Consider the following 143,624-nt stretch of genomic DNA (forward strand, 5'->3'; position numbering starts at 1 on the left):
ACTCTTTAAAAATCACACGACTTTCCTTTCACTAAGAGATACTGCTTCCCACTTGAGCTCCAGACTAGAAATCGGCCCCAGCCACTCTGAAGTGCTCTGTGACTTTGGACAAGTTACGTACCCTCTCTGGGCCTCTTGTTCCGTATATACAATAATGAGAAGCTGGGTTCTTTTCAAAAGTTCCTCCCAGCTCTGACTTAGTCAATTTCCTTCCTAGCGAAGTTCTTAAAAACAAAAACGGTAGGTGGGGATTTAAATGTCGATGAACAGTCTCCTCACACCGTATCTGGTTTCTTTGGCATAAGAAGTTGTTCTCACTCTTCCCTTCCCATCAGTCCTTTGAAAAGGGAATGCTACTGCATCTCACCAAAAATGTGTGAAATCACTCTAGAAAAATAAGGGTCCTCTCCCAGAAAGACTATTTTTAACCTATATATTAACAAGTGGACAGACAAAAAACCACAACATGCCAAAACAACACACCTCACGATCCAAGCCGAGAAAGAAACAGAAGCCTCTACCCAAACACAGTCCCCGCCGCCGCCCTTATGCCGTACCACGTTGGTTTCTCCCTTCAGATCAACTGTCCGCCCTTGGATTTGATTCATGGACTACCCAGCCTTCCTTTCTCAGACGGCCATAGGGCCACCGAAACTAATCTCAGTGAGAAACACGGGTTCTCACCGCCCAGCAGAGAGAATGACAAGCAGCCTAGTCCAGGCGGAGGGCAGAGGCTAAGCCCACGGAGGTGACGCGGGTGAGAGGGAGGGCTGCGGTTGGAGGGGCGTGTGGCCTCTGAGCAATGGGCAGAAGGCAGGGTGTGGAGGGCAGGCAGTGGGGGGGGGGGACATGAAGCCTGACAGGTGTCGCCAAGACCCACCTTCCCCTCTGTGAGGGGTCCCATGCCCCGCAGACCTCTGCTCTGCTTCAGGAAATGCTAGAAAGCCCTAGGGCGGCGGTTTCCCTATCGACTTTGAAACCTGCTTCCTTCTGGAAAACCAAACAAATCTGCCCTTTTAGAGGAAAAGCGCTGTATTTCCTATTCTCCTTCCGAGCCAGGGGAAAGGATAGTCTCAGCAGTCTGTTTTATGAAAACAGAAGATATTTCTCAACAAAAGTAAAATACTGAATATGCAGCTTGCACATTCTCACCCCATCCACCATACCTGGGACCATCTCCCTGAGAGTCACTGTTCTGGAATCTTCTCCACTGCCCTTTCCATGCCCCATCCCTCTTTTCTTAGCAAATACTTTCCCAGATGGTATAGTAACCTAGGAACTATACTTCTGAGGCCTCCTCCATTTCTGTCCACTTGCTAGCTGTGTGGCAGCGGGTGAATGGCTAAAGTACTCTAAGCTAGTAACACCAACCTCACCAAGTCCATTCATTTGTTCACAGTCAGCAGGTGCACTGAGCACCTACTCCAGCTGGGCCCCGGGCTATGTGCTGGGAATACATCAGTGCACAAGGCAGATGCCTTCCTTACGCTCATGAAACGGGCCACCCAGCTGGGGGCCCAGACAGTAAACGAGTAAATACACAGATGGTGGTCAGTGCGTCCAATAAGGGACATGGTACAAGGAGAGAATACAATGGATTCAGACAGAGGCTGTGAGGTCAAAACGGCTACTCCAAGAGATGGATGAACACGAAAGCTGAACTTGAAGGATAAATACGAGTAAGCCAGATGAAAGGTTCTGGGCAAAGATCCTGAGTGAGGAGAGTTTCATATTTTGTAGAAGACGCCATGTGGTTGAATATCAGGAGTGAGGAGGAGAGAGACTCCACGGGAGTCTGGAGAAGAAACCAGAGGACTCTTGATGTTGTGTAGTCTGTGGCTGTGAACAAACCAGTACCGCTGCGTGGCCAGTAGGACAGTAACAGGGTCGCGTGGCCCCGGAACTCCTGTGCTCCGCCTGCTCACCATCCCAATGACCCCAACCCTTGGCAACCACTGAACTTTTTGTGTCTCCCTGATTCTGTCTTTTCTAGAATGTCCTATGGTTGGAATTCTACAGGATGGAGCCTTTTCAAATACTTAGTAATGCATTTAAGGTTCTTCCGTGTCTTTTCATGGGTTGATAGCTCATTTCTTTTTCATGCTAAATAATATTTCACTGTCTGCATGTACCACCGCTTATTCAGCCGTTCACCTAGTGAAGGACATCTTGGTTCCTTCAATGTTTTGGCAATTCTGCGTAAAGTTTCGCTATCGTGTTTGTTTTGAGAAAAGTTTACTTGTTGCCTTTTGGGACCCTAATGAGCAGAAACTACAGACTAGATCATACATGAAGGGCAGTTAGGAAGCCGTAAATCAAATTATTTGATACTCTTGAGCATGCTTATCTTCTTAAGATATTATACAGAGATATTACGAAAAGCTACCTCACTGCTTTTCGTCTAATACCAGAATATATGGCCTACAAGGGAAAGAATTTGTGTTCAATTGTTGGTCCCTAGTCCCTAGAAATGTCAAATGGTGGCCGGTCCATTGGTATTTTTTGAGTACATGGAGGGATTTATGCTCTCCACAGTATTATTTCTTCTTTTGTAAAATAACATTGTTACTGAGAGACAATGCACATACCATCATGTTCACCCTATTAAAATGTACGATTCAGAGGTCTCTAGTATATTTATAAATTCTTGCATCAAACCTCACTATCTATTTCCAGAACATTCTCTTCAGCCCCAGAAGGAAATTCTTACCCAGCAGAAAGATCGAGTGGATCTCATGTGGTAGGTGCGCCCTGGACCTGGGCTGCAGGCAAACTGAGGATGGGGCAGGAAGCTTCCCTTTCCAGCTTGGTCAACTCGAGTGCGGAGCAACAACATGTCTCTAGCTTCATCAAGAGTGTGAAGTACAGAAACCCTAAGAGATGCTACCGATGGCTAGAGTAAGTACACAGTGCCCGCCAGTGCCCCCCATCTGACTTCCAGAATCAAACTGTGATAGTCTTTAAAGGTGAAAAGCATAACCTTATCTTCCAGTGTCTGTATTGTCGTAACTGCACATGTTCCTAGAAATATATTCTGAGCCTCTCAGAAATGATGGCAAGATTTATTTGTTCCAGGCCCTCAAGGAAATCTCCGTCCGCCATTAGCCGACACTGAGCTAACTGAACCAAGGCTTCAGTGACTATATACAAAAACGAAGAGAGTCTTTGCGGAATTAATTCAGAGAAGTCCTAAATAAACACGAACTGTAACAGGTGGCAACAAGGAAGCCCGGTAGGAAGGGAATCTCATTTCCAGTGTCGCCACATTACAATATTCAAAATGTCCAGTTTTTAATAAAATTTTACGAGGCACATGAAGAATCAGGAAAGGATGGCCCATGTATGGAGAGGACAGCAGGCAACAGAACTAGAACTGTCCCAAGGAAGCACAGGCACTGGAATTACTACATAAGGACTTTCATCAGCTCTTTTAATATGTCCAAAGAGCTAACAGAAACACTGTCTAAAATCGAAAGGAAAGATTCTACACCAACACTTAAAGAGCTTGCAAGTCTTTACTCCCATCCTCACAACAAGAAAAAATATGAACAGATTAAAAATCAATGAGTCTTGGTGGGGACATCAGAGAATTGAGGTCATGGGACCAACTGCACCCTAATCCTAGAGGAGCCGGCGATGACAGAGATATCAGACTGCACGGACTATAATGCTGCACCCCCGAGGCAGGAGGCGCTGGCCTTGAACGGCAGCTTCAGTGAGCTGTGGACTAGCTTGAGAGATGAAAACTCCTGGGGGACCCATCTCAGGTAGCCACCTCCTCCACAATGATGGTGTCTACTCCGAGAATCCTCCGCAGCTCCTCTTGATAAGGAGCAGAGCAAAACTGCTTCCTGTTGGGCCAGGGAGAGGCAAGAAAGAACTATCTTGAAAGAAGCCAAGAGCATTCTCCACAACAAAGGCTTACCCAGCGAGGGAGAAACCTTACGGGCCTGGGGGTAAGGGAAGTGAGCAACTCAAGGCTGTTGAACCTTCCTTCTTCACATAAGGTGTTGGGGAGGGCGGGGGGCGGGCAAAGAAACACCTGAGAAGGTCCCAGCCCAGGGGGGCAGGTACACTGAAAGACTAAGACCTAATCCCAGGATTCTAGAATGAGTGTCCTCAGTCTAGACCTGACCAAACATCAACAGGGCTCTTGATTTATAATAGTGGATTACAGCTGAAAAGAACTGTAAGCTCAAATTCTACAGTAGAACTGTTTTCTAGGGAAACGAAAGATGTTGGGGGACAAAAACAAAGACACTAGTGGAAACTGAATCCTCCGATGCTACAGAGACAGGAAACAGTAAATATAGCTTATCTCTTAACCACGTAAAAATAAACATCATACCAAAGGCCTATTTACTTCCTAATACCTGATCTTAATTCACGACTGGCTTTCAACAACAACAACAACAACAACAACAAAGTACATGGCATGATAAAAGGAATGAAGAAAAAACCTGAAGAGACAAAGCAGGTGTCAGAACCAGATTCAGATATGGCAGAGATTTTGAAATCATCAGACAGGGGAATTAAAAATACATATGATTAATACGCCGAGGGCTTTAGTGGGAGAAGTAGACAATATGCAAGAGCAGACAGGTAATGGAAATGAAGAGAGAAACTCTAAGAGAGAATATAAAGGAAAGACTAGAAACAGAAATCAAGTATACATCATCTGATAGATCATCAGATGATTGGAAAGGGCTGGAGATAGAATCAGAGCACTTGAAGATATGTCAGTAGAAGCTTCCCAAACTGAACTGTAAAGAGATAAAAAACAATAAAAATTGGAACAGAATATCTAATAGCTGTGGGGCAATTACAAAAGGTATAGCATACGTATCATGATACTATCCAAAGTAGAAGAAAAGAGAAAGAAACAGAACTATTTGACATAATAATGACTGGAATTTTTCTAAAATGAATGGCAGAAACCACACCACAAATCTAGAAACCTCAGAGAACACTGAGCAGGATAAATGCCAATATACGTACATACCTACATACAAATATATATCTACACACACACACAAACACACACACACACACACCCCTAGGCATATCATATTCAAATTGCATAAAGCCAAAGACAAAAAAAAATCTTTTAAAAAGTCAAAGGATAAAAACACCTTATCTAGAGAGGAACAAAGGCAGGAATTACATCAGACTTGCTTCAAAAATCATGCAAGCAAGAAGAGAGTAGAATGAAATATTTAAAGTGGTGAAAGAAAAACCCACCAACCAAGGGAGTCTATATATTCAGAAAAATCATTCTTCCGAAGTAAGGGAAAATAATGACTTTCTTGGTATAGCAGTTTGCTAGGGCTGCCATAACAAAATACCATAAACTGGGTGATTTAAACGATGACACAAAAATGATTTTCTACAGTTTTGGAGACTGAAAGTCAAAGATCAAGGTGCTTTAGTGTTGCCTTTCGAGAGGCCTCCTGCTCAGCTTGGAGACAGCCGTCTCCTCGCACCGCCTGACCTCCCTGCGCGTGCGCGCACATCCTTGAGTCTCTTCCTCTTCCTACAAGGACACCAGCCAAATTGCATAAGGCCCCACCCTTATGACCACATGTGACATCAATGACATTTCTAAAGGCCCCGTCTCCAAATACAGTCATGTTGGGAGCTCGGGCTTTGACATATGACTTCTGGAGGGAGACATAATTCAATGTGAAACACTCAGACTTACAGCACTGAGAGAATTTTTGTCACCAGTCAACGATAAAGATGGTCTTCAGAGAGAAGGAGCATGGTACTAGTCAGAAATTTGAGTCTACATGAATAAAGGAAAGGTATCAGAGAAGGCATAAGTGAAGACTAAAATACAATATTTTGTTTTTCTTATTTCCTCTAAAGGACAACTGTTCAAAGGAATAACAGCCACAACATACGGGTGATCATAGCGGAGGTCAGTGCAAGAGACGGTAGCAGTGTTATGAAGGGATGGGAGTGGGGAGCTGGGGATTCTCTGTTACACCCACACTGCCCAGACAGTGGTGCAGTGTTGTCTGAAGGCGGACCTAGATTAGTTGTAAATTTATGTTGCGCAGTCTAGGTCTAGGGAAACCACTAAAAAGTTAAAAAGAAATATAACTGATACGCTGAGAGAGAAGAGAAAATGGAATAATAAAAAATGCTCAATTAGAAGAGAAGGCAGAAACAGGAAGATTAAGAAAAAAACAAAGAACAAGTGCAACAAATACAGAATTTTGACAAACATGGTAGATATAAATCCAACTATCAATAATCACTTTAAACGGGCGTGCTCTAAATACGCCAGTTAAAAGAAGACACTGTAAGGGCAGGTGAAAAACAAGACTGGACTCTATGGTGTCTATAAGAAACCCAATTTAAATATAAAAATACACAAATATTGAGAGTAAAAGAGTGGGGAGAGGGGTACCAGAGGCACTAATCAAATGAACGCTGGAGTAGCGATACTAATTTCAGACAAAAAAGGCATTTGAACAAGGAAACTTCCAAGGAATAAAGAGGGTGTTACATAATAAGGGAGGGTCGATTCTCTGAGAAGACACAATAATCTGAAATATATGCACTTTACAACAAAGCGTCACAATACAAGAGGCAAAAACTGACAAAAATGCAGAGAAATAGATTACCCACTATTAACGTGAGGGATTTCCACACTCCCTCTATTAGTAACTGACAGACCCAGTAGGCAGACAGTCAGCAAGGATAAAGCTGAACTCAACAGAACCACCCATCAAGGGATCTGCTTGACATTTTATTTGTATTTTTTCCCAGCTTTCTTTTTAATTGTTAAAATTGTATAGAATTAAAGTGCGTAATACGATTTGATATACATACACATTGTGAAATGATGATCACAATTAAGGTAATTGTAATACACTCCTCACCTCACACAGTTACCTTTCCTGTGTATAGAAAGAAGTCTGAAGATCTATTCTCTTAACAGAATCTCTTCCTTGCAGACCTGTTCTCTCCTTCCGGACTCCAGATCTTGAGACGTTCCAAGAAGCTGCCAAGCGCAGGGCCTCTCTTCCTTTGTCGTGGGGTCAGAGGTACGGGAGCAGCACTGTATGTCTGGCGCCTGGTATTCGTTCAGTCCACAACCCTCGGACACACTGGGTCCCAGTAATCAACACAAGGTCTACTCAGTAAACACAGATGACAGCAAACGGAAGAAGGTCCAGACTTCTAAAGAAAAAAAAAAAAAAAAAAGAAGGTCCAGACTTCTAAATGAAATGTTTCACTATAAACCTGCCTAAAATGCAGGGCTTCCAGAAGCCACCTGCACGATTTTTCACTTATCCAGGAAAGACTTCCCCCTAAATGCACGAAATCATCAATAAATACCTAAAACTTGATAAAAAGAGAAAAAGATAGACTCGGTCACCAAATGTCAAGTACACAATACAGTATTAACAACTGTGGCCACCACACCAAACATTAGCTCCCTAGAACTTTTTCATCTTTTGACAAATATCTTATTTCTCCCAGCCCTTAGCAACCACCGTTCAACTCTCTGTTTCTATGAGTTTAATCTAATTTTTTTTTTAGATTCCACATATGCATCTCATATGCATGAGATCATACAGTATTTACTTTCTCTGTCTGGCTCGTTTCACTTAGCAAAATGCCCTCTGGTTTTATCCATGTTGTCACAAATGACAGCAGAGATTTTATATATATATATAGATCTCACATTATATATCTCTCCCACACTTTATATATATATCTTTATCTCTTCATCCATCTACACACCCTCAGGTTGTTCCCAAGTTTTGGCTACTGTGAATAATTTGAATAATGCTGCCATGAACATACCCGAAGTGGGATTGTCAGATCATATAGTGATCCAATTTTTAAGGTTCTGAGGAACCTCCATGCCATTTTTCCATAGTGGCTACACCAATTTACATTCCCACCAAAGTGCATGAGGCTTCCCTCGTCCCCATCTCCTGGCCAGCACCTGTTATCTCCTGTCTTTTTGACAGTAGCCATCTCACCAAGTGTAAGGTTGTCAGAGAAGGGACAGTTTCTCCCTACCCCTCTTGGTACTTTTGGAGGGTTGGCTGAATGATCAAAATGACACAAGGCAGAATAATAGGAGAGAAACAAATTTAACTATATACCTGCGGGGAATCCCCATAGACCTAAGACATTCCAAAGACAGGCAAAAATGAAGTTAGGTACATCCTCCTGAACTGAGGAGAAGCGGGGAGGGGTCTGAGGCTTCAAGGGGAAGGAAAGCCATTCACAGGAAGATGAAAAAGAATAAATATCTGGTAAACAGATATTTGCTGGGCCACAAAGAAACAACAAGACGCAGGGAGGCATTTTAACAGAGGCTTGGCTTGGTTCCTCCTTGTCTACCACAGCGACTGTCACGTTACACTGTCACTGTGTAGGATGATAGTTTGGCTCCGGGAAGAGGGCCTCTATCTAAATTCTCCCAGGCAGTGTGGAAAAGGCAAAAAGAGGTAAAAAGAAAAACTTCCCGAGTCTTCTGTTTCTTAAAAAGAATCAGCCTAAATTAATCCTGGTGCCAAAGAGACACATTTTGGCGTGGAGATGTTGGCCCCCCCGCCAAGGTGAGATCTCATTGTGCTTTTGATTTGCGTTTTCCCGCTGAGGAGTGGTGCTGTGTGCACGACTTCTCTGGAAAATCATCCACCCAGGTCCTTTGCCCATTCTTTAACCCATTACTTGCTTTTCCCCTCTTAAATGACAGAAGTGCCTTGTGTATTTTAGAGATTAGCCTCTTAGCAGACACATGGGCTGCCAATATTTTCTCCTTTTCATTCTGTTGAGGGTTCCCGTCGTGGTGCGGAAGACTGTTGGGCTGAGGTTACCTCCCTTGCTTACTTCCGCTTTGCTGCATGTGTTTCTGTGTCCCATCCAAGCAATCACTGGCAGGACCCACACCAAGGAGCTTTGCCCCGTGTTTTCTTCAGACACCAGCCGCAGTCCAGGCACGTAGGACCCATCTAGGATGGCTTCCGATGTGGGGCCAAGGGCAGGCCACCCCAAAATGTGCCACACTGGCATACTGATTTTTTTTTAAAGATTTTATTTATTTATCTGACAGACAGAGATCACAAGTAGGCAGAGAGGCAGGCAGAGAGGAGGAAGCAGGCTCCCCGCAGAGCAGAGAGCCCAATGCGGGGCTCGATTCCAGGACCTTGAGATCATGACCTGAGCCGAAGGCAGCGGCTTAACCCACTGAGCCACCCAGGCGCCCCTGGCATACTGATTTTTTAAAAGAGAAGTTGTAGCTCATATAAGGACACTCAAGAAAGAGGGAAACTGATCCCCCCTGTGAAAAATGCCCTCTTTGTACTAAGAAGTGAAAAAAAATCTTTACGACCAGAGACAGAGACTTTAAAGCTGAGAAAACAGTAGAAACAAACCTTGTGGTATTTTTTTCCCCCTAATCTACTACTGCAGCCTAAATTCTGCTTAGAATCCCCTAGTCATGCCCCCAAACACCTGTTTTCTTTATCCTGTCAATTCTTCATAAGCTTAATGTCTCTTGGTCTAAAAAGTATAAAAACTGCCTACTTTGGTCATTTCCTGAGATCTCCATTTCATTACTGGGCCTCTGTGCCCACATGACAGTGTTTGGGGTTTTTTTCTTATTAATCTGTCTCATTTAAATTTAATTTAATCGAGGTAGAAGACCTTGAAGGGTAGAGAAAGAATTTTTCCTTCCCTACACTGAATTCCCAATGGCCATCTTCCTGTGGATCCTACAAGCGAATCTGCTTGCTCTGGGGTAAAGGGACACTTCAGGGGCGCCTGGGTTGCTCAGTCATTAAGCCTCTGCCTTTGGCTCTGGTCATGATTTCAGAACTCTGGGATCGAGCCCCACATCGGGCTCTCTGCTTGGCAAGGAGCCTGCTTCTCCCTCTCCAGCTCCCCATGCTTGTGTTCCCTCTCTTGCTGTCTCTCTCTGTCATAAATAAACTCTTAAAAATAAAATAAAATAAAAATAAAAATAAAAATAAAATAAAAGGACATTTCAGTCTCCCTGTGTGGTTGACGAGCACAGTCTGCCTGTTTGTGATGTACCCCCCTTGTCAGCACTGGGGCCTTTCTGGTGAGCACCCACACAGGTAACAAGAAGCTTATTAGGAGCAGAACTCATTTCTACCCCAGGGGCTAGTCCCCACAGGGAGGCTTGCTCTACATGCCAATCTGAGTCTTGCCAGAGGCCCCCAAAAATGTCGAGGCCACTCGCCACAGTGTACCGGTCGCGAAAATACAGCGAGCCTCCTTTATGGACATGGCCAGGCCAGGCAGCCAGCCATCCTGCACGCAGCTCTGCCCGTTAGACCGAGCATCCCTTGCCACACTCAGGAAGGGAAAGGTCTGTCTCTGTGTGGATGACAGCGCACACCGTTCCTGCTTGTTATTAACCAGGAGAAGCAGGCAAGTGAACAGCCCCGTTTGCAGTCCAGGAAGCCTTTACCTTGGGGACCTCACTGGTCTGGTAGAGACAGTGCCTCCTTGGGAAATATGCCAGGGAGCCAGAGGGACACTCCTGAGATCTTTTCTTGGAGTGAAGAGACCTCCTTGAGGCCGAGTTCTGTACATCCCTGCAGGTACCATTTATATTTTAGTATGGAAGACTCTTGAATCACTTCCACCAGGTGATTTGAGACATCTGCTGGGATTCGGGACACGATGGGGATTTCTGGTCTTAAGATTACCTCACAACCATCGAGCATGTGTTCAGTATCCAACAGGGCCCAACAGTGGGCCACTAATTCTGTCCTGAACTAGGACACTAAGACACTGGGGGCTCTCGGAGGCATCTCCCAGTTCAGCAGGACAGGCAGAGGGCCATCGCCATGCAAACCCTAGCAGGCCCCTGTATCAAGTCCCCCGAGAGCTGGTACTGGCCCAGAGCGCCTTAGTGGGGAGTACGTCCATCTCCTCCTTTGAGGGCCTGTTGCTGAGTGACTGGGCCCAGAGCCATCTCTGGAAAAGCTCTTGCCCAGAGAGTCCACTGGAGGGCTCCTGATCACCATTTGCTATTTCTGCAGTAGCCACTTTCTCAGCAACCAGAAATTTCTCAGTGAAGTCCAGATTGTGTGGCTGACTGACTGACTTAACCTCATTCTGAAGCTTAACTGGGTGGACGTTTAATTGGGTTCGTTAACCAGCAGGACCGGCATGAACAAACCTAAAAATCTTTGCCTGGTAAAAAATCTCATCCAATACAGCTCCCGCTCCCTCACTGTAGACCCCAAAGACCACCAGGCGTGGTGGGGGGCCTCCGTAGCTCTGTAAGGGCGCTCCACCCAGGTTTCTTGACTGCCTCACCCTGTGTGGCCAAATCTGTCAGAGCCCAGAGCTGAGAAGAGGATCTCTGTCACCCACCCTCCACTCTCTCCCTTCCTCCTCCTCAAGCAGGGTGGCTACCGTCAAGGCTCTGGAGGAGGGGGTCCACGGTGACGCACCTCACTCAGAGCCACTTTCCCTCATGAAGTTGAACAAGATCCCCTCTTTCATCACAGACGCAAACTAGTCAAGTTACTAAGGTCTCCTCAGACCACTGGACATAGCGATCTCAAAGAGCTCTACATTTTTTTTTTTTAATTAGAAGCACGAGTCTCAATAACACACTGTCCAGCAGGCTGTCCACGGGCACCAGGGACAGGCTTAGATCTAAGAACAGTCATTAGGTGCAACTCAGTTTCCGTGCTCTCTGTCGACTCCCCGTCCCGTCCTCAGAGAACCAGAAACAATAGTGAGGGGACTGCTTCGCCGGCTTCTTACAGGCCCTCGCTGTTGGATTTCGAATGTGACCCACCCAACGATTTCAGCCAGGGTGTTGGGAGCTAAAGAGAAGGACCAATGGTCTACCTTGGAACCAAGAAGCGTATATAAACCATTTGCGGGGCACCTGGGGGGTGACTCTCGATTTCGGCTCAGGTCATGATCTCAGGGTTTAAGATCGAACCTCGTGTCGGGCTCCTTGCTCAGCACAGAATCTGCTGGAGATTCTCTCTCCCTGTCCCTCTGCCCCTCCCGCTCCTGCTCTCTAATAAATAAATCTAAAAGAAAGAAAGGGAGAGGGAGGGAGGGAGGGTGGAAGGAAGGGCGGACAGACACTTTGCTGCCATCCTCCACGAACGCCCCGTGGCTCCCACTGCCACTTCCTGACACCCCTTGGCCAAGTGGCCCGTGAGAGCCTCCGCCTCCCGCAGCTGACTCCGCCGGCACCCCCTGGGGAAGTGCCCCATGAGGTTTTCAGGCTTCAGGCTCCTCAACACCAACCACCCTGCTTACTGCACCTCTTAGTCAAGAGCTGAGTTGAGCCAGAGAGAGCGGAGTCGCCGGGTTTCAGAGCAGTCGATTGAAACAGGAAGTCAAGAGAGAACTAACAGTCAAGGCTTGAGTCACTTCCTTTGAGAGTATAACCTGGGGGTCAACCAGAGAAGGTGCAGAGTGACCCCACTGTCCCATTTTCTCCCACGGAACGGCTCCAGCCAGGGTTGAGTGGCTTAGCGCAGCCTCGAGGAATGGTCTCCCCGCGGAGGAAGTCCTGAACAGGAGGCTCCCGCCATTTTAGGGACCCACATGCAGGAGGAGGGGAAGAGAAAAGGCTAGGACTGGAAAAGTCCTGAGTACTGAGTGGAGGAAATGCATCTGGAAGTGCTCCACGGCCCCACATGAGGAGGCCTTGACAGAGGGGCCGAGGAAGGCCTCTGCCATAGGCCCTTGATAAAAAGCCCCCGAACAGAGGCACCTGGGCTCGTGGCTGACCAGTGGTCCGTGCCTGCAGCTCCCTCAGCGAATGCACTGCACAGGGCTGCGCACCAAGTGGCATGTGGAGAAACCAGCATTTTTCCAGGACACCCACCAAATCCCTTGTATATGCCTGAAAGATCATGCCAAGGTTTTGGGCCAGGAGCCAGGTCACTTACCCTTGCCAGGGGTTCCAGGGGGTCTTGCTGTCCTTGTCCTCAAAGCATGACACGAAGGAGCTCAGAGCTCTGCCCCTTAGGAAAACCCTTGCTGCGGGGCTGGGTGTTTCGGGCTCCCGTCGCAGAGGTCCCCAGGGCCCCCTCCACCACACGCGTACACAGGGATCCCGGGGAGAGGGCAAGGCTACGGCTGGGCGCCAGCTGTGGCACCGCCAGGTTCACAGCCACTGGTGCGAGGGGCTCTGTGGGATCTGGACAAGTGAGCGGAGCTGAGGTTGGGCCCCATCACCGACAGCAGTCTCCGCGCCGGGCGTCCACACGTATCCCGCTCGGGCCCTGGAGGCTGGGCACGGACTTGAACAGTGACAGCTCAAGCTACACCCGTGCCTGGAGTACTGAGAAAATGTTCCCAGCTTCAGGGAACATGTGGGCTCTTTCCAAGGCCCCTACTTGTTTATTCTGTCTGTTTTGGTTAGGCTCTTAATCATCATTAGTGGGGTAGCTAATGTTTACTGAAGGCCTACAGCAAGCCTGGCCCTGTTCCAGGTGCTCTATATGAATTCCTTCATTTCACCTTTCCAGCCTTGTCAACCCCTATTATGATCCCACTGCTCAGAGGAGGCTCGGACAGCTGAACCACCCACCCGAAGTCACAGGGCCAAGTTGAGGCAGATCCCTGGTTTGCGACCAAGTCCACAGTTGGTCCTTCTTCCCACCCCGCCTTCCGCACTCCTCCCCCCACCCCTACCCTGGCACTCCCAGGCACTTACCTCTCTGTACCAGCTGGGGAGGCCAACCTGCGTGTGGCGGGCCTGGACGCGTGCCCTGTCTTCCAGGCAGCGAGCTCAACAGATCTTCCTGAAGAGAGAGAACCCTTAGCAAAGTACTTGCCTTTGTTGGGATGGAGACCAGTTGTTTCAACACAAGAAATCAACCACTCCACATACAAAGCACACTGGTTAAGGGCAGAGGCTCCCAGCCTTGCGGATTTCACGGGCTAAATAACAAAACTGGGTTCTGACACAGATTGTGGTCTTCTCCTTTCACCAGTTAAGACCATTTAAAAGAATAGCATTTATACTCCTCCTACTAATAATACTAATGAACAGGAATAATATGTAAACCTTAAGGAGAAAGGCCATGATATACCAGGTGTTCTTAATCTTTTAATAAACCACTTGATTTTATCATCATAAAAATCCTATTCAATAGGCATCATTGTTATCCCCATTTTAGGCAAGGGAATTTGGGGGAAAAAAAGTGCTACATAAATTGTTCCTGATTCTGAGTTGATAACCATTATCGTATACTCTCTGTCATCTGTGTTTCGTAAAAGAGATCCTTATTTTTAAGGCTTTTTTGAATAGACTTTTTTTTTTAACCCAACACGAGGCTTGAACTCATCACCCTGAGACCAAGAGCTGCATGCTCTACTGACTGAACCAGCCAGGTGTCCCCGTAAAAGGTACCTTTAAAGGAAACCATCAAGCATACAACAGAGGCCCTGATCTCAGAATCTGGGAATAGCCAAGCAAAAAGCACAGAAGCTCTGGGTTTGAGTCTGGGGCAGATTAATGTTCTTTGCCTCTTGTTTTCTGAAATCTAATATGAAAATATTAGTATCTGTTGTGAGAAGGAAATGGCCTAACAGATACTGAGCCCTTAACCCAGTGACTGGCAAATAAGGACCGGTAATACATACCAGGGGCAAGGCTTATCACTCCTCTCCATCCTGGTCCAGCCCTCCAAGCTCTGCAAGTCTCCTGCTGGAAAGAAACAGGGTCTGAACATTACAGAACGGTCCTCTTACTGAGATCAGATAGTTACCAGGACCAATCACACTCTCCCCTCAACTGTCTCCTACTTCCCCCTCCCTGACAGAGCCCAAGCAGGCAGAAATGTCACAGCTTTACTTCCTGCCTGGCTAAAGTGGTTGCCATGGCAGCACTCATTAGCTTTCCTTCTGGGAACTCTGGGGAACATACGCAGAAAGATGCAGAAAGACAAAGACGTCGGGGGCTTGTGGCGGGAGGAGGGGGGACCTCCTCTAGCAGCCGCTGCTCCTAACACATACCAGGGATTGTGAAGAGCAGGATGCACAGAGGCCCTGTGTCATTCTCCCCATGACCACCCAGACCCCAAACCTTCCTAGACCCCTAGACCCCACCCCTTCTGCCCAATTCGCCTGTTACTAGGAAGGTAAGGGGAGAAAGGAACTAGAAAAGTCCAGGGAAAGGGAAAGTCAAGAGTGATTTGTTCCCACAGTTATGTGAAGATAAAATCCCAGAATTTTCCTTCTCATGATAGAGCACTGGTTTCCACCAGGAAGTTCTCAAGAGGATCTATCTGTGGATAAAAATCCTATGTCATTTGCTTGGTATTAGAAGGCACAGATTGGTCTCCAAGTCAGTTCATCGAGAGCCATGTCACCAAAAGCTGAGTCACAGAATGACCAAGTCAACAAGTGGGCCATTCTTTGAAGGATCGAGTTACCATATGACTTAATTCACCAAACCTTACCAAATTTACTAAAAACTTTGGTTGCTTTCTTTCAGCCTCATTAAGGTATACTTAATCATAAAAACGCACATATTTAAAGTACACATTTCAATTTTGGACATATGCATATACCTGTGGTAACATCACCACAATAGTTTTTTTTTAAGGATTTAATATTTAATTAATCAAGAAACAGAGAGAGCATGAGCGTGGGGAGTGACACAGGAAGAGGGAGAAGCAGGCTCCTGGGTGAGCTCCATCCAGAACCCTGAGATTACCACCTGAACCAAAGTCAGATGCTTAATCGACTGAGCCACCCAGGCGCCCCCTTTTTGATGTTTTCCGAACATCTCCTGATCCCCAAGTGTTTTACAGATGAGATGCTGGCAGAAGGACAAAAATGGGTGGGCAGGAGTGGACAGAGTGATACAGACTCTATCAAATGGAAGCAACTGAGTTCCAGAAGGCTGTCTTCTATGTTCTGGATGTCAGAAAGAAAGGGACCAAGACCAGGCCTCCTAGAGAAAGGAGGTTAAGGTCTGAGCAAAATGAGGTCAGTGTAGGGACGCCTGGGTGGCTCAGTCGGTTAAGCAGATGCCTTCAGCTCAGGTCATAATCCTAGGATCCTGGTCCCACATCCCGCTCCTCGATCGGCAAGGAGCCTGCTTCTCCCTCTGCTTGCTCTGCCTGCTGTTCCCCTGCTTGTGCTTTCTTTCTCCCTCTCAGTTAAATAAATAAAATCTGTAAATAAATAAATATAAATAAATTAACTAGGTCAGTGTAAAGAGAAGCTTCTGCACAACATTCACTTAGCTACTGAATGTTACAAAGAGAATTGGACCCCGTTGCTAAAGGGAGATTAGGGACCACTGAGAGATTTAAGCAATGCCGACAGAATATGGGTTTGAGTCTGGGGCAGATTAATGTTCTTTGCCTCTTGTTTTCTGAAATCTAATATGAAAATATTAGTATCTGTTGTGAGAAGGAAATGGCCTAACAGATACTGAGCCCTTAACCCAGTGACTGGCAAATAAGGACCGGTAATACATACCAGGGGCAAGGCTTATCACTCCTCTCCATCCTGATCCAGCCCTCCAAGCTGGAGGTGTTATTTGCAAAACGATTCACTACAGATAAGCTCTTGGATGGAAAGACAGCATATATGTACGTATGACCATTTGCTCCAGATAATTTTCTGATTTTAACACAATTTCAATTAAAATGGAAAAATAAGCAAGAAAACAAAAGAATAGTAAGTATGTAAGAGATTGAACTGACCACATATTTATTAGAACAAAACACGAAACACTAATTGTTAAGACTAATGCTGGCTCAAAAGGGCACTACTTATCAGTGGAACAAAGGGGGTATATCAGAGTAGCTACTGGTATATATGACATTAACAAACATCAAAATGTATCATAGGGGCACCTGGGTGGCTCAGTGGGTTAAAGCCTCTGCCTTCGGCTCAGGTCATGATCCCAGAGTCCTGGGATCGAGGCCCACATCAGGCTCTCTGCTCAGCGGGGAGCCTGCTTCCTCCTCTCTCTCTGCCTGTCTCTCTGCTTACTGTGATCTCTGTCTGTCAAATAAATAAATAAATAAATCTTTAAAAAAAAAGTATCATAGGATAATGAAAGAAAAAAATGATTTTTTTTGCTTTTTAAAAAATTATTTATTTATGTTTAATTTTTAAAATTCCAGTATAATTAACATGCAGTGTTATATTAGTTTCAGGTGCACAATATAGTGATTCAATAATTCTATACATTACTCAGTGCTCATCATGGTAAGTGTACTCTTAATCCCTTTCACTTGCTTCCCCCATCCGCCCAACCACCTCCCCTCTGGTAACCATCTGCTCTCTAGAGTTAAAGAGCCTGATTTTTGGTTTGTCTCTTCTTTTTCCCTTTGTTTATTTTGTTTCCTAAATTCAACATATGAGTGAAATCCTATAGCATTTGTCTTTCTCTGAATTAGACTTATTTCACTTATCATAATACCCCTGGTTCTATCCATGTTGTCACAGATGGCAAAATTTCATCATATTTATGGCTGAATGATACTCCACTGTGCGTGTGTGTGTGTGTGTGTGGGTGTGTACACCACATCTTCTGATGGACACTTGAGTTGTTTCTTGACACTTGAGTTAATTTGGTTATTATAAATAATGCTGCAATAAACATAGGGGTACATATAGCCTTTCAAATTAGTGTCTTTTATTCTTTGGGTAAATATCCAGTAGTGCAATTACTGGATCATATATACGGTAGTTCTACTTTTAACTTTTTGAGAAATCTCCATTCTGTTTTCCACAGTGGCTGCACCAGTTTGCGTTCAATGGGGAAAATGTTTTTTGTTCTAGTTGTTTCTAGAAAGAACTCAACTTCTGAATACAGGTATATGAAATTAAAGGAAATAATCCACGAGTTAGTTTTTATATTTTGTTAGTTAAGCCATACCAATAAACTGAAAGAGTCATCAAAATAGGCCTACCCTGGAAATGTTAAATTCAAATGAGCAGAGATGTTGGTCATATTCAAGCTTTGATCTTATCTTGCTTTTTAATGTGTTTGATTTCCAAACTGCAATGACATTGTGTGTTCCTAGACTGACTTCCACTCAGGAAAGGGAGATGGCTTTCTTTCTCTTCTTAAAAAAACAACAATTTTGGGGGCCCCTGGGTGGCTCAGTCGGTGAAGTGTCCAACTCTTGATTTTGGCTCAGGTTGTGATCTCAGGGTCATGGTATCGAGTCCCATGTTGGACTCGGTGCTCGGTGGGGGGTCTGCTGAAAGATTCTCTTTCTCCCTCTCCCTCTGCCCCTACCCTCAACGTATGGCTGTGTGCTCTCTCTCTAAAACAAATAAATAAATATTTAAAAACAAAAGATATGTGAAAATATTCATGAAGCCATTTTCTTCTCAGAGTCTAGCAAACCGAACAGAATATGTGATGGATAAATTCCACTGTGCCACTCGTCAGCTCCGTGATCTAGGCAAATTATTACCCTCTCCTGTCTTTGCTTTCTCATCTGCAAAATAGCAATAACCCTGATTCATGCATATTGCTCAGCACGACACTTGGCACACAGTAAGCCTGCCAGAAGTTTCGGCTGTTATAATCACTGCTCATTTTTTTTACTACAGGTAAAGCACCACCCCAGCTTCAAATGGGGAAAGAAAAAAAGTAGGTCACCCCATCTGAAAATTCAAGTGCTCACTGTGCAGGTAGGGAACATAAGTATGACACCCACAAAACAGTTTTCTGTGGGAGACCATGTTACAGCTGTTGTCTCTTAATGAGTGATCTATGCTTCAGGCCTATAGGGTTCGGGGAGGGGAGACAACTGGGCGGTTAAGGTTGAGAAATTGAAGGAAGAGGATGGAGGTGAGTGAAAGGAGGCAGAAAATGTGAGAACATAGTTAAGACCCAGATGACTGAGCTAGATGAGGAAGGGTTTGGAATGGGAACAGCACAAGCAAAGATGGGGGGTCAGAAATGAGTATGGCATGTTCTGAGGAATTGCCGTGAGGTTGTAGTGTCTAAGAGACATCATTCCAGAGATCAGACTTCATTGCCATGACTGTAGCTGGAAAACATGAAAGCTATTAGACTGTGTGCTCAACCCCTGTGATTTCCTCTAAACAGTATACGAAACAAAACACAATGCCAACAACAACTTAAAAAACAACAGGACTTAGCAAAGTAAAAATGATTTTCTTGGATATCTGCCTTTTCCTGCAATAAGTGCATGATCATGGTGAATGGTAGTTCTCTTCTAGTGTGATTCTATTTTTTTTTTTTTTTAATGGCGGGGGGGGGGGGGGATGCAGAGGTAAAGGGAGAAAATCCCAAGAAGGCTCCACCTGCAGCACAAAGCCAGTCACAGGGCTCCATGCCATGACCCTGAGACCATGACTGGAGCTGAAATGAAGAGTCAGATGCTTACCTGACTGAGCAACCAAGGAGCCCATGTGATTCTATCTAGTTGAGAGACTGATGTACAATATTACAAGGCGACCAGTTAGGAGAGAGAATATGCCAATTTGTGCAGGGTGCCTGAAATATCAGGAGGGTGTTAACAGAGTTATTCAAAGCATTGTTTTTATTTTGCCTATGGACTGCATCATTCCCACGTTTCGCAGGGTGAGGAAGAGCACAGTGAGGTGAACGGACCACGATTTATGGCCTTGGCTGTGGTTGCAACTCTTGGACAGCAACTCAATGACTGTGAAGATGACCTCCTCATCCCTTCACACCCCACATGTTGCCAGGATCCATGGGGCTTGGGGGGGGCGGGTAGCTAACCTCCTTGCTTCCAGCTCAGAATGAATAAACCCGGAACACTCACCAGAGTGGGAGAGTTAAGCAATGTTTCAAGACTATAAGCGTCTATTCACCTAACAAATTTGGCCATGGTGAGATTCCAAAGTCCAAGTTTTTATATTAAATAAATAGCAGAAGAACCAGTTTAGCACCTTTTAATATTTCTGTCTGGCTCCTTACTGGAGATGAGATTTTGATGTCCATGGAATTCACAAGACATCTTTGAGAATTCCTTCTGATTAAGGTGAAGAAATACAGGCATCTTTTTGTGTTTCTTGGGTGTTAGGCTTGGTGACCTAGGCTGGGAAAATCACATTGCAAAACTTCCTCTCGATTTTCCCTCATTCTTCATGAATATTTTAATCACAATGAAACCTCTTAGGACAACCTGTGGAGTTAAATATAGGGCGCCTGGGTGGCTCAGTGGGTTAAGCCGCTGCCGGCTCAGGTCATGATCTCAGGGTCCTGGGATCGAGTCCCGCATCGGGCTCTCTGATCAGAAGTGAGCCTGCTTCCTCCTCTCTCTCTCTGCCTGCCTCTCTGCCTACTTGTAATCTCTCTCTGTCAAATAAATAAATAAAATCTTTAAAACAAAACAAAACTAAATAAATAAATATAGGTAACTCGATTTTTGGCCCTGTGACGGGGACTTTGGAAGGAGCTGTTAGGGGCTAATTTACATATCAATCTGAATTTACGTACGAATTGACTAATTTACAAATGAATGTTTCCCCTTTTAGGTTTTCTTTTGTAAAGCCCAGCTGGTTAGAGCTACCTCCCAGTGCCCCACTGGCTTCCTTGCCGGGGGAGTACATACCTGTCAGCCCTCCCTAACTACCAATGTCCCCAGCCCCAATAGGTCTGGGCTCAGCCATTGCCAAGGATTTCTTTCTCCTCTAGGTCTCTACTACCTTCTTTTCCACTTCTGATTTCAAAACATCCTTTTTTTTTTTTTTTTTTTTTGGTCTCCCTAATTCAAGGGGTACCGGACAGAGAATCCTTATTCTCTGCCTTATCTCCATTATTTTTCCTAAACCAAGATTCTTGGCCTTGAAATAGAAAATTATGCCCCAACTCTGCAGTTCTCATAAGAGCCCTAGTTTTGTCTGGGGGCTGTGCTTTGGAGGGGGACAGGGGTACTAATTATGCCATCTATGCCTGAATCTGAAATCTCTCACGTCTCTTTATATAACAAGATAGAACACGCTTTCAGGAGTCTTGTTTTCCTAGGTTCTAAGATATCGGTAGAACAGTTTCCAAGCTATTGGCCCACTTTTCTAAGAAAGTCGGTTCACCCTTAGTGCATAGCTGGTGGCTGGTCAAGTGTAGTACCAGTTGGCAAACAGGTTTATTCGCAAGAAGACAGGGAGAAACTAGAGCTGTGGTGGGACGTTCGGCCTTTAGCAGGGAGAGTACAGATTGCAAGGCTCTCAAGGCTGGCAAGAACCAACTCCTGGAGCCCCTGCAGCCCTGCAGGGGAGGTGTTTACATTTCTGAGAGGCCAAAGGGTTCTGCACCTGACTGGGGGACTGGCCTTGAGTCTTCCCCTCTTTAAGTGAAAGAGTTCTGGGTAGGACAGTGTAGTAAGTGCTTAGGATAGGAACTTGGCTGTGAACTTGAGCGTGTTGCCCAAAATGGAATGACCTTACAAACAGAAAGGAGGACAAGGCCGCCCAGAAGCTGGCCTTCTCTCTGTTGAGCTCTGGGAGCTCGCTCGCTCTCTTTTTTTAAAAAGACTATTTATTTATTTATTTGACAGGCAGAAATCATAAGTAGGCAGAGAGGCAGGCAGAGAGAGAGAGAGAGAGAGAGAGGTGGAAGCAGGCTCCCTGCTAAGCAGAGAGCCCGATGCCGGGCTCGATCCCAGGACCCTGAGACCATGACCTGAGCCGAAGGCAGAGGCTTTAACACACTGAGCCACCCAGGAGCCCCTCTGGAAGCTCTCTTGAGTCCTTGAGTAGGTCCCTCAGAGGCCCTGGGCCTCACTCCTTATCTGGCGAATGGAGGGAATGGACTGGATGATGGGGGAAGGCCCCCTGCAGAGCCAGATCGAGTAGACCAGGTAGGTCACTGTAACAACTCCTCTCAGGGGAGTTCGAATGTACCACTGGCCAAATACCCACAATGGGTCGTGTTATAGGTCATTAGGTCCCTATCCCCGCAAGACAGACCTGTTACAGTTGCAAAAGCTGTGTGGGGGTAGAAAGCATCTGTAAATAGTTTCTTGGAGAAATTCAGGCTGTAGGGTTTGGAAATAGAAAATAAATTCTTTTTTTTTTTCTAAACCTTTTCTCCATTATGGCTCATTTCCCCTCCAGGACTCAACTGAGGACCATGTAAATCCAAAGGAGAAAAAGCAACTCAGCAAACCTTAAGATGCCCTCTCGCGCTCCCAGCCGGAGGTGTACACGCACACCTCCTCCCACAGCAGGATATGCAGTCCTCTCAGGAGAGGCTGCTGACATTGCTTAAGGTAAAATGGCCCGGTGCTGAGGCTCCGAGAAGAGGCTTGGAGTCAGCAGCCCTTTGAAGGAAAGAGCTCCCGGACAGGGTGAAGGGGCTGCAACCGGGGACAGTGACCAAAGCCCAAGGGAGGACACAGCCACTCGGAGGCTGGCCTCTGGAACGCCCCTGCCCTCTTCTGCAGGCCATTCCTCTGCTACAGTCCTGTGTTCCCTCACCCATAACGTGCGATGAACAGGCTTGATGCCCCCAAAGGTCCTCTCCAGTGCTTGGCCAACACCTCCTCCAGGAAGGACTCCCTAGTTAGCACAGATATGATGGGGAACAAAGTGTGGGCTTATCCTCTTAGACGGCCATCTAAGCAGCAAACACATTTAACTTGAGGGTAGGAAACATGCCTGGTTCAGCTTTGTGACCTGAAAGCCTGACCATAGGACAGGCACCAGAGCCCGTGTCCCTAACAATCTGTGGAATATGTAAATGAGAAACAGTGCAGGTAAGTAATCTGGACAAATCCTCTAGCAAACTTCTCCTATTCTTGGCCAATCTCTCCACTCGCGGAATCAAGAAGAGGCTAAGAACATGGAATTGACCTTCACACGAATTTGGGCCCAGAGCGTGGCCCTGCTGCTGTGTCAGCGTGGCAGGTCATCTACAGCAGGGGACGTGTGTGTCCTAGCACATCTCCCCAGCCGTACGCACTTGGTCCGGCATCCACCTGCCCCCTGTTTCCTCTGTGGACTGAGGCCCCTCTGCCTGTGTTGGGAAGGCTGGAAGTGCCGGGAGTTCAGTGTTCCCAGGAACAGCCGGCGAATGATGACCGTGGGGAGCTGGTGCACAAACGGTCCATCTGATGGAAGAGGACAGCATTCAAGGTGCTCAAAATGCACGAAACTATCAACCATCCAGCAAAGCGATCTTTCAGAAACAAAGGCAAAGATCCGCCCCGTTTAACAAAAACGGAGAATCTGCTGTTTTCGAACTCAGAGTCCTTGGGGCAGAAGAGCCTCTTCGGGTCTCAGCGCAGTGAGAAGAAACGTCCAAAGGACTGGCTCCGATGTCCCCAAGACTCGGGTAGCAACTTTAGGGATTCCAGCAGTTACTGCCTCTCGTTGCAACTCCGTGTACTATTTGTAAAAGGAGAGTGTTTGCCCTCTTTAAAGATTTCAAACCTGAGGTGCTCAGAGGCCTCACGGAAGAGGAATCCCTGAGCCTTTAAGACCCCTGGCAGACACGAGCACTTACGACGCGCCAGGCACATTGAAGTGCTGAGCGCTGGGCTCTAGGAGGGAGCCAGAAATGAAACAAGAGCGCAAAGGACCCAACACTGCGGGGGTGGGGGCTTTTAAGTCAGGGGCTCAGAGAGGGCTTTGAGGGGGGGCATCCAAGCAGAGTCATGAATGCTATGGAGGCGGCAGCCATGCAAAGCCGTACAGGAACAGCATTCGGGCAGAGAGGAGAGCCCAGTGCAAAGGACCCACGGTGGCGGTGAGGCTGGTGTGTTTTGAAGGCCCGGGTGACCAGAACCCAGGGACTGAGTGGGGAGAGGAGGCTGGAAGTACAGGCAGAACTGGTCTATAGAGACTTGTTTGATCCTTGACCCCCAATCCCAGAAATCTAAATGGTCATCAGCACATTCACTTCTTTGTACTGGGGACCAGGGAATCCAGGAGGGCAGGGCCTGGCTGGTCTCAGCACTGCTACACCGCCAGTGTCTTAACACGGTGCCCGGCACACAACAGCTATGGAAACAGTGCCTGATGAATACATAAATGGATGAATGAGTGAATGAATGTATGTAGCTGTGTCTTTAACTCACTGTTTGACCTTGGCCAAGGATTTCCCCTAACCGGGCTTCAATTTCACTACCTCTGTGATGCCTTGTAATGCCTGTTGAGTAGTAACGCTCTGAAATCAGAACCCATCCTTTAAAGGGATGGCTGGCATGGAGAAGGCCGTCTCTGAAACTGGCTCATAACCCTTTCCCATGGACGGCCAGGAAAGCAACCAGCTCACTTCCTCTGGGCATAATGGAAACACAGGTGTACTTAAAAGTGGGGCGCCCAGTCAGCAGCTAGCTGGTATCACGTAAGCTTCGACCACCAAGCGGGGCCTGCGAGGAAGTGCTCCATATACTCAGTGCTTCCCATCCCCTCCACTTTCTTTTCCTGTGAAAATCTATTTGCTCCGAGGAGCACCACGCCCCAAGCTCAGCCCGCAACTCCAGCAGCTCACGGTACAGGGTGCCGGCAACCCTCTCTCTGTCACAGTGGGCAGCCAGCGGCCTCTGGAAGGGAAGCACAAGAGTCCTATACCTAGGCTCCTGACTCCTGCAGCAACTGGCCACCCTCAGACCCTGTCCTGCCCCATTGGATCATCAGGCCCCAAAGGTCCCTGGCAGTCACCCCCCAGCCTGGCCCACTGGCTTCCATTTTCCCCCTATTCAGGGAATGACCACCTCTGCCTATAAGGTACGGTGCTGGCTTGGAGGAGGAGAGCACTGAGTGGAGGCAGAGCTAGAACGGTGAAGAGGGAGGGTCATCATGTATTCAGCCTGCAGCCTGCCTTCGAAGCCTCTGCGGACGGAAAAGCAGAAGGACGCCCAGGTCCTTGGCTTCTGGGACAGGAGACCAGGACCAACCAGGGGGCATGGTGTGGGATGGAAAGGAATGCAGACCCAGCCTGGCATCCAGTATGAGAAATGCAGTCACAGGACTCAGAAGTTGAGTTTCCTTCCCAGCATCCATCCTTATGGAGGGCCTAGCAGCAGCAGGCTGCCAACACCCAGAACAGCTTTATAAGGCTGATCGATTTCCAGCCAGGGGCCTCTCAGCAAACAGATCCTGGAAGGGCCAGCCACGTGAGTGTGAGGCAGATGGACTCTGGGCACAAAACCAACCTCGCTACTTAACACTGTGCAGCGAGAAGCACCTTATTGAAACGTTTCTTAATTGAAATACAATTGACAAATAATATCCTATTAGCTTCAGATGTACAACGTAGTGATCTAACATTTCCAAACATTACAAAATGTTCACCATGATATGTGTATTAACCATCAGTCACCATACAAAGTTATTAATATGATTAACTATATTCCTAATGCCGTACTTTTCATCCCCATGACATTTGTTATTTTTCAAAAGATTTTTATTTACTTATTTGTCAGAGGAGAGGAAGAGAGCGGGTGCCCATAAGCAGGGGGAACAGCAGGCAGAGCGTGAAGCAGACTCCCCGCTGAGCAAGAAGCCCGATGCAGGACTCGATCCATGAGCCGAAGGCAGACACTGAACTGATTAAGCCAACCAGGTGTCCCAACACTTATTTTGTAACTGGAATTTTCCCCTCTTAATCCCCTCTACCCATTCCACCCATTCCCTGCCCCCCACCTCCTCTCTGGCAAGCATCAGTTTGTTCTCAGTATTTATGAGTCTGTTTGTTTTTTAAAAAATCTGTTTGATATTATTTCCATCTCCTTAAATTTAATGAAACTTGTTTTGTGGCCTAAAATGTGATCTATTCTGGGAAATGTTCCAGGTGTTCTTGAAAATAATGTGTATTCCGCTGCTTTGGGATGGAATGTTCTGTATGTATCTGTTAAGTCTGCCTGGTCTAATGTGTCATCTGAAGTGACTATTTTCTTACTCATTTTCTGTCTGGATGATCTGTCCACTGATATAAGTGGGGCATTAAAGTCCCCTATTATTACTGCCAATTTTCCCTTTATGTCGTTAATGTTTGCTTTATATATTTAGGTATTCCTATGTTAGGTGTACAGATGTTAGGTACATAAGTAGATGGTTACATCTACTTATTCAACTGATCCGTTTATCATTATGTAATACCCTGTCTCTTAACACACTCCTTCTTTCAAAGCCTATTTTGTCTGATAGAAGTATTGCTACCCCAGCTGGTTTCTGTTTTCATGAAATTTTTTTTACATCCCTTCACTTTCATTCTCTAGGTGTCTTTAGGTCTGAAGTTAGTCAGCTGTAGGCAGCATATAGATGGGTCTTGTTTTTTCTACCCACTCACATTTTTAAAAAGATTTTATTTTATTTATTTGACAGAGAGATATAGATCACAAGTAGGCAGAGCAGCAGGTAGAGAGAGGGAAGCAGGCTCCCCGCTGAGCAGAGAACCCGATGTGGGCCTCGATCCCAGGACCCTGAGATCATGACCTGAGCCGAAGGCAGAGGCTTAACCCACTGAGCCACCCAGGCGCCCCATCTATTTACATTTAAACTAGTTATTGATAAGTATGTACTTACTTTGATTTTGTTAATTGTTTTCTGGTTATTGTATAGTTCTTCTATGTTCCTTTCTGGCTCTCTTGTCTTGTGGTATGATGACTTTCTTTAGTGCTGTGCTTGGATTCCTTTCTCTTTATCTTTTGTGTATCTGTTATAGGTTTCTGGTTACTATGAGGTTGGTATATAACATCCTGTGCATCTGGCAGTCTATATGAAGTTGATTGTTAAGCTAAGTTTGAACACAATCTACATTTTCACCTCCCTCCACATTTTATGTAAGTGATGTCATATCTTACATCATTTTATTTTGTGTATCCCTTAACTAATTTCTTTTTGTAAATTTATTTGTGGTCAATAAGGAGATCATGGGAAATAACTTTCAAAGCCATGACTCCTATTTCTTGACTTATTTTTGTAGATATAATTGATTTCACTACTTTTGTTTTAACCTTCACACTAGATTTATAAATGACTGATCTGCCACCTTTACAATCTTACTATAGGTTTGTTTTTACCACTGCAATCTTTTCCTTTCATAATTTTCTTCTGCTTATGGCCTTTTCTTTTCTACTTTTATAAGTTCTTCTAACATTTCTTGTAAGGCTGGTTTAGTAGCGATAGATTCATTTAACTTCTGCTTGTCTGGGGTTGTCCTTCAATTCTGAATGATAACCTTGCTGGGTAGAGTATTCCTGGTTGTAAATTTATTCTTTCTGCATTTCGAATATATCATTCCACTCATTCACTTCTGGCCTGCAAAAGTTTCTGCTAAAAAGTCAGCTAAGAGTTGTATGGGTGTTCTCTTATATGGAACTGTTTTCCTTTGGCTGCTTTTAAGATTCTATCTTTAATTTTTGACATTTTAATTATGTGTCTTGGTATGGACTCAGTGTATTTTAAAGAATTAAAATCATACAAAGCATGTCTGAGATCACAATGGCATAGAAACAGAAATTAAAAACAGAAAGTTTGGTCAATGTAAAAATATGTGAAAATTAAAGAATGTATAAATAACCAATGGATCAAAGAAAAAAATCACAATGGTAATTAGAAAACACTTTGAGATGAACGAAAATGACAACATACGAAAACATTAGATGCAGTACTTAGAGGGAAATTTATAGCTGTAAATGCCTACACCAAAAAAGAAAGATATCAGGGTGTCTGGGTGGCTCAGTTGTTGGGTGTCTGCCTTCAGCTTGGGTCGTGATCCTGGGGTCCTGGGATGAGCCCCACATGGGGCTCCCTGCTTGGCGGGGAGCCTGCTTCTCCCTCTCCTACTCCTTGCTTGTGTTCCCTCTGTCGCTGTGTGTGTCTCTCTCTGTCAAATAAATAAATAAATGTTAAAAAAAAATAAAGATACCAAATCAACAATCTCCTTAAAAAACTAGAATAACAACAGCAAACTCAACCCAAACAAAGTAGAATAGGAAGTAAGCGTTAGAGCAGAAATTAACTAAATAGAAAATTTTAAAATAGAGAAAATCAATGAAACCCAAAGTTGGTTCTTTGAAAATATCAACAAAATTGACATTTAGCTAGACCTCCAAAGAAGAAAAAGGTGAGAACAGAAATTACTAAAATCAGAAGTAAACAATGGGAAATTACTAATAATCTTATTTAAAAAGAATTATAAGGGAATACTCCAAACAACTGTATGCCAACAAATTAGATAAGAGATGAAATGAGCAAATTCCTAAAATGACACAAACTAGTGAAACTGACTCAAGAAGTCAGAGTGTTTGAAAACAGAGTATTTGAAAGACCTATAAGAAATAAAGAGAGTAGGGGACGCCTGGGAGGCTCAGTGGGTTAAGCATCTGCCTTAGGCTCAGGTTGTGATCCTGGAGTCCTAGGATGGAGTTACATAGGGCTCCCTGCTCAGTGGGGAGTCTGCTTCTCCCTCTGCCTGTTACTTTCCCTGATGGTGCTCTCTCACTTCAATCTGAAATAAAATAAATAAATAAAAATCTTAAAAGTAAATGAATAAAGAGAGTGATGGGGAGCCTGGCTGCTTTAGGTAGTAAAGTGTCTAACTCTTGATTTTGGCTCAGGTCATGATCTCAGGGTCTTGAGATCAAGCCCCACGCATCAGGCTCTGCTCTCAGCATGGAGTTGCCTTGGGTTTCTCTCTCTCCCTCTCCCTCTCCTCCTCCTCCCCACCCCTAAAAAATACTAATAAAACTTTTAAAAATAAAAATAAACACACTGTTTAAAAGTGTAAGTTGATCTCCACACTGCTTTTACTGCAGCTCATATATTCCATATGTTGTGCTTACTTTTTCACTTGTATCAAGATATTTTCTATATATTTTTTAATACTTTTTTTAATATACTTTTAAAAATTTGACCCATTGTTTAAGTATGTGTTTTTTTATTTTCCACATGTAGGGGTCAAGGGCAGGCCACCCCAAGATGTGCCTCTTTGGCAGAAAGATTATTTTAAGCAGAAAATAACCAATGCCCAAAGGACTCAGAAAGACAATTTGATCTTCTCCCTAACTGTCTCAAAGAATATAGATAAAGGACTTCTTCCAGAAAGAAAGTGATCAATATAGAGAACTACATTTTAATATTACATGGTAGACAGGGAGGAACCTAGTAAGACCTTTTGATCAAGGTCCTCTCTGTGACCCATTATTTCTAGATGGCCCAGCAAATACTTATTTCCCAAACACTTACTCTTTTTCATCTTCCTGTGAGTTGCTTTCCTTGCCTTTCAAGTCTCAGACCTCATTCCCTTCTCCTTAGTTCTGAATGACATATGTACCTCATGTTGTCCCAACTATCCAGAATCTCATGTCTGTGTGGATTCCCTGTACACTTGTAATTAAATCTGATTTTGTCCCATTACTATGTCTCATGTCAATTAATTGTTAGACCAGCTAGAAGACCCTTGAAGAGTAATTTTTTTTTAAAGATAATATTTATTTATTTGACGGAGAGAGAGAGAGAGAGCAAGAGATGGAACACAAGCAGGGGGAATAGGAGAGAGAGAAGCAGGCTTCCTGCGGAGCAGGCAGCCCAATGCGGGGATCAATCCCAGGACCCCAGGATCATGACCAGAGCCAAAGGCAGCTGCTTAACTGACTGAGCCACCCAGGCGCTCCTGAAGAATAAATTTTTTCTTCCCCATCAATTGACATACTTGGCAGGATAAACTTTCACTGGATATTTGCTCCAAAAACCCTGCAGATCCTTGGGCATCTGATATACAGCCAGGAGAACGTAAGATGTCTCACGCTGTCAGCCTCCTGGAATCTCTGTCTGCGGAGTCCGGAGAAGCAAGAGTGATAAGAGTCTGTTACATATATTTAAATGAACAGGAAAGAATATCTGTGGAACTATTTCCTTAGGCTTAGGGATTCAGTAAACTTGGAAGAGCCATGATCCATGTCTTTGCGTGCAGAGATGGTCTTTGTTTTCCTCTTTGTCTGTTGGGTCATTTGTCATAAGGAAGAGAAACCATAGGGTAAGAATGCAGGCATAGACTCTAATAAGCCTGTTGTTCAAGGCAAGCTCACAGACTGATGAGTGCACATTTCTCATCAGACCAGTGTCACTTTAGACAAATTTTGCTGTGGGCTAATGTGCACATGACATAAAGGCCGTTGCTAATGGACACATTGAAAGCCAAAGCCACAAAATTAGTGCACATGGGTAAAGCACTTAAAAGCTGTTCCGGCACTTCCTACCTAACCCAGACTCCTAAATTGGGAAGGTGGGACTTGAGTCTAGTGCCTTAGAACATTCTGCCATTCTGATACCATGAAAGACTCCTATATTGGGATAAATTAACCACCTGTATAACAAAGGCCTTTGCTTTCTTAGACCAGCTGTGAGATGTGAACTTTCTGTACCCTGTTTGGGCTGCCCTCTTTTTTTTTTTTTTCTACACTGTCTTTAGGTATGCCTCTTGTGTCCATAGTTAAGCCTTAAAAAGGCTTATTGGTTTAAGTCACTATTAATATATCCAGGGCACCTGGGTGACTCAGTCAGTTGGGCGTCTGCCTACAGCTCTGGTCATGATCCCTGGGTCCTGGGATTGAGCCCCATGTGGGGGCTCCTTGCTCAGCGGGGAACCTGCTTCCTCCTCTCTCTCTGCCTGCTGGTGATCTCTGTTTGTCAAATTAAAAAAAAAAAACAACTTGCAGAAGGTTTATTAAAAAGGAATCTTTGGGGATCACCTGACTGGCTCAGTTGGAAGAGCAAGCAACTCTTGATTTCAGGGTCATCAGTTCAAGCCACATGTTGGGTATAGAGACTACCAAAGGAAATAAATAAATGTTTCCGAAAGCGGAGGCCACCTGGGTGGCTTAGTCAGTTGAGCACCCAACTCTTGGTCTCAGCTTGGGCCTTAATCTCAGGGTTGTGGGTTCAAGCATTGTGTTGAGCTCCATTCTGGGTGTGGAGCCTACTTTAAAAAAAACAAAAGAATCTTTGGAAAGTAATCTTATACATGATCAGGACTAGCTAAAATTAGAATAAATTTAATTAAATAAAATGAGTTTTGGGGTGCCTGGGTGGCTCAATCGTTAAGCATCTGCCTTCAGCTCAGGTCATGATCCCAGGGTCCTGGGATGGAGTCCCTCACAGGGCTCCCTGCTCAGCAGGAGCCTACTTCTCCCTCTGCCACTCCCTCTGCTTGTATTCTCTCTCTCCCTGTCTCTCTCTCTCTCTCTGTCAAATAAATAAATAAATAAAATCTTTAAAAAATGAAATAAAAAATAAAATGAGTTTTAATATCAGAAGTACGCTGGTACAAAATTATGATTTGGTTTTCCCGTTAAAACAATGTTTTTGTATAGTACTGGTCTACTTTTTTAAAAAAGATTTTATTTATTTATTTATTTGACAGACAGAGAACACAAGTAGGCAGAGAGGCAGGCAGAGAGGAGGAAGCAGGCTCCCTGCCGAGCAGAGAGTCCGATGCGGGGCTCGATCCCAGGATCCTGAGATCATGACCTGAGCCAAAGGCAGAGGCTTAACCCACTTAGCCACCCAGGCGCCCAGTACTGGTCTACTTTTTAAAAATTATTTATTTTGTTAGAGAGAATACACACATCCAAGTGGGGTGAAAGCCAGAGGGAGAGAGTCTTCAAGCAGAGTCCCTGCTGAACATGGAGCCAGAAACAGGGCTCTATCTCAGGACCCATGAGATCAGGACCTGAGGCGAAATCAAGATTCAGACACTTAGCTGACTCCACCACCCAGGAGCCCCTATACTTTCTTTTCAATGGCACACAAAACATTCCCCAAAACAGATCACATATTAGGCCACAAAACAAGGTGTCAACAAATTCAAAAAGATCAAAGTCATACCATGCAGCTTTTCTGACCATAGTACTACCAAACTAGAAATGAACAACAAGAAAAAATCTGGAAAGAGCACAAATACACAGAGGTTAAATAACATGCTACTAAACAGTGAATGGGTCAACCAACAAATCAAATTTGAAATTAAAAAATTAACATGGGAATAAATGAAAATGAAAACAGAACAGCCAAAAATCTTTGGGATGAAGCAAAAGCAATTCTAAGAGGGAACTTTATACCAATACAGGCCTACCTCAAGAAGCAAGAAAAATCTCAAATAAACAACATAATCATACACCTAAAGGAGCTAAGGAAGAACAAACAAAACCTAAAACCAACAGAAGGAAGGAAGTAATAAAGATTAGAGCAGAGATAAATGATATAGAAACTAACAAAACAATACGACAGATCAATGAAACCAAGAGCTACTTCTTTGAAGGAGCAACAAAATTTATAAACTTCTAGCCATATTCATCAAAAAAAGGACCCAAGTTAAAAAAAATCAGAAATAAAAAGGAGAAATAACAACTGACACCACAGAAATACACACAATTTTAAGAGAATATTGTGAAAAATTATATGATGCCAAATAAATTGGACAACCTAGAAGAAATAGATAAATCTCTAGAAACATATAAACTACCTAAACTGAAGCCGGACGAATTAGAAAATTTGAAGAGTCATTGCCAGCAATGAAATTCAATCAGCAATCAAAAAACTCCCAACAAACAAAATTCCAGGACCAGACCTCAGGCTCCACACTCAGCATGGGTCCACCTAAGATTCTCTCTTTCTCCCTCTACCCTTCCTGTTCCCCTCTAAAATAAAAATATTTTTTTAAAAAGAAGAGTTAAGACCTATTCTTCTCAAACTACTACAAAAAATAGAAGACGAGGACAATTTCCAAATACATTCTATAAGGCCAATACCCCCCCGATACCAAAACTAGATAAATACACCACAAAAAAAGAGAACTACGGGTCAAAATCTTTGATAAACATTTACACAGATGTAAAAAATACTAAATGAAAAACTAGAAAACTAAAACCAAAAACATATTAAAGAAAATCATTCAGCACGATCAAGTGGAATTTATTGCCAGGATGCAAGGGTCGTTCAATGATTGCAAATAAATCACATCAAGAAGAGAAAGGATAGGGGCGCTTGGGGGGCTCAGTCAGTTAAACATTTGCCTTTAGCTCAGGTCATGATCCCAGGGCCCTGGGATTGAGACCCACATGGGGCTCCCTGCTCTGTGGGGAGCCTGCTTCTCCCTCTCCCTCTGCTTGCTACTCCCCCTGCTTGTGCTTTCTCACTCTCTCTGTCAAATAAATAAAAAAAATCTTTTAAAAAACCAGAACATGCCCAGTAAAATTAAAAACAAAAACCCAGAAAGGATAAATACCATATGACCAGCTCAACAGACACAGAAAAAAGGATCAAAGTACAACATCCTTCAGGAAAATGCAAATCAAAATCACAATGCTGTATCACCTTGCACCAGCCAGAATGGCTAAAATCAAAAACACAAGAAACAATAGGTACTGGTGAGGACTTGAGAGAAAAAGTATCCTTCTTGCTCTGTTGGTGGGAATGCAAACTGGTGCAGCCAGTGTGCAAAATAGTATGGGGTTTCCTCAGAAAGTTAAAAATAGAACTAGCCTACAATCCAGCAGTTGCACTACTGGGTATTTACCTGAAAAATACAAAAACAATAATTCAAAGGGATACACGCTCCCCTAAGTTTATAGTAGCATTATTTACAATAGCCAAATGACAGAAATAGCTCAAGTGTCCACTGATAGATGAATGAATAAAAATGTGATACACACACACACACAGTGGAATATTACTCATTCATAAAAAGAATGAAATTGTGCCATTTGCAACAATATGGATGGAGCTAGAGAGTATAATGACAAATGAAATAAGTCAGTCAGAAGAATATGAATATATAATTTTAGTTGTATGTGGAATTTAAGAAACAAAAACAAGGAAAGGAAAAAATAGAGAAAGCCAAGCCAAGAAAGAGACTATTAACTACAGAGAACAAATTGATGGTTACTAGAGGCGAAGTGGGGGAGAAGTGATGGGTGAACCAGATGATGGGGATTATGGAGAGCGCTTGTCCTGATGAGCACTAGGTGATGTCTGGGGTTGCGGAATCACTATACTGTACACCTAAAACTAATATGACACTGTACGTTAACTATATTGGAATTAGAATTAAACACAATTTAAAAAATTACTATAGGGATGCCTGGGTGGCTCAGTCAGTTAAACGTCTGCCTTCAGCTCAGGTCATGATCCCGGGATCAAGCCCCACATGGGGCTCCCTGCTCAGTGGGGAGCCTGCTTCTCCCTCTGCTTGCCACTCCTCTTGCTTGTGTGCTCTCTCTCTCTCTGACAAATAAATAAATAAAATCTTTAAAATAAATAAAATAAAAAACTTACTCCATGTTGAAGGGCCCCATGCTACTGTTGTGTCTGTTAGAGACGGAGTGCCTGTTATTAAAGCAGCCAATGATCATGCTCCAAAGCATTCTTTGATACCAGGTTTCTTACCTACTTTGCTCTTCCAACAGACCAAGAGGGCAAACTTGGACTTTCAAAAAAAGTGTCATCTGTTAATGGGGCACCTGGGTGATTTGTCAGTTAAGCAACTGACTCTTGAGTTCGACTCAGGTCATGATCTAAGGGTCCTGGCATCAAGCCTGCCATCAGGTTCTGTGCTGAGTGTGGGGCCTGCTTGAGATGCACTCTCTCCCTCTGACCCTCCCCCAGCTCATGCATGTTCTCTCTTTCAAAAACATTAAAAATTTAAAAAAAAATGTTTTAGAACAGTATCATCTGGGGGCGCCTGGGTGGCTCAGCGGGTTAAAGCCTCTGCCTTCGGCCCAGGTCATGACCCCAGGGTCCTGGGATCGAGCCCCGCATCGGGCTCTCTGCTCAGTGCAGAGCCTGCTTCTCTCTCTCTCTCTCTGCCTGCCTCTCTGCCTACTTGTGTTCTCTGTCAAATAAATAAATAAAATCTTGAAAAAAAAAAAAAAAGAACAGTATCATCTGTTACCATAACACCAACCAGGTGGTTCAATGGAACCTTTACCTCAGGTGAGGGTTTCATAGCCAGCAGCAACGCCAATACCAGACTATCAGCCTAGAAAAGGAAACTGCTCAATTATTTGAAAAACTGAGACACACTGTGGAAGTTTCTTAATCTGGCCATCGTCGTGCTGTACAACTCATTTTCCTTATAGCAGACAAAATATCAATCGAGCAATCTTTACTTAGACCACAACGATACTTGTATGCATGTACTCGAGAAAGGGTCCCTTTTCCCACCTTACACTAAGGAAAGGGCCTGGGTGTCTGGGTGGCTCAGTTGGTTCAGTGACTGACTCCTGACTTCAGCTCAGGTCGTGATCTCAGGGGCCTGGGATCAAACCCCACAGAGGGCTCCATGCTCAGCACCGAGGCAGCTTGAGGATTCTCTCCCTCTCCCTCTGTCCCATTCCCTCCTCCCCTGCTCACACACACTCTCTAAATAAATACATAAATAAATAGAAGGAGCCTATGGATATAATTTATGGACAGACTGATTATTATAGTTTCTTGACTCGGGTCTTTTCTTACTTAGTGTGAGATCTGGGGACACCAACGAAATGCTTCAATATATCACAGCTCCCATGGAGCTAGTCCTGTCACCAAATACATGTGAAATTCCTTTCAGTGAGTCAGAATCAAAGTGGTACCTGACCCACTTGAGCCATTAAGTGTTCCATATCATACAATATGCCCAGGCCTGTAGAATGATGCAGACCTTTTTTAATTGTGAATAATAATGAGGACATATTTTTCCTTATATTGTTTTATTTCTTTGCATTGACTTTGAGGAAGATAAAATGGCTTAGAAAAAGTAGTAAGATCAGTACGATCACAAACTTTTCTAGTGTATGCACCATTTTGCAATACAAATGAGTATTACTAACTGATTTGATTCTTCTCAGAATGCTTCTCTTTGATGAAAATATAGCCAATGGTTTTTTCCTACATTCTCCTCTTTTTTTGTTTTAAAGATTTTATTTATTTATTTGTCAGAGAGAGCAGAAGCAGTGGAGCAACCAGAGGAGGGAGCAGCAGGCTCTCTGATGAGCAGGGGGCCTGAAGCAGGACTTGGTCCTAGGATCCTGGGATCATGACCTGAGCCGAAAGCAAACGCTTAACCAATTGAGCCACCCAGGCGCCCCTCTCCACCATACTTTCTATAATCAATCAGTGTTTTAATGTTTGTATGTTATTTAAAAGATTTAAAGATTCATTATTGAATTGTTTCCAGTATCGGTATGTACAGAAACATGGTAGTACAGCAATTATTTTCATACACGAATATAAACAGTATTTTTTTTTAAGATTTTATTTATTTATCAGAGAGAGAGAGAGAGAGTGAGCACAGGCAGACAGAGGCAGAGGGAGAAGCAGGCTCCCTGCCAAGCAAGGAGCCCGATGCGGGACTCGATCCCAGGACGCTGGGATCATGACCTGAGCCGAAGGCAGCTGCTTAACCAACTGAGCCACCCAGGCGTCCCTAAACAGTATTTTTTAAAGTAAAATAGAAGAGCACATAAGAAGGAGGTTTGGGGATTGGGCAAAATGTTTGAGGAAGATTAAGAGGTATAAGTTTCTACTTGTAAAATGGATAAGTCACAGGGATTAAAGGTACAGCACGGGGAATATAGTCAATAATATTGTAAAAACTTTGTATGGTGATAGATGGTAACTATACTTCCATGGTGAGCACTTAGTAATGTAGGGAATTGCTGAATCAGTAGGTTATAGGCCTGAAACTAATATAATATTATGTATCCAAAAAAAGACTATGAAGAAGCCAAAATGTCAACAAAACCCAGCATATTACTAGACATTTTAAATTATAACCTGTCAATCTGTCTTTTAATAAGCAAAATAACACATCAATTATGATTTATAAAATAACTGCTTTCTTTCAAAAAAAGCACATAAGGAAGAAATTCTATCACTCTTATTAGGAATATTAAGTAACACAGATACTGACAGACTAGGAGGAAAAGTACTAGCAAGTAATCTCCAGAGTAGGAAGAAACCTAGACCTTTTTGCTCCTCGTAGCACCAGTCCACACCCCAACAATGATGATTACTTTAACCCCTTTGACCTCGGTAAATTTTAACTTACTAGAAACTACCCATGAAAATAGACAAAACTACAACAAATGATAATATGGAACCAATCAGAATCACTGACAAGAGAGCTTATACTACACACGAAATGGCAAAAATTGGAATGGCATTCCAACAAACTGACACAGAAACCCCAGTGGCAATTACATTTATAGTCCAAAAGAAGACAGAATCTGATCCTCACAGGAGCAGAAATTGTGAAACTCAGACCCATTACCACTGATGCCAAATTTAACGAAAAATTTAGAGCATTTGGAAAAAGAACATTAATATACAAAGATGTCTGGACAGCAGCAACCTGGAGATTAATATGGCCTATATGTAAGACACCACCCCATAGAACATCTCAATGAAAAACAGCAAGGGAAGCTCCTAATGTGATGAGATTAGGACTGTTAACTATAATTTACAATAGGGGACAGACACCCTCACTACTATACACGGTAGCAAGAGAATTAACTTAAAAGGTCATTCTTTTTTTTTTTTTTTAACAGAGAGAGAGCACAAGTAGGCAGAGTGGCAGGCAGAGGGAAAGGGAGAAGCAGGCTCTCTGCTGAGCAGGGAGCCCGATGTGGGGCTTGATCCCGGGACCCTGGGATCATGACCTGAGCCGAAGACAGCCACTTAACAGACTGAGCCACCCAGGTGCTCCTAAAACGTCATTCTAACAGCTTCACCTCCACAGGATAGAACAGCACTAGTCAGAGTATTTGAAGGGGCCAGAAATACAGACCTTTAATCCACGTAAGAATCCCAGAAACTATTTACAGTGGCAGAGAGATGAAAACACCCATTTTTTAAAATAGGAAATAGACTAACAGAAAATAAATCAACATGTAGACCCACTAACTCATTTATTGTAAATACTACCCCATTATAAAACTTAGTCCCATAAATAGACATGCCACTGATAGGTGAGAGGCAGAAAGCCCCATGAGCCTCATACAGGGACATCATCTCTTTGCCCAAGTCAGGGACAGTTACCCATGTTACAGTGCCCAGATCTATAGAAACCCCTTCTGTAAATAAAAAAATATTACATATACTACTATGCTGTTAGATACAGGGTCCCAAAGAACATCCTACTAATTTAGAAAACTTTCCCAATAAAAGAGACTAATTGAAGGATTAGGAGGAAAATTAACCCCTGGACATGGGTACATACACTCTTAACTGATGCTATACCACCCATTAAGACCAAATGCTTTGTAGGTCCCAATTTAAATAGATATAGTAATACAAGATGTAAACAACAAAGATATAACCATCCCACAGAATACCTTAGCTATACCAAACTGAATTGCAATTGAATTGCCCACCCCATTTTTTTTAATTTAAAAAAATTTTTTAAAGATTTTATTTATTTATTTGAGAGAGAGGGAGAGTGAGAGAGCACACAAGCAGGAGGAGCGGCAGGCAGAGGGAGAAGCAGGCTCCCCACTAAGTAGGGAGCCCGATGCAGGCTCGATCCCAGGGCCCTGGGATCATGACCGGAGCCAAAGGCAGACACTTAGCTGACTGAGCCACCAAGGCACCCTGCCCACTCTATTTAAAATAACAAACATACCCCAATATTATCTTAAGGGAGGACATATGCAAGTTAAGAACAAAATTCAGAAACTATTATAGGAACAAGTTACTGGTCCTACTATTTTCACCCAGTCTGGCCTGTTAAAAAGCTAGATGGATCATATGGATTTACATTAAGTTATAGGAATTTAAACACTCCCAAAATTGAGGGAACACTCCCAAACACAGGCACTGTCACAGACAACAGCAGCATGGGATCCGGAACTTACTATATAGTTATAGACTTACCTGACATTTTCTTTGCTATTCCAATTGATGAGGAAAACCAACCTATGAACACATTCACATGGGAAGGCAGACAATATCGGGTTTATTATGTTACCACAAGGATACCTCAACAGCCCAGCAAAACCCCACCACCTTCTAACACAAGATATCCAGGCCTTCAGGAAAACACAACACATAAACACAACATGATTTCCTCTATTAATGACATTCTTACTTACGGTAATAACATAGAAGAACAGATTAAGGTCAACATAGGGTGAACTGAATTCCTTACACTCAGAGGATAGACAATTAACCCACATCAGGTCCACATACCCCACACTACAGTAAAATTTCTAGACCTAATTTAGTTCTCTGGAGGTAGAAAAATACCCAATCCAGTCGTGAACAAGATCGATTGCAAAACATCTCCTACCACAAAAGAAGCTCATAAACTGGTAAGACTGTTTGGATATTGGAAACACCACATACCACATATAAGGATGATACGAAAACCTATCTATGATATAACTAGTAAGAATATGGAAGTTAGATGGATGGAGACTCAAGAGGTAGCTTTGACTTACCTGAAAAATGCTATCAGAACCTTTAATACATTGGCACTTATAGAAGAACATGATGTTGGGTTACCACACTTTTGCAGTTCCCCAATATCAAAAGGGAGAATGGAACCCGTAGGCTACAGAGAGCCGCCTTATGATAAAAGAAACACATGTTCTTAAGGATATGCTAGTAGAATGGACCCAAATTACACTTATTACTGCTAGACGTTTGCATGAACCTGTGGTACAAGTAGCCTTGCACCTTGGTACAAGGTACAATGGCCTTGATGCTTCCTCAACCAGTTATATGTAATATGGGAAACTGGCCTGTGAGAGTATGCTCTAAGCCAAACCGCACCCTAACCTACCACAGTCAAAAAAAAAAAAAGTAAGGAACACAACATGATGTGATGTGTAAAAATAAAAGATAGTGAAGATGACAATAAAAGGCAAAAGAGGGGCACCTGGGTGGCTCAGCGGGTTAAGCCTCTGCCTTCAGCTCAGGCCATGATCTCAGGGCCCTGGGATCAAGCCCTGCATCGGGCTCTCTGCTCAGCGGGGAGCCCGCTTCCCCCTTTCTCTCTATCTGCCTCTCTGCCTACCTGTGATCTCTCTCTGTCAAATAAATAAATAGATCTTAAAAAAAAAAAAAGGAAAAAGATATTGTCCAAGGTCAAGAGAAGATACATGAACTATTAAAATAACCAGAGAAGGGCACCTGGGTAGCTCAGTTGGTAAAGCGTCCTTCTCTTGGTTTCAGTTCCGGACATGACCTCCGGGTAGCAGAATCAAGCCCCGCATCATGCTCTGCACTCAGCAGGGAGTCCGCTTGAGATTCTCTCTCCCTCTGCCCCTCCACCCACTCTCTCTTTAAAATAAATAAATCTTTTAAAAAATAAAACAGGGGTGCCTGGGTGGCTTTAAGTGTCTGCCTTCAGCTCAAGTCACGATCCCAGGATCCCGGGATCAAGCCCTGCATCGGTTTCCCTTCTCCCCAGGAGTCTGCTTCTCCTCCCTCTCCTGCTACCTGCCACTCCCCCTGCTTGTGTGCATGCTCTCTCTCTCTCTCTCTCTCTCTGTGTCAAATAAATAAAATCTTTAAATTAAATTAAATTTAAATTTAAAAAAATAACCAGAGAGAAAATGGCCATGTAAAGGCCAGCCCTAGGGACACCTGCGGCAAGGACTAGATAACTATCAAATTGTCCTAAATACCCCAGAAATTGACCTGAAGACTGGCAGAAAAAGCTCCACAACTAAAAGTAGAGAAGAGGACACATCAAAGATGGTAGGAAGCGAGGAGATGAGGTTTGAGAGACAAACAGATCAATGGCCACTGTGGTGGGGAAAGAGCCAGGGTCGCAGAGAAGGCTGAGAGATAGACTAGCACACAGGGGAGTGCAAAGGGAAAACGAATCCCCACATCAACTGGCCTAGAAAACAAAAGGGGGGAAATTTCTTGGGTTCTTGGAACTGGTGGGGCTTAAAGCCTGGACTTTTATTTATTTTATTTAAGATTTTATTTGTTGATTTGTCAGAGAGAGAGAGTGCACAAGCAGGGGGAGCAGCAGGCAGAGGGAGAGGGAGAAGCAGACTCCCCGCTGAGCAGGGAACCGGATGCGGGGCTTGATCCCAGGCAGGACCTTGGGATCATGACCTGAGCTGAAGGCAAACACTTAACCGGCTGAGCCACCCAGGTGACCCAAAGCCTAGACTTTAAAAGGTCAGTGGGCTTGGCTCAGAGAGAGCACAGAGGGCACTGCGCTGCTCTTGGAGAGAAGGCTGGGCAAACAGCCCACACATGAGGAGTGTGGAAATGGCAGTCTGAAGAGCCCCGGGGGCACACAGGGGAGGTTATTTACTCCTCTCGAGGCAAGTCCCAGAGAGGCAGCAGAGAGGCAGCATTCATGGAGAGACCCTTCCAGGAACAAAGGAGCTAGCACAAGCCTTTTCCCTCTGCTGCCCCTCAGCGTAAACAGAGCCCCCTGCGAAAACCAGCACGGTGCTGACACTTGCTATCTGACTGGCTTCCACCAAGCGCGCCGCCAACACTATGGTGGAACCGGCCTTCCCAGACACGTTTCCTCAGAGCCAGTGCGGTGGATTCCACCCCCAAAAGACTGACCCTAACCCCTGCCACCACCATGTCTGCTGACCTCAGAGTATTGTGGAGCTTCAGTTCCAGTAGCAGTGGTGACTGGTCTTACTTCACAAGCGGACAAGAGCACGCCTAGTTAAAATGCACCACATTCAGGCCATGGACGAAACACTGCCCACAACAGGCATAGAGTCTCTGCAGACGATTGGCCTGAGGGATGAGGCTGCCAAGACGAAACAGCAGAGCACACGCAGCACACACTGGAGATACTTCCCGAAGCACCAGGCCCTAGGGAACAGGGGACACTATACAGCAGGGCACTACAGGACCTGCTCTCCATAAGGTCATTATCCTCAAACACAGGAGATTGAGCTGACTTTCCTTTTCCTAACATAGAAACAGGCACAGAGACTTAGACAAAAAGAGAAGACCGAGAAATCTGTCCTAATTGAAAGAACAGGACAAGGCCACAGCTGGACATCTAAGTGAAACAGATATAAGTAACATGGCTGATGGAGTATTTAAAGCAATGATAATAAGGATACTCACCAGACCTGAGAAAAGAGTAGAAGACATGAGCGAGACACTTAACACAGACATAAAAAAGCAGCAGAGATGAAGAGTGCAATAAACAAGATTAGAAACATGCTGGGTGCAATAAACAGCAGACTGGAAGGGGAACAAATTAATGAATTAGAAGACAGAATAATAGAAAGTAAGCAAGCTAAATAAAGGAGAAAAGTATTATGCAAAATAAGAACACGGGGTAATCACTGACTCCATTAAATGCACTAACATTCATATTATAGGAGTCCCAGATGAAGAAGAGAAAAGGGGGCATGTGGCACCTGGCTGGCTCATTCGGTGGAGCATGAAACTCTCAATCTTGCAGGTGTAGGTTTGAGCCCCACACTGGATATTGAGATTACTTAAAAAATAAAATAAAATCTTTAAAAAGAGAGAGGGGGGGTGCCTGGGTGGCTCAGTCAGTTAAGCATCTGCCTTTGGCTCAGGTCATGATCCCAGAGTTCCAGGATCAAGCCCTACACTCAGCTCCTTGATCAGCGGGGAGTCTGCTTCTCCCTCTGACCCTTCCCCCGTCATGTTCTCTCACTCTCTCAAATACATAGTTTTAAAAATAAGTAAAAATGATAAAAATAAAAAGAAAGAGAGACACACACACAATGGGGCAGGAAACTTTTTAAAGAAATAATAGCTAAAAATTTCCGTAATCTGAGAAGGGAAACAGATACTCAAATCCAAGAGGCACAGAGAACTCCCAACAAAATCAACAAAAGCAAATACATACCAAGACATTATAACTGAATTGGAAAATACAGGGATAAAGAAAACTTGTTAAAAGGAGCAAGACAAAAGAAAACAGTAACATACAAGGAAAACCCCAAAAGGGGCCTGCTTCCTCCTCTCTCTGCCTGCCTCTCTGCCTACTTGTGATCTCTCTCTCTCTCTCTCTCTCTCTGTCAAATAAATAAATAAATAAATCTTAAAAGAAAAGAAATAGAGATAGTTTCCCAGACAAAAACTAAAGGAGTTCATGACCAATAAACCAGCCTTGAAAGAAATATTAAAGGGAACTCTCTAAGTGGAAAGGAAAGACCAAAAAATGACACTGTGAAGGTAGGAAACAAAAAGGCAATAAAAATGAATATTTCTATAAAAATATCAGTCAAGAAACTCATAAAATAAAAGGATTTAAAATGTGATATCATGTACCTAAAACATGGGGAGGAGAGAAGTAAACAATTGGTTGAAACTGAAATGACCATTAATTTAATACACACTGCTATATGGAGAAGATATTATATATAAACATAATGGCAACCACAGGTCAAAAACCACTAATAAATATGCTAAGAATAAAGAGAAAGGAAAAAAAGACTAAAGAGAAAGAAATTCAAATATATCACTAAAGAAAATCAGCAAACCATGAAAAAAGACAAGAAAGGATCAGAGAAAATCTTCAGAAGTAACCACAAAACAAGTACTAAAATTGCAATTAAGTACTTAACTATCAGTATTTACTTTCAATGCAAAGGGACTAAATGCTCCAATCAAAAGACATAAGGTTAAGACAGAATGAATAAAAAAACATGACCCAGGAGTGCCTGGATGGCTCAGTCAGTTAAGCAACTAACTCTTTTTTTTTTTTTTTAAGATTTTATTTATTTATTTGACAGAGATCACAAGTAGGCAGAGAGACAGGCAGAGAGAGATGGGGAGGCAGACTCCCTGCAGAGCAGAGAGCCCGATGCGGGGCTCGATCCCAGGACCCTGAGACCATGACCTGAGCCGAAGGCAGAGGCTTAAACCACTGAGCCACCCAGGCACGCCAAGCATCTAACTCTTGATTTCAGCTCAGGTCATGATCTTAGGGCTGTGGGATAAAGCCCCCCATCGGGCTCTGTGTGCTCAATGGGGAGTCTGCTTGAGATTCTGCCTAACCTTGTCCCTGTTCACATGCAATCCTCCCCCACCAAATAAATAAATAAATCTTTTAAAATATGTGATTTTTTAAAAAAGAAGAAGAAATTTCAAAAACAGCCTAATCTTATACCTAAAGGAGCTAGAAAAGAATAAAATACAAGACCTGAAACCAGTAGAATGAAGTAAGTAATAAACCTTAGGGCAGAAATAAATGATACAGAAATTTAAAAAATTAAAAATAAAACAGATCAGGGCCGCCTGGGCTTCAGTGGGTTAAAGCCTCTGCCTTCGGCTCAGGTCATGATCCCAGAGTCCTGGGATCAAGCCCACTTTGGGCTCTCTGCTTAGTGGGAAGCCTGATTCCTCCCCTCTCTCTCTCTCTCTCTCTCTCTCTGCCCACCTTTCTGCCTACTTGTGATCTCTGTCAAATAAATAAATAAAATCTTTAAAAAAAAAACAGATCAATGAAAACAGGAGCTGGTTCTTTTCGTTCTTTTCTTTTTAAAAAAGATTTATTCCTTTTTTTGAGAGAATGAGAGAGAGAGAGAGGGTGACTAGGAGGAGGAGCAGAAGAGAATCTTTAAGATTCTCCACTGAGTGTGGAGTCTGAGACAGGGCTTGACCTCATGACCCATGAGATCATGACTTGAGTCAAAACCAAGAGTCAGATGCTTAACTGACTGAGCAGCACAGGCACCCCCAGGAGCTAGTTCTTTGAAAAAAAGAATCAATAAAATTGATGAACTTCTAGCCAGACTTATCAAGAAAAAAAGGGACCCAAGTAAAGAAAATCACAAAAGAAAAAGGAGAAATAACAAAAAAAACACAAAAATTCCAAGGATTATAAGAGAAATATTAGGAAAGACTATATGCCAACATATTGTACACTCTAGAAGAAATCAATAAATACCTAGAAACATATGAACTACCAAATCTGAAATAGAAAGAAACAGAAATTATGAACAGACCAGCAAAGAAATTGAATCACCAATTCAAAAACTCCCAACAAACAAAATTCCAGACCAGATGTCTTCACATGCAAATTCTACCAAACATTTAAAGAGTTAATATCTATTCTTAAACTATTCCAAAATTTAGGAAAGAAAACTTCCAAACTCCTACTATGGGGCCAGCATTACCCAGATAATACCAAAACAAGTAAAGACTCCACTAAAAAGAGAACTATAAGCCAATTCCTCTGATAAATATAGATAGAAAAATTTTCAACAAAGTACTACCAACCGAATCCAACAGTACCTTAAAAAAATCATTTGCTATGGTAAAGTGGGATTTATTCCTGGGTTGCAAGGATGGTTCAATATACACAAACTCAGTCAAGATGATACGTCACATCAATAGGAAAAAGGATATGAACCATTTGTTCATTTAAATAGACACAGAAGGGACACCGGGGTGGCTCAGTGGGTTAAGCCACTGCCTTCGGCTCAGGTCATGATCTCAGGGTCCTGGGATGGAGCCTCACATCGGGCTCTCTGCTCAGCAGAGAGCCTGCTTCCCCACCAACCCCCGCCTGCCTTTCTGCCTACTTGTGATCCTCTCTCTTTGTCAAATAAATAAATAAAATCTTTTAAATAAATAAATAAATAGACACAGAAAAAGTCCTGGACAAAGTACAACATCCATTCCTAATAAAAACCCTCAACAAAGTAGGTTCACAGGGAACACACCTTAACATAATAAAGGCCATACATGAAAAAGCCATCACTAACATCATCCCTAATAAGAAAAACTGAGAGCTTTCACCTAAGGTTAGGAACAAGACATGCATGTCCACTCTCACCACTTTTATTCAAAATAATACAGGAAGTCCTAGTGACAGCAATCAGATAAGAATAATAAATAAAAGGCAACCAGATCAGTAAGGAAGAAGTAAAACTTTCGCTACTTGCAGATGACACTATATACAAAAACCCCAAAAGACTCCACCAAGAAACCATTAGAAGTGATAAACGAATTCAGTAAAGTCACAGGATTAAAAAAAATCAATGTACAGAAATCTGTTGCATTTCTATACAGCAATAATGAAGCAGCAGAAAGAGAAATTAAGAAAGCAATCTGATTTACATTGCACCAAAAATAATAAGACCCCTAATAATAAACCTAACCAAAGAGGTGAACGACCTGTACTCTAAAAGCTATACAACACTGATGAAAGAAATTCAGGACAACAAAGGAATGGAAAGACATTGGATGCTCATGGATTGGAAGAACAAATATTGTTTATATGTCTATACTAGGGGGTCCCTGGGGTGGTCAGCCAAAAGAGCATGCAACCCTGGACCTTGGGGTCCTAAGTTAAAGCCCCACATTGGACACATAGCATACTTAAAAAAAAATGTCTGGAGGCACCTGGCTTGGTCTGCATTCAGCCCAAGTCATGATCCTGGGGCTCTGGCATTGGGCCCCACATCGGTCTCCCTGTTTGGCGAGGAGTCGGCTTCTTCTTCTGCCCCTCCCCCCAACTCATGCTCTTTCTCTCTCTCAAATAAATAAAATCTTTTTTAAAAACGTCTGTTAAGGAGGGCATATAATGTAATGGGCACTATACATTAGTATGTAAGACTGACGACACACTGAACTCTACCTCTGAAACTTATAATACATTATATATTGATTCACTGAATTTAAATTAAAAAATTAAAGCAATCCAAACATTTAATGCAATCCCTACCAAAATACCAATAGCATTTTTTAAAAGATTTAATTTATTTATCTGTCAGAGAGACAGAGAGAGAACACACACAAGCAGGTAGAGTGTCTGGCAGAGGCAGCGAGAGAAGTGGGCTCCCCACCAAGCAAGGAGCCCGATGCGGGACTCGATCCCAGGACCCTGGGATCATGACCTGAGCTGAAGGCAGCGGCTTAACCAACTGAGCCACCCAGGCGTCCCACCAATAGCATTTTTTATAAAACTAGAACAATCCTAAAATTTGTATGAAACCACAAAAGATCCTGATAGCCAAAGCAATCTTTTCTCTTAAAAAAAAAAAAGGTTATTTATTTATTTGACAGAGAGAGAGAGCATAAGCAGGGGGAGCAGCAGAGGCAGAGGGAGAAACGGGCTCCCTTCTGAGCAGGGACTCTGATGCGTGGCTCCATCCCAGGACCTGGAGATGGTGGCCTGAGCCAAATGAAGGCAGACACTTTTTTAACCAGCTGAGTCACCCAAGCGCCCCTAACCAAAGCAATCTTAAAACAGCAAAGCAAAGGGGTGTCTGGCTGCCTTAATCAATAGAGCATGTGACCCCTGATCTCAGGATGTGAGTTCAAGCCCCATGTTAGGTGTAGAGATTACTGAGAAAAAAATGTAAAATATGTGGGCACCTGCGTGGTTCATTCAGTTAAGTGTCTGACTCTTGATTTCGGCTCAGGTCATGATTTCAGGGTTGTAAGATTGAGACCTGCCTTGGGCTCCACACTGGACATGGAACCTGCTTAACAGCCTCACTCTCCCCCCTCTCCTTTTCTTCTCTCCCCCGCTCCCTCCCTAAAAAAAAAAAAGAAAGAAAGAAAGAAAAAGAAGAAAAAGAAAAAGCAAAGCTAGAGGCATCACAATTCCAGATTTCAAGTTATATTACAAAGTCATCAAAACAGCATGGTACTGTCACAAAAACTAACACAAAATCAATGGAACAACTAGAAAACCCAGAAATACACCCATACTTTTATGGTCAATTAATTTGTGACAAAGTAAGCAAGAATATACAATGGGAGAAAGACAATCTCTTCACAAAATGGTGTTGGTAAAATTGGACAGCAACATGGAAAAGAATGAAACTGGACCACTGTCTTATACCATACAAAAATAAATTCAAAATGGATTAAATGCATAAATATGAGACTTGAAACCGTAACAATCCTAGAAGAGAACATAGACAGTAACTTCTCTGACATGAGCCATAACACCTTTTTTTAGCTATGCCTCTCGAGGCAAGGGAAACAAAAGGAAAACTAAACTATTGGGACTACGTCAAAATAAAAAGATCCTCTACAGCGAAGGAGACAATCAACAAAACGAAAAGAAAACCTATGGAATGGGAGAAGATAATTTGCAAATGATGTATCCAAAAAAGGGTTCATATCCAAAATATATAAAGAACTGATACAACTTCACATCTGAAAAACAAATAATCCAATGAAAAAAATGGGCAGAAGACACAGACAGACATTTTTCTCCAAAGAAGACATCCAGACCATCAACAGGCACATGAAAAGACATCACTCATCCTCAGGGAAATGCCAATCAAAAGCACAATGAGGTATCACCTCACACCTGTCAGAATGGCTTAAATCAACAACACAAGAAACAACAGGTGTTGGTGAGGATGTGGAGAAAAAGGAACCCCTGTGTACCGTAGGTATGAACACAAACTTGTGTAGCCACTGTGGAAAACAGTACAAAGGTTCCTCAAAAATTAAAAACAGAACTGCCCTATCACCCGTCAATTGCACTATTGGGTATTTACCCCAAAAATACTAAAACGCTAATTCAAAGGGATACATGCACCCCGATGTTTATAGAGCATTATTTACAATAGCCAAATTATGGAACCAACCCAAATGCCCATCGTTTGATGAATGGATAAAGAAGATGTGGTATAAATATACAATGCAATATTATTCCGCCATAAAAAGAATGAAATCTTGGATGGAACTAGGGAATATAATACTAAGCAAAATAAGACAGTCAGGAAACGACAACTACCATGTGATCTCAGTCATGTGAAATTTAAGAAACAAAACAAATGAGCAAGGGGAAACAAAACCAGACAGAGCCAAATGAAGAAACAGTCTTAACTATAGAGAATAAACTGATGGCTACCAGAGGGGAGGTAGGGAGAGAGAGTAATGGGTTAACAGGCGATGGGGTTAAGGAATGCACCTGTTGTGATGAGCCCTGGGGGATGTATAGGACTGCTGAATCACTACACTGTACATCTGCAATTAATAGAACACTGTATGTTAACTAAGTGGAATTTTTTAAAAAGATTATTTATTTATTTGACAGGCAGAGATCACAAGTAGGCAGAAAGACAGGGAGAGAGAGAGGAGGAAGCAGGCTCCCCGCTGAGCAGAAATGCGGGGCTCGATCCCAGGACCCTGGGAACATGACCGGAGCCAAAGACAGAGGCTTTAACCACTGAGCCACCCAGGCGCCCAACTAACTGGAATTAAAAAAAAAAAAAAGTAATAAAAGAAAAAAGTAAAATAACCAGAGAAATATTTCATATTGAAACTTTTAAAATAAATTTAGTCAATTTTAGGGCACCTGGGTGGCTCAGTGGGTTAAGCCTCTTCCTACAGCTCAGGTCATGATCTCAGGTTCCTGGGATCGAGCCCCACATCGGGCTCTCTGCTCAGTAGGGAGCCTGCTTCTCCCCCACAGCATGCCGCCTGCCTCTCTGCCTATTTGTGATCTCTCTCTCTCTGTCAAATAAATAAATAAAGTCTTTTTTAAAAAAGCTATTAGCATTAAAAAAAATAAAATAAATTTACGCAATTTAAATCACACAACAGAAACTTAAATAAACAAACATGGTAGATAAGACTAATAAACTTAATATAACGCAGTAGGAATTGAAAAGAGGACAAAAATATTCTATTCCCAAAGTTACGACAGTCTTGAATTCTGATATTATGGCAACCATACCTGTGCCTGATATTGTATATACAAGGTACTATTCGTGCTTATAACCCCTGGATCCTTATAAAAATGGCTTATAGGGGTACCTGGGTGGCTCATTTGGTTAAGTGTCTGCCTTCGGCTCAGGCTCCAAGCTCGGCGGGGAGCTGCTTCTACCTTCTACCTCTGCCATTCCCCCATTTGTGCTCTCTCTCATGCACTCTCTCCCAAATGAATAATATCTTTTTAAAAATGGCCTATCGATGGAAATACAATTCTTAAGGAAGTTTCACTGAATGGGTTAAAAAGCTTCATTTGTTTTCATTTAGCAATTGGATACGGTAGCGTATTAAGCAGTTCTTTATTGTGCTTCTGCTACAAATATTAGGAATATGGTTGCTTATATTGGTCATTAAACAATGGTGTAAAAGAATGTGCAGCAAAGGAAAAATGCTTCCCCAAAATGACTGCACGTAATTAAGGTTGTAAGTGATGTAGAATCAGAGGGTGGACTGATATTTTTGGGAACTTAGCTTCGAACCGGGCATTTAGGCCCTTAGGATTAATTAGTGTGTGAGTGATTTGAAATTACAAATTTGAATTGTTGTGCATTCTTATGGTGCAATTTCAAATCCACTTGTTTATGATAAAGACAAAGTTTTTAGAAATAAAGTTGTTTTGATATAAGAATGATGTAATTTGTGTTAGGATGTTGTCCTGTCATCTGTTTTCACTGTTAAGAACTCAATAGCTCAGTTGCTGGGGGGCCCCCCTGGGGGCATATCAAAAAAATATATAAGGAAGCAAATATGGCAAGGGGACATTTTGACAGCAAATACTGAATTTATGAGGACAATTCAAGTGTTTGGTCTTGGAGAAGCAAGATTTTGCTGATTTAAGATAGCTCTGAAGACCTGGGCAATTAGCTCCTGTTGCTGGTAAAAGGGAATCTTCTACAAGCAGTGGTGAAAGCTGAGCAGCAAGCAGCTTTGAGATAAAAATCCTCTTGCCCAGAATGGTGCCATCAATCCCCAGCAAAGCGCTCTAGCAACAGGGGACCTTAACTTTTGCATTGGTGGATGGGCCTCACCTTTCAGTTGGCTAAGCACTCTCTCCTGAGTACCAACTCCTTCAAAGGTACACCTCAACTAAGTCTGGACTTTATCCCTTCCACTTCTCCTTTCCTGGAACAGTAGTGTGGTTAATCGATCATAAATTTGGAGTATGTCATTTCTTTATGGGTTCATGAAGAGACATTATGCTGTATGCTACTGGCTTGTAAAATTCTCATAGTGCACCTCTTCTAAATAAATTATTAGCAAGGACAAACTCAATCTCTGAATATTAATTTGCTTTCCAAAACGAAGTATTACCAAAGTCCCTATACCCAGGGAACGAGTTCCACAAATATTGTTTCCTGCTAATCTCAATTTAGATAAAGAAAAGGATGCTTACCACTCTTGATTCCACTATACCTTCAGGCAGAGACTCAGCAGATTAATGTTGTAAGAACTGGTAACTTAGGCCAACTTGTCAGAAGTCCCAGAACCTCACAGCTGTGCTGTGCCCTATGCCCTACGGAGAGCAATGTCCATCCAGTTAAAAATTTATCCTGCCACCCACGACAACTGTTGGGGAGTAAAAAATTCCTACATCCTTCAAGATTCTTCTGGCTGGTCTAAGGATTAAACTAACATGAGACAGATTAACAGAAAAAAACCAAAACTATGGACCTACAAGGAATCCACATAAAGTTTCCAAACACAGTCAGGCAAAATGAAATATGTATTTCATTCTGGACTAAGGAGAAATGGGTATGGGTTAGGAATTTCAAAGGAAAAGAAAGCAATTCACTAGAGGATGAAAAAGAGTAAATTCTTGTGAAAGAAATGCTTGCTGAGCCAAACAGAAATAATGGGACATGCCAGGACTTGAAACAAACAGGGCTTGCTAGATTCCTGTCTATCCTACTTAGTTCATATTATACTATAGTTACCTATGGTGACATCTCTGGCCTGGAGCAGGTCCTCTACCTAAATTCTTTTAGGCAGTTAAAAAGAAGGTCAAAAGTTCTTCCTGAGCTTATATTTCATAGAAACAATCAGACTAGGGGCACCTGGGTGGCTCAGTTAGTTAAGCAGCTGCCTTCAGCTCAGGTCATGATCCCAGGGTCCTGGGATCAACCCCCACATTGGGCTCCCTGTTCAGTGGGGACCCTTCAATTCCCTCTGCCTCTGCCACTCTCCCTGCTTGTGCATGTGTATGCTCTCGCACTCTCTCTGTCAAATAAATAAATAAATAAATAAAATATTTTTAAAAAATCATCACACTTAATAATTCCCATGCCAAAGACATATTTTGGGGTGGCAAATTTTGAATCCTTACATTTACAAGATCAAACAAACAGAAATATATAGCCCAACTAATATCAAAAAGGCAAGAAATAACAAGTGTTTGTGAGGATGTGGCGAAAAGGAAACCCTCACATTTTGTTCATGAAAATGTAAATTGATGCAATCACTGTGAAAAACAGTATGGAGATTCCTCAAAAAAATTAAAAATACAAATACCATATGATCCAATAATTCCATTAGGGGGTATTTACCCAAAGAAAACAAAAATACTAACCAGAAAAGATATATGTACCCCTATGTGTATTGCAGCATTATTTATCACAGCCAAGATATGGGAACAACCCAACTGCCCATCCATATATAAATGGATAAAGATGTGGTATGTATACACAATGGAATAGTACTCAGCCATGAGAAAGAATGAAATCTTGACATCTGCAACAACATGGATGGACCTAGAGGGTATCATTATGTTAAGGGAAGTAAGTCAAACAGAAAGACGAATACCATGTGATTTCATTACATGTGGACTATAAAAAAACAAATGGACAAACGAAAGGAATAAACTCATATATACAGAGAACTAATTGGTGGCTGCCAGAGGGGAAGGAGGAGAGATGGTCAAAATACATGAAGGGGATTAAAAATTACCAACCTCTAGTTATAAAATAAATATAGTCACAGAGATGAAAAGTACAGCACAGGGAATATAGTCAATCATACTGTAATAATGTATGGTGACAAATCGTGAAGACACTTATAAAAGTGAGCGCCAAATAATGTACAGAATTGCTGCATCACTATGTGATACACCTGAATCTAATATAACATTGTACGTCAACTATACTTCCATAACAGATTTTTAAAAAGAAAAAAAATGAAATACATGACCTGAGTTAAATTTGAATTACAGATCAAAAACAAACATATTTTAGCTAAGTATCATAAGGGCAGGAAACTTTTCTCTTCTTCCCTTCTAGGTTTTTCAGCTGCTCTAATAATTAAATTGACATAACACAGATTAACAGAAGAAAAACAAATAAGAAAGCTCTTCCTTTGTCTGGCGGGCCCCAAGTCTTCAGCTCCAAATGCTCCACATGCCGAAGTGACACAGTTGGAGGTGGGTTATTCTCCACCTCAACAAAAAAGCTTACCTTAAAAAAGACTTGTAGTGTGGGAGAGAATGGAATAGTTTATAAAAGTGATACTACAAAAATTGCAGCCAGCCAAGCTGAGGGCCAGCTTGACCCTCTAGCCCAAATGTAGCGCTGTAGCTCAGCCACAGAAAGAAAGTGCATGAAGCCCACACCAGAACAGCTCTGGAGCATACCGATTCTGGTGACCAGGAGTGATTACACTAACGGGCATTGCAAGATGCCTTCCACATAAGACCACTACTTCCAAGAGCAGGAGACATATATAGCTGATGCCTTTAATACATAGAAACAAACACAAAGAGTAAGACAAAATGAGAGAACAGAACAATATGTTCTATAAGGATGAATATGAAAAAAATTGAGAAAAAGACCTAAGTCAAACAACGATAAGCAATCTACCTGACAAAGGAGTTCAAAGTAATGGCCATAAAGACACTCACTGGATTTGAGAAAACAATGGATGAACTCACTAAGAAATATAACAGAGAGATAGAAAATATATAAAAGACCCAATCAGGGGTGCCTGCATGGCTCAGTTGGTTAAGTGGCTCAGGTCATGATCCTGGAGTCCCAGGATCGAGCCTTGCATCGGGCTCCCTGCTCAGTGGGGAGTCTGCTTCTCCCTCTGACCCTCTCCCCTCTCATACTCTCTCTCCCTCTCTCATTCTCTCTCTCAAATAAATAAATAAATGAAATCTTTTTAAAAATTAAAAAATAAAATTAAAAAAAATTTTAAAAAAGAACCAATCAGGGACGCCTGGGTGGCTCAGTTGGTTAAGCAGCTGCCTTCGGCTCAGGTCATGATCCTAGCGTCCTGGGATCGAGTCCCACATCGGGCTCCTAGCTCAGCCGGGAGCCTGCTTCTCCCTCTGCCTCTGTCTGCCATTCTGTCTGCCTGTGCTCACTCTCTACCCCCCCTCCTCTCTCTGATAAATAAATAAAATTAAAAAAAAAAAAAAGAACCAATCAGGGCTGAAAATGCAATAACTGAAGTGAAAAATGTACTATAGAGGGAATAAGCAGCAAATTGGAGGATGCAGAGGAATGGATCAGTAAGCTGGAAGACTAGGTAAAAGCAACCACGTGGAACAGCAAAAAGAAAACAATTTTTAAAAAATCAGAATAGGTTGGGGTACCTGGGTGGCTCAGTCAGTTAGGTGTCTGCCTCCGGCTCGGGTCCTGATCCCAGTGGCGTCAGGCTCCCTGTTCAGGAGCCTGCTTCTTCCTCTCCCTCTCCTGCTTCCCCTGCTTATGCTCTCCAGCTCACTCTCTCTCTCTCTGTCAAGTAAATAAATAAAATCTTTAAAAAAAATGAGAGCAGGTTAAGGTACCTTTGTGACAACATCAAGCATAATAACATCTGCATAATGGGGGTCTCAGAAAGGGAAAAGGGGGAAAGGCAGAAAACTAACTTGAAGAAATACTTGAAAGCCTCCTTAATCTGGGGGGAAGAAAAGAGATATCAAGGTTCAGAAAGCACAGACATGAAACAAGATGAACTCAAGGCGGTCCACACCCAGAAACATAATTATTAAAATGTCAAAAATTAAAAATAAAGAGAGAATCTCAAAGCAGCAAAAGAAAAGCAGTTCTGTGCAAGGGATAAACAGTAAGGCTACTAGCTAATTTTTCAGCAAAAACTGTAGGCCAAAAGAGAATGGCAGGATATATTCAAAGTGCTGAAAGGGAAAAAATCTACAACCAAAAATACTCTACTGGCAAGGTTATTCAGAATTGAAGGAGAAAGAGTCACCCAGACAAACAACACTTAAAACAGTTCATCACCACTAAACCAACTATACAAGAAATGTTAAATGGACATATTTAAGGAGAAAATGCAAGGCCATAACTCTAAGTAAGAAAATTTTCAAAGGAAAAATTTCACTGGTAAAAGCAAGCACACAATAAAGTTATGAGCTCCATCATTTATTTAGGTAGTATGAAGGATAAAAAAACAAGAGCAGTAAAATCAATTATATCTAAAAACTTAGTCAAGGAATACACAAAATATAAACATAAAATATGACATCATTCCCATAAAACATGCAAGAGGGAGTACAAATGAAGTACTTTTGGAATGTGTTCAGACTTAAGTGACCACCAACTTAATACACATTGCCACATACATGGAAAGTTCTAAATGAACATCATGGTAATCACAAACCAAAAACCTGTAACAGATACACAATGAAGACAAAGGAATCTAAGCATAACACTAAAGAAAGTCATCAGGCATCAAGGCAACACAGCAAGAACAGAAAGACAACTATAAAAACAATGATCAGTTATTCTGAGGGAGACAAACCATAAGTGACTCTTAATCTCACAAAACAAACTGAAGGTTGCTGGGGGGGAGGGGGCTTGGGAGAAGGGGGGTGGGGTTATGGACATTGGGGAGGGTATGTGCTTTGGTGAGTGCTGTGAAGTGTGTAAACCTGGCGATTCACAGACCTGTACCCCTGGGGATAAAAATATATGTTTATAAAAAAAATTATTTAAAAATGATCAAAATAGCATACATATCAATCAATTACTCTAAACATAAATGAAATAAATGCTCCAATCAAAAGACATATGGTGAAACAAAAGACAGGGTGACTGAACTGATTTAAAAAAAAAATGACCTATCTATTTGATACCTGAAAGAGACTCAATGCGGACCTCAAGACACATACAGGCTGAAAGCGAAGGGATAGGAAAAGATATTCCATGCAAATGGAAGCAAAAAAATAAAAAAAGGAACCCTGAGTAGCAATGATTATATCAGACAAATTAGATGTTAAAATAAAGACTGTAGCTCAACATCACTAAATATCAAAACCACAAGGAGTTAGCACCTCACACACGTCAGAATGGCTGAAATCAAAAATAAAAAAAAACAACAGGTGTTGGTGAGGATGTGGAGATAAAGGAACTCCTGCACACTGCTGATGGGAATGCAAACTGGTACAGCCACTGTGGGAAACAACAGGAAGGTTCCTCAAAAAATTAAAAATAGGGACCCCTGGGTGACTCAGTCCTCAAGAATCTGCCTTTGGCTCAGATCATGTTCCCAGAGTCCTGGGATCGAGCCCCGCATTGGGCTCCCTGCTCCATGGGGAGCCTGCTTCTCCCTCTTCCTCTGCCTATTGCTCCCCCTGCTTGTGCTCTCTCTCTCTTTCTGTCAAATAAACAAATAAAATCTTTAAAAAAATATGTCAATGAAGAAAGCAAAGAGGAAATATAAAAAATAACTGGAGACAAATGAAACTGAAAACAGGACATTTCAAAATCTATGGGATGGAGCAAAGTGGTTCTAAGATGGGAGATTATAGCAATACAGGCCAACCTCAAGAAACAAGAAAAATCTCAGTCTAACCTTATACCTAAAGGAGCTAGGAAAGAAGAGAAAATGAAGCCCAAATTTAGCAGAATGAATGAAATAATAAAGAGTGGAAATAATTGAAACTGAGACCAAAAACATGATATCAAGGAAATTAGGAACTGATGCTTTGAAAAGATTAACAAAATTGATAAACCTTTAGCCAGTCTCATCAAGAAAAAAAAGGATCAAATATATAAAATCAGGAATGTAAAAGAAGTTACAACTAATACCACAGGAATACAAAAGATTATGAGACTACTATGAAAAATTATTTGTCAATAAATTAGACAAACTAGGGAAAAATGCATAAATTAATAAAGAAAGAGAATATTCTGAGAATCAACCAGAAAGAAACAGAAAATCTTAACATACCAATTAGTAAAAGGGATTGAATTGGTAGTCAAAAAACTCCCAACAAGGGGCACTTGGGTAGCTCAGTAGGTTAAGCATCTGCCTTTGGCTCAGATCATGATCCTGGGATCCTGGGATTGAGCCCCACGTCAGGCTCACTGCTTCTTCCTCTCCCTCTGCTCCTACTCTCTGCTCCTTCTCTCTCTCTCTCTCAAATAAATAAAATCTTAAAAAAAAAAAACTCCAACAAACATAAATCCAGAACCAGGGGCACCTGACTGGTTAAGTCAGTACAGCATGTGTCTCTTGATCTTGGGGTAGTGAGTTCAAGTCCCATGTTGTACGTGGAGCCTACTTAAAATAATAAATAAATAAATGATTAATTAATTAATAATAAACCCCCATAAATCCAGGACCAGATAGCTTCACAGCTGAATTCTACCAAACATTTTTTTTTGCAAAGAATGTAACTTTATTAGAAATTCTGACATTTTAAAATAAAATTATTACATCTTTTTAAAAATGTACTCAATGGACTATAAATACCACAGTAATTAGAAACCTACAATCATCCATTAAAAAATATACAAACTATTCTCCAAAAATGTTGTACCAACAGTATAGGAAAGTATTCTTCTTCAATATGCTGACACTAAATATTATTAATTTTCAAAAATTTTGCCAATCGTGATAGGTGATCTGTTTTCCTTTGCATTTGCCTGATGCATAATGAAGCTACATACAGTTTCAAATGTTCATTGACTACTTTTGTTTCTTCAGCGTAATATCTATTCCTCTATTTTGTCCATTCTTCTTTTTTTTTTTTTAAGATTTTATTTATTTATTTGACAGACAGATCACAAGTAGGCAGAGAGGCAGGCAGAGAGAGAGAGGAGGAAATAGGTTCTCCATGGAGCAGAGAGCCCGATGTGGGGCTCGATCCCAGGACCCTGGGATCATGACCGGAGCCAAAGGCAGAGGCTTTAACCCACTGAGCCACCCAGGCGCCCCTTTGTCCACTCTTCTATTAGGTTATCTTTTTCCTTTCAATTTGTAGGATTCTTTGTAAATTAGGAATGTAAATCTTTCTTTATTATGTAGGTTGCAAATATTTTCTTAGTGATTTGCTTTAAATTTTTGTTTAAGAAGGCAACACTTTATTTTTTCAGAGGATATATTTATCTATTTGAGTAATCTCTATACCCAATGTGGAGCTTAAACTAATGATTCCAATATCAAGAGTTGTACACTCTTCCAACTGAGCCAATCAGACACCCCTGAAGGAAACACTTTAGATTCTACCAAACATTTAAATAAGAATTAATACCTATCTTTCTTGAACTGTTCCAAAAATACAGAAGAGGGAAAAATACTTCCAAATTGATTTTACCTGATTATTTGATATACCTGATAGCATTACCCTGATACCAAAATCAGATAAAGACCCTACAATAAAAGAAAATTACAAGTCAATAACCCTGATGAACATACATGCAAAAATTCTCAACAAAATATGCACAAGATGAATTCAACTGTACATTAAAAGGACCATTCACCACGATCCAATGATATTTATTCCAGCGATGCAAGGATGATGTAGTACCTCCAAATCAATCATTGAGATACAATACACTAAGTAATGAAAGATAAAAACCATGTGATCATCTCAATAGATGCAGAAAAAACATTTCACAAAATTCAGCATCCATTTATGAGATGCACTATCAATAAAGTAGATACAGAAGGAACATAACTCAACACAATAAAGGCCACATATGACAACCAACAAACATCGTACTCAATGTAAAAAAGCTGAGAGGTTTTCTTCCAAGATCAGGAAGGCAAGGGTTCTTTTATCTCAATATCGTACTGGAAGTACTAACCACAGAAATCAGACAAGAATATACAAATGGCATCCAAATTGGTAAGGAAGAAGTAAAACTGTCACTATTTGCAGATGACATAATACTATATACTATATAGTATACTATATATAAAAAACCCTAAAGACCACCAAAAAACTATGAGAATTAATAAATTTGGTAAACATATAAGATACAAAATCAATATATAGAAATCTGTTGTGTTTTCTACACAATAATGACAAAATATCAGAAAGAAAGTTAGGAAAAAAATCCCATTTACAACTGCACCAGAAAAAATTGCTTGGGAGTAAATTTAACCAAGTTGAAAGGCCTGTAATCTGAAAACAATAAACCACTGATTAAAAAAAAAATTGAGGGGCGCCTGGGTGGCTCAGTGGGTTAAAGCCTCCGCCTTCGGCTCAGGTCATGATCCCAGGGTCCTGGGATCTAGCCCCTCATCGGGCTCTCTGCTCAGCGGGGAGCCTGCTTCCTCCTCTTTCTCTGCCTGCCTCTCTGCCTACTTGTGATCTCTGTCAAATAAATAAATAAAATCTTAAAAAAAGAAACTGAAGATAAAACAAATAAATAGAAACATATATATACTATGATCATAGATAGGAAGAATGAATATTGTTAAAATGTCTATAATACACAAAACAACACCAGGTTTAATGAGATCCCTATGAAAACACCTATAGTGGGTGTTTTGTGGTTGTTTTCTGTTAAGCTATATTTTAATTCCAGCATAGTTAACATACAGTGTTATATTACTTACAGGTATACAATATAGTAATTCAACAATTCCATACATCACCCTGTGCTCATCTAGACAAATGCTTTACTTAATCCCCATTTCACCCATCCCTCCACCCACACTTTGGTAACCATCAGTTTGTTCTTTATACTTAAGAGTATGTTTTGTGGTTTCTCTCTTTTTTTCCTTTGCTCATTTGTTTGGTTTCTTAAAGTCCACATGTAAGTATATAGCATTAGACTCCCTAGCTCCATCCGTGTCATTGTAAATGGATTCACAGAATTAGAACAAATAAACCTGAAATTTCCTTGGAAACACAAAAGAACCAGAATAGTCAAAGCAGCCTTAAGAACAAATCTGGAGGTACCACAGTATCAGATTTCAAACTATACTTTAAAGCAATAGTAATCAAAGCTGAATGGTACTACTGGCAAAAACACAGGTATGGGAGATCAATAGAACATAACAGCCCGTAACAGCCTGGGGTGCCTGGGTGCCTCAGGCAGTTAAGCGGCTGACTTCCACTCAGGGTGTGATCCCAGAGTCCTGAGCAAGGAGTCTGTTTCTTCCTCTCCCTTTGTCCCTCTCCCCTGCTCATGCTCTCTTCTGCACACAAACGCATGCTCTCGCTCTCTCAAATAAATAAATAAAATCTTAAAAAATATATATAACATAACAGCCCAGAAATAAAACCAAGCTTATATGGTCAATTAATCTATGACAAAGGAGACAAGAATATACAATGAGGAGAAAAAAACAGTCTCTTCAATAAATGGTGCTGAGAAAATGAATAGCTACCTGCAAAAGAATGAAACTGGACCCCTTTCTGGCTCAATACACTAAAATAAACCAAAAATAAATGAAAAACCAAAATGTAAATGGGGAGCCTGGGTGGTTAAGCATCTGACTCTTCACCTCAGCTCAGGTCTTGATCTCAGTGTCATGAGTTCGAGCCCCATGTCTGGCTCTAGGCTGGGCATGGAGCCTACTTAAAAAAATAATAATAAAATAAAAGAAACTAATAAAGACCAAAATTTAAGATCTGAAACCATAAAACTCCTAAAAGAAAACACAGAAAATTTACAAACACCAGCCATAACAATATTTGTCTGGATATATCTCCTCAGGCATGGGAAATAAAAGCAGAAATTATTAAATAGGACTACATCAAACTAAAAAGCTTTTGCACAGCAATGGAAATCATCAAGAAAACAAAAAAGCAACCTCCAGAATAGAGAAAATATTTGCAAACCATATCTGATAAGGGGTTAATATTCATAATTCATAATCAATGCATACAACTCAACACCAAAACAAAAATCGAATTAAAAAAGCGCAAAGTACCTAAATAGACCTTTTTTCTTAAAAAAAATTACATATGGCCAATGGACACATGAAAAGATGCTCAACATCACTAAATATCAGAGAAATACAAATCAAAACCATGATATCACTTAACACCAGTAAGAAGGCCCAGGGTGAAAGGAGAAAAAAACAAGTGTTGCACAGAAATGTGTAGAAGAGGGAACCCTTCTGCAATATTGGTGGGAACGTAAACTGATGCAGCCCCTATGAGAAACAGTGTTAACATCCCTCAAAAAATTAAGAATACAGGCATCATACAATGCAGTAATTCTACTTCTGGGGATTTACCCCAACATGAACAAAAATACTAATATGAAAAAACATATTCACCCTAATATTTATTCCAGCATTATATACAATAACAAAAAAATGGAATCAATTTACGCGTCCATCCATGGATGACTGGATAAAAAAGATGTGGTATAGATGCACAATAGAATATTTACTCAGCCATGCTGAAGAATGAAACCTTACCATTAGTGGTAATGTGGATGAATCCAGATGGCATTATGCTACGAAATATATCAGAGAGAGAAACACAAATACCACATGATTTTGCTAAAAAATGGAATCTAAAAACCAAATCAACAAACAAAACGGAAACAGAATAAAAAATGTAGAGAACAAACGAGGTTGCCCAAAAGGAGAGGTTGGGGGATGGGCAAAATAGCTGAAGGGAATTAGGAGGTGAGAGATTGCTGTCCAAAATAAATACGTCTCCACTTGAAAAGTAAAGCACAGGGAATATAATCAATGATACAATAATTACCTTCTATGGTGACATATGGTGAACTATAATGCCATGGTGAACAATTCCAAATATACATGATTGCCGAATCATTACGCCATACATTTGAAATTACGATATTTTATGTGAAGTACATTTCTTTTAAATTCTTTACGTAAAAAACAAAAGATATACACAGGAAAATTCGAAGAAAATAAAAAATAAAATCGATAAAATAAGACTATAAAATATACAATAATAAAAAAGGAAAAATACAATATATAACGAAAGAAAATAAAAACCAATGTGAACAGTAAAATAAAATATGAAAAGAAATGATAAAATAGAAAAACATCCAGTTTCCCTCTAGCGCTGATACTATTAAAATGCACAATTAAAAAGAAATACCACGGTGTCAATCCAGATACATACCACAAGTGGTTTCAAAAATTCTTATTTACACACGAGGATCCTGGAATCAAACCCGAAGATGGTGCCTGACTGCTCCTAAGAACACACCTTGAGAGGGAGATGAAGGATGGGGTCGAGGGCCCTCAGCTAAAGGCTGCGGCCACACAGGTCTCTGCCGGGAGGAAGGAGGTGAGTCACAGCGGCAGCTACGCAGAGCCCGCAACGTCGCCGGCTTGGGGGATGGGGGCTGCGAAGAAACGCTACGCTTTCCCCATCCCGAGGTAACACCCCGGAACCACAACTAGCACGGGAGGGGGGCCACGCGGGAGATCGCGGACACCTCGACTCACAAAAGCCGCAGTGGCGCCACAACCCAGACCTGGGGGACCGGGGGAGACATTTTGGGTGCACCGGCAAAACTCGTCCCCAGGGCAGGGGTCGTCCTGGCAACAAGGAGGGTGGTGTGTGCCAGTGTATATAACCCGATCGGGCAACAGGTACACGCCCTCGGTTCCGCAGGAGCCCCTCTCCCTGCCCGAGTCCCAGAGGACAAAAAGCCCTGTCCTTGCATAGCCGAGGGCTTGCATCGCCCGCACCCAAGGACCGCGGGCCACAGGCAGCATCTCGCCGAAAGGGGCCGGGCGGCTGGGAGCTGGCGACCGAGCGATGCCTGCCCTCGGCCTCTGGGGAGTCGGGGGAAAGGGAGGACAGAGAGCCCCGTGCTGGCCTTGGAGGGGACCCCTCTCGCGTTACCCTTGCGGACGCAGGACTCAGGACCCTCCCGCCCAGTGCCGTCGCCGCGTCCACTCCACCCGGAGGGGCGGCGGCGGACACCACTTGCGGAGCTCCAGCAGCACGCCCGGCTGCCGCTTCTCCGCGAGCCCCGTGAGTAGCCCCGTAGAAGTGTCCCTTCCAGATCCCGGGTGGGCCTCAGCTCCTCAACGCCACCGGGGCTCAGCACAGCCTGGAAGCACACCGTTCTCTCCCTTAGAAGCTGACGCCACCCGGTCGTGCAGGCGGCGCCGTTCAGCTGGGGCGGGGGCGGGACGGTGTGGAGGGCGGGGGAAGACCGGGTGCTGGAGGAGCGGTGGGTCCTTGTAAGTCGGCCGAGGGCACTTGGGGGAATCTCAGATGGCCATGGCCTCCTGATGGTGGCTCAGGCACGCGGGTGCGTGAAAGCAGCCCACCCCATGCACTGACCGCACGGCGCACACAAAACAAATACACAGAGAGTGAATTCATAACTTTATTGAAACGACAACAAGTGCCCCCGGATAGAGGGTCCGTGACTTTGCACTTCTCTCGAATACATTTAGCGGGCATTTAGTGAACTGCTCTTTCGGGTAAGCGCCACAGAACGGGAATCGGCTGCAAAAGTTGCCCCGTGGGGAAAAAACAGTCACGGAGGCCATTCGGTGGGAAAAGAGCTTACAAGAAAACCATGGACGGGGGATACCCGGGAGCGACCACGGGAGGGCAGCCGCAGGGCGGGTAAGGCGGAGGACGCCAGGGCGGAGGAGGCAAGAAGACAACAGGAAAGGGTGGCATGGGCGGCGGGGGGGGCCCCAGCAGCACTGGCTCGCGAAGAACCCACATGTATTCCGGCTCCTGAATGAGGATGGCACGGCAGGGTCCACCCACGTTAACGACGACGGGGGGGGGCATGGCCACGGGGGGCATGTTTCTGAACCTCAGTGCCCTCTGATGTCTCCTCCACTTGGCCCTCCTATTCTTAAACCAAACCTTCAATCAGAGAGAAAAAGGGATCGTTTTAGTACAGTGAGCATTGAACGTCATCCATGAAAAAACACAGCAGGCTACTCTCTCTGCCCTTGAGCTTTGCAACTGCATGGGGGAAGAAGCTATTTCCTCCTTGCTAAAGCAGCTTAGGGAAGGTAGGGCCACGGGCCCCCCTTGCAGCTCCCCCCACAGGGCACCCACCATGTGCCAGGCTCTGGCTCAGCTCCCTGCTTTGACTGGCCTCCCACCTTGCATGTGACTTCTCCCCGTTCTCAGCAGCAGGTGCAGCTGAGGAACTGCTCTCAGTCCCTGCTGTGACTTTTACCCCGGGGATGCCTGTGTCCTCCCAGCCGACCGACAGCTGTGCAGTGGCCACCACTCCCTAGTGACTAGGCAGGTGTCACCCTGCTTCTGGGGGAAGCTCAAAAGCTCTACTGAGGGGAACAACCCCCATTTTGAAAAGCCCATCTTCAACACAGACTAAGCAAATAATCCAGAGGCACGTGCTGGGTCTTGCAACAACAGCTTTCCTTTACGGATGACAAAACGGTCATTCCTCTTCTGAAACCTCTTCCCAGTGAAAAAGAGGGCATTGTGAGCGAGGCTTTGGGCATGGAGGGCCCAAGAGCCTGTGGTTGGTCTTGCTGGGAAAAAAGGCAGCTGGACACTATCTGAATATTATAGATGTTGGGGACAATGCCTGTTTACATGAACTAGGACCAGATTGATGAAATTCTTACACCCTTGGCCAGCCAGCAGCCTGGGGACAGAGAGGCATGCCGCCCTCACTGTGCCCCATTCGGCCTCATCCTGCCTGCCCCACCCTCCAGGCTTTCCTGGGCTCAGCAGCCTGTCAGCTCCCTCTGCTCTGGCTGCGCTTCCAGCACCCTGGACAGGACCCCTGCTCTCTTGCTCTAGCTCACTCTCAATCAATCAATCAATCAATCAAATCTTAAAAAAAGAAAAAAACAAAAAACAAAAAAGAAATTCAAAGCGCTGTAGAGTTTGGAAACAGAGGAGAACCTTATGTGTTTTCCTCACTTGCGTCTTCTGACTCCTTTTCCCTTCAGACCCGACTGAGAGAGCAGGGTGCCAGCCGAAGCTGTGGAAAATCAACTCACCCAAACTTAAGGGGACCTGTTCCTCTGAGCTTGCTTTGCCTGCTCCACAGGGCAGAGAGGCCTGGGCCTCTCCAGATCTGGGCACAGCTGACTGGGAGCCCAGCCCCTGGTCCCAGGGGTCTGCTTTGTAGGCTGCCCGTGTGAGCTCCCTACCTCTGGTCCGCAGCCCCTCTCCATCACAGATGACGCTCTGTGCAGGCAGCAAAGCGAATACACCCACTCTGACTTTTCTATTCCATTTCCCCCTTCTTACATCTCTTTTTTCCCCCCAAATTATCCTTCGATTCCACTCATGGCCCCAATCACCCCCTGATCCATGGACCCACAAATTAGCCATCACCCACTGAGCCAATGAAAAAGTCTTCCCGGGACGCCTGGGTGGCTCAGCTGACTAAGCGGCTGCCTTGGGCTCAGGTCATGATCCCAGCGTCCTGGGATTGAGTCCCGCATCGGGCTCCTTGCTCAGCCGGGAGCCTGATTCTCCCTCTGCCTACCACTCTGTCTGCTTGTGCTCACTCTCGCTCCTCTCTCTCTCTGACAAATAAATAAATAAAATCTTTAAAAAAAAAAAAAAAGAAAAAAAAGAAAAAGTCTTCCCAATCAGCACATGCCAGAATCCAGCCTAACTAAGAGCCGTCCCCACCAGGGACAAATGCCACACAATGTCTTCGTAAAAGGACCACAAAAGGAAGACCAAGATCTCAGGTGTCAGACATTCCTCTCCGGAATGTGGTGGTTTCAGAAATTAGAATGTGAGTCCTATCCCGAAGGCATCATCCTCGCCTGCCGCTTCCCCCTGTGCTCCCAACCCACGGCAGCCACCTGGCTGGACCGGCCTCCGCCTTTGCTAGCTTGCTGGGACCTTGCTGGAAAGTGTTGTTTCTGTCTATTTGCTCTATGAGACCGATTTCAAAGGTGGCACATCCCCCCTCCCATCTCCACCATAAGACACCATCTACTATTTAAGAAGGTTTTCAGGCTGACGGATCTTTCCTCTCTCAGGCTGAAGGAGTTCCAGAAAATGAAGACGTAGGCCCGCCACTCTCCACACCTGTTTGCCAAATACTTAAAAGCAACAGCTCTAAAAATAAATTAATGAAATTTAAGATTCTTTAAGTAAAACAAAATATTTTCTTCAGTTGAAAAGTGAAATTGCCTTCGTCTGAATCCTAGAGCAAGAAATCATGTTATATTAGGGCGCCTGAGTGGTTCACTGGGTTCAGCGTCTGCCTTCAGCTTGGGTCAAGATCCTAGAGTCCCAGGATCCAGCCCCATGAGGGGCAGCTCCCTGCTCAGCAGGAAGCCTGCTTCTCCCTCTGCCCCTCCAGGCTGGTGGGCTTGGGTTAGCTTGGTGGTGTGCTCACTCACTCTCAAATAAATAAAACCTTTAAACAACAACAAAAATGTAATCATACATATTAAAAAAAAAACAGCAACAGACCTAGACACTTGCACTAAAAACAGTTAAGAGTAAAAATAAAGGTTTGAACTTTTAAATTAAAAAAATATTTATACTGACAGAATAAAATTGTTTCGTCTGAATCCTAGAGAAATAAAATCATAATATTAAGAGGGAAAAACATAGCAGGAGCCCCAGGCGGTTTTACTCGACGCCCTACCCTCCGCATAAGTCTCAGCTTCACTGGACAGAAGTTGGTTGCTTATCTGCTGTGTCATATGCGTGAAATCTTCCCTCAAGCCTATGCCAAAATATCTGAACATTCTCTCCTTATGCAACGAGCTTATGCTTGTTTTCAAAAAATTAGTGTAATTCAGCTCCTTAGTGCTTTAATTTGAATGATTTCCACTTCAGACTCCCTCCCGACGTGACCCGATGATGAAGAGGGGCCTGCATGATAACCCTCTCAGGAGTGGAGCTGTATGTGAGTAGGTGCGCTTGCGGCTCTCCTTTTCTTTCGATGTGTACAAAATGTCTATGTTTCTGGAGCTATTATTATAAAATAGCATGACATATTATATATATAAACATATATATTACAAAATAAAACCCATTATAAAATGGGGTACAGATAAATGTATTATATATATAATATATACAAGTCACATGAGTAATTATATAGGAATATATATGAAGTACATAAATTGTTGAGAGCCTCGTGTCTAGAAGGGGTTAACCCAATAGAGCAACAGTTCTTGCGAACCTCTTCAACGGAGGACTTTCAGGGGTGGCAAGCTAGAGTGCCACCGTGTTTCCCTGGATTGTTATGAGAACATTGTAAGGTCTGGCTTGTTGCCATTGCAGCTGCTGTCTCAAGACTAAGTTAATAAGGCTCCTGTGTTTTGAGAATATTGAGTTATGGCCCAAGTGTCCAAACCACGAAGGTCAACGCTGTCTGCTATCTCTGCTTGGCCAGCTACTCTCAGGCCAAAATAGAAACTAGATGTACAGCAGGCGATTCTCTTACTGTGTGGTATAAATCAGAACTCTGCAAAATAAACTTTGGCACTTGTTTGACACGTTTGCCTGTGTTCCTCCTGCTCCCCACACTCCCTTTCTTCATTCTCCTGTCCTGCAACCCTGTTCCCTTTTGTCGCGCCGGCGGCGACAATAAATATACCCTTATACTATAATACTTAAACAATACATGATGATGCTGTTGTAGAAAAACAGTACTACTATAGAATGATATTGCTGTATCAACGTATGACCATACCAATCAAGAATGAGTAGCACTTATTAATAAATATTAATCTGTAATTGGCACAATAAAGAACACTCTACTGGCTCTAGTATATGGCAATTATATACTACATAAGACTATAATAATAGTATCATGGATAATACTTATATTAATTATCTGTGAATTACACAAATATATTTTATATTAGCTACAACAATTAGGTCACACTGATATATATATATATATATACATATATATATATATATATAAAACTCATCTGTTACTGAAAATACTTAAAAAATATACTTCTGATATTCTGCATATTCCTTGTATATATGTTCAACATATCAAATATATGTTCTGTTTAGATAAAGATATACGCATCTATTCTATGAAATAATGTACTTCATCCAGTATGTAATTGATATGCATACTTACTCCATTCGATGTATTTCTATCTTACATATTGGTATTAGATATAAATACCTAGGTAGGTTTGTATACAGTTAACTTTACCTATAAAAATAGTGCGTATACTATATATATGCTCAGTTATTCTGGTTACATTTCTATTTACACTAAAATTTAAAATTTATATAATTGTAAAATTTAATTTAAAATTAAAATTTAAAAATTTATATAAATATGAGTATTCTATGTCTAATTCAGTGACATCTAAAAGTACATATATGTACAGTTATACAAACATATATGTGTATTTTATACAAGGGATACTATACGATACTGATTTTTCCATTCCTTTAGGAAATCGCGTTCCCTCTGGAAATGTGCAATTTCCCTAGCCTGGGCTTTCTTTCTAACATTCCCTACCCCCCCCCCCCCGAGACCCAGAAGTTCAACACTTATTTCCCAAACTAGCAAAGGCAACAAGAACTGGGAAGGTGAGGTCTAGGACAGAGGTGCCCAAGTCCTGAAGCCTGTTGTAGAACCGCTCCCAGCCAAATGGTTTTTTTCTGGTTTACTGACCTGCACTCTGGCTTCAGGCACGTTCATGAATCTTGCAAGCTCCTGGCTGAGGGGAGAAAATCCCAAGTACTCAGGATTGGGAGTTGGGGGTGAGTTAAAATAGAGGATTTTTCCTTCCTCTTCCTAAAATTTTTCCTCGGGGAGGCATCCGTGACATCTGATGGAGCAATCTCTACATTAGAAAAAGTCACACCATTTCGGGATTTACAGTGAGATTCAGGTGACCAAGAATGGAAGGAGAGCCCAGCTGAAGGAGGCAAAGTCCCCGAGAAGAGGGGACATTCTAATTCAGTTTCTTCTCGTGTTACCAACTTCAAAATGAAGAAAAGTCTGAGGATCTCTCTCTACAGACTTTTAATCCTTGCTCTTACCCATTTTATGGATTAAGTTAGAGCCCTCTCATAAGGTGCTGTCCCTCCATCTCTCTCTCTCTCTCTCTCTCTCTCTCCCCGACTTTGCCCCCCCCCCCTCTGTGATGATCAAATTCGAGTACATTCCCACTGGGTGCTAAGGGACGGCACCAACTGCTGTTCATTCCTTGGTGGTGTTATTTTCAAGTTTTGGTCTCACTGACGTCCCCCCACATTCCCCCACACCCCACCCCACCAGCAGACCCCATGCCCCCACCACTCTTCTGGACCCTCTAGGTTGAGCTTTCCCGCAAGCAACACTTTTTTTTCCCCCCGCAAGCAACATTTAATTGTACTTTTTCGTACTTCAGATTTTCATTTTAAATAATCTCTATGACCGGCGTGGGGCTCGAATTGAAGGCCCCAAAATCAAGAGTTCCAGGCTCAACCCACTGAGCCAGGCTTTTCTTTTGTTTTGTTTTAGCTTTCAAGGTTTTTCAAGACCTCCAGCATAATCTAAGGGAAGGCAGAACATTCCGGAATCCAGATAGTTTCCGACTGTAGTCTTAAAAATGTAAAAATGGGTGCAGGGGCCTCACGGTGGGTGTAGAGATTCCTTAAAATGAACAATTTGTACAAAAGTGACGACGAGTAGGTTTCTGACGACGTTAAACAGAGGTAGGCTCTTAAACCATTCGCTCCCGCGTCTCAGACCTGCGGCCCCCGTCCCCGCTAGCTCGCTTCCAGCAGGACCTTCCTCTACCAAGTGCGGCAGACAGTTTGCTGGCCGGACGCGTTCCAATGGGCGTGAATGTCCGCCTTCAGCCCCCGCCCGCGTGCCCGGCAGCCTGGAGGCGGCTGGCCTTTCTGACCGCGGCGAGGACCCACGCTGAGAGCCCGCCCGCGTCCCCCCACCCCCGGGCCGCCCCGCCCCTCGCTCCGCCCGCGCCCCCCAGGGCCTGCGCCTCCCGGGGCCCGCGCACCCCCCGGGGCCCGCGCCTCCCGGGGCCCGCACCCCCCGGGGCCCGCGCCCAGCGCCCCGGTCCGCTTACCGCATCAGCGCGTTGGGATACTGAGTGCGCTGGAACAAGCTCTCCAGCTCGCGCAGCTGCAGCCGGCTGAACGGGACTCGATGGGCCCCCGGCGGCCCGGGCGCTGGTGCCCGGCCTGGGGCAGGGGCCTGGGCCGGCGGGCCCTGCGGCAGCGGCGGCCCTTCGGCCCCCTGTGGTCCCTCCGGCTTGGGCTGGCCCACCTGCCCCTCCTGCCCCTCCTGCTTCTCCAGCTCCCGCTGCCCTGGCGCAGGCAGTAGAAATTCTGCGGCCTCGCGGCCGTCCACCGCCTCTTCGACGCCGTCGCCATCGCTGTCGCCGACGCCATCGCTGTAGCCGACGCCATCGCTGTCGCTGACGACATCGCTGTCCGTCTCCTCCTGGACTTCAGCGGCTCCAGGGCCCTGCTCGGGTGTGAACTCGGCCCCCGCTTCCGCCGCCGCTCCCTCTCCGGCGTCTCCGGGAGCCTCGGGGTCTCCGGGCTCTCCACTTAGCGACATCGCCTCAGGCTGGGGTTCTGCAAAGGACGAGATCCACACAGAAAGATCAGGGCGTCGGAGCCCGGGGCTGTGGGAAGGAGGGGGTGAGGGTCAACCTCTGCGGGGTGACCGGACCGCTCCCCTCGCCCGGGGACCTTGGTCTCTGGGGCTTGACGCCGGCGCCTGTCCCAACGGGCACGGACCTTGCGGCACTTCCCGCTCCTCGTCGACGCCCAGGCTGAGGAAGCCGGTGCCCTCGTCCTGGTCTGGGCCCGGAGGCTCCATATCCCTGGTGCCGTCAGGCGCACATTCCCCGTCAGACCCTGCGGGATCCATGGGTGACCCAGAGAGCGGTGGCCTGCCAACGGGCTTCCGCCAAACGGTCCTGGCGTTGTCAGGTTCCGGAAAGTCTGAGTAGCCGCCCTCCCTATATATACCCCCCACCCCCCGCTGCGGGGGGGTGGGGCCCGCCGAGGTGCGCATGCGGCTCGGGCCTGGGCCCCAAGCCTGCGTGTGCACTTGCGAGGGTACTCCGGGAGGGAGCACTTGGCCTAGGGCATCCGAGCCGTCGCGGCCTAGCTAGAGAGGCTGAGTCTTCCAGTCGACGCTGGGCTCACACGCCCCAGACTGGTGGTCTGTGTCCCCCAGGGGAAGGCGCCACGCTGGATCGTGCCAGCCCGTGTGGGCAGGGGAAGACGCAGAGCCCACGCTAGCTCTGGAGACGCCGCCGAGGGCTTGGGAGAAGGTCCCTGGCCAGCCCTGCGAATCCAGGAGCCGCCACTAGGCAGGGAATAGTCATCCGAGGAATGTGATGGGCTCTGAGGTGGCCCCCTCTGAGGCTTTTCGGGAGGCGGCCCAAGTCAGAGCCCGCCACACCCCCGGGTCCCCGGGAACGGGAGCTGGTGCTGGGGTCTTCTGAGCACGTCTGGTGCCTAGATGCACCGTGCAGATGAAACCACGCTTGCCCCTTCACAGGGGCCTGGACCTCCGGGATTTTAGCCCCGAAGCCACACTTCAGGACAGGGCTGCGAACCTGCACGGGGCTTAGCGCCCTCTAAGTCGGCTCAGACTGGACAGCCCTCCCACGGGTTGGGGTTTTGGCCAGTTTTCCTCGTTCAAACTTTGCTCTTCTCATCGCCACCATGGATGCCGAAACCCCTTCGGGCACAGTGTCTATGCCTCCACCTTGAGACTCTCTCTACGAGCATGCGTGTTCCTTATGGTGGGACCCTTTGGATCTGGGTCATTACCCACTTTCTGGCCTTTGTCCCCCCTCCCCCCACACACACAGACATCCTCTTTCCTGGGTTTTCCAAGAAATATCTTCCTGAGCCCTTGCTGAGGAATAGCTGAATTTTCTTTCTTGTTTGTTGTTTTTCTTTTCCGTTCTTGTTTTTGTTTCTTCTAGCGAGAATACATCCTTATTGGTTGGAGAGTTGAGTTGAGCAAGTTTTTGGTTTCTCCAGGTGAGTCCAATAAAGGGACAGGGCCCAGAGGTTTGGGGTATGGAAGGAATCGATGACAGTGACTCTACCGTTTGTCCCAATTCAGTAAATGCCAGGTGTCCTGCATTCTTTCAGAAGTGAATTTTACATCCCAAGGAGAAAACCCTAAGTAAATAGAGCTCAGCCTGATGATAGGCATGATTTTTTTTTTTTTTTGAAATGAAAGAGAGCACGCCTGATTGAATGCTCCAACACCTGTTACTATCCTAACTATTGGAAATAGCTCCTAGGCCCGGGTCCCGTGCTGGACAATGTCCCTGAAGGACCCTGCGATCACCACACAGCCAAGTTCACCACTCTAGTTGAAATCCGAATCTTCAGCATACCCACAGGCTCCCAGGGCATCGTGTGCCCAAGGTGCCTCAGCCCCCGTGCCTGAGGGGGAGAAGTGCCCCTGCCTCGTGGTCCTGGAGGATGGCTCAGACACCCACCGCAGGTTTGGGGACCAGTCCCTTTTCACAGAGGTGGTAAGGGATGGAGACCGGACTGCCCCCTCCTGACTGGAACCAAATGTCTCCTCCTGGGCTTTGGTCTTGTTGAGTGCCGCCAGCCCCCGCCCGGCACCCCGTGGCCGGGTACCCCGGGCACAATTTTGACCTGAAACTATTTATTGTGTGAGAGAGCTCAAGGGCTTCCGTCCTATGCCTGTTGGCCTCCCTGCGGTCTCCGCGTGCCCTTTCCTGTCTCTGTCTCCACGGCGCGGTCCTGTCTGCTGCCCTTCAGTCTCTCGTGGGACCCTCGGCCTCTCTTGCCCTACGTGGGCGTCAGGTGTGCTAGCATTTACTTATACCGTTTCCTTCAATCACTTCACCCTTGGCACACCTTAGGAAGCAAATGAAACCTCGCCCTTAGCAAAAATAGCCCCGAGTCACGATTCCTTGGGCCCCGCTCATTGGAGGGGGGCTCTGGAGCCATAGGGATGCTGGTGGCCTCCTGCTCGCTCATCCCTTGCGAGCTGGCAGAGCTGCCGATCTGCTTGGTCTCACTCTGCCCTGGTTTCCTTGTCTGTAAGAGGAGAGCAACAATCTCGGCAGCGTGCTGCCGGAGTGACTGAGATGACACACAGAACTATGGCTGATGGCCCTGCCCTGCCCTCCCCCATCTAGACTGCAACCCATCTTCTGTTTCTTTACTCACAGGCGCCGTGAGAGCAGAGAGCCGCTAGTTCGTCACCAGAGGTCGGCAACGAGGACAGATCGTGATCTTGTGACCTAAGGTCTCTAGCCTTACCTGTCCCATGGGGCTCTGTTTCGGTTTCTTGTTTTTTTTTTTTTGTTTTGTTTTGTTTTGTTTTATTTTTCTTAAGGAATCTGTCTACCCAGTGTGGGGCTGGGCCCCCTGACTCCAAGATCAAGAGCCACGGGCTCCCCCACCTGAGCCAGCCAGGCTTCCTCCACTGGGTCCCTTGGTACCTACACGGGCTTCAGGCAGTAAACCTGTGTTGGCCGCTGGGTTTCCAGGGCCCTCTGCCAGGCAGTGGGGGGAAGGAGTCCGGCGAGACCCAGCCAACCTGGCACCCTGGTTCTCCCAGCGCACGGGAGAGACAGAAGCTGGAAGTGATGGAGTCCCAGCACCACTAACGGGCTCTGTGACCCAGGTAAATCAGTTGACCTGTTTAGGCCTCCCAGGCCCCCTCTGCGAGATGGGGATCAGGATGGCCCCTGCTCTCTCAAGGGGAGCTATGGCTCTTACTCAAGGTGATGCAGGTAAGGCCGAGGGGGAGGGCTCAGTCTGCTGGAGCCCACGCTGGAGTGAAGGGGCGAGGACTGAGTGGGGTCAGGCTGGACGTGGGCCCTCCCTGTGGTCAAAGGAGCCAGACAGGGCGTCTCAGCCCTGCTCCGGAGCCGAGCGATCGGACCTGTGCTTGCTCGTGCTGGTGACCTCCCAGGAGTGCTCCCCGTGCACTGCAGCCTGGCTCGTGGGCCTTACCGCTGTCCCTTGAGGAGGGCTGGGCGCTGGGTGCCGGGGGTGGTAGAAGCATCGAGGGTTTTTCCTTTTCGCCTTAACCAAGACAATGCAGGCTGAGAGAGGTTCGGTGACTTTGGCAAGGTGGAGGGGGCCCAGGAGCCAAACCTCTGCAGCGACTGGTCCTAGCAGCCCCTGGTCCAAGCCGATTTGGCTTCTGGGGAGTCATGGGGCTTCCCTTCCACCTCAGAGGCTGTCAGAGGCCGGTCTGTGGCAAGCAGGCTGTGCCTTGAGCTTCGGGGCCAGGGCGTAGTGTGAGCGGCCCCAGCATGGAGGAGAGGAGATGTCTGAACTTGTCTTCGGGCACCTGGACACGGCCGGCAGGCTCTAGATTGTGAGCTGGAGAGGAAGCTAGAGAGAAGTCTGCAGGGAACTCTGTATTAAGGCCAAAATGTTGCAGCGTCACGTGGGGTCCGAGTTCGAGGAGGGCGTTGGAATGTGTACCTTCGGGATGATGGAAGCTGACAGTGGTCGGGCATGGGGGCGCCCTCATGAAAGCGCGGTTGTAGGATGAGTTTCCGGGGCAGGGGGAGCCTCCGCTGGCCCCCGGCTCCGTTCATTGCAGTTAGTGGGGGTGGGGATCAAGGTCCAGAGCCAGAGCCCTTACTTGGAGGCCACCGGTGTCCACCAGGTACGTCAGAGTCCCCTGGAATTGGAGTGGGAAATTCCGTGTGTGGTGCCATTGCAGTCATGTGTACCTTTCATCAGTTAGAGGGGGGACAGTGCCCCTAACCACCCCCTCCCACCTCAGGAAACATCCAAGGAAAGACCAGGGACTTGAGTAGCGTAAGCGGCTGTGGACTTGGGGCACACGCTTCTGGTTCAGGCACAGCCTCGTTCGTCTTCTTTCCTGTTCTCTCTCTGCTCACTGCATGGCAGGGGCAAGGCTGACTGTCCCCGTGCCTCCATTTCCCCAATGGGAAATAGGGCAACGATCCCTGTCACTACCACTGCCACTGGAATAATGAGAATCCTCCCACGGACTTCTTATGAAGTCAGAATGACGTATGGCAAGATGGCTGCCTTGTCTCTCTCCTTACTTCTCCTCTTCTCTTTCCTCCCTCCTTTTCTGCCTCCCTCCCTCCCTCTCTCCATTCTTTCCTTTTATCTCTCTTCTATCCATTCTTCTCTTCTAGCTGTGATTTTTTTTAAAAGATTTTTTAAAAAATTATTTGACAGAGAGAGACCTGGCAGGCGGTCAAGCAGTGGGGAGCCGGTTAAGGAAAAGCAGACTTCCTGCTGAGCAGAGATCCTGATGACAATATGGTGCTTGATCCCACGACCCTGAAATCATGACTTGACTGAAGGCAGATGCTTAACCAACTGAGCCACCCAGGCACCCCATGGCTGTGAAAATTTAAAGGAAACTCAAGGCTGGGGTGCCTGGTAGGCTCAGTCGGCCGAGCCTGTGACTCTTGATCTCAGTGTTGTTAGTTTGAGCCCCTTGTTGGGTGTAGAGGTTACTTAAAAAAATGTTTTTTAAATCTTTTTAGAAAATGCAAGAAACTCAAGACAATATGTCTTTTCATTTCTACATCTTTATGTGTGTGGCATTTCCACAAAGAGAGCCATTTCACCGATATAACCACAGTGTCATCTGAGCACCAAAATAGCAAAAATCATCTGTCGAAATCAGTCCCCCAGTAGCTACATCTTGACTTCCCTAATTGCCTCAACAATAACTTTTTATACTTGTTAATTTTAGAACTTAAGGGGCACCCGGTGGCCCAGTTGTTGAAGCATCTGCCTTCAGCTCAGGTCATGATCTTGGGGTCCTGGGACTGAGCCCTCTCTGGCTACACGCACAGTGGAGAGTCTGTCTCTCCCTCCCCCTTCTGCCCCTCCCCCTGCTTGTGTGCATGTGCTCTCTCTCAAATGAATAAATGAAATCTTAGCAATAAATAATAACTAACATGTGAGAGTTTTGTATTTCTGTAATACGGTGTGTTCATACACCGCTTATCATTCATGTAGGGAAAGGGACATTGTGTTTTCTTTGAAACATAACAGCTTAATTCACCTTTTTTTTAATCCCCTTTTTTAAAAACAACTTTTCCTTTTCTTTCCTCATTGTATTGTATGCATCTTATATACATTGCCTTAAATCATAAGGTAGAGAATAAGTGAATGAATGAATGAATAACAGAAAAGGTAATTAAGGCACAGAAAAGCGAATCCTTCTAAGTGGTTCAAGTACAAGAAGAAATGAGAAATACCTGGCTTGTACCTAGTGATTTAATCTGCTTAATCTGAATCCAGAAATATTGCATAAACATACATTAATGTGAATCCTTAATTCAGCAGAATGTCCACGGTATGGGGTTATTTTGGCTAATGAAATCTTATGATGGGGACACCTGGGTGGCTCAGTCATTTAAGCGTCTGCCTTTGGCTCAGGTCATGATCTCAGGTCCTGGGATCGAGCCCCACATTGAGCTCCCTGCTCAGCGGGGAGCCTGCTTCTTCCCCTCCCTCTGCCTGCTGCTCTGCCTACTTGTGCTCTCTCTATCTCTTTCAAGTAAATAAATTTTTTAAAAATGTAATGATGAACTGAGAATGAACACACAGCTTGTGTTTTTTTCTTTCCATCTTTTCCATTGACGAGAAACGTGAAAACATGTACAGTACGTTTTTCTCTCAAATTCAAAAATTTATTGACGTGAATTGAATATTTAAGTCAATGAGTTTCATTATGGCCCCTTGTGAGTTGTGTGATCTTGGGCATGCTATTCAATCTCTGTCTGTGCTAGTTTCTTCATCTGCAGAAGAGGTTCAGGGTGATTCGTGCATGTTGCTTGGCGAGGTAGTGGTTCACAGTGAGCCTTCGGAAAGCTGTGGCTCTTATTACTGTCCATTCATGTTACATGTGGAACACCATCCAACTGTGTTGGGGGTAATAAACAATGTGGAATACTCAATCTTGTGCAAAAGACCCTAGAATGCCAAATAAGTATTAAGAGTTATTCAAAATATCATTTGTCGGGGCATCTGTGGGGACTCAGTCGGTTGAGCGACCAACTCTTGGTTTCAGCTCAGGTGATGTTCTCATGGTCTTGGGATCAAGCTCCACGTCAGGCTCTGCACTCAGGGGAGTCTGCTTGGAATTCTCTCTCTCTCCCCCTGTCCCTCCCCCTGCTTATATGCTGTCTTCCTCTCTCTCTCTAAAATAAATAAATCTTAAAAAATACACACACACACACACGTGTACACACACACGTGTGTGTGTGTGTGTGTGTGTGTGTGTGTGTAATTTGTCTATTGCCTGTGGGTTAAGCTCTTTTCCTGGTTCTCAGGGGAAGGTATGGTGAGAAGAAGCAGGGTGAGGCTAATGAACCTCGATCTCTGACCTTGAATTTGGTTGCTACTCTTCGACAGCTACCTCAAGACCGTGAGCTCTCTTTCCTTATCTTTTCACAGCCCATCTGAATCAGGATGGTGGCCAGCTTTCTTGTTTCTTGCTTAGAATGAAGATTTATTGTCTTTTTACCTAAGGTTACAGGGAGTTTTGAAACTATATAGAGTGCATTCATTTAACAAAATGTCAGGCTCTATGTGAAATAGATGGCAGAAGATCCAGGTGTTAAACTGAAATTGTTTTATTTTTTATTTTTTAATTTATTTTAGAGAGAGTCTACGTGTGAATGAGCATGAGTCGGGGCAGGTGCAAATAGAGTGGGAGAGGCAGCACATTTCAAGCAGACTCCACACTGAGTACGAGCCCCCGGTCAGTCTCCCTGCTCATCAGGGAGCCTGCTTCTCCTCCCTCTAGTGCTCCCCCTGCTTGTGCTAGCTTGCTCTCTCTCACTGTCACATAAATTAATAAAATCTTTTTTAAAAAATATTAGAACCTAAGCTTTATTGTGTCCATACTGATAAAATATGGGAGAACTCTTGAGTCATTTGCATATAGAATTCTAGCCTTAGGAGGGGAGGAGGAAGTCAGAGGTAGCCCCAAGTTAACTGTCACTGCTGATGGTTACAAGTCGTAATAAAACGGCACGGATTTTGTGTTCTCTGCCCCATCTCAGCAAACCGTGGACTCTTCAGGTTGTTCCAGGAAGCTGTATCATTTTCCATACTGACCCCCAGCCTAAAGCCTGGGACAGCAGGTTCCTCTCCTGTAATCCGGTATTAAGGGTAAAATTCCATGATTTTTCTTTAAATTGTGTCTGATATACTAGACCATTAGGACCAGGAAACTTGTAAAATCACCACTGTTCGTGGCTCCTTGTGGTGAAATAGATTTAAATGTAAAGCTTGTGTTTAAATATTAAGTATATTTATATAATAATATATATTTGTATATAGCATTAATTATTATTTATTATATATTATATAGAAAAAACACATTTATATATAATTTATTTTTTGTTCTATATTATGTATAATTGTATACATAAACATTTATATAACAAATAAATTAAATATATTTAAACGTAATGGAATATCTTTTGGCCTTAAAAAATTAGAAAATGCTGTTTACAAAAACTTGGGTGATCCTGGAGGACATTATGTTGAAAGAAATAAGCCAGACACAGAAAACACAAATAGTGCATGATCTCACTTACATATGGAATCTAAAAGAATTCAACTCATAGAAGCAGAGAGCAGAAGGGTGGTTTTCAGGACCTGGGATTTAGGGGAAACAGGGAGATGCTGGAGGAAGAGGACAGAATTTCATATATGCAAGATTAATATGTTCTGGAGTTTGTACACCATGGTGATTAGGTTAACAATAACAGCTTGATATTTGAAATTTGCTAAGAGAGTGGATCTTAATTGTTCTTACCAGAAATAAAAAGCAAACTAGTGAGGTAATAGGTAGGTGTGTGAATCACCTTGATTTGGGCAATCATTTCACAGTGTATACACATATTAAAATACCAAGTTGTACACCTTAAATATTTGCAATTTTTATTTGTTACACCGCCTTAAAGCTGAAAGAATTCAGATAAAATGACACAGAAATAGAGGAAGAAAATGATAAAGGTGATAAATAACGCCACGTGAGGACATTTAAAGGAATATCTACAACAATAATAAGAGGAGCAATAACTAACCATCATTTAGGAACAATAGCTAGGCTTCTAGAGCACTTAGGAAGGCCTTTTGGTTCTCCTCTGCACCTTAACCCTTATTCTCCACCCTCCCCAATTTCCAACAAAGAATTTGCATTTATAAATCGTGTTATTATTTCAAATGGGAGATGTCTGTTCAGCACCCAGGAAGTGGTGGAAGCGGTGGTTGATTGCCTACTTAGTGTCCGGCACTCAGAATTCTTTGATGAATAAAGCTGGGCTCCTAGTCTGCCTTCAGCTCGGGTCATGATCTCAGGGTCCTGGGATTGAGCCCCGCATCAGGCTGTCTGCTCAGCAGGGAGCCTGCTACCCTCCCCGCCCCCCCGCCTGCCTCTGCTTATTTGTGATCTCTCTCTCTGTATCAAATAAATAAATAAAATCTAAAAAAAAAAAAGCAGGGCTCCTAGAGCACACTTAGCATGATAAACACCGAGAAATGTACAGAATTGTTGAATCACTACATCGTACACCTAAAACTAATGTAACACTGTATGTTAACTACACTGGAATTGAAATAAAAAAACTTGAGAAAAAATAGGGTTCCTTCCTTCCATGAGCTTAATTTAGTGGCGGAAAAAAATGTGTTCTGGAAAGAGAATATAAAATGAGTAAATTCCTGATGGGAGGGAGATCTGGCTGTGACATCTGTCACCCCACTGATAGCCAGGGCTGGATCACCTGATCTGGCTGGGAAAAAAGATAAAGTAAAATTAAATTAAAACAAGTAAATTCCAGAGGGCAGGAGGTGCTTGGCCATGTCCTCTCCAAGTTGGGAGGTGGAAGGTTGAGTGGGAGACCAGGTCGCCTTACGAAGGGACCAGAGTAAGAGTGAGGATGTAAAGGAGTAGGATTTATAAGGGCTTGACGCAGATGGATGGAAGATAAGGATGAAAATGGGTGCAAAGAAGGCAGAAAACTCTTAAATGGGATCATTCCCGATCTGGATGAACTATGAAGGGGACGTTGAAACCAGGCAGGCTTCTCAAGGCGAAGGCGCATCCTTCTTACTCACCTCCTCCCTCTCCTAGCCCAGGAGGCCAGGGCTCTGCGCGGGGAGCGGCCGCGACAGAAGGGAAGGGCGTGCCCCATGGCACAGAAAGCGGAAGTTGGCTGCGGGATCGGGAGCGGGATCAGTAGGACTGGTTTGGGGATCCTTGATCGAGGCCACTCCGCTGATGGCTCAGGCCGTTCCAGTTCCCAGACCGAAGGCAAGAAGGCAGATTTGCTGTGCTCAGGACTCTTAGTGCCACGCTTCCCTCTGGAGCCCTTGTTACTGCCAGCTGTTCCTTGGCTTCCAGGATGCAATGCCACGCATCTGCCCAAAGCAGAGACTTGAAACTAGTGCCAGGGAAGTCAACAAAGCCCTTCCCGTGCCTAGAGTGGGCTCCTGCTCGAGACGGGACCAGCTGTGTGCATCTAGGGAAATGAGACACGGAGGCAACACGTTCCCTGCACCCTTCCGTTACCTCAGGACCCTCTTGGAGTCTAAGTTGAACAGGAGACTGGGTCTTTTCTCAGCCAGGTGCCTGAAATGACTGAAGGTAAGGGCGATGGGCCGCAAGACATTTCACAGACACAGTCATTTCCCCTTTGGACAATAGTCAATTCAGCTTGCATTAGGGTGTGTGTGTGTGTGTGTGTGTCACATATTATATAACATAGGGTGTGTACTGTATCATGTACATCTGCGTATATATGTGTGTGCATATAAAAATGGCTCTGGGCTGCTGGGGGAATCAGTTCCTTAAGTGTGGGACACTTGGTTTTGGCTTAGGTCATGATCTCAGGGTCCTGGTGAGGTTGAGCTCCTGCATCAGGCTGGGCGCTGGCTCAGAACAGTCGGCTTGAGAGACTTTTCCTCTTCCTCTTCCTCCTCCTCTGCTCCTATCCCACTAGCGCTCTCTCTAAAACAAACAAACAAAAACTTATAAAAAAAGGAATGGTCAAGTCAGAGTACATTTTTAAAAAATATTTTATTTATTTACTTGACAGAGAGAGATCCCCCAAAATATATTTTATTTATTTATTTGAGAGAGGAAGAATGAGCAGGGGGAGAGGCAGAGGGAAAGGGAGAAGCAGACTCTCCACTGAGCTGGGAATCTGACATGGGGTTCAATCCCAGGATCCTGGGATCATGACCTGAGCCAAAGGCAGCCGCTTAACTGACTGAGCCACCCAGGCACCCCCTCTTTTTTTAAGATTTTGAATTACATTTTAATTATGGATAAACAAAAATATATTTTTCAATAAGAATGTTCCATGCAACATTTGGGAAATACTTATATGAAAACATTATTTGTCATTTGTTTGAAATTCATATATAAGGGAAAGTTTTATGCTTTATCTGCCAATCCAAGTTTATTTCCCAATCTTGAAAATCAAGAAGATTAAGGGGTGCCTGGGTGGCTCCACTGTTAAGCGTCTGCCTTTAGCATAGGTCCTGAACCCGGGGTCCTGGGACCAAGCCCCATATCTGGCTCCCTGCTCAGCAGAGCGCTTGCTTCTCCCTCTCCCTCTGCTGCTCTGGTACTTGTGCTGTCTATCTCTCACTATCTCTCTCTCTGTCAAATAAATAAATAAATAAATAAATAAATAAATAAATAAAATCTTTAGGAGCACCTGGGTGGCTCAGTGGGTTAAAGCCTCTGCCTTCAGCTCAGGTCATGGTCTCAGGGTCCTGGGATGGAGGCCCATATCAGGCTCTCTGCTCTGCAGGGAGATTGCTTCCTCCTCTCTCTCTCTGCCTGCCTCTCTGTCTACTTGTGATCTCTCTCTCTCTGTGTCAAACAAATAAATAAAATCTTTTGTTAAAGAATCAAGAAGATGAAAATATTGATGCATTTAAAAATTTTTGAATTTCTTTTCTTCTGTTCTTTTATATAATACTTTTGATCATAAGTGATAACTGACATTATGAAAATTCAAGGAATTCATAGACGTCCAAAGCAGAAAGAACAAATCTACTCACATCTCAGGAAGAAAAAAAAATGATCAGGGCTGGTATTGGTGATATTCAATATTGTTTGATATTCTCAAGGATATCCCTAGGCACACAAGGATGAAGAAGAAAGGGTGAATGGATGCATGTATGTAGAGAGAGAATCTAATAAGACTGGAATCATACTACATATGCTTTTTAAAAAGTATTAAATTCAAATTATACTTCATTTTATTTTGTTTTATTTTTAAATTTTAAAAAACTATATATTTATTTATTTGACAAACGCTTCTCGGCCTTTTGGCTAAGATCAAGTGTATTTATTGGACAGAGAGAGACACAGTGAGAGAGGGAACACGAGCAGGGGGAGTGGGAGAGGGAGAAGCAGGCTTCCTGCCTAGCAGGGAGGGCGACGTGGGGCTCGATCCCAGGACCCTGGGATCATGACCTGAGCCTGAGGCAGACGCTTAACCGACTGAGCCACTCCGGCACCCCAAATTTTACTTCATTTAATAGAAGAAAAAGAAACATAGGAGATCGAAAGAACTGCTGAACTTCAGGAAGTTGTTTCTTCACCACAAGAGATACTAGTTTCACAAAATCACCTTTTTTTTCTTCTCCAGAGTACTCTGAACTTCTCAGTCTGTTACCTTGTCTCTAAGGCATAATATTTCTTTTTTTTAAAAGATTTTATTTTTTTATTTGACAGAGAGATAGAGAGAGCGCACAAGAGCAGCAGGCAGAGGCAGAGGGAGAAGCAGGCTCTCTGAGGAACAGGGAGCCCAAAGCAGGGCTCGATTCCAGGATGATGGGATTGTGACCCAAGCCGAAGCCAGACGTTTAACCAACTGAGTCACCCAGGCACCCCGAGGCATAATATTTCTTAAGACTCTCCCAAAGATACCCCCTTATCCTTAAGAATAGCTACAGAATGTTCCAGCAAGTATGATCAGGTCATGTGAGGTCTGATTTACTACGTAGGACCTCCTGTCCTGGACACTCAGATGTCTTGGTCCTCAGGGGTCAGAAATTTGAGATCAGAACTAGATAAGCAGAGTGAAGAATGAAGTTAAAGATACTCACAGCCAGGGACAGAGAAGAGAGAACAAAGCTTATATGAGAGCAGGACTTAGAAACAGAAGAGGGTAGAACAACGGCATCCTAGGACGGCGAATTGAAGTTTGTTCTTTCTTACTTTCTTACTTTTCAGTGCTTTCAGTGACATTCTTCTGCTTCAGAGAATGAAATTGTTTAATGTTAGCTTCTCATGCAAAGGTTGCAAATTGGCAGCTGCTGCCGGCATCTATCCTGCAGACCTTTTTTGGATGGTCAGCACGCTTTTCGAGAAAACAGATTTCAGTTAGGGGCGGCTGGGTGGCTACCAGTCAGTTAAGTGTCTGCCTTCGGCTGGGTCATGATCCTGGGATCAAGCCCCACATGAGACTCCCTGCTCAGCGGGGACCTTGCTTCTCCTTCTCCCTTTTCCCTTCTCCATTCTTCCCACCTGTGCTCTCTGGCGCTATCTCTTTGTCAAATAAGTAAATAAAATCTTTTTTAGGGGTGCCTGGGTGGCTCAGTGGGTTAAAGCCTCTGCCTTCGGCTCAGGTCGTGATCTCAGGGTCCTGGGATCGAGCCCCTCGTCGGACTCTCTGCTCGGCGGGAGGCCTGCTTCCCCCTCTTTCTCTGCCTGCCTCTCTGCCTACTTGTGATCTCTCTCTCTCCCTGTCTCAAGTAAATAAAATCTTTTTTAAAAAAAATTTTTAAAAAAAGGTATTTCAGTTAGTCGTCAGCATTTTTTAAAAAAGATTTTATTTATTTATTTAACTGAGAACGAGATCATGAGTAGGCAGAGAGGCAGGCAGAGAGGTGGGGGAAAAGCAGACTCCCCGCTGAGCAGAGAGCCCAATGCGGGGCCCGATCCCAGGACCCTGAGATCATGGCCTGAGCCGAAGGCAGAGGCTTAACCCACAGAGCCACCCAGGCGCCCCCAGTTGTCAACATTTAAAGAATGGAAGTTTTCATATAAATATTTGGATTCGGGACCAGTCTTGAAAAATCTGGAAAATCGGCAGTCTTGGCCCAACATTCGCTTTAAAAAACAAAAACAAAAACAAAAAAACCCAAGACATATTTTTTATTATGTGAAATGTCAGACATACACAAAAGCAGAGAGAATCACCATCTTATGTAGTCATCTCTCAGTTTCAACAACTATTCTTACCAGCCTTGTTTCATCCATACCTAACCAATTCAACATACTTGCATAAACTCCTGGATTATTTTGATGCGAATCAAGACATCACATAGTTTCATCTGGAGATATTTCAGTGTGCAATTCTAATCATGCCTCTTTGCGTTATGCCACATATACCACAGGTTATACTGTGGTGATAGGATATACTATGCAATAATAGTAGTGAACATTTTTTAAAGATTTATTTTATTTGAGGGGCACCTGGGTGGCTCTGTGGGTTAAAGCCTCTGCCTTTGGCTCAGGTCGTGATCTCAGGGTCCTGGGATCAAGCCCCACATCGGGCTCTCTACTCAGCAGGGAGGATTGGGGGGAAGAGCTGAGGGAGAGAATCTCAAGCAGACTCCTCAGCAAGCGCAGAGCCCAATTTAGGGCTCGATCCCAGGACCCTGAGATCATGACCTGAGCAGAAAACCAAGAGTCGGCTGCTTGATGGACTGAGCCAGCCAGGCACTCCAGTAAAGAACATTTCTTTTCTTTCTTTTTTTTTTTTTGAAGATTTTATTTATTTATTTGACAGACAGAGATCACAAGTAGGCAGAGAGGCAGGCAGAGGGGAGGAGGGAGCAGGCTCCCTGCTGAGCAGAAAGGCCGATGCAGGGCTCGATCCCAGAACCCTGGGATTATGACCCCAGCTGAAGGCAGAGGCTTCTTTAACCCACTGATTCAGCCAGGTGCCCCAGTTTGGAACATTTCTGAGGACTTCTTCTGTGGCTAGACATTGGGCCAGGTACTTCTATATGTTATGTCGTTTCTTTTCTAATCAATTCTATGGCAGATACTTCGCTATTATCCACCTCTTCTAGAGAGTCTCCACACACAAGTCCTCCCTAATATAGATACACATACATATACATATGAAAATATATACTTATATATAAATATAACATTTATACATTACTAATATGTTATTCATATCATAGAAAAATTTAAATACTTACATAAACAATTTAATTTTATTTATTTATAAATTTATATTTATTTTACTTTTAATAAATTTATTTATTAAATATATATATATACAATTTTATACAGAGATTAGAAGAAGTAGTTTCATTGTTTTTGTTTTTTTGTTTTAAGGAAATCTTATTCGCCCTGGTAATATTAAATTCCCATAAACTGGGGTTCTCATATCTCATTTTCCACTCATGTTAGGGTCCATTATCAAATGGGATATGTGAACCCAAAGTTCAAAACTTATTTTCCAGGAGCGCCTGGCTGGCTCAGTCAGTGCCGCATGGCAACTCTTTATCTCAGGATTGTGGGTTGGAGCCCCGCAATGGCTACAGAGAACACTTAATAATAAAATCTCCTGGGGTGCCTGGGTGGCTCAGTGGGTTAAGCCGCTGCCTTCGGCTCGGGTCATGGTCTCGGGGTCCTGGGATTGAGTCCCGCATCGGGCTCTCTGCTCAGCGGGGAGCCTGCTTCCCTCTCTCTCTCTGCCTGCCTCTCTGTCTACTTGTGATCTCTCTGTCAAATAAATAAATAAATAAAATCTTTAAAAAAAATAAAATCTCTTTTTATTCTTCATTTTTAAAAAGATTTTATTTTATTTATTTGGCAGAGAGAGAGAAAGAGGAAGAATGAGCATAAGCAGGGGGAGCAGTAAGCAGAAGGAGAAGCAGATTCCCCTGAGCAGAGAGCCTGATGCAGGACTTGATCCCAGGACACTGGGATCATGACCTGAGCCAAAGGCAGACACTTTAACTGACTGAGCCATCCAGGCATCCCTAAAATATATATATATTTTTTAATAGATTTCATCTGAGGCACCTGGGTGGCTCAGTGGTTTTAGCATCTGCCTTCTGCTTGGGTCATGATCTCAGGGTCCTGGGATTGAGCCCCACATTGGGCTCTCTGTTTGGCGGGGAGCCTGTTTCTCTCTCTCTCTCTGCCTGCCTCTCTGCCTACTTGTGATCTCTATCTCTCTGTCAAATAAATAAATAAAATCTTTAAAAAAAAAAAAGAAAAAGAAAATTTAAAAAAAAAGATTTCATTTATTTATTTGAGAGAAAGAGAGAGAGAGTACACACACAAGTCGGGGTAGAGGCAGAGAATGTCTGCAGACTTCTTGCTGAGGAGTCTGATTCAAGCTTGATCTCATGACCCAGAGACCTGTGACCTAAGCCGAAATCAAGTCAGATCTTAACTCACTGAGCCACCCAGGCGCCCCTTAAAAATAAAATCTTAAAAAAAATTATTCTCCAAGCATGGCTAATTATTTCTCACCAAATAGTTTTTTTCCCAGATATACTAGCCTGGGTGCTGCCTTCAGTCACATGTGTGCATCTCCGCAAGCTCTTTTCTGAGGGGCTCAAACCACAGATATTCTGCATTGGGAGCTGTAGAGGAAATTAAATACATCACCTTCAATTCCTGTGTGCTTTTAAATACCTATCCTTGGGAGGGGACAGGGCATCTGCGTGGCACACTCCTGATTTCAACTCAGGTCATGGTCCCCCAGTCCTGACATCAAAGCCTGGGTCAGGGTCAGGGTCAGGATGGATTCTGCTTGAAAGTCTTCCCTTCTGGCCCTCCTCTTGCTCTCTCTTTCTCTAAAATAAATGAATTAATTAGTTAATACATACTCCAGGGGTGTCTGGCTGACTCAGTCGGTAGAGCATGTGACTCTTGATCTTGGGGTTCATGAGCTTGAGCCCCACATTGGGGGGTATAGTTTTTTTTAAATCAAATCAAATCAATCAATCAAGTGCATCACACTCTCCCACAGTACATTGCTAGATAATACTCAGATTGAGGCCTTGCCGTAGAGATGTTTTTTCCTCCACACTAAATTTAAGGGGCTGGACACCTGTGTGGCTCAGTCGGTTAAGCCGCTGCCTTCGGCTCAGGTCATGATCCTAAGATCCTGGGATCGAGTCCAGCATCGGAATCCTTGCTCTGTGGGGAGCCTGCTTCTCTCTCTGCCTCTGCCTGCCTCTCTGCCTGCTTGTGCTCTCTGTCTCTCTCTCTTTCTCTCAAATAAATAAATAAAATCTTTTAAAAAAATAAATTTAAGGGGCATCAAAACCTCAAGTTTCCTGATAAATTATACCTTTTGCACAATTAAAAAAAATCAAAATTAATTATCATGAACAAATTATCAAAATTTTAAAAGATTTTACTTATTTGAGGTACCTGGGTGGCTCAGTCATTAAGCGCCTGCCTTGGGCTCAGGTCATGGTCCAGACGTCCTGGGATCAAGCCCCGCATCTGGCTCCCTGCTCAGCAGGAAACCTGCTTCTCCCTCTTCCGTTGCCCTTGTTTGTGTTCCCTCTCTCGCTGTATCTCTCTGTCAAATAAATACATAAAATCTTTGGGAAAAAAAGATTTTATGTATTTATTTGAGAGCGAGAGAGAGAGCAGGAGCAGAGGGAGAGGGAGAAACAGGCTCTCTGTTGAGCAGGGAGTCTGATGCAGGGCTTATTTCTGGGACTCCGGGACCATGACCTGGGCAGAACGCAGACGCTTAACCAACTGAGTCACCCAGGGGCCCCTTGTTTTGTTTCATTTTGTGTTCTTGGCACATTAGGCAGAGATATAGACCCACTGAGTTGTGACCTCACAACAGGGACAGTACTGGAGACCATGGTCTTCATGGTGATTTTGAACACAGAGAGATCCTTAGCCGTTCCCAGCATCTAGGGTCCACAGGACAGGACTTGGTCACTTGCATCTTTAAGTAACTGACACTCATTGAGGTAACTGAGATCGTTGAGTTTTATCCTCAGTCAAGGAAGAGAGAGAAAGGAGAAAAAAGATAATGAAATAGCGTAAGAAAAAAATGAAATAGGGAATGGGGTACATGGTAGGGAACTGGAAAAGGCCACTAATAATGGGGAAGAAGCAAGACTCTTAACTCTAGGAAACGAACAGTGTTGCTGGAGGAGAGGTGAGTAGAGAGATGGGGTAACGGTGATGGGCATGAAAGAGGGCACTTGAAGTAATGAGCTCTGGGTGTGATATGCAACTAATAAATCACTAAATACCTCTGAACTAATAATACAGTATAGTTTAATCAAATTGAATTTAAATTTTAAAAATGAGGAAGAGGCAGTTAACATGTGTGGGCTTGGGGGTGTCTGGGTGGATCAGATTGTTGAGTATCTGCCTTCAGCTCGGATTATGATCCCCAGGTCCTGGATCCAGCTCCACGTCAGGCTCCCAGCTCATGGGGGAAGCTGCCTCTTCCTCTCCCTCTGCCCTCCCTGCTTGCGCTTTCTTTGTCTCTCTCTCTCAAATGAATAAATAAAACCTTTAATAAAAAAGAGTGTGTGGGTCCAAAGTCTGACCCATTGTGTGTCCTGAGCCAGTAACATGAACTTGTGTCTCAACTTCCTCACCTGAAAAATGGGCATGATAACAGTGCTTGCATCCTTAGGCTTTCAGGAGGGTTCTGTGAATTAATACCTGTAGTCTATTCTACTCCAAACATCCGATCCATCAGCAAATTCTCTTAACTCCACTTCAAAAACACATTCCCCAAAATTTTCACTTTTCCTGCAGGCCTTAAACCTCACCACTCTTATCTGAAAGTGCAATGTTGCATTACTTTTCTGTCTCCTTGCTTTCCCATTTTCCCTCCTCTGACCATTCTACCCCAGGAAGCCAGAACAATCTCATAGTAAAAATGTAAATTAGACACTGTCGTGCCGGTGACTGTAACTTTTATAGTGCTATTTCTCTGTTGGGCCTAGAATAGGCATTTAATACACAGCAACTATTATTGCATTATTATTTTCTGGATTCTAGGAAGAAAATGCATTAAGTCTAGAAAGAGAATCTATCTGTTGAGTGAAATGAACATGAACATGAAGCAGCCATCTTAGGCTTATGGACTGAAGCACATACATGTGCAAAAAGACATGATACAGGTATTATTTTCACAAGAAAATGTTCTCTTTTCATCCCACACATGGCACAATCTCAATCTCTCTCTCTCTCCCCTCTTGGGCTCATATGGAAAAAAAGAGATGAAAAGGGCTGAAGTAGAAATGTGAGGCCACTCAGTGAATGGTCATTTGTGAAGTTTTGTTATTGTCACCTTGAGGAATCCTCACCATACCCCATTACAATCGGTAGTTACAATTGTTATACCCATTTTTAAGACGATTAAACTAAAGCAAAGTAAGAATAAGCAGCTCCCCAAATTAGCCAGATAGCAGGTGGTGAGCAAAACCAGGATGTAGAACTCTATGGTCTGGCACCAGAGCTTTTTCTCTCAGAAGCCTGTCACATCAGACCATGATTCCTGGCTACATCTTTTTATTTTATTTTTATTTTTATTTTTATTTTTAAAGTAGGCTCCATGCTCAGCATAGAGCTCAACACGGGGCTTAAACTCACGGCTCTGAGATCAAGACCTGAGCTGAGATCAAGAGTTGGACACTTAGGGTCGCGTGGGTGACTCAATCGGTGAAGCGTTTGCCCTCTGCTCCAGTCATGATCCCAGAGTCCTGGGATCCAGTCTCGCATGGGGCTGCCTGCTCTGCCGGGAGTCTTCTTCTCCCTCTACCTATCCTCTGCCTGCTGCTGCCCTGATTTGTGTGCGCGCTCGCTCTCTTTCTAACAAATAAATAAAATCTTAAAAAGAGAGAGAGAGAGAGAGAATGAGAGAGTCGGACACTTAATCAAGAGCCCGAGCCAGGCGCCCCAGTTTCCCAGCTACCTTTGCTTAGGATAGGACTCCATTTGAATTTTAAAATAAAAATAAAGAGCAAATTAAATTTAGCTTGAAAAAAAAATTTTTTTTTTTAGATTTTATTTATTTATTTGACAGAGAGAAATCACAAGTAGATGGAGAGGCAGGCAGAGAGAGAGAGAGGGAAGCAGGCTCCCTGCCGAGCAGAGAGCCCGATGCAGGACTCGATCCCAGGACGCTGAGATCATGACCTGAGCCGAAGGCAGCGGTTCAACCCACTGAGCCACCCAGGCGCCCCTAGCTTGAAAATTTTAAAGTAAATACTAGCATGGTTGGTATGGAGTTAGAGCAACACTCAGCCGGGGTACATGAGTGACGGGAGGTTAGATAACACTGAAGGACACGGTGGGGAGAAAAAAAAAATGCCGAGCAAGAGATCAGGTTGATATATATTTTTTAAAGATTTTATTTATTTATTTGACAGAGATCACAAGTAGGCAGAGAGAGAGAAGGGGAAGCAGGCTCCCTGCTGAGCAGAGAGCCGGATGCGGAGCTCGATCCCAGGACTCTGAGATCATGACCTAAGCCGAAGGCAGGGGCTTAACCCACTGAGTGACCTAGGCGCCCCCAGGTTAATATTTTTAAGAATGGGGGTGGAGAGGACGGGGGGGGGGGCGAGGAAAGAGGGACCAGCAGCGGGGAAATGTGGAAAATCACCAGGGTTGATGAGGAGCCCAGCCCAGGAACCCGCAGAATTTGTGCTGGGGACCTGCTACCACAGACTGACATGGAACACTAGTGAAGATGCACCTCCCACATTGTGGTATCCAAAGCTAGTAAAATGTACTAGGTTTTTTGGGTGCATTAAGCACTGGCGGGGAGGGCGGGGTCTACACTTGCACTCTGATGTGAATTCATCACCAAAAATCTGGAGTACTTGAACTTTTTCAAGGGGCATATTAGATTTCTTGTGAAGCGCATCTTACCCAGAATGCTTCACAAACCCCGCCCCGAGATCCCACTCCGGGCGCCCCCGGAACATGGCAGGCTCTGCTTTCCGTGTCCTTGCCCAAACTCAGTTAATCATTTTAGCTTAACCTCTAACCTGTGCTGTGTGCAGGCTGCCAAAGAGAGAGGGTTCGACCACGAGACTTTTCCAAACTTTTCTACCAGCATTCCCGTAGGTAGTGTGAAGCCCCCCCTTTCCCCCCCAAATCCCCCCCCCCCCATCCATTGCCCCCAGATCAGTTTGCATCATCCAGTACAGCCCCTTCCTCAGAGCCGACACTCTGGTCAAGTCGGGGACTGGTAAACTGAGCTGTAAATTAGAGCCCCCATTCTCCACACACCCCAGCCCCCTACCAACACCCATCTTTCCCATAGTGCATACATTTTGGCCACGCCCCGACCACTTGTGTGCCTAAGTAAGTCCCACCCACCGCAATTGGCGGGAAAGGGAAAGCCAATAGCAATCCTTTAAGGGGGGGTGCGCGGGCATTGAACCTGCCCCAAACCCTGAAGAATCCCAGGAGGCGCCAAAAGAGGACCAGCAACTCTGCAGCTCTGTTCTCAACCACCAGAGGGTTTGGGGAAGCGCTGGGCTTCCAGCGCACCGCGGTCATGGAGCCTCTGCCCAGAGGCAGCTACTATGACCCCGGTGACTACTACGACCCCAGCTACTGGCTGGGAATGTATGAATTGGAATCTGTGCAGGGCGCAGCACCAGAAGCCGAAAGAGGCCACATTCCTGAAGGAAATCCAGGCTTTGTGGGCAACATCAACCACGAAGGTGGCGTCAACTACGGAGGCGATCTCAACTTTGAAAGCGACCTCAACTTTCCAGGCGACTTCAATTTTCAAGGCGACCTCAACTTTCCAGGCGACCTCAACTTTCTAGGCGACCTCAACTTTCCAGGCGACCTCAACTTTCCAGGCGACTTCAATTTTCAAGGCGACCTCAACTTTCCAGGCGACCTCAATTTTCAAGGCGACCTCAACTTTCAAGGGGATCCCAACTTTCAAGGCGACCTCAACTTTCCAGGCGACCCCAACTTTCAAGGCAATCTCAACTTTCAAGGCGACCTCAACTCTGAAGGCAACATCAACTTTCAAGGCAACGTCAACCTTGAAAGCGACATCCACAATGAAGGAAACATCAACCATGAAGAGATCGTGAGCTGTGAGGGTGAAGGGAACCACGAGGTCAGCGGTGGCGTCCAGGAGCTGGGGCAGCAGCAGCCCGAAGAGCTACCACAAGCAGCGGCTGCTGAGGCTCCGCAGCCCCGGAGCAGGCGAGGAGTCCAGCGCAATAAGTTCACGGCGATGCAGGTTCAGGAGCTGGAAAGCGTTTTCCAGAACACCCAATACCCAGATGTGGTCGCAAGGTGAGAAGCTTGCCCCGGGAGGTGTCTGGCTTTCCAGGGACCTTGGGCTTATTTCCAGAAATCTTTGTTTCCTACTCCTACCCCTACCCCTCAGCCTCCTCCTTTCCCTCTTAAAACAAAGGTAAAGGGCTGAGGGAAGGAGAATGCCTTCAGTGCATCAAGGGAAATACTTTTATATGGTAATTACGTGAAACAAGTCTGGAAAATGTGGTGGGTGGTCTTTGGTTTTGCTTTTTAATTTTTTAAAAAGATTTTGGTTCCTTATTTGACAGAGAGAGACAGCGAGAGAGGGAACACGAGTGGTGGGGGGGGCGGGGCGGAGAGGAAAAAGCAAGCTTCCCGCGGAGTGGGGAACCTGATGTAGAACTGGACCTCAGGACCCTGGGCTCAGATTTGAGCAGAAGGCAGATGCTTAACTGAGCCACCCAGGCGCTTCTGGTTTAAAGATTTTATTTATTTGATAGAGATTACAAGTGGGGGGGGGGGTAGTAGGCTCCCCGCTGAGCAGAGAGCCCAATGTGGGGCCCGATCCCAGGACCCCTGGTTTTGTTTTTTAAATTGTGGTAGGGCATCTGCCTGGCTCAGTTGAGAGAGCCCACGACTCTTGACTCCAATGCTTGTGAGTAGGAGCCCCACATTAGGGGTACAGAGTACTTGTGCTCGCTTCGGCAGCACATATACTAAAAATGGGAGTACAGAGTACTTAAATAAACTTAAAGAAAAGAAAAGAAAAAAAAAAAAAAAGACTCGGGGCGCCTGGCTGGCTCCGTCGGTTAAGTGTGTGCTTTCGGCTTTGGTCATGATCCCGGGATCATGGGATCGACCCAGGATCTGGCTCTGGGCTTCGTCGGGTGTTTGCTTCTCCCTCTCCCTCTGCCTGCTGCTCCCTCTGCTAGCGCTCTTTCTTCCTCTCTTGCTCTTGTCAAATAAATAAATAAATAAAATCTTTAAAAACTTGTGGCAAAATAGGGACTCCTGACTGGCTTAATCGGAGGATGGTGCAGCTCTTGATCTCTGGAGTCCTGAGTTTGAGCCTCACTTGGGTGTTGAGATATTTAAAAAAAATTTAACAAACTTTAAAAAACAATAAATTGTGGTAAAATATACATAAAGATAAAATTTATTATCTTAACCATTTTTAAGTGTACAGTTCAGTAGTAGTAATTACATTTATATTTTTGTACAACTAACCTCCAAAACTCTTTTTGTAATCATTTTTATTTATTTATTAAAAAAAGATTTGTATTTATTTATTTGACAGAGAGGGATAGTGAGCGAAGAAGCACAAGCAGGGGGAGTGGGAGAGGGAGAAACAAGTTTCCCGTGGAGCAGGGAGACTGATGTGGGGCTTAATCCCAGGACCCTGGGATCATGACCTGAGCCGAAGGCAGACACTTAATGATTGAGCCACCCAGGCACCCCCAGAACTCTTTTCACCTTGCAAAACTAAAAGAATACACAGGGAACACACTATTCCCCTGTCTCCCCCAGCCCCTGGCAATCACCTTTTTACTTTGTGTTTTGATGAATTTGACTATTGTAGGTGCTTCCTTTAAGTGGAATTATACAGTGCTTTTCATTTTGACTGCTGTATTTCACCTAGTGTGATGTCCTTAGGGTTTGTCCATGATGTAGCATGTCTCAGACTTTTCTTCCCTTTTAGGGCTGAGTAATATTCTGTTGTTTGTAAATACCATATTTTATTTATCTGTTCATGTATTAATGGGCACTTGAGTTGCTTCTACCTTTCGGCTATCATGAGTAATGCTGTTATGAACATGGGTGCGCAATTAACAGTTGGCGTCACTATTTTCTATTATTTTGGGTATATACCCAGAAATGAATTGCTAGATCATATGGTAATCCTGTTTTTAATTTCTTGAGCAGCTGTTCTGCTGTGTTCTATAGTGGCTGCACCATTTTATATTCCTACTAGCAATGCGCAAGGATTTCAATTTCTTCATATTCTTGTTAGCATTTGTTATTTTCTTTTCAGTGAGAGAGAGAGAGTGTGTGTGTGTGTGTGTGTGTGTAAGCAGTGGGAGGGGCAGAGGGAGACAGAGAACCTTAAGCAGGCTCCACACTCACCAGGAGCACGATGCAGGGCTTGATCTTAGGACCCTGAGATCATAACCTGAGCCCAAATCAAGAGTTGGATGCTAAACTGACTGAGCCACCCAGGCGCCCCAACACTTGTTATTTTCATCTTTTTTTAAGATTTTATTTTTAAGTAATCTCTATACCCAACGTGGGGCTTGAACCCACAGCCCCGAGATCAAGACTTGTATACTCAAGGTGCCTGGGTGTCTCAGCAGGTGGAATTGATTGAGTGCACTCCCTCCCCTGTTCCTGGTCACTATTTTCTAATCCTGGTAATCCTGGTAACCACCATTTTACTTTCTGTCTATGATTTTGATTACTCTAAGCACCTCATACAAGTGGGATTAGGCAGTATTTGTCTTTTTAAAAAGATTTTATTTATTTATTTGACAGAGAGAGAGAGAGAGAGAGGGCAAACATAAGCAGGGAGAGGGGCAGAGGGAGAAGGAGAAGCAGGCTCCCCGCTGAACACGGAGCCTGATGTGGGACTCCATCCCAGGACCCTGGGATCATGACCTGAGCCGAAGGTAGACACTTAGCCAACTGAGCCATCCAGGTGCCCCAGAAGTTTTAAATTTTGATGTACTCTAATTTATACATTTTTTCCTTTTATTATCTGTATTGGTGGTTTTTTGTAAATAAGATTTTATTGGAATAGGGTAAGGAGAATAAGGTAGTCTCCTGCAACTGCAGTGTTTGGATGCTTTCATTTAAAATCTTGAGGACAGGGCTCCTGGGTGGCTTAGTGAGTTAATCCTCTGCCTTCAGCTTGGGTCATGATCTTAGGTTCCTGGGATCGAGTCCTACATCAGGATTCCTGCTCAGACGGGAGTCTGTTTCTTCTTCCTGCTGTTCCCCCTGCTTGTGCTCTCTCTGTCAAATAAATAAATAAAATATTTTTAAAACATAGTAAAATAAAATCTTGAGGGGGGGGGTGCCTGGCTGGCTCAGTTGGAAGACCGTGTGACTCCTGATCTCGAGGTCATGAGTTTGAGCTCCACATAGGGCATAGAGCTTATTTAAAAAAGAAATAAATAAAATTTAGAGGGAGGGGCACCTGGGTGGCTAAGTCCAGTAGAGCACACAACTCTTGATTTCAAGGTAGCGAGTTCAAGCTCCATGTTGGGTATAGAGCCTACTTTAAAAATAATAGAAAAAAAATTGTGATAATTTGTTCACCATAGATTTTTTGCATCGATTCTTATTTTTTTTAAATAGTGCATTAAAATTATTTATCTTGACGTCCAAGTTTTTGATGCCACCTCAAATTTTGAGGGGAAACCGTCTATAAAGCAAGTCTGGAGCTGGAAATAACAAAAGTTTGCTTGGGGAGGGTCTTGAGGGAGAGGGTACACATTTTAAAGCAAGCATAATATGTATCTCATACATTTTATTTTATCCACAACTCCAAACACTAAACATGTGGTTTTCTCTCCTCAGACGGGAACTTGCAAGACACATGGGTGTGACTGAAACCCGAGTGCAGGTCAGTAAACCTGGATGGTGGGGCAGCCATTTTAATCCCGGCTTTAAGACTCAGATACTCTAGGGGCACCTGGGTGGCTCAGTGGGTTAAAGCCTCTGCCAGGGTCCTGGGATCAAGCCCTGCATCGGGCTCTCTGCTTACCAGGGAGCCTGCTTCTTCCTCTCTCTCTGCCTGCCTCTCAGCCTACTTGTGATCTCTGTCTGGCAAATAAATAAATAAAATCTTTAAAAAAAAAAGACTCAGACACTCTTGTCCTAGACATTCTCAAGTTGGTGCATTTCAGATCTTTTTTTAACACTGGCAAGTAAGTTGACTTTAGGAGTCTTTGTGGGTCGAAAATGGGATATGTGAACTCCAGCTTATGGATATTTGCCATTACCAGAGAGAACATGATTTCCTTTTTTTTAAAAAGGTTTTATTTATTTATTTGATAGAGAGAGACACAGTGAGAGAGGGAACACAAGCAGGGGGAGAGGGAAGGGGAGAGGGAAAGGGAGAGGGAGAAGCAGGCTTCCCAGTGAGCAGGGAGCCCGATGCAGGGCTCGATCCCAAGACCCTGGGATCATGACCTGAGCTGAAGGCAGATGTTTAACCTACTAAGCCACCCAGGCACCCCAGGGAACATGATTTCTCAAAGGAAAAGAAGAAATGAATTGCTTCTCCTATTCATTATGCAAAATTAAATACATATACATGTGTGCATGTGTGCAATTTGCAAACATATAGATGGTATATCCTTGTGTCTCTATAGTGCATATATACATGTATATGTTTATATTTGATAGAGTTCAACTCCTTCAAACAGATACCCTTCAGAGAGTACTTCTGTGTGGAGTCATACTAGGGCTCAGGCTGACTGTGGAAGTGTTCAAATTAATGCAGAGAGGAGCCAGTTATGAGAGGGTTCACTTGTACTAAATTAAAGGCAAACATAAACTCTTAGCTAAGTGGGTGAATTTATAAACATTGGGGTGAGGGAGAAAGGTATCCTCAGAACACATTGTATAAGTAACTAATGTCTGTTTAGTGGTGCTGAGACTGATCGGGGGAGACAGCTTCAAAGTCCAAGTACCTGGGCCTCCTACCATTGTTTTTAAGTGTTTGGTAAAGTGTTGTAGAGTGGCAGCTCTACATTTTAATTTTCTGGAATACTTCGATGTACCAACCTGAAAGCGTGGCTAGAATGTGAATACACGTTATGTGTGAGACTGGGGGGGGGGGCAGAGTTTGCAAGCTTTGGAAATTTGTCTAAAGAATGAGAGAAACAAGCCAAAAAACCAATATTGAATGCATAGTAATTGACCTAAGAAGGGCAAAAAGGTTAGAAAAGACTTACATATATCCAAAATAGACCTTACAGACACGACACAAATTCAGTGTTACGCATCTGCTAAATGTGTAAGAGATATTCTCTTGAGGACTTCTAAACGTCAAGGATTTTTTTTTTTTTCATTTTGGCGATACTATTTTGAAAAGCTGAGTTTTGTGGAATTTGTTTGGGGTTTGGGTGGGCCTTATTTCGGGGTAGATTCATTATGTTATCTTTTAAAAAATAATGTTATTTTTAAATACTTTTATTCCCTCAGGCTGTGTTGACTAATTTGTAGGTCATGGGATAAAAAGGTGACCAAAAAATCAAACAAACCCCCAAACCCATTTGAGTTATTTCGAAGTGGTATTTGCCCAAAACAGAAAGGAAAGGAAATGAGGATGGGAGTGTTGGCTTAGCTGCAGAGTGCATGTGAGGAGCTGGAAGGGCATTGGCTAGCTCGGTTGGAGGAGTAAGTATGTGACTCTTGATCTCAGGGTTGTGGGTTTGAGCCCCACGTTATGTGTAGAGATTACTAAAAAATAAATAAATAAACTTAAATTTTTTTTTTTTTAAAAGAGAAGGAGTTGCTGATCTGGTGGTAGGAGTATCTGAAAATCAGCCCCACAAAGCTGACCATTGAGTAATGACATCCCAATCCCAGAGACTGGGGTCCCAGGCCTGGCTCAGATTGGAAAAGTTGGGAGGAGGTTGGGAAGACTTTTGCAGCCGACTATGCATGTGCAGAGGAAACGGAAAATGTAAGGTTTGGTGAACTAGCTTTTTCTTCTTGGGTTTATGTGCGCTCTCTCCATGGCATTCTGAAACAAATCAGGGAAAAAACTGATGTTCCCATGTATTTCCCATGTATTTGTATAGTGTTCCCATGAATTTCCAAACCTTAGAGCATGAATTTCCCCCAAGAAACTTAATACATGGTTTTCCTCCTTTGTCTTGCAAATAGAACTGTTTTTGTGAAACCAACATTGAGAGTACAGCTAGCTATGGGGCTTTATTTTATGTATATGGAGATCTGACCACTGGTACACATGGATCCCCCCAAAACAAGCTCTATTACACTGGTCTTGTCGAAATTGTGTATTTCTGCCACAGAAATACCACCAATTTTTTTTTAAAGATTTTATTTATTTATTTGTCGAAGAGAGATGGAGAGAGCCACAAGCAGGGGGAGCAGTAGGCAGAGGGAGAAGCAAGCTCCTTGCTGAGGAGGGAACCTGATGAGGGACTCCATCCCAGGACCCTGGGATCATCACCTGAGCCGAAAGCAGACACTTAACCGACTGAGCCACCCAGGCCTCCCCAAATACCACCAATCTTAAAGTAGGAGAGCAAACATGAGGCCTCAGGCAAGGAACTTCTGAAAGGATTTAAATACAATGTTAACCCCGCCAACTAGGACACTGAGAAGACAGTGAAGTCTGACAGTTTTGTTTGTGTGTTTGTTTGCAAAAATAGTTGGCAGATATGTAGGAAGGAACCATTTTATGACCCCTTATGCACATTGTTGTCAACTGTCCTCCTAAAATGTGTGTTCCACCTTCTTGCCTAATAAGGGGTGGGGGGCACCTGGGTGGCTCAGTGGGTTAAAGCCTCTGCCTTTGGCTCAGGTCATGATCCCAGGGTCCTGGGATTGAGCCTCACGTCGGGCTCTCTGCTCGGCGGGGAGCCTGCTTCCTCCTCTCTCTCTGCCTGCCTCTCTGCCTACTTGAGATCTCTGTCTGTCAAATAAATAAATAAAGTCTTTAAAAAAAAAAAAAAAGGATGAGTGGTGGGATTGGGAACTCCTGGTTGAATATCCTTACCTAGGATAAGCTGCCCACCAGACAGCAGTGCTTCCAGTCCAGGATCCCGGAACTGTAGCCAGAGTAGAGCAAGCTGACCTGGCCCTGAGCCCAGGAAGGTTTGTAGAGTGGGCCAGGCTGGAGTATGCGGAACTAACAGTGGCCACAGTGGTCTGCCTCTTTCCCCTCCACTCCTGGGTGGCCAGAGATCGGTGAGCATTTTAGTTAATTTCGCTCAAGTTGGTCTACACTTTCTTTAACACTACAGGCTAAATTCAAGGCAGTGTTCATGGTTTCAGCAACTCTCGTGTCCCAGCTAGACATGCCACAAACTCCATGGGACCCCAACACTAGTGCCTTTCTTTGCCAGACTACTTTGTAACTGTCAAGAGGTTTCAGAGGACTAATGACCCCTCAGACATCCTTGAAGGAAATCTGTCTAAAAAACCAATGCTTTTCCTTCTATTAGTAATTGACTTTGTGCTGCAGATAAGCCTTTCAAATAGGGACTGTTCTTGCCAATATAACTTTCAATAGGGCCACTATTTACAATGCTTATGTTGCACCCCAAAACACCCAAAAACTCTCTCTGTAGTGAGGAGGGGAGAGGAGGTAACTGGATGGCTGAGGATCTGCTGTCAGGATACAGACCTTTTTTTACCCTATTACCAAGTGTTGGGTCAACAACAAGGACCCAGGGCTAGACCAGGTCATAAGCTAGACCTGCGTCCAATACCTGAAAAAAACCATTTGAATATTAAAATTGAGAGGAGAGAGACAAAGCAGTAAGCCTATTCCAGAACTTGGCACATAGCTGGTGCTCACTAAGGATGAGCTAAAGGGAGGGTGTCTTGTGTTAACTTTCCTAAGTAAATAGCTTCCCTTGGTGTGACGTGTAAAATCTCCATGACATGTACAGTTGCATGTAAGGTTTTTTCTATAATGACATTAAGTGTCCAGTATGTTAAACCGATCCCTTTTCCCCTCTGATTGCAGGTGTGGTTTAAGAACAGAAGAGCCAAGTGTAGGAGAGATGAGAGAGCTTCAATGCTCAGAAATGCACCACCGGCTAACCTGGACCACCTTTTCATCTTCATGCTGGATGGGTCCTAGAATGCCACCCTCGTTCAGAAGCCAAATTGGAGATAGGTTCTTCTTGTGTCACTGACACCCTACTACCCTATCTCCCTTATAGTTGCATTATCAATAAAGAGGCAAGTTCTGCATGCATTTGTCTTTATGAACCAAATGGGGGCAAGTAGGGTCTGTACGTAAATTGATAAGGAAATGCCATTGAAACAGAACGACAAGGTGTTATGCCCGAGTTTTCACGTCTGAGAGACCACTAAGGAGCCAACACTGATGTAATCACACGAGGGTTTATTCAGCAAGCTTAAGCTTGGGCCCAAGTATACCCGACACAGCAGAGTAGGGACTTGGACCCCGAACCAGATTACAGTCAGAGTTTTAAAAGGCAGAGTAGGGGTGGACTCGGAGGTGGGTGAGGACAAAGGGGATATTCAGAAGGGCTATCAGGGTAAAGAAGACTGTCCGGATATTGGAGGCCTAGTTATTATCAAGCCAAGGCCGCTTTTCCCTCTAATGAGGCACTAACAGAAAGACAGCTGGGAGTTTCCTGGTGGAATGTCACATTCCTCCTATCAAGTGTCCTTGCTAGTGAGATTTAACACTGGGACATTTGTAAACCGAGGGAGACTCCTGTCTTGCAGGATCGTGATCTCTGCAAGTTAACAATTTGTTCACACATACTACTGAGGGGAGGGGAGCGGTTGGAGAGGGGGTGCAAGGTGCCAGCTTTGGCTTTGTCAAGATGGCTGACTTATGTCAGGGCTAGACTCGAGGTGGGTACAGCCTTGTTTTTCTTGGCCTCCACAAAGGTTTCCTCTCACGAGGCTACATCCCGGAATCTGCACGTCACAGAAGCTCACCAAGGACCCATGATGAGCTTGCCCTGACCCATATATTCTCTTCTATCCCTCGGCCCACGTTTATCCCCACGTTGACCCTTTGGGACCACAGATATGTGCAAGATGGGGTGGGGTGAGTCCCTAGGGAGAGGACAGTGTCATTTCCGGATACTAGCTCCACTCATGTTGACATGTTCGGGCTGAACACTGGACTCTGGGGAAACCTCTTAAGAAGCTCCTCCCAGGGATTCAGGGGAAGATGGCTGCCAAACACCGAACCAGTAGGTTTCAAATTCTGTTCACGACCCTCCCTTTTTGTGGAGGAGACTGGGGAATAGAAGCCATTCTGGCACAAGGGTTCTGTTGCTTCAGCAGAAAAATGAGAAGAGATTCCATCAAGGCCAGAAAGAGGCTCTTCTCCCTTTTCTTCCATCCCCACCACCCTCTTCCCCACCACACCAGCCCAGGACAGCATTTTATCGATCTTTCTCCAGCTCAGAAGCTGGAGTATTTGACAAAAAGTATTTTGTCACCTTCCACATCCTTGAGAGGAACCCATTCCTGTTGTTAAACACTGAAAGGGTACCAGTTGGTTTACTGCTGCTCAAAGCAAGAGTAAGGAGACGTCTCCTGAGCAGTGTTCTAGAATAATCACTCATTGAGAAGAAGCAGGCATACCTTTGCTTTGTTCCTGCTGGCTTCTCTGTGTGCAAATGTCAGTGTAGAGAAAAACAAGGAAAGGTTGGTGAAGTGAAGAAGCCAGGCCTACTTTTTTTTTCTTTTTTTTTAAATACAGAATGCTTCACGAATTTGCACCTCACCCTTATGCAGGGGCCGTGCTCACCGTCTCCGTATTGTTCCAATTTTAATGTACATGCCGCTGAAGCGAGCACAGGCCCACTTTTTTTTTTTTTTAAAGGATTACTTTTTTCTCAGTTCCACCTTTGTTTTTGAGGAATCTGTAGCAATGCGAGGCTTGTTTCATGGAGTTCTATGTGGAAAGCAATCAATTGTGGCTGCCACGGTCATGTGAAGTGATTGCAGAAACTACAGACCAGGTGTCCTGGTCACATCAGAGTTTCCCCTCAGGGGAGTTGATCAGAGACCAGTTTCACAGTGCTTGTATGTTCCCAGTGTGGAAGGCTCTGTTTTCTTGGGAAAGCATATGCTCTTGGCCACGGTGGCCACGAATGTTTTATTCCTTCTTCCTATCTTTCTCACTCGTGAGTGACAGACGTCAGAGAAGTGGCTGCAATGTCAGGCTTCCACAAAGGGGATGTTACTGTTATCCAGAGACCCTAGGCCTTGCTGGGAGTGAGGGAAATTCAAGAATGTTCCTGTGCAGACATGCCCATTGCCATTCTCACCAGATGATCTTGAAACCAAAAATCATTTCCTAGTGTTGACTGATGAGGGAGCAGAAGGCTGGCTGAGGACAAAGCAAAAGCTGGCACCTTGCACCCCCTGTCTTCCTGCTCCCCTCCGTAATATGTGTGACATTCCTCAGGCACCCCTGGCTGCCCTAAAAGAAAAACAAATAGTTAACCTGCAGAGATCACAATCCTGCAAGACAAGAGTCTCCCTCGGTCTACAAATGTCCCAGTGATTTACAACAAAGAAGCTGTCTTATCAATAGCCCAATTTCCAGAGGCAAATAACTCAGTTCCTCAAGCCCTAATGTCGCCCTCCCCTCCATAAAAACTGAAGGAGGCTGAGGTAAAAGGAAATGTAAATAAAGTTAAATTTCTTCTAAACCTAACTCTCACTAACAAGGATGTTTGATAAACATGTGACATTCTACCAGGAAACTCCCAATTGTCTTCATGTGAGTGCCATTAGAGGGAAAAATGGCCTTGGCTTGACAATAACCAGACCTCCAATATCCTGACAGTCTTCTTTACCGTGACAGCCCTTCTTAACACCCCCTTGTCTTCACCTACCCAACTCCTGTGTATATAATCAGCCACTCCTCAGGATAGCGGGGCAGCATCTCTCCTGCCCATGGATCCTGTCCCCATGGTGGGGACTTTAATAAACCACCTTTTTGCACCAGAGATGTCTTAAGAATTCTTTCTTAGCCTTCAGCCCTGGACCTCACCCCATCAAACCTCACCTAGGTTCTAGAACTTCATCATTGACCACTGTCTTTCTTTTTTTATTTTTTTTAAGATTTTATTTATTTATTTGACAGACAGAGATCACAAGTAGACAAAGAGGCAGGCAGAGAGAGAGAAAGGGAAGCAGGCTCCACGCTGAGCAGAGAGCCCGATGCGGGGCTAGATCCCAGGACCCTGGGATCATGACCTGAGCTGAAGGCAGAGGCTTTAACCCACTGAGCCACCCAGGTGCCCTGTCTTTCTTTTTTAAATATCGAGTTTCTCAATGCTTTAAGCACCTTCAGAACTACGGGGTCTGTACCAGTATGCTCCAGGTACCATCAAACCCAGTCCTGATCCCTTCTCTGCTCTAGTCACAACCGGAAAAACCATATGCAGCTTTCCCACCCTGAGACTGAAAGCCGGAGAACATTCAGCACAAATCCCTCAGTTAAACCTCACATCCAGTCTGACACACGCTAGCAAAGAACATTCTTTTTTGAAGCGCAGGCTGTCAGGAAGAAACAAACAACGACAAGAAAGGATACCTTTCCTGTACATGCATGGCATTTTTGTCACACGTATTTTAAACTTGTCTTTCCTTTCAGATCCCAGATGTATTAAGGCAGAGTGGTGGCTTGAAGCATAAGAAATACGCAGAGTTGGGCTGCAGATAAAAATTTACACTTAGTCTAGGTTTATAAAGAAAGGTCTTCATTAATTCCCCAAATTAATGAATGCCCTGAAGGTTATTCCCTTTTTTTTTAAGGTTTTATTTATGTACTTGAGAGAGAAAGCAAGCTAAAGCAAGACCATGAGTGAGGGGGAGGGAGAAACAGACTATCCACTGGGCATGGAGCCCACATGGGCCTCAATCCCAGGACCCCAGGATCACCACCCGAGCTGAAGGCAGATGCTTAACTGACTGAGCCACCCAGGAGCTCCAAGAAAATTTCTCTTAATGAACATTTCAAACATCCTGAAAGCATAGCTCAGGAATTAGTTATTGTAATATAAGGAAATACCTTTGATTTATTAAAAAAAAATCTTTAGAAACCGGTTACCGGTGGGGCGCGTGGCTGGCTCAGTTGGTGGAGCATTCAAGTCTTGATCTCAGAGTTGTAAGTTTGAGCCCATGTTGGGTGTAGAGATCACTTAAAAGTAAAATATATTTTTAAAGATTTTATTTATTCCTTTGACAGAGAGAGAGAAAGAGAGAGCACAAGCAGAGGGAGCTGCAGGCAGAGAGAGAGGGAGCGACATGGGGCTGGATCCCAGGACCCTGGGATCGTGACCTGAGCTGAAGGCAGATGCGTAACGGACTTAGCCACCCAAGCACCCCAAAAATGAAATCTTTTTTCTTAAAAAAGGAAAAAGAAACTAGCAACCAATAACTTCATCAACTTGAAATGGGTTGTCTTTGTAGATGTTAGGTTTTTAAAAGCCTTTTTTTTTTTAAAGTAATCTCTACACCCAACAAAGGGTTCAAACTTACAACCCCAAGATCAAGAGTTGCATGCCCTACCAACTGAGCCAGTCAGGTGCTCCTATAGGTGTTGGTTTTTGCTGAAAATTTGTAAGTACAATCTTTAAGGAGTTCAGCAGATTCAGCATTTTACAGTAATCTAATAGTTCTCGATGTAGTCCTGCTTTCTAGAGTTTTCCATAATAAACAACACATGCCAGCTAACTTCCAAATGGTAAAGCTAATGGTCAAATTAAGTAGGAAGAAGGCATGAACTATTTGGGGGGAAATGTTTTTTGACTAAAATTAGATTTATGTAACCTAGATCTTGATTTAAACAACTATGATCAGAACATTGGAGATTTCACTTGGAAGTCCCTGACGATCAAAATTCCAGACAACTATTTTAACTGTAAGTACTTAGCAACAAAGGGCCAGGGGCAAAGGAAGGGACCAGAAACAATTCTTTATACCTCAATACAAGAGTGTGGGGGTGCCTGACTGACTCAGTCAGTAGAGCATGTAACTCTTCCTCTCTGGGTCCTGAGTTCAAGCCCCATGTTGGGCATAAAGATTACTTAAAACAACAACAAAAAAAATTCAGCACAAGAGGTGGTCTCTCAGGGACACCGGGCTGGCTCAGTTGGTAGAGCCTGTGACTCTCGATTAAAAAAAAAAAAAGTGGTCCTTCCAAACAGATATGAGAAAAGACTTTTTAAACAAAAATAATATTACTATAAATGTATACAAAACAGAGGAATGGAATCTGTTCCGAGTTGTCTTCACAAGAACAGAAATACATTTGCCAGAGTTCTGATTGTGGGGCACTGTGCTTATCACTGGGCTTGTTCTGAGTACCCCATGCATAAACTGACCTAGCATGTAGTTATTGGTGACGATGTGACATCTCTAGGAAGGGCTGGAGTCCTGGACGTGGAATAATGGAGCGAAAAGAGTCCTTCACGGCCTTTCCTGGTAGGTAAGGCGAACTTGGTCTCATATGACTTGCTGTAGCCCAGGATGGGGACTGGAGTTCTCAAAACCTTGAGTGGAGGAGCGCCTGGGTGGCTCAGTGGGTTGGGCCACTGCCTTCGGCTCAGGTCGTGATCTCAGTGTCCTGAGATCGAGTCCCGCATCGGGCTCTCTGCTCAGCGGGGAACCTGCTTCCCCCTCTCTCTCTGCCTGCCTCTATGCCTACTTGTGATCTCTCTCTGTCAAATAAATAAACAAAATCTTTTAAAAAAAAAGTTCACCTTAAAAAAAATTTAAAAAAAAAAAAAACCTTGAGTGGACCCCTTGGAAGTCAGCTGCTATGGTAACACACCCCTGGTCCTAGGAATGTGGTCCTAGGAATTCTGCGTGCCATTACTTTTGCTTGGGGATTCTTCTGAGCCTTCTGGCTGCTCCCATTAAGCCAAGGCAGCACGGTGTCCCAGAGAGAGCCAGTCCTTGCCGCAGCCACCTCCTCTCGGCAAACTGGTACTCATTTTCCTTTGTGCGACTCTCACACAAGCTCACTTGCATGGGGCAAGTGCGACAAATGTTCACAGGCCCTGTAGGAAAAGGTTAGCAACAACAGAGAACCAGCCTCACCATCTCGTGCTGCTCTTCCAAACAAAGTACCTCTGTGTCTTCTGGGGAGACACCTGGGTTAAAGGAAGAAATCACCGTCATCACTGTTCCGAAAGGGACTTGTGCCGGCATCCTAGTCCCTTCTCTTCCTATGACAGAGGACAGAACACAAGCGCAGAACAGTGTGTGACCCATGAGAGAGAGCGTCCGGAGTTCATCCCACTGAGGTCCGGCCTCTAAGCAGCCATGTCCTGCCATGGGCCCGGAGCCATCCAGAAAGGAGCAGCGCTCACCCAAGTTGAAAACTTCAGCACTCACCCCACCTTTGCGCATAGCGCTCTCCTTCAAAGGGCTCTCCAATCAAGGTTTTACCCTCTGTCCCAGCACGCAGCCACCCCTCACTTAAGGCATGGAGTCCTGGTGTGCCCTCTTGCTCACCAAACATCACCACCTTTCTCCCTCCACATAAAGATAGGATTTGGTAGTTACTCGGTTTCTCTGGATTCTGTGACACCAGGAGCCATCAGCTGTGCTCTGGGATCGGAGCTGCTGGCTTAGGTTTATAGCGTCCTCATTCTCAGACCTTTCCAGATCCTGAGAACCAGCTTCCTGGCACTCAGCATGACTCCCTAGCATAGCCGGCCGATATCCCAGGGGCCTGGTGGGCAGTAGAAGACAAACAAACCAAAAACAGAAAAAGAAACACACACTGGAACAGGTGCTCAATCTAAATTCTTTCAGGCAGTTAGGGGTGCTCGGCAGGTTGTCAGTGGAGGGTGCGACTCTAGATGTCAGCGTTGTGAGTTCGAGCCCCACCCTGGGACTAGAGATTACTTAAAATAAAACCTTTAAAAAATAAATTCTTTTGGGCAATGAGAGGGGAGGCCAAAAAAAATCAGAGTTTTCTATTTCTTAAAAATAATTACCAAGGGGTGCCTGGGTGGCTCAGATGGTTAAGGCTGCCTTTGGCTGGGGTCGTGATCTCAGGGTCCTGGGAAAGAGCCCCATGTCCCGTTCCCTGCTCAGCAGGGAACCTGCTTCTCCCTCTCCCTCTGCCCCCCAGCTCCCTGCTTGTGCTCTCGCTCTCCCTCTCAAATAAATAAATAAAATATTTTAAAAAAGATTTTATTTATTTAACACACACACACAGGGAGGGAACACAAGCAGTGGGAGCAGGAGAGACAGAAGCAGGCCCCCCTGCTGAGCAGGGAGACTGATGTGGGGCTTGATCCCAGAACCCTGGGATCATGACCTGAACTGAAGGCAGACACTTAACGACTGAGCCACCCAGGCGTCCCAATAAATAAAAAATTTTTTAAAATTACCAAAATGAATCTACGTACCAAGGAGACACATGGAGGGGGGTAAATATTGCTCCCCTGCACAGCCCAACCTAGAAGGGTGAAGGGAAAGTTCTTTTTCCTCCACTATAGTACTTTGAGTCAAGAGCACGTTCTTTTGCCTGTGGGCCCCCGTGGCAGGTAAAGGAGCCACGAGGGCGGAGATGGCGGCTGAGGCCATAACCCAAGTGCTCCTGGAGCCGTCACCTCAGTAAACAGCAGGCTTGCCTCTGCTGCTGGCACACTGGAATCCACTGGGGAAGAAGTCATTCTAGCCTTGTCCCAGAAGGCCATGAAGTCCCCAGCCCTCGGGTCGAGCTGGCTAGTGTCACTTGAAGTGACTAAAGGCGGGGAGGTTGACATTCCTGTCCCTCCCAGGAGGGAGGCGGCTGTCCTCCTGAACAGATGCTTCAAACCACCAGGTGCACTGGGCTTGGCCCTTGGTCGCTTCTCTCCGGGCAGACTACCCAGCAAGGACACTGCCTGGAAATGCAGAAGCTTCGACCTCTGGGGGAGACAAATCAGAGAAGATCTGCGGAGGAGGAGGACCGGTGTGCTCCAGGGGAAGGCAGCACAATGACCCCGACAGTGAGGAGGACAAGCTCTGGTCTGTTTTGTTGGTAACCACCCACACAATGCTAAAGGCACAGAAGGTGAAATGGCAGTGCCGAGGAGGGCCTGGCCATTCCCTCCCAATGCGGGTGCGCACACACACGCAGGCCCAGGCTGTCCCTGAAGACCTCATCCAGGTGCCAAGTCGAAGGGGGGCTGCCTGGCTCCATGGAATGGGGAGTTAGCTCCACTTACTGGGGGCCGAACTGAGACAACTGGCGGGATCCCTCACAGTTGGCGTTGGAAGAGGGAATTCTCCCCACACAAGGTTTTACCCTGGTCCCCACTGACCTTGGTGACAGGGATGTTCTGGTGTGCAGGGTGGCCCAACAGACAGCAGGCCTCATGCTGACCCAGACGACCTCAATGGAGCGCCTTGGCAGAAGCCTCTCCCTGTCTGTTGCCTCATTTCCCCTTCCCACCTTAGCATTTGCTCCTTCTGCTGCATGAGAATGTTGGCTAAAGAAGCCAGTGTCTTGGAGCTCATTTTGGGGAGACCCAGGTCTACTGCAGGTCGAATCTGCATCAATACAGCCAAAGCACAAAGCAGGCCAACTAAGGTATAGGTTGACGCTAGTTGCCTATTTCCAATACTGGTTTCATAAAACAACTCTTACCATGTTTGCAAAGTAGACGGAGGGCTCCACTAATATTTTCTTTGGTCGAATACTGTATGATCTCATATACATGTGGAATCTTAAAAGAAAAAGTAATGAGGGGCACCTGGGTGGCTCAGGGGATTAAGCCTCTGCCTTTGGCTCAGGTCATGATCTCAAGCTCCTAGGAAGGAGCAGAGAGCCTGATGTGGGGCTCGATCCCAGGACCCCGAGACCATGACCTGAGCCACCCAGGCGCCCTGAGTCTCAGGACTTTTTAACCTCCTGGTACAGGAAGGCACCTTTCACATGGGAATAGATAGTAATTAGTAGGTTTATTTCATTATTATTATTATTATTTTAACTTTTTATTTAGAATTAAATAATGATGGGGCACCCCTGTGGCTAAGTCAGTTAATTAGCTAACTGTTGATTCAGGCTCAGATCCTGATCTGGGAAGGTGGGATCTGCCCATGGGGTGCCCTGCTCAGAGCACAGTCTGGTTTAGATTCTTTCCCTCTCTGGGGCACCTGGGTGGCTCAGGCTGTTAAGCCTCTGCCTTTGGCTCAGATCACGATCCCAGAATCCTGGGATCCTGCTCAGCAAGGAGACTGCTTCTTCTCCCTCTCCCTCTCCAGCTCCCCTTGCTTGTGCTCACTCTCTTCCTCTTGCTCTCTAAATAAATAAATAAAATCTTAAAAAAAAAAAAAGAGCCCCAGGTTCTACTGACTGAGCCAGCCAGGCACTCCATGATATGTTACTTTTGTTATTGAGGAGGAAGAGTTTGTGAGGAAGGCCAGTAAGACCTTCTATCCATGCTTCAAGAGTAATCTTAAAGTCTACCTCTTTAGACTATGTTTCCAGAATTGTACTGAATAGAAATTCTACCTTTACTGAACTCCCACATATTGCTTTGTTACTTAGGTATGGCATTTCCCTTGTTCTAGATGATATGTGAATTCAAATCATGTATTGTCCTTTTTTCGATGATGTGCTTATGTCTTTGAAGATTCCTGGTACGAAGACACAAACTGACACACTTAAATACACATGTACACAAACACACATGATAGGGAAGAAAAAAAGAACAGAGGAAGGAAGGGAAGAGGCAGAAGAAAGGGTGAGGAGGAGGAAGGGAGGAGGGCGGAAAGGGAGGGAGGGAAAGAAGGAGACGAAGACGGACGGAGGAAGAGGAGGGAGTGGGAAGACAGAAGAAGGGAGGAGGTAGGGAAAGGGAGGGAGAAGGCACAGGGAAGGAAGGAAGAAAGAAGGGAAGAAGAGATAAAGTGATGAGGGAGGAAAGGGGGGGGGCTGAAAGAGAGAGAGGGAGGGAAGGAGAGAGACAAGGCAGCCATCTTGCCATACGTCATTCTGCTTCATAAGAAGTCCGTGGGAGGATTCTCATTATTCCAGTGGCAGTGGTAGTGACAGGGATCGTTGCCCTATTTCCCATTGGGGAAATGGAGGCACGGGGACAGTCAGCCTTGCCCCTGCCATGCAGTGAGCAGAGAGAGAACAGGAAAGAAGACGAACGAGGCTGTGCCTGAACCAGAAGCGTGTGCCCCAAGTCCACAGCCGCTTACGCTACTCAAGTCCCTGGTCTTTCCTTGGATGTTTCCTGAGGTGGGAGGGGGTGGTTAGGGGCACTGTCCCCCCTCTAACTGATGAAAGGTACACATGACTGCAATGGCACCACACACGGAATTTCCCACTCCAATTCCAGGGGACTCTGACGTACCTGGTGGACACCGGTGGCCTCCAAGTAAGGGCTCTGGCTCTGGACCTTGATCCCCACCCCCACTAACTGCAATGAACGGAGCCGGGGGCCAGCGGAGGCTCCCCCTGCCCCGGAAACTCATCCTACAACCGCGCTTTCATGAGGGCGCCCCCATGCCCGACCACTGTCAGCTTCCATCATCCCGAAGGTACACATTCCAACGCCCTCCTCGAACTCGGACCCCACGTGACGCTGCAACATTTTGGCCTTAATACAGAGTTCCCTGCAGACTTCTCTCTAGCTTCCTCTCCAGCTCACAATCTAGAGCCTGCCGGCCGTGTCCAGGTGCCCGAAGACAAGTTCAGACATCTCCTCTCCTCCATGCTGGGGCCGCTCACACTACCCCCTGGCCCCGAAGCTCAAGGCACAGCCTGCTTGCCACAGACCGGCCTCTGACAGCCTCTGAGGTGGAAGGGAAGCCCCATGACTCCCCAGAAGCCAAATCGGCTTGGACCAGGGGCTGCTAGGACCAGTCGCTGCAGAGGTTTGGCTCCTGGGCCCCCTCCACCTTGCCAAAGTCACCGAACCTCTCTCAGCCTGCATTGTCTTGGTTAAGGCGAAAAGGAAAAACCCTCGATGCTTCTACCACCCCCGGCACCCAGCGCCCAGCCCTCCTCAAGGGACAGCGGTAAGGCCCACGAGCCAGGCTGCAGTGCACGGGGAGCACTCCTGGGAGGTCACCAGCACGAGCAAGCACAGGTCCGATCGCTCGGCTCCGGAGCAGGGCTGAGACGCCCTGTCTGGCTCCTTTGACCACAGGGAGGGCCCACGTCCAGCCTGACCCCACTCAGTCCTCGCCCCTTCACTCCAGCGTGGGCTCCAGCAGACTGAGCCCTCCCCCTCGGCCTTACCTGCATCACCTTGAGTAAGAGCCATAGCTCCCCTTGAGAGAGCAGGGGCCATCCTGATCCCCATCTCGCAGAGGGGGCCTGGGAGGCCTAAACAGGTCAACTGATTTACCTGGGTCACAGAGCCCGTTAGTGGTGCTGGGACTCCATCACTTCCAGCTTCTGTCTCTCCCGTGCGCTGGGAGAACCAGGGTGCCAGGTTGGCTGGGTCTCGCCGGACTCCTTCCCCCCACTGCCTGGCAGAGGGCCCTGGAAACCCAGCGGCCAACACAGGTTTACTGCCTGAAGCCCGTGTAGGTACCAAGGGACCCAGTGGAGGAAGCCTGGCTGGCTCAGGTGGGGGAGCCCGTGGCTCTTGATCTTGGAGTCAGGGGGCCCAGCCCCACACTGGGTAGACAGATTCCTTAAGAAAAATAAAACAAAACAAAACAAAAAAAAAAAAAAAACAAGAAACCGAAACAGAGCCCCATGGGACAGGTAAGGCTAGAGACCTTAGGTCACAAGATCACGATCTGTCCTCGTTGCCGACCTCTGGTGACGAACTAGCGGCTCTCTGCTCTCACGGCGCCTGTGAGTAAAGAAACAGAAGATGGGTTGCAGTCTAGATGGGGGAGGGCAGGGCAGGGCCATCAGCCATAGTTCTGTGTGTCATCTCAGTCACTCTGGCAGCACGCTGCCGAGATTGTTGCTCTCCTCTTACAGACGAGGAAACCAGGGCAGAGTGAGACCAAGCAGATCGGCAGCTCTGCCAGCTCGCAAGGGATGAGCGAGCAGGAGGCCACCAGCATCCCTATGGCTCCAGAGCCCCCCTCCAATGAGCGGGGCCCAAGGAATCGTGACTCGGGGCTATTTTTGCTAAGGGCGAGGTTTCATTTGCTTCCTAAGGTGTGCCAAGGGTGAAGTGATTGAAGGAAACGGTATAAGTAAATGCTAGCACACCTGACGCCCACGTAGGGCAAGAGAGGCCGAGGGTCCCACGAGAGACTGAAGGGCAGCAGACAGGACCGCGCCGTGGAGACTGAGACAGAAAAGGGCACGCGGAGACCGCAGGGAGGCCAACAGGCATAGGACGGAAGCCCTTGAGCTCTCTCACACAATAAATAGTTTCAGGTCAAAATTGTGCCCGGGGTACCCGGCCACGGGGTGCCGGGCGGGGGCCGGCGGCACTCAACAAGACCAAAGCCCAGGAGGAGACATTTGGTTCCAGTCAGGAGGGGGCAGTCCGGTCTCCATCCCTTACCACCTCTGTGAAAAGGGACTGGTCCCCAAACCTGCGGTGGGTGTCTGAGCCATCCTCCAGGACCACGAGGCAGGGGCACTTCTCCCCCTCAGGCACGGGGGCTGAGGCACCTTGGGCACACGATGCCCTGGGAGCCTGTGGGTATGCTGAAGATTCGGATTTCAACTAGAGTGGTGAACTTGGCTGTGTGGTGATCGCAGGGTCCTTCAGGGACATTGTCCAGCACGGGACCCGGGCCTAGGAGCTATTTCCAATAGTTAGGATAGTAACAGGTGTTGGAGCATTCAATCGGGCGTGCTCTCTTTCATTTCAAAAAAAAAAAAAATCATGCCTATCATCAGGCTGAGCTCTATTTACTTAGGGTTTTCTCCTTGGGATGTAAAATTCACTTCTGAAAGAATGCAGGACACCTGGCATTTACTGAATTGGAACAAACGGTAGAGTCACTGTCATCGATTCCTTCCATACCCCAAACCTCTGGGCCCTGTCCCTTTATTGGACTCACCTGGAGAAACCAAAAACTTGCTCAACTCAACTCTCCAACCAATAAGGATGTATCCTCGCTAGAAGAAACAAAAACAAGAACGGAAAAGAAAAACAACAAACAAGAAAGGAAATTCAACTATTCCTCAGCAAGGGCTCAGGAAGATATTTCTTGGAAAACCCAGGAAAGAGGATGTCTGTGTGTGTGGGGGGAGGGGGGACAAAGGCCAGAAAGTGGGTAATGACCCACATCCAAAGGGTCCCACCATAAGGAACACGCATGCTCGTAGAGAGAGTCTCAAGGCGGAGGCATAGACACTGTGCCCGAAGGGGTTTCGGCATCCATAGTGGCGATGAGAAGAGCAAAGTTTGAACGAGGAAAACTGGACAAAACCCCAACCCGTGGAAGGGCTGTCCAGTCTGAGCCGACTTAGAGGGCGCTAAGCCCCGTGCAGGTTCGCAGCCCTGTCCTGAAGTGTGGCTTCGGGGCTAAAATCCCGGAGGTCCAGGCCCCTGTGAAGGGGCAAGCGTGGTTTCATCTGCACGGTGCATCTAGGCACCAGACGTGCTCAGAAGACCCCAGCACCAGCTCCCGTTCCCGGGGACCCGGGGGTGTGGCGGGCTCTGACTTGGGCCGCCTCCCGAAAAGCCTCAGAGGGGGCCACCTCAGAGCCCATCACATTCCTCGGATGACTATTCCCTGCCTAGTGGCGGCTCCTGGATTCGCAGGGCTGGCCAGGGACCTTCTCCCAAGCCCTCGGAGGCGTCTCCAGAGCTAGCGTGGGCTCTGCGTCTTCCCCTGCCCACACGGGCTGGCACGATCCAGCGTGGCGCCTTCCCCTGGGGGACACAGACCACCAGTCTGGGGCGTGTGAGCCCAGCGTCGACTGGAAGACTCAGCCTCTCTAGCTAGGCCGCGACGGCTCGGATGCCCTAGGCCAAGTGCTCCCTCCCGGAGTACCCTCGCAAGTGCACACGCAGGCTTGGGGCCCAGGCCCGAGCCGCATGCGCACCTCGGCGGGCCCCACCCCCCCGCAGCGGGGGGTGGGGGGTATATATAGGGAGGGCGGCTACTCAGACTTTCCGGAACCTGACAACGCCAGGACCGTTTGGCGGAAGCCCGTTGGCAGGCCACCGCTCTCTGGGTCACCCATGGATCCCGCAGGGTCTGACGGGGAATGTGCGCCTGACGGCACCAGGGATATGGAGCCTCCGGGCCCAGACCAGGACGAGGGCACCGGCTTCCTCAGCCTGGGCGTCGACGAGGAGCGGGAAGTGCCGCAAGGTCCGTGCCCGTTGGGACAGGCGCCGGCGTCAAGCCCCAGAGACCAAGGTCCCCGGGCGAGGGGAGCGGTCCGGTCACCCCGCAGAGGTTGACCCTCACCCCCTCCTTCCCACAGCCCCGGGCTCCGACGCCCTGATCTTTCTGTGTGGATCTCGTCCTTTGCAGAACCCCAGCCTGAGGCGATGTCGCTAAGCCCCGGAGACCCCGAGGCTCCCGGAGACGCCGGAGAGGGAGCGGCGGCGGAAGCGGGGGCCGAGTTCGCACCCGAGCAGGGCCCTGGAGCCGCTGAAGTCCAGGAGGAGACGGACAGCGATGTCGTCAGCGACAGCGATGGCGTCGGCTACAGCGATGGCGTCGGCGACATCGATGGCGACGTGGACAGCGATGGCAACAGCGATGACGACAGCGTTGGCTACGGTGACAGCGATGACGACGGCGTCGACAAGCCGGCGGACGGCCGCGAGGCCGCAGAATTTCCACCGCCTGCTCCAGGGCAGCCGGGGCCGGAGAAGCAGGAGGGGCAGGTGGGCCAGCCCGAGCCGGAGGGGCCACAGGGGGCGGAAGGGCCGCCGCTGCCGGAGGGCCCGCCGGCCCAGGCCGCCACCCCAGGCCAGGCACCCGCAGCCGGGCAGCCGGGGGCCCATCGAGTCCCGTTCAGCCGGCTGCAGCTGCGCGAGCTGGAGAGCTTGTTCCAGCGCACTCAGTATCCCAACGCGCTGATGCGGTAAGCGGACTGGGGCGCTGGGCGCGGGCCCCGGGAGGCGCAGGCCCCGCGGGGGGGGGCGGGCAGAGTGGCCCGGGGGCGGGGGTGGTGCGGGCGGGCTCTCAGCGTGGGTCCTCGCCGCGGTCAGAAAGGCCAGCCGCCTCCAGGCTGCCGGGCACGCGGGCCGGGGCGGGGGCTGAAGGCGGACATTCACGCCCGTTTGAATGCGTCAGGCTCGCAAAGTGTCCGCCGCACTTGGTAGAGGAAGGTCCTGCTGGAAGCGCGCTAGCGGGGACGCGGGCCATAGGTCTGAGACGCGGGAGCGAATGGTTTAAGAGCTTGCCTCTGTTTAACGTCGTCAGAAACCTACTCGTCGTCACTTTTGTACAAATTGTTCATTTTAAGGAATCTCTACACCCACTGTGAGGCCCCTGCACCCATTTTTACATTTTTAAGACTACAGTCGGAAACTATCTGGATTCCGGAATGTTCTGCCTTCCCTTAGATTATGCTGGAGGTCTTGAAAAACCTTAAAAGTTAAAACAAAAGAAAAGGCTGGCTCAGTCGGTCGAGCCTGCAACTCTTGACTTTGGGGTCTTATATTTGAGCACCACGCTGGTCGTAGAGATTATTTAAAATGAAAATCTGAAGTACGAAAAAGTACAATTAAATGTTGCTTGCGGGAAAGCTCAACCTAGAGGGTCCAGATGATTGGTGGGGGTGTGGGGTCTGCTGGTGTGTGCGGGGGTGCGGGGGGAGGTGGGGGTACGTCAGTGAGACCAAAACTTGAAAATAACACCACCAAGGAATGAACAGCAGTTGGTGTCGTCCCTTAGATCCCAGTGGGAATGTACTCAAACTTGATCATAACAGAGAGAGAGAAAGAGATGGGGGGGGGGGTCGGGGATAGAGAGAGAGAGAGAGATTGGGGGGCAAAATCGGGGAGAGAGAGAGATGGAGGGGCAGCACCTTACGAGAGGGTAAGAGCAAGGATCAAATGTCTGTAGAGAGAGATCCTCAGACTTTTCTTCATTTTGAAGTTGGTAACACGAGAAGAAACTGAATTAGAATGTCCCCTCTTCTTGGGGACTTTGCCTCCTTCAGCTGGGCTCTCCTTCCATTCTTGGTCACCTGAATCTCACTGTAAATCCCGAAATGGTGTGACTTTTTCTAATGTAGAGATTGCTCCATCAGATGTCACGGATGCCTCCCCGAGGAAAAATTTTAGGAAGAGGAAGGAAAAATCCTCTATTTTAACTCACCCCCAACTCCCAATCCTGAGTACTTGGGATTTTCTCCCCTCAGCCAGGACCTTGCAAGATTCATGAACGTGCCTGAAGCCAGAGTGCAGGTCAGTAAACCAGAAAAAAACCATTTGGCTGGGAGCGGTTCTACAACAGGCTTCAGGACTTGGGCACCTCTGTCCTAGACCTCAAGTGTTGAACTTCTGGGTCTCGGGGGGGGGGGGGGGGGTAGGGAATGGTAGAAAGAAAGCCCAGGCTAGGGAAATTGCACATTTCCAGAGGGAACGCGATTTCCTAAAGGAATGGAAAAATCAGTATCGTATAGTATCCCTTGTATAAAATACACATATATGTTTGTATAACTGTACATATATGTACTTTTAGATGTCACTGAATTAGACATAGAATACTCATATTTATATAAATTTTTAAATTTAAATTTTAAATTAAATTTTACAATTATATAAATTTTAAATTTAAATTTTAGTGTAAATAGAAATGTAACCAGAATAACTGAGCATATATATAGTATACGCACTATTTTTATAGGTAAAGTTAACTGTATGCAAACCTACCTAGGTATTTATATCTAATACCAATATGTAAGATAGAAATACATCGAATGGAGTAAGTATGCATATCAATTACATACTGGATGAAGTACATTATTTCATAGAATAGATGCGTATATCTTTATCTAAACAGAACATATATTTGATATGTTGAACATATATACAAGGAATATGCAGAATATCAGAAGTATATTTTTTAAGTATTTTCAGTAACAGATGAGTTTTATATATATATATATATATATGTATATATATATATCAGTGTGACCTAATTGTTGTAGCTAATATAAAATATATTTGTGTAATTCACAGATAATTAATATAAGTATTATCCATGATACTATTATTATAGTCTTATGTAGTATATAATTGCCATATACTAGAGCCAGTAGAGTGTTCTTTATTGTGCCAATTACAGATTAATATTTATTAATAAGTGCTACTCGTTCTTGATTGGTATGGTCATACGTTGATACAGCAATATCATTCTATAGTAGTACTGTTTCTCTACAACAGCATCATCATGTATTATTTAAGTATTATAGTATAAGGGTATATTTATGTACTTCATATATATTCCTGTATAATTACTCATGTGACTTGTATATATTATATATATAATACATTTATCTGTACCCCATTTTATAATGGGTTTTATTTTGTAATATATATGTTTATATATATAATATGTCATGCTATTTTATAATAATAGCTCCAGAAACATACACATTTTATACACATCGAAAGAAAAGGAGAGCCGCAAGCGTACCTACTCACGTACAGCTCCAATCCTGAGAGGGTTATCATGCGGGCCCCTCTTCATCATCGGGTCACGTCGGGAGGGAGTCTGAAGTGGAAATCATTCAAATTAAAGCACTAAGGAGCTGAATTACACTAATTTTTTGAAAACAAGCATAAGCTCGTTGCGTAAGGAGCGAATTTACAGATATTTTGGCGTAGGCTTGAGGGAAGATTTCACGCATATGACACAGCAGATAAGCAACCACCTTCTGTCCAGTGAAGCTGAGACTTATGCGGAGGGTAGGGTGTCGAGTACAACAGCCTGGGGCTCCTGCTATGTTTTTCCCTCTTAATATTATGATTTTATTTCTCTAGGATTCAGACGAAACAATTTTATTCTGTCAGTATAAATTTTTTTTTAATTTAAAAGTTCAAACCTTTATTTTTATTCTTAACTGTTTTTAGTGCAAGTGTCTAGGTCTGTTGCTGTTTTTTTTTTAATATGTATGATTACATTTTTGTTGTTGTTTAAAGGTTTTATTTATTTGAGAGAGTGAGTGAGCACACCACCAAGCTAACCCAAGCCCACCAGCCTGGAGGGGCAGAGGGAGAAGCAGGCTTCCTGCTGAGCAGGGAGCTGCCCCTCATGGGGCTGGATCCTGGGACTCTAGGATCTTGACCCAAGCTGAAGGCAGACGCTGAACCCAGTGAACCACTCAGGCGCCCTAATATAACATGATTTCTTGCTCTAGGATTCAGACGAAGGCAATTTCACTTTTCAACTGAAGAAAATATTTTGTTTTACTTAAAGAATCTTAAATTTCATTAATTTATTTTTAGAGCTGTTGCTTTTAAGTATTTGGCAAACAGTGTGGAGAGTGGCGGGCCTACGTCTTCATTTTCTGGAACTCCTTCAGCCTGAGAGAGGAAAGATCCGTCAGCCTGAAAACCTTCTTAAATAGTAGATGGTGTCTTATGGTGGAGATGGGAGGAGGGGATGTGCCACCTTTGAAATCGGTCTCATAGAGCAAATAGACAGAAACAACACTTTCCAGCAAGGTCCCAGCAAGCTAGCAAAGGCGGAGGCCGGTCCAGCCAGGTGGCTGCCGTGGGATGGGAGCACAGGGGGAAGCGGCAGGCGAGGATGATGCCTTCGGGATAGGACTCACATTCTAATTTCTGAAACCACCACATTCTGGAGAGGAATGTCTGACACCTGAGATCTTGGTCTTCCTTTTGTGGTCCTTTTACGAAGACATTGTGTGGCATTTGTCCCTGGTGGGGACGGCTCTTAGTTAGGCTGGATTCTGGCATGTGCTGATTGGGAAGACTTTTTCTTTTTTCTTTTTTTTAAAGATTTTATTTATTTATTTGTCAGAGAGAGAGAGGAGCGAGAGTGAGCACAAGCAGACAGAGTGGTAGGCAGAGGGAGAATCAGGCTCCCGGCTGAGCAAGGAGCCCGATGCGGGACTCAATCCCAGGACGCTGGGATCATGACCTGAGCCCAAGGCAGCCGCTAAGTCAGCTGAGCCACCCAGGCGTCCCGGGAAGACTTTTTCATTGGCTCAGTGGGTGATGGCTAATTTGTGGGTCCATGGATCAGGGGGTGATTGAGGTCATCTCTCGCCTAAGTGGAATCGAAGGATAATTTGGGGAGAAAAAAGAGAAGTAAGAAGGGGGAAATGGAATAGAAAAGTCAGAGTGGGTGTATTCACTTCGCTGCCCGCACAGAGTGTCATCTGTGATGGAGAGGGGCTGCGGACCAGAGGTAGGGAGCTCACACAGGCAGCCTACAAAGCAGGCCCCTGGGACCAGGGGCTGGGCTTCCAGTCAGCTGTGCCCAGATCTGGAGAGGCCCAGGCCTCTCTGCCCTGTGGAGCAGGCAAAGCAAGCTCAGAGGAACAGGTCCCCTTAAGTTTGGGTGAGTTGATGTTCCCCAGCTTGGGCTGGCACCCTGCTCTCTCAGTCGGATCTGAAGGGAAAAGGAGTCACAAGACGCAAGTGAGGAAAAGCACATAAGGTTCTCCTCTGTTTCCAAACTCTACAGCGCTTTGAATTTCTTTTTTGTTTTTTCTTTTCTTTTTTTTTTTTTTAAGATTTGATTGATTGATTGATTGAGAGTGAGCTAGAGCAAGAGAGCAGGGGTCCTGTCCAGGGTGCTGGAAGCGCAGCCAGAGCAGAGGGAGCTGACAAGCTGCTGAGCCCAGGAAAGCCTGGAGGGTGGGGCAGGCAGGATGAGGCCGAATGGGGCACAGTGAGGGCGGCATGCCTCTCTGTCCCCAGGGTGCTGGCTGGCCAAGGGTGTAAGAATTTCATCAATCTGGTCCTAGTTCATGTAAACAGGCATTGTCCCCAACATCTATTATTCAGATAGTGTCCAGCTGCCCTCTGGAGGCCCTCCATGCCCAAAGCCTCGCTCACAATGCCCTCTTTTTCACTGGGAAGAGGTTTCAGAAGAGGAATGACCCTTTTGTCACCCGTAAAGGAAAGCTGTTGTTGCAAGACCCAGCACGTTCCTCTGGATTATTTGCTTAGTCTGTGTTGAAGATGGGCTTTTCAAAATGGGGGTTGTTCCCCTCAGCAGGGCCTTTGAACGCTCTGAGCTTCCCCCAGAAGCAGGGTGACACCTGCCTAGTCACTAGGGAGTGGTGGCCACTGCACAGCTGTCGGTCGGCTGGGAGGACACAGGCATCCCCGGGGTAAAAGTCACAGCAGGGACTGAGAGCAGTTCCTCAGCTGCACCTGCTGCTGAGAACGGGGAGATGTCACATGCAAGGTGGGAGGCCAGTCAAAGCAGGGAGCTGAGCCAGAGCCTGGCACATGGTGGGTGCCCTGTGGGGGCAGCTGCAGGGGGGGCCGTGGCCCTACCTTCCCTAAGCTGTTTTAGCAAGGAGGAAATAGCTTCTTCCCCCATGCAGTTGCAAAGCTCAAGGGCAGAGAGAGTAGCCTGCTGTGTTTTTTCATGGATGACGTTCAATGCTCACTGTACTAAAACGATCCCTTTTTCTCTCTGATTGAAGGTTTGGTTTAAGAATAGGAGGGCCAAGTGGAGGAGACATCAGAGGGCACTGAGGTTCAGAAACATGCCCCCCGTGGCCATGCCCCCCCCCGTCGTCGTTAACGTGGGTGGACCCTGCCGTGCCATCCTCATTCAGGAGCCGGAATACATGTGGGTTCTTCGCGAGCCAGTGCTGCTGGGCCCCCCCCCGCCGCCCATGCCACCCTTTCCTGTTGTCTTCTTGCCTCCTCCGCCCTGGCGTCCTCCGCCTTACCCGCCCTGCGGCTGCCCTCCCGTGGTCGCTCCCGGGTATCCCCCGTCCATGGTTTTCTTGTAAGCTCTTTTCCCACCGAATGGCCTCCGTGACTGTTTTTTCCCCACGGGGCAACTTTTGCAGCCGATTCCCGTTCTGTGGCGCTTACCCGAAAGAGTAGTTCACTAAATGCCCGCTAAATGTATTCGAGAGAAGTGCAAAGTCACGGACCCTCTATCCGGGGGCACTTGTTGTCGTTTCAATAAAGTTATGAATTCACTCTCTGTGTATTTGTTTTGTGTGCGCCGTGCGGTCAGTGCATGGGGTGGGCTGCTTTCACGCACCCGCGTGCCTGAGCCACCATCAGGAGGCCATGGCCATCTGAGATTCCCCCAAGTGCCCTCGGCCGACTTACAAGGACTCACCGCTCCTCCAGCACCCGGTCTTCCCCCGCCCTCCACACCGTCCCGCCCCCGTCCCAGCTGAACGGCGCCGCCTGCAAGACCGGGTGGCGTCAGCTTCTAAGGGAGAGAACGGTGTGCTTCCAGGCTGTGCTGAGCCCCGGTGGCGTTGAGGAGCTGAGGCCCACCCGGGATCTGGAAGGGACACTTCTACGGGGCTACTCACGGGGCTCGCGGAGAAGCGGCAGCCGGGCGTGCTGCTGGAGCTCCGCAAGTGGTGTCCGCCGCCGCCCCTCCGGGTGGAGTGGACGCGGCGACGGCACTGGGCGGGAGGGTCCAGAGTCCTGCGTCCGCAAGGGTAACGCGAGAGGGGTCCCCTCCAAGGCCAGCACGGGGCTCTCTGTCCTCCCTTTCCCCCGGCTCCCCAGAGGCCGAGGGCAGGCATCGCTCGGTCGCCAGCTCCCAGCCGCCCGGCCCCTTTCGGCGAGATGCTGCCTGTGGCCCGCGGTCCTTGGGTGCGGGCGATGCAAGCCCTCGGCTATGCAAGGACAGGGCTTTTTGTCCGCTGGGACTCGGGCAGGGAGAGGGGCTCCTGCGGAACCGAGGGCGTGTACCTGTTGCCCGATCGGGTTATATACACTGGCACACACCACCCTCCTTGTTGCCAGGACGACCCCTGCCCTGGGGACGAGTTGTGGTTTTTTTTGTTTTGTTTTGTTTTTGTTTTTGTTTTTTTATTTGACAGAGAGAGATCACAGTAGGAGAGAGGAAGGGAAGAGATCACAGAGAGAGAGGAAGGGAAGCAGGCCCCCTGCTGAGCAGAGAGCCCGATGTGGGACTCGATTCCAGGACCCTGAGATCATGACCCGAGCCGAAGGCAGCGGCTTAACCCACTGAGCCACCCAGGCGCCCCTGGGGACGAGTTTTGACCGTGCACCCAAAATGTGTCTCACGGTCCTCCAGTTTTGCGTTGTGGCGCCGCTTTGGCTTCTGTGAGCCCAGGCGTCCGCCATCACCCGCGTGGCCCCCCTCCCGTGCTAGCTGTGGTTCCGGGGTGTTTCCTCGGGATGGGGAAAGTGTAGCGTTTCTTCGAAGTCCCCATCCCCCCGGCCAGCGACGCTGTGGGCTCTCGGTAGCGACTACTGTGACTCACCTCCTTCCTCCCGGCAGAGACCTGTGTGGCCGCAGCTTTCAGCTGAGGGCCCTGGACCCCATCCTTCATCTCCCTCTCAAGGTGTGTTCTCAGGAGCAGTCCGGCACCATCTTCTCGTTGGTGAAGATCATCTTCCTGTCGCTTTTTCCAGGACCTTTGCTGTAAATAGCAAATTTTTTTAACAGCATGAAATATTTTTACTACACTTGACTAGTAGTACATATCAGTAATTATAATAGCCACATCTCTCTATCATATATATATAATATACACAATAAAATAATACCCTAACTTGAAAAAATTTGGATTCACTTTTCATGTCATCAAATACAAGTCTGGCATGAGAGTATAATGAGACTTAATTATCTGTCATGTGCCAAGGCACAAGGCTAGGCAATAAATTAATATTTTTCAATATATCAATTCAGAACAATTTCCTTTTTGAGGCTGATAAGCCGAAGTCTATCGAGGATTAATGAGAAACTGATATATGCCAGTGGTTATGTAATTAAATAGGGAATTTGATGAGAAATAGATAGGCATTACTTTTTTTTCTACTTTTTGGTCAGTTTCAGTTAGCAAATCAATTGAAAATTTTTAACCATAACATTCATTTCCTTTTTTATAGCTTCAAGAACCAGCTTTCCAGCCTGCCTTGCTAAGGTTACAGCAGAATCCCTGCATTCCTGCCAGAGGTTAGCCATCTTCTCAAATTGGAGGTTTTCAGGCTCACTACGCTTTGTCTAGATCTGTACCCCAAATAGCTATTTTGAAACCACTTATTGGTATGTTGATAGAGATTACCGAATTCTTTTTCTTCCTGTATTTTAATAGTGTCAGATGCTAGAGTTAAACTGGGTATTTTATTTTATTTTATTTTATTTTATTTTTTAAGGTTTTATTTATTTATGTGACAGACAGAGATCACAAGTAGGCAGAGAGAGAGGAGGAAGCAGTCTCCCCACGGAGCAGGGAGCCCAACTCAGGGCTCCATCCCACGACCCCGGGACCACGACCCAAGCCAAAGGCAGAGGCCCCAACCCACTGAGCCACCCAGGCACCCCTGAACTGGGTATTTTAAATTTAATTTTATTTTTAAAAATTATTCTCAAAATATAGTTGATATACAATGTTATATGAGTTTCACGTGCACAATATAGAGATTGGGTAATTATAGATTCTGTGCAGATAAATTGGCTGTTTTCAATTGTAATATCTCTATTCATGGGTCCTCTTCCCTTATTGTGTCATGACTATCCTAAGAGATTTAACTGCCAGATGACCTCAGATGGAATGGTGACTTGATAAGGTCATGTTTTTATTGCTCATTAAAAATCTTGGGACGCCTGGGTGCCTCAGTAGGTTAAGCCTCTGCTTTCGGCTCAGGACATGATCTCAGGGTCCTGGGATTGAGCCCTGCATCCGGCTCTCTGCTCAGCGGGGAGCCTGTTTCCCTCTCTGTCTCTGCCGGCCTCTCTGCCTACTTGCCATCTCTCTCTCTCTTAGTCAAGTAATTAAAAAAAATATATTTAAAAGCCTCACTTACATCATCTGCATTAATTTCGGTATAAAAAGCTTAAGGCCAAACATAACATATGGTCTTAGGCTCTACCTGATCTTGGAATCTGGATATTAGATCTTAATTTTCTACAGGGGAAAAAAAAATATCTACAAGCCTTCCACAATTCAAAATTTGAAACAAATTTTAGGAAAAGTGAAATGTATAAAAGGACTAATTATCAATTTTTAGATTTAGCTCCTTTATACCCTAAGGCTTTTTGTCTCAATATTTATTCTGTTATTGCCAACTTCATCAATATGTACCCAAACTGAAACAATCTAGATTTAGTGGGAGTGCAATTGGATTGGGGGAACACAGTACCTATAAGAGTCTTAGGACACTCAAACTGATGTGTTGTCCCAATTCTTAATCCATTTGTGCCCTTTATCACAGTCTTTCGATACTGATTGTTTTTCCCTTATATCATTTTTTTTAATTATGGTATAATTCAAGCATCATAAAATTATCCATTTTAATGTATGCAATTCAGTGACCTTTAATACATTCATAATGTTCTCCATGATCACCACACTCTACTTTCAAAGCATATTCATCACCTCAAAATGAAACCCCTCATTCATTTAGCAGTCACTCCCCATCCCTCCCTTGGCAACCACTAATGTGCTTTCTGTCTTTATGGGTTTGCCTCTTCTGGATTTTTAATATTTATGGAATCATACAACATGTGGCCTTTGGTGTCTGTCTTCTTTCACTTAGCACCATCTTTTCCAGGTTCATCCACTTTGTAACAACCATTGGTACTTCATTCCTTTTTTGAATTGAATAATATTCCCTTATGTGAATATGCCACATTTTGTTGATCCATTTCTCAGTTGATGGAAATTTAGGTTATTTCTATCTTTTGGCTGTTTTGAATAGTGCTTCCATTTACATTTATGTACAATTATTTGTTTGAATACCCATTTTTTAAAAAGATTTTATTTATTTGACAGAGCACCAGTAGGGAGCAGGAGGGAGAGGGAGAGGGAGAAGCAGACTCCCTGCTGATCAGGGAGCCTGCCTCGGGGTTCCATCGGAGGACTCTGGGATAACGACCTGAGCTGGAGGCAGATTCCTAACTGACTGAGCCAGCCACATGCCCCTGAATACCCATTTTCAGTTCTTTCAGGTATATACATATTAGTAGAACTCCTGGATCATAGGGTAATTCTCTGTTTAATTTTTTGAAGAACTGCCACATACAGCAACTGCATCATTCTACATTCCCATTAGTAATGTGTGAGTGTTCTAGTCTCTTTGCATCCTCACCAACACTTTTTTATTCCATTTTTTAAAGTAATCTCTAAACCCAACATGTGGCTCAAACCCCAAGATCAGAGTTGCCAGTTCCTGCAAATGAGCCAGCCCCTCCATTTTTTTTTTACAACCATTCTAATGCGTATGAGGTATTATCTTGTGGTTTTGATTTGCATTTCCCTAAGAACTAAAAATACTGAGTATCTTTACATGCTTGTTGACCATTTGGACATATTCTTGGGGGAAAAAAACTAATCGTTTGCCTATTTTTAATTTGGTAGTTTATCTTTTCATTGCTGAGTTGTAAGGGTTCTTTAAGTATTCTAGAAACTAACATCTTACCAGATTACATGTTTTATAAATATTTTATCTCACTGTGTCGGTTGTCTTTTCAGTTTCTTTTTTTGTTTTAAAGATTTTATTTATTTCCTTGAGAGAGAGTGAGAGAGCACAAGAGCATGAGAGGGGAGAAAGTCAAAGGGAGAAGCAGGGACTTTATCCTGGGACCCCATGACAATGACCCCAGCTGAAGGCAGTTGCTTAACCAACTGAGCCACCCAGGTACCCATCTTTTCAGTTTCTTAATAGTGTCCTTTGATGCACAAGAAGTTTTTGATTTTGAGGAAATCCGATTTATGTAAATTTTCTTTTGTTGCTTATGCTTTGGTGTCATACTGAAGAATTCATTGCCAAATCCAAGATCATGAGTTTGTCCCTTTTTTCTCCTGAAGAGAAGTTTTATAATTTTATAACTCTCTCTCTCTATATATATATATATGAGTTTTATGTAACTATGAGAATTTTATAATCTTAATACTAATTTAAGTATTAAGTATATATATAACTTAATTAAGTATTAAGTATAATTCTTACTTAATCTTAATTCTTATTTAAGTATTTTTTTCCTATTTGAGTTAATTTTTGTATATGATGTAAGGTATTTTTCCAACTTGATTCTTTTGCATATAGATATCTAGTTGGCCATCATTTCCTGAACAGACAATTATTTCCCAATTGAATGGACTTGGCACCCTTATCCAAAATCAATTGACCATAGATCTATGGGTTGATTTCTGGATTCTCACTTCTATTCCATTGATCTGTATGTCGATAGGCATAAGATGTCTATATACATAAGATGTACTTATGCTAGTACAATATTGTTTTGATTACTATAGCCTTATTTATTTGTTTGTTTGTTTGTTTATTTATTTAACTATTTTTAAAGATTTTTTAGAAAAATTTATTTGACACAGAGAGATACAGCGAGAGAGGGAACACAGGCAGGGGGAGTGGGAGAGGGAGAAGCAGGCTTCCTGCCGAGCAGGGAGCCTGATGGGGGGTTCAATCTCAGGACCCTGGGTCCTACAACTTTTATTTTCTTTTTAAAGATTGTTTTGGCTATTTAGATTCCCTTGTAATTCCATATAATTTTTAGAATTTTTTTTTAAAGATTTTATTTATGTATTTGAGAGAGAGAGACAGTGAGAGAGAGCATGAGCGAGGAGAAGGTCAGAGGGAGAAGCAGACTCCCCATGGAGCTGGGAGCCTGATGCGGGACTCGATCCCGGGATTCCGCGATCATGACCTGAGCCGAAGGCAGTTGTCCAACCAACTGAGCCACCCAGGTGTCCCTAGAATTCTTTTTCCTTGTATTTTTTTTTGTTGAAAACCAGACATTCTGAATGCTAGAATGTGACAACTTGGAAATCACATTTTCTCCCCTCTCCTAAGTGTTGTTCCTATTTGGTTAAACAGAATAGAAATACCATACAATCCAGGTTTGCCTATTTAGTGACTTTCTAAGCTATTTTTGTAATATACATATTCATTTTTTTAAACTTCAGTATAAAAAAAGTGAAAAATAAATAAAAATAAAATAAAAGAATAAAACTTCAGGGCACCTGTGTGGCTCAGTCAGGTAAGTGTCTGCCTTCAGCTCAAGTCATGATCCCAGGGTCCTGGGATGAAGCCCCACAGGGAACTCCCCCCTCAGTGGGAGGCCTGCTTCTCCCTCTCCCTCTGCCTGCCGCTCCCCCTGCTCATGCTCTGCCGTGCTCTCTCTCTCTTTCTCTCCAATAAATAAAATATTTTAAAAAAGCAAATTCAGGGGTGCCTGGGTGGCTCAGGGGTTTAAGGCCTCTGCCTTCGGCTCAAGTCATAACCCGGGGTCCTGGGATCAAGCCCTGCATCAGGCTTTCTGCTTGGCAGGAAGCCTGCTTCCCTTCCTCTCTCTCTGCCTGCCTCTCTGCCTACTTGTGATCTCTGCCTGTCAAATAAATAAATAAAATCTTTTAAAAAATTTTTTAAAAATTTAAAAAGGAAATTCAAAGCGCTGTAGAGTTTGGAAACAGAGGAGAACCTTATGTGCTTTTCCTCACTTGCGTCTTGTGACTCCTTTTCCCTTCAGACCCAACTGAGAGAGCAGGGTGCCAGCCCAAGCTGGGGAACATCAACTCACCCAAACTTAAGGGGACCTGTTCCTCTGAGCTTGCTTTGCCTGCTCCACAGGGCAGAGAGGCCTGGGCCTCTCCAGATCTGGGCACAGCTGACTGGAAGCCCAGCCCCTGGTCCCGGGGGCCTGCTTTGTAGGCTGCCTGTGTGAGCTCCCTACCTCTGGTCCGCAGCCCCTCTCCATCACAGATGACGCTCTGTGCGGGCAGCGAAGCGAATACACCCACTCTGACTTTTCTTTTTCTCTTTTTTGTCTTACTATTTTTTAAAAAGATTTTTTTATTTATTGTCAAGTCACACACAGAGAGAGAGAGAGAGCGAGCGCATATGCAAATTGGGGAGTGAGCAGAGGGAGAGAAAAAGTCTGGAGCAGGCTCCCCGCTGATGGAGGAGGCCCATGTGGGGCTCCATCCCAGGACCCCAAGATCACGATCTGAGCCAAAATAAAGAGTTGGTTGCTTAACTAACTCAGCCACCCGGGAACCCCTTTTCTTACTCTTTTTGTTTCGTTTGTTATTTTCAAATTATCTTTTTTAGGATAATTGAGGCTTTTCTATGATCTCAGTCAATCATCCCTTGATCTTATGGAGGCACAAGTTAGCCATCACTGACTGAGCCTATGAAAAAGTATTTCGAATGACCACAGGGAAGAATCCAGCCTGAGGTTAAGGTCATCTCCAGCTAGTGATAAATTCCATACAATGTCTTCATAATAGGACCACAAAAAGGAAGATCAAAATCTGAGATGTTAGAAATGTCTCAATAGAACATTGACTAAAGTATTTGGTAGTTAAAGAATTTTGAATGTGTGTGATATCCCTGAGACGTAATTAATTCTCACCTAACATTTCCACCTTTGTGAGGTGGGTGGAACTTGGAAATTGTTTTTGTAGTCTGTCTCTTCTAATCTTCAAGGTACTCTTCACAGTCTTAAGAATTAAATTGACATGAAACAGATTAACAGGAGAATCAAAATTGCATATACAGGGAGAACCCACATAAGCGTGAGAGATTCCAAAGACTGTCAGGGGAAATGAGGTATAAATGTCTTTCTGCACTAAGGAGGAGGAGTTAGGAGTCTGGGGCTTCAAAGGGAAGGAGAACAATTCACAGGAAGACTAGAAAGAGTAAATGTCTGGTTACAGATCTTTAAGGGTCATAGAGAAACAATGGAACAAAGAGAAAATTCTAACAGACTTTGCTAACTTCCTCCCTATCGACTGGAGTTCGTTCATACTATAATGTCATTGTCTATGGTGATCACTCCCTTCCTGGATCTGGTTCTCTAAATTCTTTTACGCAGTTAGTGGGAAGGTCTTCCCCCCTGCCCCCCTACCCAGCTCTAAATTCCAAATACTCTGTTCTATGTTTTTTTCCTAAAGTTTTTAAATTTTACATTTAAGTCCATGATGCATTTTGAGTTGATTGTTGCTTAAGATATGAGGTCTAGTTCAAGGTCAGTTTTTTACCTATGGATGTCCAATTGCTCCAGCATCATTTGTTTAAAAGTCTATCTTTCCTGGACACCTGGGTGGTTTAGTCAGTTAAGTGTCTGCCTTTGGCTCACTTCATGATCTTGGGGTCCTGGAATCGAGTCCTGTGTGGGGCTCCTTGCTCATCAGGGAGCCTGCTTCTCCCTCTGCCTGCCGCTCCCCTTTCTTCTGCTCACTCTTTCTCTCTCTGACAAATAAATGAATAATATATATATATATATTTTTAAGATTTTATTTATTTGAGAGAGAGCATGAGAGGGGAGAAGCAGACTCCCTGTGGAGCCGGGGTCTGATGCAGGACTCAATCCCAGGGCTCTGGGATCATGACCTGAACCGAAGGCAGCCACCCAACCAACTGAGCCTCCCAGGCGCCCTAAAATATACTTTTTAAGTCTATCTTTCTGGGGCACCTGGGTGGCTCAATCATTAAGTTTCTGCCTTCGGCTCAGGTCATGATTCCAGGGTCCTGGGATCAAGCCCCGAATTGGGCTCCCTGCTCAGCAAGAAGCCTGCTTCTCCCTCTCCCACTCCCCCTGCTTCTGTTCCCTCTCTCACTGTGTCTCTGTTAAAAAAATAAATAAAATTTTAAAAAAATTTTTTTAGAAGTCTATCTTTCCTCTATTGAATTGCTTTTGCAGCTTTGACAAAAACATGTGAGCATATTTGTGTGGGTCTGTGTTTGGGCTCTCAGTTCTGTTCTATTGATCTATGTTTCTTTCCTTCTGCCAATACCACACTTTCTAAATTTCATTCAGCATGTAATAAAACTTAACATCTGATAGAATAATTCCACCCCTTTTCATTTTTCCCTCCACATTCTTTTAGCTCTGGGGTGCCTGGCTGGCTTAGTTGGTAGAATATGTGACTCTTGATCTCAGGGTCATGAGTTCAAGCCCCACATTAGGCAAGGATCCTACTTAAGAAATTTTTTTAGCTCTTCTAGGTCAATTGATTTTCCACATAAATTTTATTCTTTTAAAGATTTTATTTATTTGTCAGAGAGAGGGGGGAGAGTAAAGCAGGGGGAGCAGCAGGCAGAGGGAGAAGTAGGCTCCCCGCTGAGCAAGGAGCCCCACAAGGACTCAATTCCAGGACCCCAAGATTATGACCTGAGCCAAAGGCAGACACTTAACCAACTGAGCCACCCGGGTGTCCCACCATATAAACTTTAGAATGTGCTAGTCTATGTCTGCAACAAACATTGCTGGGATTTTTATAGGACTTGCATTAAATAAACAGATCAACTTAGGGGAATTTGGTGATTACTGTTTTACTTTCATTAGTTATTCATTCCTTCATTCATTCCCTGACCATTGTGGAAACTCTGTGTTTGGTAGTCTGGGTTTTCTATTATTTTCCTCTAAACCATGTTATAGGTTGTTCTAGCAAGTAGTTTTGGGGTTTTTTTTTTTAAGATTTTTATTTATTTATTTGACAGAGATCACAAGTAGGCAGAGAGGCAGGCAGCGGGGAGTGGGGGGAGCAGGCTCCCTGCTGAGCAGAGAGCCTGATGCAGGGCTCCATCCCAGGACCCTGAGATCATGACCTGAGCCAAAGGCCCACGCTTTAACCCACTGAGCCACCCTGGCACCCCTCTAGCAAGTAGTTTTATTACTGACAGATTTTACCCTTTTTTAGTACATGTCAGTTTCAGTTTTCCCTTTCTTTTTAGGAAGAATCTCTTGGTCCACATATGCACTCTTTAATCCCAAAATGCGGCCTTTCTGTGGTTTCCCTGGGAACCGTGATGTCTTGTCTGGAGCCCCTAACTTGGGTTGAATAAATTCCTGTATCTGTCTCCATGGCAGTGGACACCATTGGACTCTTGGTGCCTATCTTTTAACCTTCCAGTTGTCGCTTTGCCCCTGCGCTCTTTGGATTTGAAGCCCACACGCCTACAATTTCAGAGTTTAAAGTCTTTCAAGAATCCGAGAGAAGCTTATATGCAGATTTGAGGACTTCCCGTGGAATCTCCCTTTCCTAGTTTATCCTCGACATTTACAGCCAATCTAGCACCCCTGAACGCTACAGCTTCTGCTCACTTTCTGTGACCATGTGCCGTACAGCCTGGGGGTTACTGCAGGGCGACAAACCTGCTAGATGTGGATGTGACCGGTAATGTTTCCCTTCTTCCAATGGCCTGATCCCCTTCAGTTTCTCCCTCTCTTAGGTCACTCGTCAAGGCCTGAAGTTTTTCATTTTTGCTAGAATTTATCATTGTTTTTGGCAAATGGGTTAGTTGGCTATAACTTATTTTGGCAAACGGGTTAGTTGGATATAACCTAGTCCACCATTATCCCCTTTTTTCTTTTTTTATTCCTTGTTAATTTTAAATCATCAGATTTTTAAAGAAGTTGTCCTATGGGAGGTATATTTTTTATACATTTACCTAAAAAATTTTTCTAATCACAGTTATTCTGCTGAAAAATATTTTAAATCTCCAGTGGAGGGGCACCTGGTAGTTCAGTCATTAGGCGTCCGCCTTCGGCTCGGGTCGTGATCCCGGGGTCCTGGGATCAAGTCCCGCATCAGGCTCCCTGTCGGAGGAGACCTGGTTCTCCCTCTCCCACCCTCCCTGCTTGTGTTCTGTCTCTCACTGTCTCTATCTCTGTGTCAAATAAATGACTTTAAAAATCTTTAAAAAATAAAAATAAATCTTCAGTGGAAAATCCTCCATATTTCCTTTTCAAATTAAACTGATCAGACTGCTTCAAAGGAAGAAAGGATCAAATGCTTTATTTTTTTTTAAGATTTTATTTATTTACTTGAGAAAGAGAGAGCATAAGTAGGGAGAGCGGCAGGAGGGGAGAACCAGGCTCTGAGCAGGAAGCCCCATGTGAGGCTCCACCCCAGGACCCCAGGACCCCAGGATCATGACCTGAGTGGAAGGCAGAGGCTAAACTGACTAGTCACCCAGGCGCCCCAAGGATCAAATTCTTCATGCTTTGATTGCTTAAACTTGAGGAATGTGAGCTTTCTCTCTGATAGTCAAACTCTTCTGGGGGCTTGTAACAGGTATAAGCATGATAGCAGTATTTGTACCTTTCTATTTCTAATAATTATTGTGGAGTATCTACATGGATGGGCTTGTAGAGAATCAGAAACGCTTCATTACCAATTCACAGTTCTTCCTCCTCCCTAAAAAATGCATTTTATTATTTTTAAAATTAATTTATTATTTTTAAAGATTTTATTTATTTATTTGAGAGAGAGAGAGAGAGAGAGAGAGCACAGAGTAAGAGGGAGAGGGAGAAGCAGATATCCCACTGAGCAGAGAGCCCAAAGATGCAGGGCTCCATCCCAGAACTCTGAGATCGTGACCCGAGCCAAAAGCAAGCTCGCAAAAAGAAAGGCTAGAACATTCCTAAGGATGATGGGATTTTAGCAGATTTACAAGGTAAGTAAATGGCCAGCATTACAAAATAGCACTTGCCCTGCTGAGGACTGCTGATTTCAGGGTCAGCAGAGATGGGTTCTGACTTGCTGAACCCTAAAGTGAGACACAAGCAGCATTCTTGCTGGACAGAGAAGAGATTAAGGCCTGGCTCCAGGCCTGGGAATGTCCTGGTGAGCTGCTAAAATGAAGTCCTTGAAAAACAGGTTCCTGCGGGGAAGCGGAATTGGGAAGTGAGCTCCAGAAGGGTAAGCGGGTAAGCGGTTACGTGATTCCAGGTGGTCACTGAAGGGCACTCTGGTTTGGGGCAATTGAGGCAGTGAACTTGGTCATCTATGATCTGGCTTCCAAAGCAGCCTTTCAGATGGGCCCTGCAGCATCCATGTGTACAGTTCAAGAAACACCTGCCTTCGCTGTTGAGCTTGACCCAGAAACTGCTATGACATGGGTACACTCTTACATTAAAGCACTTTTTCTGATTCTGATCAAAATCCAAGACTACATGGATCAGATTCAACAAGCTTGCTGTCTGCAGCCCACATCCTCGAGATGGGTTAATTTGTTTTTTTATAGCAGGTAAGCAAAGGACAGCCACATTTGGTTGGCTCTTGAAGTGGCCCAGTTTTACATATCAAAGCACTGAAATTGGCCCAGAAGCTGAAGGATTTCCTTGTGTGATAGCATCAGGGGGAGGACTGGATGGGAAGACATCCAGCTTGGTCATGTGTGTTCTGCTTCCTTCCAGGTGAAAGAACGAGTGCGAGAGGAATCATTTGCATAGTGTGACCACGTTCTCCTCCAGGCCTCCTTGAACGGGATGGGGGTGTGCTGACTTGCCTCCATCCAGGCTGCCAGCTGTGATGGAAGAGCCAAGCTCCAGCACGGGAACACGTGTCAGCCACGGTTATGCCTTCTGTACTGTGTGCCGACCGACCCCCCCCTTCCAGTCCCTCCATATAAGGTGACCGTTGTGTGCTGGGATGTGTGACCTTGACAAACCAGAAAAAAAAGCTTCTTCATTTTAATGTTCATTTCAACAGCTATTTAGGCTCTAGGCACTGTTCTAGGTTCTGGGAATATATCGTCAAACAGAAGGCACAGAAACCTCCAACTGGACGGACCCTGCTTCTACTGGTGGGGATGCAGGGGGTAAGCCAAGTAAATAAGGTATTGAGGTGATAACAGCCGAAGCTTAAAAAAAAAAAAAATGGAGCAGGGACATGGTGTAAAATGTTTCCGGGAGAAGGGTAAAAGATGAAATTTTTGAGTTTAGGCCAGAAGAAAGTGAGAGAACAAGTCATTACAGGTTTCTGGGGTGGAGGGGGGGTGCTGTGCAGGGCTTTCCTGGCAGAAGGAAGAGATAGGTCATTTCAACCCCTGAGCACAGCATGTCCATCATGAGTGACAAATGATGAACCCTATAAGCCACCTCCGTGTTGTTTCCATGGCGTGTATCTTTGATCAGTCAATGAGCGCTTTCCCACAGTCCCCAGATCTAGACTCAGAAGCCTCCCCAACTTAGCATGGATGAATTGACCACTGCAGCCATAACAAATGACTATAGACTTTGTCCCTTAACCCAAGTTTCTCATCTCCTGGTTCTGTAGGTCAGCAGTCTAGGTAATAGGTAGCTTCGCTGGAGCCCGTTTACAATGCGGCAGTGCTGAAATCTAGATAGAAGCAGGGCTGTATTTCTTTCTGGAGGCTTTGGGGATGAATTCACTACTAGGCTCATTCAGGTTTTTAGTGAAATTCGATTCCTTGTTTTTTGGGGACAAAGGACCTCATTTCCTTGTCTGTCAGCTGGGAGGCAGTTTTTTGCTTCTAGAAACTGCCTTCCTGTGCTTTTTGTGTACCCTTCCTTTCGCAAAAGCTGGCGGAGTCCCTCTCACAATCGGAATCTCTCCCAGTTGTTCCTTTGGCCTCACGCCTGTTGCCTCTAGGCAGGTGAAGTTCTCTGCTTTTAAAGCTGCTGTGTGATTAGACGGGCCCCACCCAGTTAACCCAGGATAATCTCCCTCTGTTGAGGTCCATAACCTTAATTATATTTGCCAAGTCCTTTAAAAAAATTTTTTTATGATTTATTTATTTAAGAGAGAGCATGAGCGAGGAGGAGGATGGCAGAGGGAGAGGAGAGAGAATCTCAAGCGGACTCCCCGCTGAGCACAGAGACCAAGTGGGGGCGGAGTGGCAGATCCGCAGGGAGAGGGAGAGTGAGAAGCAGGCTCTCCACTGAGCGGGAGCCTGATGCGGAACTCAATCTCAGGATCCTGGGATCATGACCTGAGCCGAAGGCAGCCATTTAACCAACTGAGACACCCGGACGTCCCTCAAAATGCTTTCATAACTGTTAATTTCATATTGATTGTTCTTAACATCATACCCATTCAAAGGCAAATGGCTTGTAAGACTAAACTGCACAGAAGCGCATGCGTGCGCGCACATGCACACACGTGCACGCACGCACACACGCACACATTTCTAATTTTGTCCTCAGACCAGCTTACCCTGGGATACAGCACCGTGATGTGGAGCCCTGGAAATGTAGACATTTTTCTACTAACCTGAGTAGGTAAATCTTTTGCTGCATAAAAGAAGAATCTTGGGACACTTGGGTGGCTCAATCCTTCAGCGGCTGCCTTCCACTGGGGTCATAATCCCAGGGTTCTGGGATCAAGCCCCAAGTCAGGCTTCTTGCTCAGCAGGAAGCCTCCTTCTCCCTTTCCAGCTCCTCTGTGCTTATGTTCCCCCCACCTCTCTCTCTGCCAAATAAACAAATAAAATCTTTAAAATAAAAAAAGAAGAATCTTAACATTTTCAATAGAGATACAATGATGTTTGCTTCAGATTTTATTGTCCCTTGTGTTTATGACAATTTAACCTAGTGATAAGTCCCTAACCACTTAACTGAGGAAATTTTTATTATACTTAATCATTTCATGACATGCCTCAGACCTTGTGATAGAGTGCAGGGCATGGCACCAGGTGTTGATTGGGATTTTAAAAAATCATTTACTAGTTTAAATTGCACATTGAAAATAAAATTTTCAATTTTTTTATTTTTTAAAGATTTTATTTACTTATTTATTAGAGAGAGATAGCAAGAGAGGTAACACAAGCAGGGGGAGTGGGAAGGGGAGAAGCAGGCTTCCCGCTGAGCAGGGAGCCCAACTCCAGGACCCCGGGATCATGACCTGAGCTAAAGGCAGATGCTTAATGACTGAGCCACCCAGGCGCCTCAGCAATTTTTCAATTTTGGCATGAACATGTAACTACTATACTCCACTTGAAGCATCTGTGTTTAGTTTGTACCTATTACTTATCAGAAGGTCTGCTAGTTATTTATGGGGTGCGTGAGTGGCTCAGTTGGCTAAGTGCCTGCCTTCCGCTCAGGTCATGATCTCAAGGTCCTGGGATCAAACCCTACATTGGGCTCTCTGTCACGGGGAGTCTGCTTCTCCCTCTCAATCTCCCTCTGTTCACTCTCTGTCACTCTCAAATAAATAAATGTTTTTTAAAAAGATGGTTTGCTAATTATTAAGCTGAGGAATACCTGCTAAGTATTTTGTTTTACTAGCCTCACTACTAAACATGAAATAAAAAGGTATTTGTCATGCTTCCTGTCTATCTCAGTTGTTCATGAAAAAAGGGAATGGTTGTACTGAATCTCTTTGGAGAAGTGAGTTTTTCTTTGGTTTTATTTTATTTTTTTAATTTATTTATTTTTTTAAAAGATTTTTTTTTAATTTATTTATTTGGCCGACAGAGATCACAAGTAGGCGGGGGGGGGGGCAGAAGCAGGCTTCCTGCTGAGCAGAGAGCCCGATGCCGAACTCAATCCCAGGACCCTAAGATCATGACTTGAGCCGAAGGCAGAGGCTTTAACCCACTGAGCCACCGAGGCACCCCTCTTTTTGGTTTTATAGTCCCAATGTTTTTCATTTCTATTCTTCCCTCCAGAAATTGGTGGGCATAACAAGATGAGATGACAGGTACTAGCTATATGCGATATTTCTGCAGGATTTGCTTGGGTTTTCTGTCGAGACCAAACCCTCAGAAGCATTTTAGTGATCCTGCCTCTGCCTGTTTGAACCAGTATCGTCTATAGACTTTCCCAGGTACAAGAATAACTTTGTCAGGATGTGTAATTTGCAGAACATAAATCTGGTGCTTAACTGAGTCCTCAAATTTATTTAGAAACCCCCTTAAATGTGTTACAAGTATTAGTGATATTTTATATAATTTTCTTGGAAAATGAATTTTATGAAGGGAGCATATACCATGTCTAGAAATACTTATTTTTATATCCTTTCTTTGCCCAGTTTTATTTTATTTTATTTCTACTTTATTTTATTTATTTGAGAGAGAGACATAGATTTCGAGAGAGAGCACAAGTAGGGAGGAGAGGGAGAAGCAGGCTCCCCGCTGAGCAGGGAGCCCGACGTGGGGCTCGATCCCAGGACCCTGAGATCATGACCTGAGGCAAAGGCAGACGCTTAAAAGACTGAGCCACCCAGGGGCTCCTTGCCTGGCTTATTTTTATTGTCAAATCATTTCAGATAACTCAGGAAAAAGGAAGAAATACTAGGATAATGACACTGGCATATCTTTCACCCACATTTTTTAAAAACTTAAATGTCATATTTGTTTTCTCTCTGTGTCTCCTGAACCTTGAGAAAATAAGTCAGTTGTTTCAATACTTGTAACTCTAAATATTTCCATTAGACATCTCCTTCAAAAAGGGTATGTTCCAGGGCACCTGGGTGGCTCAGTGGGTTAAAGCCTCTGCCTTTGGCTTGGGTCATGGTCTCAGGGTCCTGGGATTGAGCCCCGCGTCAGGCTCTCTGCTCAGTGGGAAGCCTGCTTCCTCCTCTCTCTCTGCCTGCCTCTCTGCCTGCTTGTGACCTCTGCCAAATAAATAAATAAAATCTTTTTTAAAAAGGGGTATGTTCCTTCATAAACACAATGCTATTGCCACATCTAAAAACAACTAACAGCAATGTCATGTATAGCTAGTCTGTATTCAAATTTCCCCAGTAGTCTCAACTGTCTTTTATAGCTATTTTCAAAATAAGTATCTCGGTCATGCATTGCACTTATGTTGCGTTTAGATATTATGTCTCTTCAGATTCTTTTACTCTATGACACATCTATCTCCCACCTTTCTTCCTTATGACATTGGCTTTTTGAAAAGTTGTCTTGTAGATTGTCCCACCTTCCGGATTACTCTGTTTGATTATGGTGTCATTTAATTTGTTCCCATATTTCCTGTATTTCCCATCAACTGCAGGGTACTCTATGAATGTAATTGAATCAATTCAGGTTAAAAATTTTGACAAGATTACTTCTCCTTTATAAACTGGTATAAAATTTCTCCTTTATAAACTGGTAGTTTTAAAAATATTTTTATATTTTTTGTTTTTTGAAGATTAGAGACCGTGACAGTCAACAATGCCTACCTAGAGTTTATTAACAGTAATGTAATTTTTCCCCAGCGTATCCATTTTTTTAAAAAAATCAAGCATAGTTGACAGACAATGCTATGTTAGTTTCAGGTGTACAACATAGTGATTCCACAATTCCATCCATTATGCAATGCTCACCACGGTAAGAGCAGTCACCATCTCAGCTGGTATTCTTCTATTTTTTAAATTAAATTAGTTTTTAAAGATTTATTTATTTTTGAGTAAGTTAAGCATCTGCCATCAGCTCAGGTCATGATCTGCAGGTCCTGGGATGGAGCCCCTGGGCTTCCTGCTCGGCAGGGGTCTGCTTCTCTCGATCTCTCTCTCTCTCTCTAAATCTTTTTTTTTTAAGGATTTATTTCTGGGGCGCCTGGGTGGCTCAGTGGGTTAAAGCCTCTGCCTTCGGCTAAGGTCATGATCCTAGGGTCCTGAGATCGAGCCCCGCATCTCTGCTCAGCAGGGAGCCTGCTTCCCTTCCTCTCTCTCTGCCTGCCTCTCTGCCTACCCGTGATCTCTCTCTGTGTCAAATAAATAAATAAAATCTTTTTTAAAAGGATTTATTTCTTTATTTGAGAGAAAGAGAGAGCACAGGTGGGAGGGGCTGAGGGAGAAGAAGAGAGAATCTCAAGCAGACTGTTGTGTTCAACATGGAGCCCAACATGGGGCTCCATCTCACGACCCCAAGGTATGAACTGAGCCACCCAGATGCCCCCATTATTTTATATTCTTTATTTTGATTATTCTTTCTGATGGCTGAGTCCCATATTTGTTAATAGAAGTTCCTTTAAACTACTTGTGATCCCTTCTGGCATGGCCTTACTAGTCTCTGAGCAGGTACTTGTTTTCTGGAGCAAAAATTTCCTGAACAACTCTTACATTTCCTGTCCCAGACCTAAGATCAGCCCTTTTACCAAGGAACCCTGATTCCTTAATGAGAAATAGCACCTTGAAACCAAGATTTTGGCAGAAATAAATTATTTTAGAACATGTCAGTACTTGTATTTATTGTTTTAAGTTTCTTTTTTTAAATCTTTATACCCAATATGGGGCTCAGACTTTCACCCGGAGATCAAGAGTTTGCATGGTCTTGCGACCTTGGCAGCCAGGAGCTCCAGTAGTCCTAGTTCAAAGGTATGTGAAACCAAATCACACAGTGCCTCCTACAGCACTGCAATTTTAACATAATTATTCTTCACTCACTCAAGCTTTTTGCTTCCTTGGCCATGTGTTCCAAATCTATGATTTAGAGTAGTGGCAGTAAATAAAATACCTAATCAATGTGGCATGTGCCAGATCTTGAAGGTACTAGAGACATCAGTAATCCTGTTTTTTTTTAAATGACAGTCAGCTCCCATTTTAAGGCTGAAACCTGGAGAAAACCGCTTAAGATAATTTTATAAGCTTTCTGTATGTAGCTTATTTTGGTAGGAATTGTGATTTGGCCCATGTTACATCTCATTCTTGGGACAGAGAGGTGAGGAAGGACGACATCTCTTGTTCTTTAAATGTCTTATCTAAATTCTGTAATTATTCCCAGCCTACAGATGACAAAACTGTGTGTTAGAGAGAGTAGATTTGCTCAAATGTCCCTTTGAGATTTGCTCAAGGTCCCTGTGCCGGAAAAGTGATAGAGCTGAATCTTCACGTGGCTGTTTGTCTGACATCAAGTCCCTGCTCCAAACTGCCGTGCTTTGGTGACACTGGGTGTATTAACAGTGTATGGAGTATGTGTATGGAGTAACAGTGTGTGTGTATGGAACCTCTGCAACATTACCTGTTGGAGGATGGGCACGATATAAGAGAGTGTGAGCCAACAAGCCCTGCCATGAAGTCCTGGAAGTCCAGTGTGGGGGGACAGCATACATTTTTAGGCAGTATAATAGGAAGCCGATATTTTTATTTTTTTATTTTATTTTTTTTTAAGATTTTATTTATTTATTTGACAGAGAGAAATCACAAGTAGATAGAGAGGCAGGCAGAGAGAGAGAGAGAGAGGGAAGCAGGCTCCCAGCTGAGCAGAGAGCCCGATGCGGGACTCGATCCCAGGACCCTGAGATCATGACCCAAGCCGAAGGCAGCGGCTTAACCCACTGAGCCACCCAGGCGCCCCCGATCTTTTTATTTTTTTAAAGATATTATTTTTTTATTTGACGGAGAAAAAGACAGCGAGAGGGAACACAAGCAAGGGAGTGGGAGAGGGAGAGGCAGGCTCCTTGTTGACTGGGGAGCCCGATGTGGGGCTTAGATCCCAGAACCCTGGCATCATGACCTGAGCCAAAGGAGGACACTTAACAACTGAGCCACCCAGGCAGCCTGAATTTAGCATCTCTTAAATTGACTAATATCCCTGACCCGTCACTGCACTCACTGTGTACAACAGGTTATCATCTGTGAGACGTTGCCCTCGTTGTAATCTCTCCTTCTCGAACCAGAGGAGTTGCCTGGATCTGAGAAGGGCTGTTCTGAATAACTTTCAGGCCAGCTTAACACACAGCAAAGCTGGATTCACATCAGTGTAGTAGAGTGGAAAAGAAACAAAGCTATGCAGAGGAGTCATCCGGAAAGGAGAGACTGTAGGGCTTTAGAGAAAGAAGTTACTCTATTTTGTCTATTTTGTCTATTACTCTATTTTGTCTAGGTGTGAAAAAAAATTTTTTTAAGATTTTATTTATTTATTTGACAGACAGAGATCACAAGTAGGCAGAGAGGCAGAGAGAGAGGAGGAAGCAGGCTCCCTGCCGAGCAGAGAGCCCGATGAGGGGCCAGTCCCAGGACCCTGAGATCATGACCTGAGCCAAGGCAGAGGCTTAAGGCACTGAGCCACCCAGGCACCCCCTAGGTGTGAAAAGTTTTTACAAATATTTTTTTACAGATAAAATTTTACAGACAAATATTTTGTCCAATACTCTATTTTGTCTAGACGTAAAAAAAAAAAAAATACATCATGTTGTATGATCTTCCTGGGTGTTCCAAAGTACCTATGTTCTTTTTTTTTAAGATTTTATTTACTTATTTGACAGACGGAGATCACAAGTAGGCAGAAAGGAAGGCAGAGAGCGGAGGAAGCAGGCTTCCTGCTGAGCAGAGAGCCTGATGTGGGGCTTGATCCCAGGACCCTGAGATCATGACCTGAGCCAAAGGCAGAGGCTTTAACCCATTGAGCTGTTCTTGACAGCATCTGGATTATATTATATATAAAGTTTATATTAAAACTGAGTTTATATATTATATTATATATAAAGTTTATATTAAAACTGGCTGCTCAAGATATGGAAATAAAACGGTTTTCCCTCATCTTTTGCAGAGTACACAAAGTATAAACTTGTGGAAAGTTAAGAGCACTATTTTCTCACTCTTTCCATAAAGAAGGTGTAAGAATGTGGTTTATGTTTTCACTAGGTCCTACTGTTTAAAACATTTGTATTCTGACATTATATTTTAATAGAATATAAATTGAACAAATTATAAGATTTAGAAATTGATCACAAGAGAATAGTAATTATTGTAACATACTCTGCAGACTCTAAAAGTCAAATAAATACTCAATAAGAGTATAAGCCCTGATTCCGGCTTTCTGCTCAACAGGGAGACTGCTTCCTCCTCTCTCTGCCTGCCTCTCTGCCTACTTGTGATCTATCTCTCTCTCTCTCTCTCTCTCTGTCAAATAAATAAATAAATAAAATCTTAAAAAAAAAAAACTATCTGTTTTGGAATCCTCTGGGAGTACTCTTTACAACCATAATGGAAAGGTGGAGTGCTATGAATTGTTTTATTCTTTTCTCTCAAGACCAGATTCTATTGCCTCCATATTAATCACATTCCTTCCGTTTTTAATGTCTGCCTAATTCTCGTGGAAACATGGGTTTACTCTGGCTGACTAGAAGGACCAGGACATTTTGGGCTTCTGCTTTGCCTGTACTTTGTTTTCTCAAGGTCACTTATATCGCTAATTTTAATACCAAGTATGTTTTATGGGTATATCAATACATATCAATAATGGAATCCATTGATTTTGAGCCGAATATAGCATCTACATGGAGGTATAGTTTCAGGAGAATGACCCAGAATCCCTGTCCCTTTCCTGAGTGATCCAGTTTACATTTCAAGGTGACTTTTCTTGGCTACTGCCCTATCATCCAGCTAGTCCTTTATCTAGTCCTACTTTCTTTGACTAAGGACAATTTTAATGTCAACTCCAGCAACCTAGGTTGATGGAGAAATTGTGCTGAAATGAAAGAAAGCTTAACACCTCCCACGCTGAACCAGAATTTTAAAAAAGATTTTTAAAGACTTATTTATTTGTTTGAAAGAAAGAGAGAAAGGTAGGACAACTGTGCTCAGGGGAGAGGGGCAGAGGGAGAGAGAGAATCTCTAGCAGACTCCCCACTGAGCTTAGAGCCACATGCAGGCTCCATCTCATAACCCTGAGATCATGACCTGAGCCAAATTCAAGAGTCAGACGTTTAACCTATTGAGCCACCCAGGCAGCCTTGAACCAAAATTTTTAAATAAACTGCCCTTTGGGGCACCTGGGTGGATGAGTTGGTTTAAGCATTCGCCTTCCGGTCAGGTCATGATCCCAGGGTCTTGGGATCAAGTCCTGTATCAGGTCTCTACTGAGCAGGGAGTTTCCTTCTCCCTCTATCCCTCCTCCAACTCTCTCTCTCTCTCTCTCTCTCTCTCTCTCTCGCAAAAATAAATAAAATCTTTTTAAAAAAATAAATAAGGGCACCTGGATGCCTCTGTCATTAAGTGTCTGCCTTCAGCTCAGATCATGATCCCAGCATCCTGGGATCGAGCCCCATATCAGGCTCCCTGCTCAGCAGGGAGCTTGTTTCTCCCTCTCCAGCTCCTCTGTGCTTGTGTTCCCTCTCTTGCTATCTCTCTCTGTCATAAATAAATAAAATCTTAAAAAAAAAAAGTAAACTGCCCTTTGTAACAAATTCTACTTCTCTTCTGCGTTAGTACACACTTAGACATAGCTCAATTCATATTTGCATTTAGTTTGAAACTTCACTTGATGTGCTTTTTTTTTTTAAAAGATCTTATTTATTTATTTATTTGTCAGAGAGAGATAGCACACAAGCAGAGGGAGCAGCAGGCACAGGAAGAAGCAGGCTCCCTACTGAGCAAGGAAACCGATGCAGAACTCCATCCCAGGACCCTAGGATCATGACCTGAGCTGAAGGCAGGCACTTAACCGACTGAGCCACCCAGGCGCCCCTGACTTTATGTGCTTCTTAAAGCATTTTGTAATGTTTCATAAGAACTGTGCTTATTGCCCTCTCGTCATACTGGTCTTCCACGGAATTATTTTGGCTTCGTAGCTAGATCCTTGCTTCTTGGTTTTTATTTCTTTTTAACTTATGGCTTACTGAATAGCTTGACAGCAAAAGTGAAGACATTTTTTGCAATAGAGGGCTGAGAAATTCAACTACCTGATGACTTTTTCCCTAACCGGTCTTGGAAAATATGAGGAACTGATGTATTATTTCAATGGTGAATAAGAATTTTTGGCTGAGTTTACTGTGATTTCTACATTCTAGCTTCAACTATTTATCTGTAGTTATTATAGTTTAACTAGTTGCCCAGTGCTAAGTAATCTATAGTACTAAAACTATGACCATAAGGATAAGAATCAGGATTGTGAGAAACGGTTTTTCAAACAAATATCCTGGTATCTTTACTATCCCTAGTAAACTAGTTACCTAGGTCAAACAGCAATTTATAGTGCTAAATAAATAAACAATGGCAAGAATAAATGAATAAGTAATAGCAAGAATGAGCAACTGGATGGATAGATAAATATAAATAAAATAGTAAGAATTGGGGTGCCTGGGTGGCACAGTCAGCGAAGCTACTGACTCTTGGTTTCTGCTCAGGTCACGATCTCGGGGTAGTGAGATCTAGCCCCACCTTGGGCTCTGCGCTTATTGTGGAATCGGCTTGAGATTCTCTCCCTCTGT

The 143,624-nt window shown here is 44.8% G+C and overlaps 3 protein-coding genes and 1 long non-coding RNA gene across 15 annotated transcripts; 2 read left to right on the top strand and 2 right to left on the bottom strand.

The window, feature by feature from the left end:
- Positions 1-6,744: 6,744 nt before the first annotated feature.
- On the bottom strand, positions 6,745-62,324 carry LOC309855734. 10 transcript variants are annotated; one of them, XR_014306954.1, is made up of 7 exons: positions 61,922-62,318; positions 54,200-54,337; positions 51,008-51,127; positions 29,624-29,742; positions 14,635-14,695; positions 13,703-13,790; positions 6,745-7,191 (listed from the first exon to the last, which is right to left on the bottom strand). It is a non-coding gene; the product is annotated as an uncharacterized lncRNA (long non-coding RNA). The 10 variants fall into 10 exon arrangements; XR_014306955.1 differs by lacking the exon at positions 51,008-51,127 and having other exon boundaries at positions 61,922-62,316; XR_014306956.1 differs by lacking the exon at positions 29,624-29,742 and having other exon boundaries at positions 61,922-62,315.
- A 113-nt stretch (positions 62,325-62,437) lies between these two features.
- Positions 62,438-99,953, top strand: LOC309855729 (uncharacterized protein). Of its 3 annotated transcripts, XR_014306951.1 has the most exons (4): positions 62,438-62,785; positions 66,575-66,652; positions 95,571-95,616; positions 99,724-99,765. XR_014306951.1 is itself a non-coding variant. In XM_082716277.1 (3 exons), exons 1-3 carry the CDS (start codon positions 91,267-91,269, stop codon positions 99,838-99,840), a joined length of 927 nt encoding a protein of 308 aa, XP_082572403.1. In that variant the 5' UTR covers positions 90,099-91,266; the 3' UTR covers positions 99,841-99,953. The 3 variants fall into 3 exon arrangements, 1 of the variants encoding a protein (XP_082572403.1); XR_014306952.1 differs by lacking the exons at positions 95,571-95,616; positions 99,724-99,765 and adding an exon at positions 77,363-77,747; XM_082716277.1 differs by lacking the exons at positions 62,438-62,785; positions 66,575-66,652 and adding an exon at positions 90,099-92,030 and having other exon boundaries at positions 99,724-99,953.
- On the bottom strand, positions 63,133-71,540 carry LOC309855723 (uncharacterized protein). Its single transcript, XM_082716270.1, has 4 exons — positions 70,472-71,540; positions 69,793-70,306; positions 68,391-68,436; positions 63,133-63,643 (listed from the first exon to the last, which is right to left on the bottom strand). Exons 1-4 carry the CDS (start codon positions 70,749-70,751, stop codon positions 63,329-63,331), a joined length of 1,155 nt encoding a protein of 384 aa, XP_082572396.1. The 5' UTR covers positions 70,752-71,540; the 3' UTR covers positions 63,133-63,328.
- A 13,550-nt stretch (positions 99,954-113,503) lies between the features above and the next one.
- On the top strand, positions 113,504-120,650 carry LOC309855722 (uncharacterized protein). The gene is made up of 4 exons (XM_082716269.1): positions 113,504-113,969; positions 114,135-114,693; positions 115,978-116,023; positions 120,250-120,650. Exons 1-4 carry the CDS (start codon positions 113,690-113,692, stop codon positions 120,562-120,564), a joined length of 1,200 nt encoding a protein of 399 aa, XP_082572395.1. The 5' UTR covers positions 113,504-113,689; the 3' UTR covers positions 120,565-120,650.
- The last annotated feature ends 22,974 nt before the right edge of the window (positions 120,651-143,624 follow it).

The sequence above is a fragment of the Mustela nivalis genome (genome assembly GCF_964662115.1).
Source record: "Mustela nivalis genome assembly, chromosome: X".
Lineage (NCBI taxonomy): Eukaryota > Metazoa > Chordata > Mammalia > Carnivora > Mustelidae > Mustela > Mustela nivalis.

What these genes read in the sequence shown, in the direction of transcription:
- LOC309855723 (XM_082716270.1), bottom strand. Translation starts at nt 70,751, where the DNA reads ATGCGCACCTCGGCGGGCCCCACCCCCCCGCAGCGGGGGGTGGGGGGT. An exon ending in GGAGCGGGAAGTGCCGCAAG is followed by an intron (nt 70,307 to 70,471) that starts GTCCGTGCCCGT and finishes CGTCCTTTGCAG; the next exon opens with AACCCCAGCCTGAGGCGATG. An exon ending in TATCCCAACGCGCTGATGCG is followed by an intron (nt 68,437 to 69,792) that starts GTAAGCGGACCG and finishes TTCTCCCCTCAG; the next exon opens with CCAGGAGCTTGCAAGATTCA.
- LOC309855722 (XM_082716269.1), top strand. Translation starts at nt 113,690, where the DNA reads ATGCGCACCTCGGCGGGCCCCACCCCCCCGCAGCGGGGGGTGGGGGGT. An exon ending in GGAGCGGGAAGTGCCGCAAG is followed by an intron (nt 113,970 to 114,134) that starts GTCCGTGCCCGT and finishes CGTCCTTTGCAG; the next exon opens with AACCCCAGCCTGAGGCGATG. An exon ending in TATCCCAACGCGCTGATGCG is followed by an intron (nt 114,694 to 115,977) that starts GTAAGCGGACTG and finishes TTCTCCCCTCAG; the next exon opens with CCAGGACCTTGCAAGATTCA.
- LOC309855729 (XM_082716277.1), top strand. Translation starts at nt 91,267, where the DNA reads ATGGAGCCTCTGCCCAGAGGCAGCTACTATGACCCCGGTGACTACTAC. An exon ending in TACCCAGATGTGGTCGCAAG is followed by an intron (nt 92,031 to 95,570) that starts GTGAGAAGCTTG and finishes TTCTCTCCTCAG; the next exon opens with ACGGGAACTTGCAAGACACA. An exon ending in TGACTGAAACCCGAGTGCAG is followed by an intron (nt 95,617 to 99,723) that starts GTCAGTAAACCT and finishes CTCTGATTGCAG; the next exon opens with GTGTGGTTTAAGAACAGAAG.